Source organism: Cinclus cinclus, chromosome 1 (assembly GCF_963662255.1).
Source record: "Cinclus cinclus chromosome 1, bCinCin1.1, whole genome shotgun sequence".
NCBI lineage: Eukaryota > Metazoa > Chordata > Aves > Passeriformes > Cinclidae > Cinclus > Cinclus cinclus.
The window spans coordinates 3,617,294-3,759,053 of NC_085046.1; the positions used below are offsets into that span (position 1 = coordinate 3,617,294).

At 43.8% G+C, this 141,760-nt stretch overlaps 1 protein-coding gene across 3 annotated transcripts; it reads left to right on the top strand.

Moving 5' to 3' along the window:
- The first annotated feature begins 4,434 nt into the window (after positions 1-4,434).
- CRHR2 (corticotropin releasing hormone receptor 2) lies at positions 4,435-96,747 on the top strand. Of its 3 annotated transcripts, none has more exons than XM_062493464.1 (12): positions 4,435-4,552; positions 4,696-4,815; positions 36,870-36,955; positions 43,583-43,689; positions 58,987-59,104; positions 61,705-61,858; positions 64,546-64,606; positions 68,896-68,968; positions 79,979-80,064; positions 82,529-82,664; positions 84,379-84,420; positions 96,607-96,747. In XM_062493464.1, the coding sequence occupies exons 1-12, from the start codon at positions 4,435-4,437 to the stop codon at positions 96,745-96,747; spliced, it is 1,242 nt and encodes a 413-aa protein (XP_062349448.1). The 3 variants fall into 3 exon arrangements, with proteins under 3 accessions (XP_062349448.1, XP_062349458.1, XP_062349467.1); XM_062493474.1 differs by adding an exon at positions 37,486-37,488 and having other exon boundaries at positions 4,546-4,815; XM_062493483.1 differs by lacking the exon at positions 84,379-84,420 and having other exon boundaries at positions 4,546-4,815.
- The last annotated feature ends 45,013 nt before the right edge of the window (positions 96,748-141,760 follow it).

Consider the following 141,760-nt stretch of genomic DNA (forward strand, 5'->3'; position numbering starts at 1 on the left):
TTTACACACCTGGGTTAGGAGGAAGAGAGCTGAAGAGCCTACACTGGGACTGTGTCTCGGTGTGATACTTCCACACTGATGGGGAAAAATTCCTGAAAGCCAGAAGGCACTGAGGTACAGAGGACATTGGTGTCACCAGACTGATAGATGCTGGGCATTGCCTGCCCTAAGCCTTGTCACAAAGCAGAACAGAGGGTGCCTGCTGTGCCTGGAGAGCAGGAGCTCTTCACATAGACACATAGAGAGCATGAGTGATAAAACTGGCACTGTAGTGGGACGCTGAATACAGTGGCTTTTCTTGCTCTGAAGAAGGGAAATGAGGAGAGAGCTTGTGTTCTTTTTTTGGGGGGGTTTTTTTCCTTTTTGTTTTTTTTCCTCCTCCTCTCAGTAATCATCCTGGGTCTTGAAATAGACAGGAATTCTTGATTTTGTGTAGGTTGTCTGATAAGAAGTCAGGTGATTCCGGAGCTCCTTGCACCCTCTTCAAACACAGTGAGTGCCTGAGTCTGCATAGAGCTGAGTTTTGATTCTGCTGGATAATCACAGCTGATCCTTGCTACTCACTGTTAGTGGGGCAAACTAAAAGCTGTGCTCTGGCTAATTCCATCAGCTGTGGCTTGGAGTGGGTTGTAGATGAAGAAAGCAGCTGTGTAACAGTGGTGTGAGAGCTGACATGCAGAGGTTTCCATTGCCATTTATGAGCAGAGCTCGTTTCTTTCCCAGAAGAACTGTAGGTGACCTTTTAATAAGTCCTCTTTAAAGGGTCTTACTGAGCTCTGTGTGTGTGGACAGGTTTGTTTGTCTGTCCTGTTCTCTTCCACAACCTTGCACATGCATCCAGAGCAACCAGTGAATAGCAGCACACAGGAACGAGCCCACTTTGAAGCTGGCAACGTTTTTATGCCTGCCAAGAACCAAATCCCAGCTTTCTTGGGATGCTGAGGATTTTCCAAGGCATATATCTGCTGCCTGGCAAGGTTTGATTTGTGTCATGTGCACCATGGCATCGGCAGAAAAGCAGCAGTGTCAGCAGCTGCAGGATTTCTGTCAATCTTTCATATGATTGAATTTGCTTCTTGCATAAAGAGCAACATTTTCACATCAAATGAGTCCAATGACAGAGTCAGGATTTCACTAGATCCAGCCAAAGGGAAGCTTTGATGAAGTGGTTAATTGTACCCAGGGATAGCTGCAAAAGTGCTTTTTCATCAGACATTACAGTAGAACTTAGATTATTAAATAATGGTGCTGATTTGTGGACTGAGGAACAATAAATTATTTTCTTCATTCAGACTTAATCCTCAACATTCATCCCCGCTATATTTCTTTTTGCAGTGTTTATTTATTATTATTATTATTATTATATCTATAGAATACAACAGGATTGTACAATATGCACTGCTTCTGATTTTCTGAAGTTTGAACTGAAAAGATGGAAATCAGTTTAGATTGAAGATTTTCTAGCTCTTCTCACTTAAGTGAAGAAATCATTCTTCTGATCCTGAAAAAATATTTAGTTTAATTCAGGGCTGTTGTTTCAGGTGTTGACCACTATAAAGAACAGAATTGAAATGAAGTCCAGCTTAGTGTTCGTCTCTGTAATATTTGAACCATTTCAAAAATCTTCAAGAGTTTGTCCTGGAAAACACCGGGTAGCATTTAGGAACGTGAAAGATTTACCAAATGTAAAAGCAGTTACTTTTCTTTGAAACTGTCATTCTTTTTTTTTTTTGTAATTTATTAAGTGATGCATTCCTCAAAAAATTCAGGAAACTCCAGTGCCCAAAGCCTCCAACCAGGATTTTGATTCCAGTGTGCTGAACAAACAATGTGAAAAAATAGAAAGGGCAGACAGTAGGTGAGAAATGAAGACTTCAGGCCAGGCTATGTTATTTTTCTCCTGCAGAGAGGCAGCAGAAGCAGAAAAACACCCCAAAAAACCTTGCAACATCCTGGAGAAGTGTCCTGCTAGTCCTGCCTGTGTGGGAGGGGTCACTGGACTCGGTGGCACCACTGGGCACCTTCAGATGCTCTCCTGTGAGAAGGTCTCAAAGCCACCCCTGAGAGGCTCAGCCTGAGGAACAAAAAGGAATTTTACGTGTTCATCCGCACAGTCGGGAAGGAGAAAAGAGGGTTTATAGCACCTTTTACCCCTCACTCTTGAAAGTTCAAGAAAAAGGGTTTTCTCCTCAAAGTCCTGTTCAAAATCGACCAGTAGGTTGGCGGTGGTCATGTTACGTGACTGATGCTAAAAAAATATCTCTCTTGCTTTTTTTGGGGTTAGAGGTGCATGGGACAAAGATCTGTTGGTGTTGACGAGGGTTAGTTTGTTGCAATTGAGATTTCTGCAGAAGGGCTGCAGTTTTGGGAGCATTCACTTGGGAGGATCAAGGCTGCAGAGGGAGAAGCAGACAGATGCATGCACTTGCCTCAGAATATCACAGTGTCTAGAGAGTTAGTACACTTGTTATTCTCGTGGGTTTTTTACATGTTTCAAATAAAAATACTTATCCCAAAACCACAGTGGCACTCCTCCCCTCTCTGCCATTGCAATCTGAAAATGTTAAAAAAATCTCCAGATTCCCAGATGGCAAAATAACATCCTGGCTAGTTCTCTTCTCAGTGCATGTTGTTAATTTGTTGTTCTAACCCAGATATTTTTTTCTTTTTCCTCTCTTTGGATGCCACAATTCTTTTGGTCCTTCAGAAATAAAGAATAGAGCCTTTCAGTCTCAAATATGAATAAAGGGAAAGTCCAGGCCTTTGCAGGGTGGGAGACAAATGTCATAGGAAGTCCTGCTTTGAGCTCAGTGTAAGCACCTTGTCTGATCTAAAGCCATGAACAGACTGTAAATATTTCATTTTGGGATCCATTTCTTTCTGTCAAATCTCCTGTGCCTTCTGTTTCTGCATTCCTCTCTGCCACTTCGATATCTACTGATCTTGGTCTACTCCCTTTCGAGTCAGTTTTCTGTTTGCTTCCCAGAATCCTTCTGAATCTGTGATCATAAATGATCCTCCTTAGCAATACTTTTTTTTAGGGATTTCCTCGTAGCCTGGTGTAGCAGGTCAGAAAGGCTGATCATGTCTGAGCTGCTCTCCAGAGTGCAGACCTTCACCCAGTTCCTACTCTGCTGAGCTTTGATTTCCCAGAGATAGCCAATCTTCTGGGCAGCTCCTTCCAAACACCTCCTCCTTCCCCTCCACCAGACCCTTCTCATCCTGTCCCACACTGACCTCAGTTTGTCAAGTCCTCTGCTCTTCCCTCTCTCCCCACTTGTTTTTTTCTTGTTTAGAGGATTCTCCTCCTGCTCCTGGTCAGTCTTGGTGCTCATTCTTTCTGAAAACCTTGCTCTTTCCTGCCACTGGAGAATTTGAGAGGCTTTTATTTTCTTCCTTGTCCCCTGAACGATCCATTGCTTCAGAGCTCTCTGTGCCTTGCCTTGCTCTACATCCACCCCATCCCATCTGTGTGTGGCTGAAAGATGTGTTCCCTCGGTGCCTTCTCCCAGGCTGGGTTCCCAGCCTTTCCCTGCTCTCCCCACTCTGCCACTTCTGTGGGTCGTTATTCCAGATTTCTTTATTCCAGACCAGGCTGGACAGGGCTTGAAGCAACCTGGTTTATTGGAAGGTGTCCCTGCCCATGGCAGGGTATTGGAATGAGATGACCTTTAACCACCCCAGTCCTTCTGTGATTCTATGATTACTCCAGATTCCTTTACTCCAACACCTCTCTCCCCTCAGATCACCTCCTTCATCCCTGCTTTTATTATTTCTCTTCTTTCTCAAGGCCTGTACAGCATCTAGCACTGCAGCTCCTGGACCGAGTCCCTCCTTCCCCCCCAGCATCCCTGCTCCTCCTCAGTTCCACAGTAATCGCTTTGCTCAAAAAAAAAAAAAAAAAAAAAAAAAAAAAAAAAGAGAAGTTCTACTCCTCTGATGGCTTTTCCTGTTCTCCCTGGCTTTAATTCGCTGCGAGTATTTTTGCAAAAGTGCTCATCCCTGGAGCTAACAATAAAACTGTGCCTCTGTGTGTCGGAGGGAGGGAGGGAGAGGCAGGAGGAGAGGGAGGGAGGGAGGGAGATGCAGCAGCACAGCGGCGTGGCAAAGTGAGGAGGCATCGGGGAGCTGCGAGCCCAGGGACACCGAGGAGACGTGAGCCCCTCACTCCGGGCTCAGCCCGATCCCATTGGCTCCCGAGCCGCTGGATTTAAAGGGGAGAAGAGCTCGCAGGGCTGAGCTGCGCAGGCAGACGCAGACTCGGAGCCAAGTTGCCAGCACGCTGAGGATCGCACGCACCAGACTGCGGGGTGCCCCCAGCTTGGTGCTCCTTTGGCTCCAGAAAGGGAAAAAGAAGAGGGGACCAAAAAAACCCCAAAAACCGGAACGGGGTGAAGGAGCCTGATCCGGTCCAGCAGTCCCCCAGAGGGAATAATGGATGTGACCATCTCTCAGTTCATCTTAGAAGAATTTGATGTGAACTGCAGCCTCCTGGATCGTTTACACGAGACTTTTTTAGAGAGTTCCTCTATCCCTTTCCTGGGCTTTGATGGTAGGAATTGTTACCTGGTGCAGAGCTCGGGAGAAGCTCTTGGAAGTGCTGAGATTTGGTTTGTTTTGTGATGCAAAGTGTGTGGCTTTTGTGCTTTCTCAACTGCTTCTTTTTCCCTTTCTGTCTCGTTTTTTTGACTCCAGGTCCGTACTGTAATGCCACCACGGACCAGATCGGGACCTGCTGGCCCAGAACCTCTGCAGGGGAACTGGTGGAGAGACCCTGCCCAGAGTTCTTCAATGGGATCAAATACAACACCACGCGTAAGTACAAACTCCTTTCTTCTCCCGCAGATCTCGGGTTCAGAAGGCGCCTGGGGACACCCAAAATACATTTCCATTACAGAAAAAAATAATAAAATAAAAAAATATTGTTTGCTTAGGAATCAACATTTCCTCCACATTCCAGCCTGTGTATTCAAAATTCTTGTATGGAATGATGCAGATTTCTCCAAAGTGCAGGCTTGTGGACACTGTTTCCTCTTTGCTGAAGTACATTTAGGGAGATCCGGGCAGAAAATATCCTCTGCTGTCTGAGGAGGGTTTGTTGTGCTTTGTGTGTTTGTGCATGTGTAGCTATGTACAGCTCACTGTGTTTGTAGCAGTGCTTCAGCCACCTGGGTCATTAGACAACCTTTGGCTCATGAAATAATTAGTCACCAATAATTATAACACCTAGGAACTGTATTTTGAAAGGACAGTCCCTTTTCCAGGCTGGCGGGGTGAGCAAACCGTGCTGGGAGTTGGAGGGCTGGAATCTGTTTTAGCAACTTCATCAGGGACTGGCTGCTGTGGCTGGAGCTGCATCAGCTCTGCACGGGAGACAGGAGAGGAAATTAGGAGGCAAATAATATTCAAAGCAAGGGAGTCTGAGGGCTCCTTAGAAATCTCCTGGATGCTTTATTCTTCGAGGTAAATAATCATGATGACTCACTACAAATTTATTATTCAGGCTGTGGGACCCAGGCACTCATTTCCTTTTGCTTATCTGTCAATACCCTTTGGATCTTTCATTAAGAGTTTTTAAACATATTACTGCCAAATATGTGCACCCACTTGTTTGTCACTCATTTTTTCAGTGTGGTTTTGACTGTAGGGATAATTTCATTCCATATGTTTCACTCTGAGCTGTTACTTGGGTGTTGGTGGTCTCATTTGCAGGTAGTGTTAATTTTGTGGGGCCAGCATTCTTCTTAGGTCCTGTAAAAGAGTGACCCTGAAATTTTTGATCCTATTTTTAGACTTGTAGAAAGTGAATTTATTCTTTCCCCAGCTCTAGGTATCATGGTCAGATAACTGTCCAAAAGTTTGGTGCGTTGGCTCTGTGAAACAAAGTCCCCTGCCAGATTTGTTCTTAGGGAAGAGCCTTTGTCACCCCAGACTTTGAGCAGAGTAAAAGGTTGTCTGAGAGAACTGCAAAATCATCCTAAAGCCCTCTAATCTCAGACCTGGGTCTTTGCAATAAAATAGGAGGACACCTGGAATGGGCTGGGTGATGCTGGCTTTGATTACAGCAGGTGGTTCATGATTTGGACAAGTCTCAGTGGAGACTAGAAGAAAATTTCTGAGAATTAAGGGCAGTGCAGAACACACTGGAAAGAATTTAAATGTTTTTCCTGTGTATGGAAGAAAAAAAAAAATTGAATACCCCAGTTTGGTTTTTATAAACTGTGTTGATGCTTTCCTTAGTTTATCAATGACCTGATTTAAAGTTCTTCCCTGCTCTTCTCCTTCTCAGTGGTGACTGATGCTTGTACTGCAGTGCTAATAAGTTTTCATAAATTCTCTGCTCTTAAAACAATGGCATGTTGATTAAATTAAAGATTGATGGAAATATGTTATTGAAATGCTGAAGTATTATTTTCTGAGGAAATGGATATTTTTCTTCTTTCATCATAAAATGTGAGTAGTTATCTCCAGTTGATCTTGGATACTTCCATGTGTGTGGTTCCTCCAAGCTGTAGTGCAGAAAACAGAGAGAAGGATTATATCAAAATTTGCTTAGCTTTTGGAATCAGTAGCTCCTTGGGATATAATATTAACTGATTAAAGCTTGGGAAAGCAGTAGGACAGCAGGTTAAGGTTTTAATACACAGGTGCAATCTCTTCTGACATTTGAAAAATATAATTACTGCATGAAGAGCATGTCCAGAATTTGGGAAAACTGAATACTGACACATTCTGACCACTTGCATGATTTCATCAGGTTGGTTTGTGGGCTGCCTCGTTTGTGATGAGGCTCATTGTGCTGAAAACCTCAGCTGTGTTCCCCATGCAGATGATAAAATGAGCACAGACAACTGATTAAAGAGTGGGAAATGGATCTTGCAAATCTCAGAGGTGAATAATAATACAGCTCAAAATGAAGGTCTGATAGGAGATGGCTTGAATCAACATAAGATTTCTGCCTAGGACAAGTAGTTTTGTTCTATTTTGTTTTGCATTTTGATGAGGCAGACAGAGAAATGATGGTTATATTATACTGATTTTTTTCTTTTTGAGAGCAAAATCAGACCAATTTAGAAAAACCACATTGCACTGCCTTTCTTCTACTAAGAGCTTATCCAGCTCTGGGCTGTAACTCAGCATTTATTATACTATCAGGTATCCCATGTTCGTGAGCTGCCACTTTTAGGAGCTGCAGCTTTTATTTGCATTTTGATTTTGTACATCTGTGAGTATATTTTGTGTGTCTGTGAGTAGATTTCTCATTTGAAAGCCTGTAAAAATTTTTGGATCCGTTTCAGTGGTTTCTTTTTCAGTTTTAGAAATCAGGCTCTCAAAGATTCCAATTTCCCACCAATTTCTTAAAAGCAGCTCATCAGTTCCCTCGTGGTGGGAACGAATCCAGTAGCATTCCCTGTCAAGGAAAGCTTTTGCATTGTAGACACTGGTAAATCCAGACTGGGAAGTGCCCAAACTGTATGAAAAGCTTATGAAAAACTCAGAGAAGCACAAGACACTGATCCATGGCCAAGTTTTGGTACTCATGGGGCAATTTCTGCACCTCACTGTAGTTTCTGTGCATGTAGGGGATGGAATTCAAGACAAAAACAGACAGGTAGGTTCCTCCACAGATCAGCTCATCAAAGGCTTTGGGTGCACCCTCCGCTTCTTTGTGTCCATCCTGTCACCTCTCAGGCTTTGATGTTCACTCTGACTTGGATGGGGAATGCTATCAAGCCATGCCAGTGCCAGCAAATTCAATGAAAAAGCATTTGAGGAAAAAGAAAATAAAAACAAAGCCTGTAAGAAAATGAACTTAAGCTTAAAAAACTCCCCTCCTGTTTGCCACGCTAGAATAAACTGCATGAAATATTTCCATCCTAACTGCAAGAAATTCCCGTGGTGATTCTGTGCCTGGGTCTGTGTTTCTCTGTGTCTCCTGGGAACTGCTGAGTGACTCAGATAAGTTTCAGCTGCACTCATAAAACAAAGTCTGTCAGTCTGTGAGGACTTTTTATCTCTGACATTTTGTTATTTTGGTGATATGTTGGGGATTATTTTCTCCCTCTTTATTTGGGAAATAAAGTTATGTTGACAAATCACACTCTGGCTACCCCGTAGTGTGATTTGTGAATATAGGCAAAATGCTCTTTGACCAAGGATCTGAAAATTAAGCCATCCACTTACAAACTTCGCAATTTTTATGTATTATTTTCAAAGGGAGAAAAAAAATTAAAATAAGCAGGATAAAACCCAAAACTGGTCTGTGTTGGTGCAGTGTGTGACTGTGCACTTGTCTCTGCTCAGGTTCTGTATTTAGTGAAAAATGACAATATCATTGCTGCCCTCTAGATGTGTTTATGCTTTGACAGTGCAAAGCTTTTAGTCTTGTTTTAGGAAACAGATTAATTCACTTATTAGGATATTGTGACGCTTGATTAATTCAGCAAATGGACTATAACTAGTCTGGTTTTGCTGCTTGCTAAAAAGCAGCCGTTCAAGCACATCCTTAGAGCATGTTACAGGCTAAAGTATGCCTACATTAACACTTCCCCTACAGATTTCCCTGTGCAAGGGGAAAATCCAGGGTTAAATGTTCATCTGATGGACAAAAAGTGTTGACATTGTAACCTCAGCTGATCTGTCTCAAACACCTGCTGTGGCAGGGAGGTGTTCTGTGATGACACCCGGCTGCTCACTTTGCTCTGGGCTGCAGGCAGGATCTGGAGGCATTCAGGATTTCAGATTAAAACCCACAAATCTAGGTATTTTGAAGTAACATCAACAGTTAATTTAAAGTATTCAAGCTCTAATGCATGTCAGTGGAGCTCTAATTGACAGAAGGAGTGAAGCCTAGGTGAGCTGAGCTCAGCCTAAGTGAACAGCTCAGCTCAGCAGCCCCTGCAGAAGTGAGAGGGCTGCTTGATGTGCCCAGGGGTATTTTGTTGTTGTTCAGAGCACCCAGCCTTGTTGTAGATTTGTATTTTCTCTCCCAGGCCACAGAGGTGTTGCAGATGCTCAGTGACAAACGATCCGATGCCCGTGCTCAGGCAGCTGAATTCATCCCTGGGTGTGTGTTGTGCTGAAGTGATCCCACACCTGGGGATTGAGATCAAACTGCTTTTGTGATCAACAGGAACAAAAGGTCTCTGTAGCTCCAGCTCCCTGCCTGCAAATCCCCCTCTCTGTCTCTGAGTGTAGGGAAGCTCTTTGACTGAAATAGCCACTTCACAGGAGTGTTTTGGATATCACAAAAAGCATCCTCCTCATCTCCTCTGGGGACTGTGCAGCTGGAAACAGGCACATAATCACAGCTAACCTTGCCCTGATGGGGACTTGGTTCCTCCTTGTTCTGACGGGGTGTGCAGCACCTTTTCCTTGGCCCTACAAGCAGCTGCCTGGTGAGAAAGCTTTGGAGAGGGTTGGTGGCTTAGCAACGGGGCTGTTATTCGTGTGGATGGGCACGGGGGATGGAGCCCCTGGCACACAGATCACACCTGTACCTGTTAGCAGGGCTTGCTCCACACTGGGTGAAAAAATGGTTGTCTCTTCTTGAACACAGAGAAATAACCTTCTCTGTGCTGAGGGAAGGGTGAAGAAGTGAATTAATAGCTCTTCTGGCTTGTGTTTCCCCTCTTTTGAAAGCATTTAAAGGCATGATTCAGTTTTTAAAGGAGATAATTTTCAGAGGTTAAAGCCCTATTCTTTTATAGAGATCTAACCTTTTCTGCTTTTCCTTCTGATTAATTATTGTTCAAAGTTCTGGAGATGCGGCTCCAGCCTGCATATGAAACAAGAGCCTTGCTAGGAAATTGTTGGTCTCAGGGTCTTTTTCGTGTTTTGCAGGCAAGCCCTACCCTGATAATTATAGAAATGTGCACTTTTATAAGTGGCTGGCCCAGTGGCTCAATTAACATTTTCACTTGTGTTTTATCTCATGTATTTTAGTGTCCTGACCACTTCTGTTGATCACATTCACATGACTTACTTGTTCCCCAGAGGTTTTTCTGGCTTGATTTCTAAAGGCCACGTTTTTTGAAAGCACAGTCCTGCTGTAAATGACAGAGACCCCTGAAGTTCTGGTGGCTCTTTATCATTCTTGGAGAGAAATAAAATGCCCATCACGGGCATGTATGTGTGTTTCCAGACTCCAAAAAATTACTATGAAACCTTAAAACTAGTCTCACCTCCTCTCTCTTCTGTAACCTTGTTAGATGTCCTGAAGTCTTTATCCCACTGTTTAATGACAGGGGATTTGGGGTAAAAATGTTTTGTAGCCAATTTTAGTTATGGAGTCACTAGAAGAAGACTGTTGTTGTTGTTGTTGTTTAAAAAAGTCTGCAGCCTTGCAGTACCCATGTATTAGCCACCCTGGGGGGTAAAGCACAGTATTTTCAGCTAGGAAGTCAAGAGTACATAAAAGTTAAAGGAAGGAGACTGATGAGAAATGAAAAAAGAAAAAAAAAAAAAAAACCAAAAAAACTCAACAGTGGAAAAAAAGAAGTCCAGAATTGGAATTCTGGGGGAGGAAATAAAACATCATTTTTTAGCTCGTAAAGGTTCTCTCTGAGGAGATCAAATCTGCAGCTGATTTGGTCAGCTTGTCTCCAATAGCTCTGTGTCCAGATTAAGATTTCAACCATTTTTGTTCATTTTCTCGTGCTTCTTTTGCAAGAGAAACACAAGTACACACATCTTCCACAAATACAGTGGGAGGCTCTGGATTTCAGTCATGCACAGATGGGAGAGGCTTCACTTGTCGTCCCCCCACCCTCACAAGTTTTTCTTCTTTTTTTCCTTTCCTTTGTGAAGCATAATAAGTGGCACGAGATGGCTCTGATTTCGCAGTCTGGAAGAAAAGTGTTGGAAAAAATATTTACAAGGAGGAATGAAAAGAATCTATTTTTTCTTGCTCCCACTACTACCATCGTGTAAAACATGTGATTTCTTCATTGAGCCCAGGACACAAGTTAACTGCCTGTAGTAAAATAAGGAGATTGTTAATGTTATTTCAGTCAACATTCAAAGACCTTTTCTCCAGGCAATTAAACACAGATTTGTACTTTTGTTCTTCACTAATAAGTTGTGAGATGGCTTTGCTGTGGTCCTGTTGTGCCTGATTTGCATTCTTTTCAGTTTAGGCTTGGCTTTTGAGGCAAAATGCAGCAAGACTTTACCAGAACTGGAACTACAGCTGCCATTCTGCACCAAAGTCAGTCAGTCCTGAGCAGTGGCACATCTTGGAGAGGGCTTTTAACCCCAGGCCTTCAGGAGGGTCAGCAAACAAAGGGTTGCCCACGTTATTTTGGAGGTTTCTTTGTGACTCTTCCTTTCCCTAAGGTCGCTGCCCCGTCCATCTCTGTTGTCTAAGCTGGCAGCAACTTCCAGCTGGCAAACAGATGGACTGAAGTCCATTTCTTTCCACAAGTTTGGAATTAGATGATACTTGCAAAAATGCATGCTTCTGGAGCACAGGGAGGAAGAGAGGCTGGCTCAGGAAGAGATGGGGAAGGGAAAGAATTAAATCTATTACAAATCCTCATCTCACCGTATCAGAATGAGAGGGAAAATTCCACCCAGTGTGGATTGGGATTTCTTGTTCTATTGTGCCTTATGGCCCATTTTCCATCCAGACAAGCTGTGGGAGGTGGAAGCGTGGAGGAGGAACGGGGCTGTTCTCGCCAGTCGCTGAACACCTGAGACTCTCTGTGCCTTGGAGGGTTCCAGCCTCTGTTTGCTGCCACAAAACCCGGGGGACAGCGTCACAGAGGGAATGGTCACCCGCCATTCCGCCTGCCAGCCACAGGGTGTCACTTAGAGTGCAGGTAAAGCCAGTGTCACCTGCAGCATGGATGGACGGGATGGATGGGTGCAGGGTGACCCCGGGCTGCTCTGGGACACAGCTGTTCCCCATCCTGCTGCACGGCAAAAGAACCTCCCTGAGGTGGAACAGCGACAAGGACACCGTGGGGAAGGATGTTCTGGAAGGGATCCTGTGTCCCCTCTTCTGTGGGGTGCTGCAGGTCACTGCCTGGGGGTGAGTGGTGCCTCATTCCCCAGGGCTGCTCTGCAAAGCTGTAGGAAGGGCTGAGCTAAGCTTGGTTCCCAGGCAGGCGTGTTGTGGTCAGGGATGTGGAGCCTTGCAAAGCACAATGCAGCCATTCAGGGGTGGAACGAATCTATCAGAGGAGCCTCAGCCAACGAGAACCTGCCCCTGCACGATGCAGGGATTGCTGGTGGGTGGACACACCGTGTTCATCACTGCACTGCTGCCCTTTGTATCTGTCTGATCTCTGAATGCAGCCCTTGGATTTTCCCTCAGTACCTGACAGGTGCTCCCACTTAACAGCAATAACTCATAGGTGTAACAGTGGGGCAGTACCACCTCAGCTGTGACCTGCCTGTTACTCCTGTTCTGCAGAACAATTACATCAATAAATTAGTCAGGTTCTTTAGGTTTCCCTCTGTGCTCTGCAATGATATAGAAGAAACTTTGCTGTTGATAATAAGGGTTAATCTTTGCAATTTCTGTGGCTTGGAAGAACAGAACTTCAAGTTGCATCCTCATCCAAATAAAATTCTCAGGCTCTAACAGTCATTCAAGGCTTTGCCCAGGGTTTGCTGTCCTGGGAAAGGGAATCTCCTACTCGGTTTTGGACCCCAACATTCAGACTTGACATCCAGATTAGAACAGCCATTCTTAGCAGCTTGAGAATTCAATGAGAAATGAGGTTTCCCATGGAAAGTGAAGGAAAATGGATTTTTAGTAGATATTTTCTTTTTTTTTTTTTTTTTTTTCAGTGTGGTTTTCGTTCCCCTCAGATGTTATTCTTGGAGTTCATAATTGGTAGCTCTTGGGACAAATTCATAAAATCAATAAAACTCAGATTGCTTTATGCGCTGACTTCTTTCTCTTCAGTGCTGGGAATAACAGAGAGCCAGATACTGCTCCATATGAGACTTCTGCTGGGAGAAGCAATACTTTGAAACAAATTATAGGAATAGAAACTCAGTATTAAAAAAAAATAGAATTCTCAAATCTCTTTTTTAGTTTTCTCTGGGAAAACAGAAAAAGGAGGAACCTTTTCCAGTTTGGGTGTATTGTCCCAAACCCCTGGTGGTTGGAAAGCCCTGACCATGCTGTGACAGAAGAATTAATGCAGAGGAGCTGCATTCTCCTCGGTCAGCCAGGGAACAAAGAGAGCTTTGGAAAACAGAAAATGTGTTGTGGAAATGAGACAAACACAGAAAATATGAAATTACTTTGCTAGTGCATCATCACCATTTTAACTAAACTTAGATGTGACTTCCTAGGGACTCTTTTTCTCATTTCTAAGAATTTTTATCTAATTTAGGAATTGCTGAATTATGCCAGTAATCCCTGAAACATCAGCACTTGTGTACTTCAAAGTACATCATGAGCAGTCGGGACTTGTTGCAGGATCTCCAGGCTCCACAGTGGTTCCTGCTCTGCAACTGGAGCAGCTGATGCAGAGTTTGGAAGCAGAAGGATTTCAAAAATTGTTGGTTTTGGGCTGATCTTAACACACTTCAACAACTGAAAGCTCCGATCTCTGTGCGGGAACCAGTGTGGAAACGGGGAATTTGGGTGCTGGAAATGGATTTCTAGGATTCATAAGGAGGGTGCACCCTATTCCTTTGCAAGACAACAGAGTAAAAGGCTGGGGATGAAGGGGCGAGTGAGAAGCAGGGTCCTTCAGAGAGGTTTCCCAGTTTTGGACTTGCACAGAGTAAGCTCCTCACAGGTTCCTTCCTAGTGGGTTTTATTTTCCTATTCCAGAAGCTCTAGGGGAGAGACGCCTGACTTGGAAAGCCCTTTTTGGAAGTCCTTTTTGTTAAGAGCTTATTTTTTCTTTTCAGGGTGTTGATGCTGGTATCTTGGGTGGGATTGCAGGAATTTGGGCAGGGGTGAACCTGTCTGGGTGGGGACAGTGACCCCATCACGAGCTAACAAGGACTTTGTAGAGACAGGCCCTTTCATTCTTCATTGAGAACACCTTGTACTAAAGAAAGGATCCCATAGGTTCACATTTTGGTTAATTTTGGCCATCTAATCCAAACTTCTGAATTTCCCTCTCCACATAACTATCATGGATAAACTCATCCCCTTGCTCCTATGTCAGTAATTACCAAATTAATGTCTGAAGATGCACATTTCCACCAGAGCTGCCTTTGACTCAGGAAATCTCCTTAGCAGTCCAAAAATCAAAAGGCTTTTGTTCGATGTGAAAGTGAGGGAAGAAATTCCCACTTGGGTTTGCTTTCTGTTTCCAAGCCTGTCTCAAAAGGGACAGGGATAAATCCAAGTGCAGTTCTTGTTCACTGTGTCACCCATTTCCAGGGAGTGGCTGTAGCAGTAGGAATACTGGGTTTTGCTGCTTCTTACTCCTTTTTGGAGAGAACTAAAGCATCCCCACAAAGATCTTTTCACACAGTTAAGTCATCCTTGTCCACCTACAAACCCATTCTCAGTTTGGATTTATTTTTTTCACCCTTAGCTGTTTTTAATCCCTTCATCTCTCCTGTGTTCACAGCATGTTTCTCCGGGGAAAAAAAAAATCCAGCAACAGTAATAACAGAAGTTTAATTCTGCATGAGCACTTTGGCTTATTCCTTCAGTGAATGCTGGGGGGGATAGAAGGATCTCTGAGCTGACCCAGTGAGGTGAGTGTGTCAGAAGAGCACAGACATCACAGCAGTGTGATTCAGTTTATCCTGGGAGTAAGTACAAAGCTCTCCTGAAACTAGAAATAACGCTAATCAATAGTTGGATTTTTCAGCAAACAGGTGCAAAGTCTTTCCTAGGGATTCCAATTTTACTGATTCTCTGTTAGATCTCAGCTGCAAACCTGTGGCTGAGTTCCTGGGATTACAGATGAGCACCTGACCACACTCACTGCAATTACAGGGCTTTGAGAGAATCGAGGGGGGTTATTTTTTCATCACTTCTTTGAGTGGTTGGATACCTGCCTGCCTCCTGTCTGACTTCGGTGCTTTATCTCTCCTAGGCTCTTTATCCAAACCCATTCTCGTTTTCCCAGTCCCTGAACAGGCACAGAAAGAGGCATGAATGGGGTCGATGTGAATGAGTCACTGATGCTCTGGGACCAGGTGAAAATCGACTGTGTGTGCACTCAGCTTCTGGTGCACCTGAGCTAAAATTCACCTCCTGAAATCTCAGGGAAAGAAATTGATTTCTCTGTAGTAGGTCAGCTATGTGTGTGTGAGTCTTTATGTTTGTAAGTAGCCTTGAAAACTTCACTAGGATTTTATGATTTCTTTTGTGAAATGAAGCACTTCTAGGAATTTCAAGCATGGAGCTGAAGAAGCTCTGGCTTTACTTGCTGAAAATAAACTTGGTGTGGCAATAGGAGATTGCAAGATGAACACTGCTGCTCCTTCTAACCAGGCATTTCTGTGGTTCTGTGATATCCCTACAGATCTCAGATAGATTGTTAGTGGCCTCTATCACCAACTGTTTTTCATGGACACCTGTGAGTTAGTGATGGTGTTTTTTTATATGAAGGACTTGTGTTACCAGGTGTGCATCAGAGTGAAAGTGGTTTCAGGCTCTTGTTTTGATTCCATTTACCTACTGATGTATAAGATGTGATTTTCCTGCACCATTAAAATGGTTTATTTCATCCTTTGCTTGCTTTTAGGGGAATCAAGTGATACTCATGGGGAACTGACCTTTGTCTAGTTGCCATGTTACCTCAGTGAAAATCAGCTGGAAAAGGCAGGGCTAATTGCTTTGATTTAATCCTGAAATGTCAGTGACTCAGTGATGGCTCATTCATGGAAGTTATCTGCTCGAGGTACAAGGACTGGATAAAAATAGCTTCCTTGGGATGAACTTTAAGTGCTGGAAGTTTCAAATCATTGCATCAAAGAATGGTTTGAGTTTGAAGGGGCCTTAAAGATCACCTAGATCTGATGCCTTTGCCATGAGAAGGGACAAAGGGATGGGAGAAACTTTTGGGAAGCATGCAGAAGGCATTTATGGGGAAGAACTGCAGTGCCTCACTTCCCGCTGTGGCACAGCAGGCAAAAATCTGAGTTGCTATCCCAAACAACAGCAGGTGAGAGAACGGAATTGAGGGTTGAATATCAGAAATAAAGAATAAGGGTGATACTGTCTCTCATCCAAGGCAGACAGCAGAGGATAACAAATACAATTCCTGACTGCAGGGCCACCAGAGTCTCTGAGCAAACTAAAATTCAACAGAAGAAAATGTCAGACCCAAAATATTTGTCTTGTAAATGTAAAGGGGACGAGCAGCTTGATTTTTAGCATGTTTGGCCTAAGTACCTTCTCCCTTCCCATGCCTCAATGGGAAAGAGATGCTCATAAATTGGTTTTCTTCATTATTTTTCTTTCTGTCTCTCAGAGGATGTTCATGTCCCTTGATTTGGTGGGCAGGCACATGACAGGACCACAGCCTCCCATTAGAACCACTCTGGTTCTGTGTTGCCTTCAGTGTGAATTCCAGGACTTCCCTGGCCTCAGCTGGCACGGATCCATCTGGGCCATCCGGGTGGGGTTGTTCTGGAGCCCTGCTGCAGCCAAGAGGCAGCTTTTGTGTCTGTGCCAGTGGGAAAGGGAAGGAATGGAGGCAGCTTCCAGCTTGTTTCTGTCAGAAGAGGCAGCACATGAGACCTGGTCATACCCTCCTGAAGCTGGCCCCTGCTTCAGGCTCCTATCCTTCAGCCCTGCCCTTTGTAAATTAGCTCCACTATTTCAGGGACTCTGAAGCTTTCCAACTCTGCAAAGACTTCTCTCCTTGTTTTGTTTTTTTTCTTCATTACTTTTTTTTGTTTGGTTGGGTTTTTTTGTTTGTTTTTTTGGTTTTTTTTTGTTTAAAGTACAAGAAGTTCCTTGCTAACGTGTCACCTTTATTCCTCAGCATCATTAATTTCTTTGGGGCTGAGCCAGGGGAGTTTTGAGGAGAGAATCTGTGTTTTGTAAGAGTTTCCATACAAAGACTTTTGGATGTATAAAGTGCTAAGCAGGCAGCTGGATTTAAGTGTTTTAATAGTGTTCTCTCCAGGTCTCTCTCTCTCAGCAGTAAAAATCTTCTCAATATGGAGATGTGAACTGAATGGAAGGCATCCCTTTGTGTGGTCTGGGAAAACCAGAGATACTTCCATTAATACTTTCAGAACTGCAGAAATATCCATGAGCTTGGATATTTAATTTGTGTAAGTGATAGGTACAGTCACCAATACATTTGTGAGTTCAGCCATAAGATTTCACAGCTCTGTATCTCTGTTTTCATGCCTTGCTGACTCGGTGCAGACCTGCTGGTCTGTAGCACCTGCAGGTTTTCTGTGTGCCAGATGAAGTGCTCAGTTATCACAATCACATTTATTCAGTTGTTTGCTGCTCTTCTCTGCAATGCAGGGTTGTTTCCTAGGCTACATTTTCTAGTACAATAGATATCCTGTTGTCAGATCCCTTCCAGTGGATTTGGCTTCATTCCTTGATCCAGTGAAGATAAATTAGTAAAATAATAATGTCCTGCTTTTTCAGGGGAGATGGGCTTTGTTTTCTGTAAACTGAGTCTTATTTTTTCAAATACTTTTTTTTTTCTGAAAACACACTTCAGATACATCATGCAACTTTGTAGCACAGATGAAGGAGCACTTCAAACTCTCAGGCAAAATGATGTGAGACAAGGAAAGGAGGAAGCAGCCTTTGATCAGGTTCTGCATTGCCTTTTTCATGCCAAAACCTAAATAAAATGCTGAAATCTAAATAACAGTGTACTGATTCCCTGAAGACTTCTTGGTGTCAGTCCCTTGGGTGCAGGGGACACTTTGGGCGTGATGAGCAGTGCAGGGTCAGGAGCCCACAACCACAAGGAACAGAGCAACAGTGCAACCTGCAGCTCAGTTCTGGGTCCAAAAAGTGCAGCATCAGGGTCTGTACTTAACAAGTAGCAGGAGAAACAAAGCTGCTGTCAAGACAAGGAAGGAAAGAAGAGGAAAATGAAATAGGGGAGGAGAGGGATCAGGTTTTCCTGTGCTCTGTGGGGTTTGATGCACCAGTGGGTTGTGCCTGCCTGACTCTGGAGCTGAGGTTTCTGTCTCTGCCCACCCCAGCTCTCACACACCCACCTGTGGAGGAGCCCCTGGCAGCTCACAGCCAGCACTTGCAGTAAATCAGGTCTCTTGAGTGCCTCCAGTCGGTGCTGATGCCAGCTGTGCTCTGGGACGGGGCAGAGGGCTGGAGCCAGGCAGTTTTACAGGTGCAATCCTTACTCCTGAATGGGTGTCATTAGCTCTCCCCTCTGCCCAACCTTCACAGCTGCTTTCACTGCCAGCACTCACTGAGATGAGCTAATTACACAGATTATGCAATTTTGCTGCACATAATACATGTAATTTTGTAATGAAGGAGTGGTGCTATGTAATAACAGTTCACACAAACCTGCCTTGACACAAGGCTCTGGCAAGGAGCTTGGCAGGAGAAACTTTTCATAAAAGAGTTAAATAAGACCATCAGATCCTTGCAAGAAAAAAATATCTCCAGACATTTATGTTTTCTTTTGGAAGAGCTGATATATCCACAAAGATTCATTTTTAATAGGTAGATTCCAGCTGCAGTAGTAGCAGTGTCTGAATGCTTAGATGAATTTCATGAGTACAAGCAAATAAATGATTCACAGAAGACTTGATTCCATCTTCTGGGTTTTTTTGGGGTTTTTTTTTTGTATGATTAGGCAAGAGATTATTTTTGCTTGTTGTAACACTGTGGCTTATTGCTGTGGTGGTGTTTGTTGCAGTCTTTTCTCTATAAAATAATAGAATAATTAAGGTTGAAAAAGACCTAAGATCATCAAGTCTAACCATTAAACCAGCACTTTCTGTTTGCTTCTTTTTATATGGACAAGATTATTGATTATTGATGGTAAAATTAGCTTCATTTTGCTTGCACTGCTGTGGGGCTTAAGAACCAGATTTTTATTTAATAAGCTCTAAACAAACTCTGGAAAATATTTTCCCCAGAAAACAACTGGGAAGCCAGAGAGGAAAGAGAGAAGTTGTACTGGTTAACATGGGAAAGGTTTGGTAGCAGAGGAATGGAGGAATGGTTATTCTGAGAAGAGGTGGTCAGGGGCTGTCCCCATGTCTGACAGATCCAAGTTAATTAACTAAATGGTTAATTACTCACTAAACTGTCTTTTTCTCATGCTATGGGTTTTCCATTTTATTTTATCCCCCTATCCTGATGAGGAGAGACTATCCCCTATCCTCCTGAGAGAGGTGGTAGTAGTCAGGAATATCAAATAAATGCAGAAAAATTCATCCTGATATATTTTTTTCAAAATTCTTCAAGCTTGGGAATACAGTCATGAGGGCTGAATGCTGCAGAGCACAGGCTGCTGTCCTAGGGAGAGGCTTCCAAAAGGCAAACTGGGGCATTTGAATGGAATTTTGAATTGGAATATTTATTCAGTCTCATCTGTGACTGTATTTTGCACCAGGTGGAAATGTTTTAAATCCAGCCCGTGGTTTATAGCTAAATGCACTCCCTGGTTTTCAGTCTCAGAACACAGTCAGCATTCAGAGTGCTGACTCAGAGACATTTTTATCTCTCAGGGAAGTCATGAAGAAATTCTCTGCCTGTAACAGATATCCTTTCCCAAAACAGAGACACCAGACTAAAGTGATGCTATTTTTATGTGAAATTCCAGCTCAGTTGTCTCACTTCAAAGAATATCAAAATTAGTAATTTCTCATTGAAACAAAGGCACTGCTCTGTGGTATCATTGTTCCCTACAAACATTTTTAGGTTTCCCTGAAGTTCCTGATGTCATTTTCATGACATATCCTGTCTGGCATGGTCCTTAAAATCCCACAGTAATTAATGTTTCTGCCATCTCTAATGTGGCTCCAGAGCTGAGGATCTCAGTTCCCAGTCTGGTGCCATCAGCTGAATGTTGAGGAGCTGTACCATGACACCTCCAAGCTTTTCTTCACTAAATGCTCTCCATTCAACTTCAGGAACCTCAGTTTCTGCCATTTCAGCAGCATTTGTGAATCAAATTTCCCTCTCAGTTACCACAGGGAAAGTTGTCTGTTAAACTGCTACTCTCTGGCTCCCCAAACCTCCTACAAATGCATTCTGTGTAACTCAGTGCTTCAGTTCTGAGACCAGTCACTTTAACAGATCATAAACAACACTATTTCAGGATGGAAAAAGGTGTAAGTGGAAAGAAAGCTGTGAAAAAAAGTAGAAAATAGATTTAAAGGAGACTTTCTAAACTGGCTGTGGTCACTTGTAATGAAGCAGCATTTCCTGCAGTCTGAAGCATCCTGTGAGTGGTTTTCATAAATTATTTCAGTACAGAGGCCCTTGGAGTCATTGGCATATGTAAATCTGTTTAAAGAAATAATGAACTGTATTCTTCTCTCAGACTGAACTAAATCCTAACTACTTATCTGAAGTTAAATGTTTCTTCCTGACATATTCATGACATGCAGTCATGTAACAGCTAATTACAGTGGTTAACTGCATTTCACAGATGATGACCAGGAGAAAATGTTACATGAGGTATATTGCATCTCCTTTGTGTTTCAAAAATAATGAGAGCAAATGTTAATTACGTTTGTACTGTCATTAGAATAATCTGCTAACCTTTTGCTATTGATTAATTCAAAGATAAATCCTTGTATGCAGGGAAGGAAGAGACATTTTATTCTAAACACTTCATGTGTAATTACTTAAAGGATCTTCTATCTATAGAAAGATTTAGATTCTATTTTAAGAGGAGAAGAGTTTGAGGGTGGTGCATCAAATGATCGCATTTCACATGATATAATTAAGATCAGATAGCAGAAAAGGAAAAAAAAACCCCTTGGTAATCATTTAATTTTTAAAAAGTCATTATTGGGAGCTACTCCAGGATGCTGTAGCTGCATGACAGTAAAGTCATCTTTTACTCACCAACATTTCATTTGGAAACTGTTATGTGGGAAATCTCTCTTTAAAAGGCACAGCAGGGGAAATGTAGGTTCAGCTGTGAGCTCCCTAATCAGAGAATCAGAAAATGGTTTGGGTTGGAAGGGACCTTTAAGACCATCCAGTTCCAAGCCCCTCTGCTGTGGGCAGGGACAGCTTCTACTAGACCAGGTTGCTCAGAGCCCTATCCAACCTGGCCTGAAACACTCCCAGGAATGGGGAATCTCTGTTTTTGTGATGGATAGGATTTACAGATTCATTAATTCAGAGAATATCCTGAGCTGCATGGGACCCACCAGGATCATTAGGTCCAGCTCCTGGTCCTGCACAGACACCTGAACAATCCAGCCTGTCCATCTCTGGGAGTGTTGTCCAAATGCTCCTGGAGCTCTGGCAGCCCCAGGGCTGTGCCCATTCCCTGGGGGGCCTGAGCAGTGCCCAGCACCCTCTGGGGGAAGAACCTTTTCCTAAATCCAACCTAAACCTCCCTTGGCTCAGCTCTGTGCCATTCCCTCAGGGCTTATCACCAGAGAGAAGAGATCCATGTCTGCCTCTCCACTGCTGGAGAGCAGTGTTGATGACCAGGAGGGTGTTGATGACCACAGTGAGTCTCCCCTCAGTCTCCTCCAGCTGAACAAGCCAAGTACCCTCAGCCTCTCCTCATGTGGTTTCCCTTCTGGACCCTTCACTGCCCTCCTTTCTATGAGTCAGGAGCACTCACATAAAAGCCATCCTTGCTGGGCTTGTGGCCATCACTCTTATGGGCTGTGAGCTGTGACTGGGGCTTTTTGTTGTGCGTTTTGAAGTCTCCTCACTGCCTGGATCCGGCACCCAGCCTCCAGTTTCTTGTTCTTAACACTGTTCATTCCTAGCCTCAGCTCACGGGAATTTTGGAAAGGTGCTGAGGTGCTGTTTTCAATCACAGCACCACAAGGGTCTGGGTCCCTGCCTGAGGTTTCTGCTTCTGGAAGTGAAGCCAGTGCTCTACAAAACCTTCAGATGCCACTCCAGTAGAAAGACTCTAATTCCTAAGACTGAGAATGTTCTTTTGTGGGTATTAATCCATCACTACACCTGCCAAAATCATAGAGGAATCAAAGTCCAGACTCAGGAAGTATTAACTTCTCTTCAGGCTGTGGCTTTCTGCATGGTGTGTGTGCACCTCAAGTGACCCTGCCACACCAGCCCACCCTGAAAGAATGTACAATTTCATTTAGATTTTATTACTGTAGAATTCTTCTAAGCCTAGTGCTAGAAAACTGTAGCACTGAACCTCAAGATCCAAAATAAGGAAGGTTTTGTGCACGTGATGAGAGCTTTATCTCACTGACCTTGAGCCATCTCTGAGTGATGACTCCTCAAAGCCTTCTGAGCTGCACTTCTGGTTAACAGAGAAAAGGTGAAGGAAACAAATCACCCTCTGACTTGTCCATCTTTAGCAATAATCCCAGAGTTAGGTTTCCACATCTGAACTGTTTCTGTGACTGAAAACCAGTGAGGAAAGCCTTTTATCTCATCCTGAAGATGAATGGGCTCCTTGGGTGGGCTTGGAGAGGCACCAGTTCAGTACAAGCAGAAGAGGAAACTTGCAGAATTGTTTAGGTGCATTTTGTGAGCAGATAATCAGAATGTAGCACTGTGAACCTTTGTATCACATTTTGCTACTTCTTAAAAAGCTTTCCCCCCCCCCCCCCCCTTTCCTTTATTTTTCTTCTATCTTGTCCAGAGATAAGGTTTGAGCCACCTTTGGAATTTCATTCCTTCAAGGGTGGCAAATGCATTCCTGAAGGAAGAGCTGCAGGTATTCCAGAAGGTCTTTGCCATTTGGCTTTGCTCTGGGAATGGGAGGTGAAGGGCAGGTGGACACAGTCTGAGTCTCCCTATTGCACTGTTTTAAAATAAAATTCCCAGGATGAAAAAGGGAACAAACAGAGCTGATTAGAACAGCACTTACTTCATCCCTTGAGGCACTGGTCCAAAATGAGCATTTCCAGTGGAACTGTTAAGTAATTGCTTATTTTTCTTAGAGAGGAGGCTCGAGGATTTTGAAGCTCATTTGTGCAGAGGTTTTATGTTGCACTGCAAATTTTTTCATGTTCACATTAAATTAAAAGTAGGTCTAAACTGTCAAGTTAGCATAATTTTCAAAAATATTATGTAGCTTTTCTGTACCCCATTCCTGATATGCACAGGAGGGTTTTATTGCCATAAAACATAATTCACTGCTCTTCAGATGCAATCAGTATTTCACTCTACCTTAAAAAAAAAGGATGAAGTTACCTTTTAATTTGTCTATCAAAGAAAACAACTCTAGTATCATCATATCACCTTTCCCACGTTTGATATACAAGTCAGTAGCTCATTATTACTTAGTAGAGGAAGTCTAAAGCTGAATTAATTTGATAAGTGTTGTAAATTTCAGACACTTTTTCATGCACTTTGAATTCTTTGAAGTCCAAAGCAATTCATCTGCCCATTCAAGTATTTTTTCCCTGTTGTTTATAGGGTGTTTTTTGTTGTTTTTTTGGTATTTTTGTTTGTGGGGTTTTTTTGGGGGGGATGGTTGTTTTTTTGTTTGTTTGTTTGTTTGTTTGTTTGTTTTTTATTCTACACCACAGTTGTTCACAGCAACCTTAGGATTCAAAGTTTTATGGTTTGGTAACCAGGAGAATATCAGTTAAGCAGTCTTCACTTGACTACCCAGTGGTTAAATACTGCTCACTCAATTTGCTCTTGGGGAGCTCATTTTGTAGTTGGAAAGGAAATGGCACTGAGGATAAATCTACCTTAGTGCAAGAGATTAATGTAAGAGTTTTCAGTAGTTTTTCTTGTCATAAGAGAAAATCTGAGAGAATCTGTTACCAAAGTCAGGAAATGTCTAAATGCAGTCTCAGCTAAGTGGAAGTGTATGATGAGCACTAAACATTTCTCTGAGGTAAATGAGCACTTCCAAACATATTTTACCTGATCTAATTGCTCTCTCTGTTGAAAGGAGATGGTAAATCTCTTTCAAGACACCTTTTTTTTTTCCATCTAGTTTCTAAAACTCTTCCTGCATTGTCACTGTAAACAACCAGTCTTAGTGCCCATCTTCCTTGTCAGCATGACAAGAAACAAGCAGGTATTTAAGGAGCAAGGAAATTGAGCTCTGAATGTCAGGAGCTTTCTGCAGCATCATCCCTTCCAGCCCTTCATGCAGTTACCTGTACTAAACTAAACCTGGGAAGTGCTGAAGCATCACCAACTCTTTTATCCTCTTTGGAACACCTGGAACATTTCCTCCACCTCCAGTTCTTGGCTTATGTCCTTGCTGGATGCAGCATTTCTTTAGGAATGGTGTTGGCATAAGAAGACTGCCCTGCTTCCTTCTTTTATTGTTTAATTGCAGTCCAGATCAAATTTATTGTGCTTCTTCCAAATCTCTGGAGCCAGTGTTTATGTCAGGGCAATGGCCCAGGAAGGTGATACATAAATCTGTGGCTGGTTAAATCAGTAAACTGGGGGTTGGAAACCTCAGTTCTGGATTTGAAGAGAAAATCTTGGTATCAGATTTAAAAAAAAAAAAAGGGAAAAAGGGAAGAATAGGGAAAGAATGTTGATGAAAACAGTGAGCTGAGTTGAAACAGTGACAGATGTCATTTTAGCTCTGAGAGGCGTCTAGAATATTGGGGGGGATGGGGGGGGCTGTTCTGTCCTTTTTTGTATTGTGAGGAGATGTATGTGACAAGCCTAAGATTAATGCCCTGAATGTAAAGCTGTGCAAGGTGTGCAGTGTTCAATTCCAACGTGAGATGATTTATTCTTTATTCCATTCATTCATGGAACTGCATGGAGAATGAACACCCCTGTTTTCCTGTAGTTCCCAGAGCTGTTTGAGTGGTACAGACAGCAGTGAGATCATAGATATGTGGGTCACATCTTTAAAAGATGTGTGTGATGTTGGAGCTGCCTCACCATGTTTGCCAGGCTGCATTGAACCCAAAAACACATGGGATGGTTCAGAGATGGCCCACTTATCATTCCTGCTTGAAATAAGCTCAGGATCTTAAGATTCACCAGGGAGTTTAGCCAAGAAATGAAGCTGGTGAAATGCTTTTCTTAGGCTGTCACAGCATGTGCTGACAGCGTTTTATGTGCTATAAAATTAGAAGAGATTTTAAAATTCCCTTTCTCCCTCCCATGCCATTTCAAACCCCCAAAGAGACAATAATTACCAGGTGATAAGAAAGTACCTTCCCACATACCAGCAGGCTTTCCAAACCAGAGATGCAGTGTATTAATCAGCTTATGGCAGGGGAACAGCCTCTTCCCCTCTTTTCCAGCTGCCTTTTGCAGAAGATTCTTCAAGGTCTTCCTGGCCAACAAGTGATCACTCAGCTCCTTGTACATGGGGGAATCTCTTGTGGAGGATCATTTGTGTGTTGGCTGGGAGATGTCTTGGAAAGCTGGGCTGAAACAGAGACCCAGGAGCAGTGCACACAGTCCCATCTCACTCTCAGAGAACCAAAGGGATATCTCTGATCTGCCTTTTCTGGTAGATAAGGTGCTGTGGGCACGAAAACTACCCTTACAGAACAATATAGTCCTTCACAGTTCCCTCTCAAAATTTATCTCATACTTCTTCACTTCCTTTTTGATATCACTTGCAAACCAAATTTCCTGGTCTCTGTACAGCACTAGCAAACATTATATGAAATACTATTTCTCTCAGGCTTCTGATCTCACTCAAAGTTTCAATACATGCTGTCCTGGAGGGAAGGACTGGCACATTCATATTCCATGCTGTGTTTTGGGAAAGTGTAGAAATGCAGCAATGGAAGCAGCAGTATAAAGTATGGGAAGGGGAGTCTTGGGGGTTTAAGCAGTTGGTGAACTTGTAAATCTAAGTAGGTGCATCATCAGCCTAGGAATTTCTTATCTACAAACTCAGCTATATCCTGCTGCCCTTCTTACCAGATAAAGCATCTCTGGACACTGCAGTGCTGTGCTGGGTGATTAATTCAATACACTTTTTGGCACTGTTTTCAAGTATGGGAAGAGAAAAACTGAGAGGGAGGCAAAATTTGAGCTCAAAAGCCCAGTGCTTCTTATTGTAATTTCTTTAATGAAAGTTTCCTGTTTCTCATTGTGGCTGTGTAAGAAAGAAGAACTGAGCTGGGTGTTGCTTTTCTCCCGGCAAGAGCTGTTTTTAAATCTTATTCTTCACCAAGTGGGAGAAAGAATTTATGTAGAGGGGCAGCCCACAGAAAATGTAGCACTATTCATGTCTGTAAAAGATTTTTGAGACTTGGAATTATTCTATTTCCCTGTATCTGCAGGAAAACTGCAGATTTACTTTCTCATCTCAAACAAACCTAATCTGTGATGGTCTAAAGAAGCTATTTATAGCCTTCACATCTGCAATCTCCACAGTCAGAATTCAGCCTCTTGATGCTGGTGAGTATTTTGCTCATCCTATAAAACTGTATGGTTAAGGAAGGGATTGTATTCAGACACCTTAGGTTCACTTCATAGAAACTGGAAGAACTTGCCCATTCTCATCCGCTTTTTAAACTTACTTTATTAGAAGGGGAAATGTGGTTCAACAAAATGGGCTCATATCTGCCAAGAAACATCTGGAATTTTTTATGTTCCTATATTAGGCTTAGCTATGAAAGCTGGCAGGGGCTGCTTTGCCAAATGGTCACCCATCTGATGTTTGCAGCCTTTTTTTATCTTGCAGAAAGTCTGTTTCTTGTCTGCCTTCTCCTGATGATTATTTAGGCTTGAGAAGGACAAGGATCTTCCTGCTAACCACACACAGCAGGAGCTGACAGCAGTGTATGTTGTGTTTTTGTCCAGGCGTCCCAAGAGTGCAAGTGTGATAGGACCTGTCTGAATCATCCTGTAGGGCTGTGATTTTCTGAATGGCAAGGATTCTTATAAAATACTGGATGTATGATCTGGACAATGGTTTGAAATGGAAAAAAAAAACAAAAAAAAAAAAAAAATCAAAAAAAAACCCAAAAAACAAAAACAAAACAAAACAAACAAAAAAAAAAACAACCCCCAAAACCAACTAACAAAGAAAATCTCTGTAAGGTCAAGCAACTGTTGTGGTTCCTGATGGGCATTCCTGTGGTGTAGGCAAAACCCCAGTGCTGGATCAGGGATAATAATCAGGTTTTGCAGCTCCTCCTGGCCTTTAAGCCCAACTCATTCCCTGTGCTGTGTGTGATACTTTTCTCTCACCTTCCTGGGTTGCTCTTATTTTCTGTCTCTCCTGTGTGCTGCTTTCCTCTCATAGCCTCTGCTGCTGGACCAGAGGTATCACATGAATTCCTTAACAAAAGGCATTTGAACCTTACCAGGAAAATATCACGTGAATGGGTGCATTTTGGAACCTGCTCTTATCCCTTCTTTTTCTCAGCCACCTTTCTCATTATTTTTGCAGAGTTCTCAGCGCAGGTCAGGATTATTCCCAGTGAACACTGACTCTGTGCTCCAGAGCCATTCCTACAGCTGCTGTGCTTTGCTTTTGTGACTGCAACTCAAACTCTTCAATAAATTCCAGGTAGTGAAGGCTCTGTGAGGAGAGTATTGCTTCCCACATTCCCACTTTGCTGAGGCAAAAGCTAAAGTAGAGGGAGACTGCACACACACCGTTTTTTCAAGAGGTTATGCAAATTGTCTTCTCAAGTCATCTCTCCAGCCTCCAGCTCCTTTTCTCACCCTCTCCCTCCTGTCTTAATCAGATCTTAGTGCTTCTCAATTCCACAGTGCTTTACTACAGGTAATAAAGTACAGTTACACGTCTCATTATCATTGCTGTCTTTCTGTGCATTCAGTAATTATGCCAGGTGACTAATTGAATTTTGAATTTCAGCAAAGAAGCAATTACCATAAAGATCAAACGTGATTACCAGCCTGTGCCTTGCCAGCCTTCCAGAAGGGGGTTAGGGAGGGAGTTTCATGGCTCTATGCTCTCCTGGTCTGTCAGGCTCAGAAACAAATTGTGCTGCAGCCCTGGGTGATGCCTTTCCTCCTCCTGATGCTCTGCAGGAATTCACTGCCACTTCACAACAAAGGGGGAATTAATGACCTGTTGGACTAACCAGCAAGAAGAGCATTTTCTTAGACTACACCTTTCTCCCAAGTGTTTTTTAGGTAGCTGTGTAGGTGGAAGTTCCCTCTCTGTGTAGGTGGAAGTGTTCTGGGCTGGGGAATCTTCCTTGTAATTTGTGCATGATCTGTGCAAACACAAGTTGGATGATTGCCTGTTCCTTAAAACAACTGCATTGCCCAGAGTCAAATGAGGGAAGTCTTTAAAATAAACATACAGTGATTGTTCCAAATCAAATGACAGGCCCATCCAGGCCAGTGTTTTGTTTTCCCCAAGCACCTAAATTTAGGAGTGAAGATGCTTCTGTTTGCTGTAGGTGATTAAATCCCTCCTGTTGTCAATGTGAGGTCAATGGAAGAACAACTCAGCTCCATAAAGTAGATGGCCATGGATCAGCTGAATCTGTCTAGACTGTGCTGGCTGCAATCTTGGGATCAATTAATTAGTGCAAATTTGGGAATTAATTACAGTTGATAGCCTGGATTGAGTAAATACCGTGGACATCACAGGTGACCTCAAGTTCTGCTGGATGTGTCTCTGGCAGCACTGGACATTGTAACCTTCACTTGCACATGAGCAACTGCATCAGGACATCGGAGTTTCAATGACTTCATCTCTGTGGAGAGCAGTGAAAGAATAGGACAAGGATGGAAAATACTCTCCTGGGTGTTCTTGTCGTTTCCAGCAATCCAAGGGTCAGTGACTTGCTGAAGTACAAGTGATGTCTGTACATCTTCTTTTGTGTGTGATACCTGGCCTTTCAGGAGAGATTAATCTGTATAACTGGGTGTGGGAATAAGCCCAGCAAAAATGCCAGAATTTTCTTTTGCAACAGATTTTTGGGGAGTCGTACAATTTCTGGTTTCTGTTTAGCTAGAAGTGAAGAGATTTGAGTTGGGAGTTTGGTTTGACTTTTATGTTTTGTTGCTCTTCTTTTTTCTCTGATTTTTTTTTTCTTGTGCTGAAAACCAGGTGAAGGGAAAAGATGATAACCTGAGGAATAGCGCTTTGTAATCTCCCTCTTTTTTTTCTGAAAGATTCATGGTGATCTGAGCTGGGAACCTTTGGGTTCTGTGTGTGCTCACACCTAGGGATGTGCTGTCTCAGGGATTTGCCTGCAGACTGCACAAACCTTGGGAGGCTGCAGGCAGGATTAACCAAAAATGTATCAAGTGCTGCTGAGCCTCTTCACTGGTTTTTCTCTTCCTGTCCTCTGAGTGTTCCCTCGGCTCTTTCTGTAACAGCCCAGCCCTGACATTCCAGAACAAGAGTTCCCTCAGTGAAAAGCCATGAAATAATTTCTTAAGGAAATTAATGTTATACAGGGATAATAATTATATAACTGAATAATAATTCTTCTATTATTCAGTTATTAATAGGAGGGTTATCACAGGAGCTATAAGCAATTTGGGATGAGGAAGGCAGCTTCCAGGTTTATTCCCAAATCATCCTTCTGAGGAGTGATTGTTTTGGGAAAGGGCAAGTTTGGGAATTGCCTACCACTGCCCATACCTCAATCCTGAAACAATTCAAAATGAAGCTGTGAAGAAACAGAATATTTACCATAAAAGAGTTGCATTTTATGAAACAGTTTTGCTAACCTTGGAAGCATGAAGAGTGAAAAATATTGGAAGAAATCGTGTTTCCTGAGGTGAGCCATGTGGGGATCAGAAAGTCAAACAGAATGTGTGAGATTTTTTGTGAGAAGTCTTACATTAGCAGGTATTTCATTGAACAAGGTTGAAAAGAGCCAGTTTTCTGACAGTTCTGCACAGTTGAATCTATGGGATCTTTCCAATCACTGCTTGCTGCCAGGAGCCCCAGCCTGGGGCAAGGAGAGCTCAAGGCCAGGTTGGACAGGCTTGGAGCAACCTGCTCTAGTGGAAGGTGCTCCTGCCCGTGGCGTGGAACTGGATCACTTTAAAGTCTTTTCCAACCCAGAATATTCTGTGACCCTCTGTACAAACAGAACTGAGTACTTCAGGTGCCCTCAATCTTTGTAGGTCCAACAGAGGGTGCCTTGGGCTAGAAACCCAGAGAAATGTTTTTCCAAACCTCTGAAGGAGCCTGGAACACTGCTAAACTTCTGAAAGGTTCTCTTCCTGTCTTGGCTTTTCACCTGTTCTGTGACCTGGGTGAATCACTTGAGCTCTTCAGCAGATGGGAAATCGATGCAGCAAGTGAACATAATTAGGCTGCTCGAGCTTCTTGTAAACCTCTTTAGGATTTCTTGGCAAAGGAAAACAATAGAAAATTCATCAAAGTTTCTGATGTGCTTGAAAGCCTGAGGACTCTTCAAGCTGAGCCAGACAAAGCTGAGTTTAGAACTGTTTTTCTAGGGGAACATTTCTTACCTAAATTATGATTTATCTGCCTTCAAAGAGTGTCCTAAAAATGCATTTCTGAACAGTTAAAAAAAAAAAACAAAAAACCAAAAGACAAAAAACCACCCAGCTGTGACACCTCTTGGCTTTTAGGTTGATGTTGGCTGTTGTACAAAGCAGTAAGCATCAGCTGGATAACTGTTCATGCCTCTCCTTATTTTTGTCAGAATATCCCTCAATCATTAATAAAATATATGGAGAGATACTATTTTTTTCCCCAGTCTTCTGGATGTCACAATTATGCTGCTGTCACTTATGATTTCCAGAAATAGTAAGCAGTTGTCCTGATGCTTTGTGACTCCTACCTGGCTCGAGCTTGTCACCGCAACAATCAGAAAAAAATAAAGCACCAAAGAGGGAGGGTGGCACATGAATAAATAATTTAGAGCCCCATGATTCAGTTCCTATTTTTAGAAGCTTGCTGTTTTTCTGAGACTTTGAAAAGGGGCTAAGAATAGTCTATACATGAAGTGATGTGTGCCTTATGCAACACAGGTTTTTTTCTGTCTCATTTGATCTGACTCCTATGAAATCTGGGCAGCCAATCTGAGGAATTTGTATCATGCACTTCCTCTTGGATTTACTGGGGATCATGGTGGATAAGTACCCAAGAGAATATTTTTTTGCTTAATAACAAGCAGAACGTCTTATTTTGAACATTAAATGAATAAAATTTGTTTGGAGGAGACACTGGGAGGATCTTGCAATGTCCCAGTGGTGAGAACGCCCTGTAAAAAAGGAATCTTCTAAACTGGGTTTGAATTCCTCATGAAATCCGACATTGGAAGAGGCCAGAGTTAAACTCCATGTCGTGAGCAACTCCTGGGCTACAGCATTGCACACTGGGATATTTTGGGCTGTTTTACTCCCGTGTTCTTTGAACGTATCTAAAATTTTTCTTCAGGGGGTAAAACCTGGGTCCAATTTACATTTGCCAAACCTGTCAAGTGATTTTAGCTGCCCCAAAACTATGTATTTCAAAATCCATTTATTCAGCTCAGAAGATGTCATCCAGCTTTAATTGTGGCACTGAGACAAAGCAGGTTTTCAGCACTGGCTCTTCTGATTTTACAGACCAGCGTATCACAGAAACTATTTTGATTTATGTCTAAGGGAAAAGCTCACTTACTTGGGCTTGTTTTCCATTGGAAAATTTGGCATTAGCACCTTTATGCTGGGGGCACCATGGGCTGCTGTGCTGTGCCCTGAAGCCAGAGTAGGAAGGTATTGGTGAGATGTGGACAAGACTGGCTGCAAGTTGATATTCTAAAATGACAAGGTTGAACTCCACCTGTGGCAAATATGCAGAACTAACCTACCCTGAAAAGGATGGCAAATTGTGCAGCTAGGTCAGAGGGCAGTACAGGGGCAAAACCAGCTCAATAGTTGTTTTACATAGTGAGAAAAAATACAGATTTGAGATATCAACAAAAAAGAATCACCGTGGAGAGATTTACCAGGCTGTCTGTAATAGTTTTAAAAAACAACTACTGAAAATTCTTGGGGCTTCCACTTTTTAATCTGGACCTAGCAAGTCCTGTGGGTAGGGAGGTGGATGATGTGACCCACTGTGCTCTTGCAAGGTGTTTATTGCATCTGTGAGTCTCTGCCACAGTCCCTCCTAACCCCACTTCCCAAATCCCTGTGTGTTCAGGGAGTGTGTTCAGTGGGGGTTCTGGTTTTCTGATTGCTGGACCCTTCATTTCAGCTCAGCTGACAGCTAACGTGGATCAGCAAACTGTCAGAGCAGCCACGTACCCTCAGCTCAGGGCTTAGCAGGCTGTCTTATTTATTTATTCATTTTTCTGTTTGTTCCTTTCACTCCAGTAGCTGATGAACTTGTCTCAAGATTCCATGGCCACTCTGTAGATTCCAGATGAAAGGCATAAATAGCCACAGAAGTCAGATTTCCATTTTAATGATAACTGGAAATGTAAACCTTGTCAAACTATCTACATGAAATGTGACAAGACAAGTAAAATCTCTTTCAAAACCAGCTTATTTCCAGTTGTCAGGGACAAGATCCATTATAGCAGTACGTGCATGGAGTGTCTGGAATTGTCTTTCACTCACTAATGACTGGAAGTGCTGAACTTCCTGCTGAGAATGACATCCACTTACCTTTACCCAGTGCTCCTGTCTCCTGTTTGTGTCGTGCTTTTAATGGACTTTTACTGACTAAACACAAGGCTGCCACCAGGCCAATCCATACATATTGAGTTACCACCACCTGAAAGGGTTTGTGTTCTTCAAAAAAGTCAATAAAAAAAGAAAAATACAAAAATACCACTCATCAAACACTTCCTGTTACATACCCCATTCGGAAATGCAACATCATCTGCAGTCAGAAATGAAATTAAGGGCTGGGTTTTACCTCATAAACTAACATTGTACCTGAGCTGTGTTTTAAAGCTGTTCCAGAAGGTAATTCTATGCAGTTAATCACAGAACCACAGGATGGAGGAGATCTGATCCAACCTGCCTGCAGTCCTGCCCAGCAGCATGTTTTTTAAAAAAAAATTAAGTATCTTCAAAAAGGGAGACTCCACAACCTCCCTGGGCAACCTGTTCCAGTGTTCTGTCACTCTCACAGCCAAAATCTGTCAGTGGATTCTAAGAAGCAGACGAATCACAGTTGGGATGACAAATATTGGATGTTGCTGCTCCATTTTCTGTTTAGACACGCACTGACGGCTCTTGAGAAGAGTCTCTGGCAGTGTTGTTAATAAAGTGTAATAAATCAGGGTGCCATTCATTTTACGTGAGTTTAGATGACTAAAAGACACATTTCTGTTTGGGTTAAAGGTCCTTGAGGTGATTTGTGAAAAACTGCTCTCATCCCATGCAAGTTTTCCCAGAATTAATCTGGTAGTACTGCTGCTGAGTTGCAGGGGTGCTGAAGAGAGTTATGGGAAAACTGGAAAGAGAGTTTGGACATGCACCCCCTTTATCAAACACCAGAGTGTAAGGAGTCCTTCAAAAGGAATAAATAAAAGTCTGTGAGTTTCTCTCATGTCCTTCCATGTCAGATGAAAATAATTTTCGATTATTATTTATGTATGGGCTCAAATCTGGGTTGATCATCTTCTTTTTATTGAAACAATAAGTATGCTGGAGTTTCTTAAAAGTCCTGTTAGCTCTGAAAACATACAGAGTTGTGATTAACACAGTCTGTTTTATTGTGTTGGGTTTTTTTAATATATAAATTCAACACTAATTTTCTTCTGCATTCAAGGAGCTTTGGGTTTTTTTAATATATAAATTCAACACTAATTTTCTTCTGCATTCAAGGAGCTTTTGCTCTCCATCTTGAATTTCTCACCTGCTCTTAAATGGTTCTACTCCACTAAGAATAAAGCTCAGGCTCTATATAGCGTGGGTGTGTGGGCATGTGCATACAAACACACGAAAGTGGGACTTTCCTGTAGGTGATTGCTTATCTGGGTATATTCTGTGAACATCTATAAAATAATGGACTGAGCTGGACTTTCCCAGGAGCTGGAGTCAGGGAGAATTGGGTATCCTGCTTGTATTGCTGCCAAGGCTGTGCTGTAGCCATGCTCAGATTTTTTTACCTACTTTTTTGTGATGTGGAATGAAGTTTTTCAGGGTTTTTTACAGCCCCTTGGAGTCCACAAGAGCTGTGAATGTTGCTGCTGCTGCTGCTGTTGTGTGTCTGGGCTCTGCCTGCTGTCCTTGGCTTTCCTGGTGGAATTTTACTCTGATCAGCACCCCTGAGTCAGCCCTTAGGGGAAACAGGATTTGCAGCCTGCAGGGGTTTAAATCCATTCTGTGGGAGCTGGAAACCCTGAGCATTCTTGGATATTCCTTTCTGTTCAGGCAGTTCCCTTTCACCTCCCTGCCTGTCTCCTGGAGTGATGATTAAGCAGAAGAAATCAGGAGCCACAAATCCACAACAAAAGGAAATCAACATTTTCAAAGTGGAGAAGAGACTGTAGACTGAGGTCCAGGAGTGAATATTGGATGATGTGTCAAGAGCTCTGAGCATAAAGACTGAGCACTGCCTGTGCCATCCTGAGTCATCTACTGCTCATTATTCATTTTCCTGAACATTAAATCTCCTTGTCCAGTTGTGTTATCCCAGTGCAAGTGCACACAGAGCACAAATAACCACGTTGTAACCATCAAATCTCTATTTGGTGCATTCCTTCTTAAGAATAAAGTCAGGAAGGAAGGGGAAATTATAAGAAGAGAAAGCACTCTCAGTATGCCATTCGCCTAGGAAAATGAAATTTTACACTATTGTTTTTCAGCTAGGAAAAACATAGTGGTAATAGCTATATATTTTTTTTTATTAGTTCCTGTTGCCCTAGAAAGATCATGTAAGTGTTCTTTTCTTCTTGGATGTTCATTGCTTGTTTCTACCGTGGTGTTCTCCATTATGATTCTTCCAGTTTGGTTTTTTTTTTTTTTTTTTTTTTGGTTTTTGGGGTTTTTTTGTGATAGTCATAAAGAAAATCTGAACTGAAACAGTCAGAGCTGCTTCCTTCAGGTGCCTCCAGTGAGGCTCTTACCTCACCCACTAAATAAGATGCTTTTCCTTTAAAGCACTGGCTAAAAGAGCTTCATTGTGTCATTAAAAGAGAGTGGGAGGGGGAGAGAGAGGGAAAGAAAAAAAGAAAAGAGAAAAGAGAAAAGAGAAAAGAAAAGAAAAGAAAAGAAAAGAAAAGAAAAGAAAAGAAAAGAAAAGAAAAGAAAAGAAAAGAAAAGAAAAGAAAAGAAAAGAAAAGAAAAGAAAAGAGAAAAGAAAAGAAAAGGAAGGAAGGAAGGAAGGAAGGAAGGAAGGAAGGAAGGAAGGAAGGAAGGAAGGAAGGAAGGAAGGAAGGAAGGAAGGAAGGAAGGAAGGAAGACCATAGGGTATAAATTAAATTGATAATGACAACTGGAGATGGGAATGAGAGATTCCCAGAAGGCAGATCTGCTTACTGCTGTTGTTTCTGATATGTGACTGATACAGGAGGAGATCCTGGACGAGAGAAATTCGGTTTAATTTCCCTCCTCCTGTTCATCCCCTCCTGTGTGGGAGATGTGCTGTGACAGCTCAGAGGGTTGTAGGTCCCCAGTGCCTCGCAGGGTGGACTGTGTTTGTGCTCTCCACATCTGAGCTGGAGGGATACAGCCACCAGGGAAAATGAAGAGTCAGAATGAGTAAAACAAGGGTTTGAATGAATGAAATAAGGGTTTCATATGAGCAGTACCCTGGAAGTGGGACTCAACATCCAAGTAAGCATCAACTCATCTGGGGAGTCAGGATTTTTCTACAGAGGCTCAAAATCAGCAGCAATTCTGCAGAGAGAGCTTCAGCACTGGCTAAAGGAGGGGACAAATAAATGCAAGGGCTTTTAGGGATATAAATCGGATGCCACCACCTAAAACCCCGCTCAGACTGTTTCATTTGTTTGGCCTCGTCACTCCAAAAAGAAACAGTGGAAAAGTGCACCTAGAAAACAGCAATGCGACATTCAGTGGTCTGTGTGGATACAGTGTCATCTGGAGCATCTGCAGGAACTGTTACTTGTTGACTTCCCTTCTCTGTAAGAAGAAGCAGCTTCTCAAAAGTTTTTTTACCTTTTTCAGAAGTACCTTTTCAGAAATCTCTTTGCCTTTTTCAAAGGCTGGTGTCAGCAACACTTTTAGGACCATTTGATTTTCGTGCACTAAATGACCATGGCAAAGGCCCAGAAAGAAATTGGGTAAAAGTCAGCAACAACATCATGAAGAGTCCATCAGGAAGTTGTCTGTATTTGTCCTTTGGGGATCTTTCTGGATTTCCTGTTTTATTTTAAGTCTCTTATTTCTAAGAAATAGTTCAAAATAAAAATGGAAAAAAACCCAAGAACTTCTTGCTTGGGGTTGGATGTGCCTTTGATGAGTGGAGGAAGGTTTGTACAGGAAAACTGCAGTTTTCTCTCAGAATTCCTTGGGATGCAGAGAGTGCTTTGCCAGTAATTGAACTTCCCTCTTCACCCCAGTATTTGGCACATGTAGTTCCCAACGCCCTGTAGAGCGATGTTGAATTTAGACATTCCATCTCTGCTTCAGTAATTTGTGATTTTCACTTATGACCTGTGAGAACTGGCACCCTAGGAAAACACCAGGAATGGTTTCAGCTGCAATGTTCTCATACCTTTGCTGTCTTCTGAATTCATACCCTGTGAGAAAAAAAAACTATTAATAAATACCTTTAAATACTTACTCTGTAGATGTGTTTGTTATTTATTTCTCCTCTTCTCAGTGGGTTGCTCCAGTCATCACAGAAGTGATTTGCCATGTAAATTATCTGTTCTGTCAGTCTTTTCTTGAACCTGTGAAATGTCTAGGCTGTTTCAAGTCCAGCACAGAGTGTTCATCTCTCTTTTATTTTGGTCTGTACCAGGAAATGCCTACAGAGAATGCCTGGGCAATGGGACATGGGCTTCCAAGATAAACTACTCTCAGTGTGAGCCTATTCTGGATGACAAGGTCTGTATTTTTCCCTTCATTCATCTCAATGACATTTCTCAGCATAAATGAATGCAAAACTAAACTTAAGGTTAACGTGCCAATTTGGGACTTCTGAGAGTGTTTCCATTTCTGTCTCTGCAACAAACCCTCCTTGTGAATTGAGGCAAATCATTTATCCTCTCTCCATATCCCCTACTCACACAGGTTTTGAAAAAGGATGCTTTATCTCCCTATGTCCCTGATGATGTGTGTTTATGCAGATTTTTCCTAGCTTTGTTCAGAGCCTACAGCTGCTACAGTAAATGTTAATAATAATAACAATAAGACCTAAAGCCTCTTTGGCACTAAAAAATAACTTCAACCAGCTGATTCCACCCTATATCTGCCCATTCTGAGGTCTCATCAACAACTGACCTTTACAGATCTCAGTGTCATTTCTCCTTAAGCAAATATGTAAAGGAGTAGCAACAAAAAAAAGCATAAAAAGTAGACTCAGGACCCAGCTGTCTTTAAGAGATAAAACCAGTCATGCATCACATAGGAGTTAGCAGGTTTTAATTAGCATATGGGGTTAAGTTCCTTGAGAAGGGCTATGAGGAATTAGCAAAGCCCTTTTCAGATGTCTCAGAGACATCTTAGAAGATACTCACCCTCACACAGTTTAAGCCTTCAAGCCCTTCACACTCTTCCTCCTGTGTTGAGTGCTGTGGTGGGACACAATCCCTCGAAGGCTTTGTGCTGTCTCTGCCAGGAGAGGCTTTTCCCTCTAGGAGCCAGGGTGGAGCCCAGCAGCTCAGACTGGTTTGTTCTGGGCTTCGTTCAGCTCATTCTGTCCTTCTAGTTGTGCCATGCCAGGGATGGAGAGGAGGAGTGTGTGATCCCACATTTTGTACTCGGGGAGCCCTCTAGAGTGGTGCTGCACCCCAAAAGCCAGAATGTGCTTTGGCTGTGGTTCAACATCCATCCTGTAAGATCCACATGCTTGGTCAGTGTGTGTTTTCACCAGTGAATCAGAAAACAAACAATAACACACCAGCAGCTGAGGAGGACCTATTCGTACCCCTTGACTAATTTAATCCCTTCTCCTTTTCCTAGAGGCTTCTAGGGATTAAGAGAAGTTGTGCCAGTACCTGGCTGCCACCCAGAGGGATATTCAAGGTGTTCCAGCACGGTGGAGAGGCTCCCATGGCAATTTAGACCAACCTAAACTGTGACCACCCCAGTGCAGCCCCTCCTTACAATTCACACCCATTTAAAATGGAAAGCTATCTTGCTGCTGGGTCTTTTTTTGGGTGAATCGGGTCCCTAAACCATCTCAGTGCATTATTGCAGGAGTGCTGGGGCCAGCACAAGCTGGGGGAGCTGGGAGGGACAGACTGACCATGTCTTACAAGCGGGTAGGAGAGGGGATGTGGAGCAGCCAGTGCTGATCTGGAGAATGAGGAGCAGAGCTGGGCAAAGACTGGATATCTGTGATGTGGTTTAGGTGGTACAGGAAACCTGAGCTGGGAGCAGTGAGCTGCACCCATTCAGAAAAACGCTGCTGCATTTTAGTAACATTTGTTATGTGTTTGCCTGGCTCCCAGCAGTGGCTGTCTGTGCATGAGCAAATACAGAGGGTTTTATTTGACGAGGTTGGAGAAGTGCTGTGACTAGAGGATGGGATTATTCCCTATACTCTGTTTTTGCTTTTGAAAACTTTGCAGCTATGGTGATAACTTAAAACTCCTTAAATGGCATGTTTCTTAAACAGATGAAAGTGCAGATGTTCCCCCACCCTTGCTTACAGAGGCTTAAAAACTCATTTGTTAGATCTTTAAAGATTTGTGACAAGCTTTGCAAATATTAATATTTTTGAATATTTTTGAAATCTCTCATAATGCTCAGTGTTACAGATGAATACTTTGTGATCTCAAAAAAAAAAAAATAGAAAAAAGGAACAATCTCCACAGATTTGCTCCATTGTGATTAAAGGTGAGATTCAGGCACACAAGTGGGTCTGTTGTTATTTATTGAGTTTAGCAGATGCTAAACATCAGCCAGGGAGTAATGCTCTGTGATTTGTGTTTATTTTTAATCAAAAAAACCCAACACTGTTTTTAAGCTTGACCACTCACAGGCAGAGTGCTAAAGAATCACATGGTTTCAATTCAGTGATTGGTGACAGGGGATAGGAACATTACTTTTCAACATCAATGCCATGCTTTATGACATAGTTTTGGTAATGTAGCAATAGAAATTTTAGTTTTTTTCATCTGTGGGTCAATCTTAGGGGCATCAGCTCATTAGCACACATTCAATAGGTTATATCAATGCATCATTTCTCTGCTTGTAGTTGAGACCTGTGGCAGTAGCTGATAAAACTGCTCTGGGACTGATTTGCTGCTAGATACCCACTCTGACTGAGATCTACTTCCTTAAATGTAGTTGTAGTGTAGTTCCTTAAATGTGGTGTAGTTTAAAATGTCCCAGTGTCTCCATGCATCTCCAAGGCAGGTGACTGTCCTTTGGGATACCTGTGTCCTTCATGTCCAGAGGAGGGAACAAAGCTGGTGAAGGGGCTGGAGCACCAGGAGAGGCTGAGGGAGCTGGGAAGGGGCTCAGCCTGGAGAAAAGGGGGATCAGGGGGACACTGTGGCTCTGCACAACTCCCTGACAGGAGGGGACAGCCAGGGGGGTTCGGGATCTGCTTCCAGGAAACAGGGACAGGAAGAGAGGGAATGGCCTCAGTTAACACCAAGGGAGGTTTAGATTGGGCATTAGGGAAAATTTCTTCATTGAAAAGGTTTTCAGACATTGGAACAGACTGCCCAGGACAGTGGTGGAGTCAGCATCCCTGAAAGTGTTCAAAGAACTTGTGGATGTGGCACCTGGGGACAGGGTTCTGTGGTGAACAGGGTGATGCTGAGGGAATGGTTGGAGTCAATGATCTTAGAGGTCTTTTCCCACCTTAAAAATTCTGATTCAGCAGCAGCCATGGAGGTCAGTGACCACAAGGTGCCTGCGTGTGCACAACTACTTCTAACCCTTGCCTTGGGTGAGTACCCAAGTGGTGATGTCCTCATGTCACCCTGACTCTCAGCCTCTCAGGCACAGGAAGAAGGTACAGGAATTATTTTGATCCAGCTGGCTGTTTGGTGGCACGATGTGTGACAAATGGAAAGATTCCCCTCAGCCTACAAGCTCCTGTGTTGAAAGGGCCTTCACTGCATCCGACACAAATCTCTGCTTTTCTTAGAGGAAAAGTGAGCGTCTCAGGCAGCAATAGATACACGTTAGCCTCCAAAAAGAGCTATAAATCAGGAACTTGGGTGTTGTGGTCTTGGCAGCTGTACGTGAATTTGCTTCTGCTGATGTTTGGAGGTGGCTTCAAGCTGAGTAGCTGAGTTAGCACCACGCTGGGCTCAGACTAAAGTATCCTGCATAGGAGCGCAGTCACATCAGCCACAGCAGCTCCCAGCTGGCTCAGGACGGGAAAGCAGTGAGCTCACAGTCATCTGGGATGATAGAGATACTTTCCAGTTGCTTCTGAAAGTCTTTGGAGAGGTTTCCTTAAGCTGTGCTGGTGCTGAGATCATCCTGGCACCAGGAGGAAATTGGAAGTGACCGACTGGCAGTGGCTGTGCAGCCTCCCGTGGACACACGAGCTGCAAACACTGGCTGGACCTGTCAGTAACTTCTGTTAGAGGAAGCAGGATCCTTGTCAGATGGTCTAAGAGTGCTCTTACTGGGTAGTTACTGATTCAAATCACTCGCTGAATTGTTTAGGACAGGTTAGGCAGTCACTTTCTAGCTGAAGCAAGGGGAGAAATCCCCTACACAAGGACTCTGTTAGCCTGAAGCCTGCCTGTGGGGAACCCGCCATGCCTTGGATGTGCAAAGGAGTGCAGGTGAAGACATTGTGCTGCCATTCCTCAGTTTACCTGGTAGAAGTTCATGGGAGACACCTCTGCCCTGCCTGGTGTAACATGATTGTCATGTCTAATATCCTGGAATGGGATTGCAGTGGTGTGACCTGCTGCGGCCAGGAGCTAAAACCATCTCTGGATTCCCCATCCCTGAATTCCCTATCTCTGGATTCTTCATCCCCGGAACTGTTCCAGGTTAGGCTGGACCAGGTCAGGAGCTCTGGCATTCCCGACTATGGCAGGAATCATCATTAAGGTCCTTTCTGACCCAAACCATTCCAGGATTCTGTGATCTCCTTCTCTGGCTCATTCCTAATCCAGCAGTTTAAATCTTTGTTTTAGGGAAGTGAAACATCTTCCTGAAAGCAGAAGGGTATTGGGTAACAGGAGAAGGTTGTTGACATTTTGAATGTATCGGTGTCCAAGAGGGCGAGCCAGAAAAGAGCTGTGCAAGTATTTTACATGAGCTGAGCTTTGGGGAACAAACACATGATTTTCTGGGTATGTGCTTTTCAGCCCTGAAGGTGTTGTCTCCCATTCCAGCAGAGATGCAGATTGCATGTAGGCTGGTGGAAAGTGTTCTTGCCACCCTGTCAGCTCAGTTTTCTGTAAGCACCAAGGCAGTTCTTGTTTCTATGATGTTTGAATTTGCCTTCAGGAAACCTTGTTAGCATCGGAAGCAGAAAATATGAAAGTCATGCCTGTTTTTCCTTCAGCATCAGTGCATCAAACAGGAGCTTAATAATTTTATTTTTCCAATTAATCTGCTCATGTTTTGAGCCACACCTTCTTAAACTGAAGTTAAAATGGTGGTCAGGCACCAAAGGAGGGTCAGACTCAAAAAGCAGGAAGCTCATGCTGGAAAAACACAAGGTTTGCCATCTTCCAGGAGATTTCTAGCACTAAATGAACAATTCTGAAAAAAAGGTTTTTGTCAGAGGGTTTGGGTTTTGATAGTGCTGCGAGAAGCAGTGAGCTGGATTCAATGATCCTTTTGGATCCCTTGAGATGTTCTGTGATCCTCTGGCTCTGTGAATTAAGCAGGAGAATCAATGAGCCTTGCAGTTTGCCAGGGCACTGTTGAATAAAACAGCACTGCACAGGTAGGCACATCAGGTCAAGCAAATTTTCTTTCCCTTCAGGTGTCCCCTCAACTGAAGGACAGATGAAACACAGTGTGGAATTTGCATTCCGGAGCTTCGTTTTGTTGCTTTTTTCCTTTTCACCTCCAGGCAATTCAGAAAATGGGCCTGTGGATGGGGAAGTTTATTTTAGGGGATTTTATAATAGACTTAAAAATATTCTGCGTGGTTGAGTTCTGTCCAGAAACAGCACATTACTCTGTGAGTTGAAGATACAGGCAGGTTTCATCACAAAAATGATTCCAAGAATGCTCCCTGGCTCTCTGGCAAAGTGCTGGAAGATGCTTATCTTCACAGAACAATGGACCAGATTAACTACAGCTGCTGGTTGTAGTTTCAGCCAAACATTCATTCACTGACAAATTCCTTTCACTGGAGTAAAATGTTAAGGGAAGTTGTTAGGAGAAAAAAATGAAAAAAAGAAATTCAAACGAAATTTTAAAAGAATGGTGCCATTTGTAAGGTTTTATTTTCATACTTTTATCACAAGGGAGGAAATGTAAGTGGTTGGTTTTTAAGAGCCTTGTTCTTCTGAACGAGGGCAACATCCCAACGTGGGGAAAGACCTGCTTAACTTGAAAATAAATAAATGACAAAACTAATATATAGATATATATTTCGGGGACATTGAGTCTTCCAATAGCAAATCTCTTTTTAGCCAGCTTCAGTATTTATCTGAATAGTGTCTTTCTACTTCTTCCTAACCAGTCAAAGAGAGGAGATGCTTCTCATTTCTCCAAAGACAACAGCAGCCACCAATAAAGATGTTTCTGCAAGGTCAAATTTTGGTCACTAAATCTCTAAATTCACTGACTTAGATGGGAGCACTTCTGTACTTATTTTTTTTTTATTTACAGGATCAAGAACCTACCAGCAATCTCCCCCACATCCTAAGAAATAGCCATTAATACAGGAAATTTCAGCACAGATTTGGGTTGCTGCTAGAAACAGCAGGATCCCTGGTTTGTCAGGCTCTCCCAGAACTGAAGGGACACCACCAGGTTCCAGCTCTTTTAGTCTGCATTGATTCTGCCCTGGGTTTGAAGGATAAAGGTCATAGCCTGCAAGGAATGTCCCTCAGAGGAAAATCTGCCTGTATGGGAAGGGCTTGTTTATTCTAACTGACATTTTTGTGTGAAAACCAAGTTATTTGAGTAGGAAAATGGCATAACCTGGCTCATTAAGACCGTGCTGTTTCCTAAGAAAAGAATGTGTTATAACTTTGGAAACTCTGAGAAGATGTGTCTTTGGTAGATTTGTCGCCTAAAATGACAAAGGTTTAAAACAAGAACACCTAGAGCACCTGAGGAAACGGGAAAAAAAAATAAGAAAAGTAGGGACAAAATAACTTTTTTTTTTTTTTTTGCAGATATTTGTAAGAAACTGTGGACAAATCCCAAACTGAAATGACACCAAGCCCGTACTTGTGTCCCTGGGCACTACTTTAGCCTTACCCAGAGGCATCAGCCCTGGGACTATTATGTCATTGTAAAGTTGAGAAAAGTAATTACTGTTTTCTGAAGTGATAAACTGTTCCTGAATGCCAGTGCTTGGAGACTGATGCTGATTTAATCCTGTTATCTCTTTGCCTCCAGAGGAAGTATGCGCTCCATTACAAGATTGCTCTCATCATAAACTACCTGGGGCACTGTATTTCAGTAGGGGCCCTTATAGTTGCCTTTATGCTTTTCTTGTGCTTGAGGTGAGTAATGTGTTTGCATGTTTCTAACTCGGTTGGGTGATGCTTTCTGGGTTGCTCCAGCCCTTTTCATGACTCTCTCCAGGTCGTGGATGGTCCTCAAAGTGGTCATGGCTTTTATGTTCTTGAGCACATCCGTGGTTTTGCTGACTAATGTGCTGGATGAGTTCCTCCTAAGCATAGGAGCTAAAACCTGCTTGGATTCAGAGAAAGAATAAACATGATTTATTGGTGCAGCAAAAAAAAAAATTCAGTGAGCACTGTGTTCTTTAAGGGAGACCAGGATCTGAGTGTGTCAAGTTGCAAGTTTCGGGGCAAGTTTTGTTTTCTCACAAGGTAGAACATGGTAATGTCTTGCATTCCCTGACAGCTAAAACCAAGATCTAAACCAAAGGAGACAGAACAAAATCTTTCCATTTTGCTTTGGGTTAATTTTGTTTTTTCTTTCATTAAAGGGCTTAGAAGTTCTCTTAAATAAAAAGAGGAGCATCATTAGTGGAGCTTAATCCCCAGCAGTGCTCATAAAATGATGAATGCAAATCAAGGAGGCTGCATAGAAACCTTTCTCTGATCTGGTCCAGGGTGCAGAAGGGAGTTTGGCAAATGGAGATGTCAGTGAAAGCACAGTTAGGGCTACAAGGAAGAGAAGGGACAGGAGGAAAGGCAAATTAGTGGAAAGCAAGTAGATGTGGGTCAATCATTATATGTATGTCCACAGCCTGAATCACAGGAATATATTTTCATAGGAGTGGCCTGGTGGGTTATTTCTGTGTTATTTCTTAGATTCCCTGACTGGCATTTCTGTATAATTTGTGCTGTGTAGTCCAGGAGAGTTCAACCTGAACTTAAAACCCGCTCCACTGATGGCTGTGCAATGATAATCCTTAAGAAAAGCCTTGTCCTAATAGCAGAGGATAAACTGTGGGTGGAGGACATCCTCCCCCTGCCCAGGATTACAGTAGGATGATTGACAGTGACCTCAGTGCAAGAATTACTGTTTTGCTGGAGCAGAGCATCCCTAAAGTCTCAGCTAAGTCTTCTCAGCATTCCTAACAAGGCCTTTTCTAATAACAATAGGAATCTTCTCACACTCCAGCATCTATAAACAGAATAATCTATGCTAATGGAAACAAAAAAACAAAAACAACAAGAAAAAAAAAACTTTAAAAAGAAAATATTAAATGAGAACTTTTATGATGCATCCATTTAAGCTTCTATTTCAAACCCTCTGTAGTGCATGTAAAGCTAATTCCCACAGTGCTTAGAGACCTGAATTAATTTGCATTGAATAAAGAATGAAAATTATTCATTACAGTAACAATATTCCCTGGTTTTATGCTCAGTCTTTTATAAATGCTTGAGTAAATAACACAAAAACAATTAGGTAGGATAGTATAAATGTATCCAGCTTCAAACACAGAGGTGGCCCAGCTGAATTCTTCTAAATTGTTCTTCTCTTATTTAAACTTCAGGGTTTAAATTTTGCAGTCAGCTTCAGCATTAAAAACAACATCTGAGTAGTGGCAATTAAGTATTTCCCCGTACATGCTGTGAATTAAGATAGTCCATCTTTTCAAATTCACATTGTGTCATGCAAAACGTGCCCATTGTGCAGCCAGAGTCAACCAGTATGGGATTCCTCGGGGTCTGTTGATATACATCTGTTTTCCAAAGTTCTAGAGATGTTCCACTGAAAGCAACCCAAATTCAGGTTTTATTACAGGTTGTCCCTACCCAAATTTTGGGTTAGGGACATCTTCATCACATTTACCTTTATAATGTGCCCTGACAACAAATCAGTTTTGATAATCAATTTCTGTTATTTGGTGCTTTTTTTTTTTTTTAAATCCTGTTTTATTTTGGATGGAAGAAGGTGTGATGGAATTAGGTGAAAGGAGATTATTTAGGTAATTCCTGGCCAAAAAAATAGAATTTGATAGCTCCTCATCTTGACCTAAAGTAGAAATCTGCCAGTTCCTTATTGCTGCCCCACTCCATCCATCTACTTCCCTCCATGCTGAGGGTAAAAATACAGAAGACCTCCAGGAAGATTCAAGTTTTACATCTGCTCCCAATTTTTGTACTTCTCCCTCATGACCTGCTCACTTTTCCTTTTCTCTGTCAGTGCAGGTGGATCCCAAAAGGCAGCCCTGTCTCAGGGAGGGCTGGAGCACAGCTGCTCTGTTGGAACATAACTGCTGGCAAGGCTTTGGGATCTCTCACTCTGGGGGTTTTAGGAGCAGGTGAAATATTTGGCTGGCATGGCAAAAGGTGTTGCTGTGGTGTTCAGCTGGTCAGGAGGGTGTTCTGCTTTTGGAAATGAGCTTCACCATCACTGGTGCTGCCCCAGCCCAGAGGGGCTTAGTCCTCCAACTTAATTCTCAGTTGTGCTGAAGTGGGAAGGAACTGGATCTTGATGCTATTTTTCCAAATTTATCCTGTCACCTTTTACCCAGCTTCATTCTTCCTCAATTTCTTAAGCAACTTCATCTACCCTCCATTTAGCAGAAAAGTCCTACTCCCCTAAACACGGAGGAATCACACACCTGTTTTAAGGGACAGGAATCTCAGATGTACCAGCAGTTGATGAAATCATCTGCAATTGTGTCCATGAGACCTCAGCACAACTGGGAGGGGATGAGAGCTCAGCCAGGGCCCCCCTTTTCCTGTGAAAACCCATTTTAGCTTTGTTTTCTCCACTTCTGTTGCATCTGAACCTGTGCAATGCCAAAAAGCCAGTAAACATTTCATTTGACACCTAAATAATAAAAAGTGCAGGAGATGGCTTCATTGTGGCTGTCATACTGGCTGAATGCCAGTTAGTCACTGAGGCAGCTGCTAAAGGTCCAAGTCAACATCAACTTCTCAAGATCAAATGTAGGTGGTGTTAAAATTGTGAGAGCCGTGCTGTCTGTACCATGCAAAACCAAGCAAACTCACAAACAGAAGGAATACACCAAGAAAAAAAGAATTTGTGTGCAAAGTGTGCTGTAGAGGTGGATTGATCTCCAGTTCAGCCCCTGGAGAGATGTGCTCAGGGCACTTCACTTGGCATTGTTGAATGGATCTGCACTGCTGGGATTCTCAGTCTATTTTCATTAATAGTCAAGGTTTGCTTCCTCCCTCAGGTGCACACAGGCAGCTCCCACTCACTCAGCCTCATTGTCCCTCTGAATCATAATCTAGCACTGCTGAAGCAGAAATTTTCCATATGAGAAATCCTGCTATCAGTAATGCCAATCAATCTGAAGAAAAAGAAAATGATAAAAAGAAAAAATCCAAAGGATTAAAATACTTATTTTGAATCACATTTTTCTTTTGCTGTTGCTGATAATGCGGAAACCCAAATTGCTTTGTCCTGGATTTTCCCTTCTCACTGTGCTGTTAGAGCATCCTCTGAGAATAAGAGTCCTTTGTAAAACTCCTGACTTGTTATTAAACAATGTGCTGGCAGTAGCCAGCAGTGACCTGAGTGGATTCCATCAGAAGTTTTGTTTGTGCAGTGCTTATCAGAGAAGTAGGGGAAGAAAGGTATTTGTTCTGGGAAGCATCCACGTCCCTACTGAGCTTTGAATCCAATAAGGGATGGTGCTGACAGGAAGATAGGCTGAAGATTAAAAATTACATGTCCTTGCTGGATAAAGGCAGCTCTAAAAACAACCAAACCCACAAACATTGTCATAACATCTTTTGTCACTACTGTGGTGGCAGTGAAAGCAAATTGAGCTTTTGAGGGAAATTCTGCTTTCCCATTGCCCTTAAATTTAGATCTTTCTAATTTCCCAGTAAAGCATCTGATACATTTTTTTTTCATTGTCCTGAAGCAGTGTCCCTCTTCTTCTTTATGATTACATACAGATTACCTAAACCCCACGTATTTTTTCTCTCCAAAAGGCTGGAACTTTTTTCCCTAAAACAATACAGTCACTTCTCTTTTACCTTCCCCCACCAACCATCTCCAATCTACTTTCCTTTATCCTCTCCTGTTCCACGCTCCTTTGAACTACCCTGTTGCTCTTCAGTCTGGTGCAGGATTGGCAGGATTGCTGCTGCAGGCTTCTGTTTGTAAGAATGGAATAGTTTGATTAAATGATTTGTAGAAAGCTGTCAGGAGAAATGCAGAGCATCAATATGGAGCAGGTTTCATAGAGCAAAGTGATGTGACACCTCTCAGAACCTGCAGACTGAGGATATCTCAGTGGGGAGATCTGCACCATTAGTTCTGGTTTGCATTTAAAAGGATGAGATTTTTGATGTAATAAGAGAAGAGCAGGTTCCACATCTAAGGCACAATCCTTTCTTGTTGTGGAGCAAGAGGAAAGAGCAACTCCCAGGTCAGGACATCACCTAACAGAGTTCATGTCAGTGTTCCATGTCCCCCCCTCATCTCCTGCCTTCCCACCCAGCCTAGTTCAGTCTGTTCCATCTGCCACTTCAATAGCAGAGCTTTCATTAGTGATTCAGGCAATTTTAAACTTCACCATAAATCCCGGGGTGGGATGGGTGCCATGGCTGTGGGTTTGAGCACAGCTCTGTCCCACCCTGTAACAGTCCACAGAGGAAGGCAGGAATGAAAAGTATGGAGCTCTGTAAATAAGAACAAACCCAAAGAGGGAGCATCTTTAAATACAAAACATCTGAAATGCATGTACTGCCTGAATCTCTGTGAAAAGTCTCATCCAATGAACTCAGATGAAGGCCAGGAACACTTCACCTATTGATTAACCCCAGGCCATTGCCTTTGCTTCCCACTACTTTCACTTGCCCCCTCCTCATCTCACATCTGTAGCACTTGTTATTTACATTCTTTGTGTAGAGCCTACCCCACACAAAGGAAAACTCCAGAGAGCAGGGCCCTCATGAGCTCCTGGAATAATACCAGTAATTGAAAGTGTGCCCAGAGAGCTCTGTTCTTAATGTGAAAGGTTTCACAGGCTGCATATGAAACTGTGGTATTGGAACCTAGCACAATGAAAGCTACTGAGGAGTGTTGTTGCTGCCTATAAATACATCACCAGTGGATAAACACTGGACACTGAAGAGCTGCTTATGATCAAGGACAGTGTCAATGCAAGAAAAAATGGGTATAGGTGCTCTACAGACAGATTTGTGAGTGGATATGAAAGGATGATTTCCACCCACAGAGCACATAGGTCCCAGAGCAGTGTGGTAGAGGAAAAACTTTTAAGTTGGAGTCAGACTAGAGTATCAGGAATTTATGAAATGTTTTTGCTCAGTTCCTTTCTTGACCTGAGGTTTGGAGGCTGCTTTCTATCCTGTGCTAGAAATATGTTACTGCTGGTATATTTCTGTTGCTGCCAAGATACTGGCTGTCGGTTTTTGGAGATGGACATGAACTTCTTTGAATTCTGATTATAGAACTGCTCTTACAACATCTAGATCTCTGTTGACTGACAAGCTAAAACTTGTCTGCGTTCTACTTCTGATGATGATGATGGAATGGTTTTGGGAACAGTGGAGAAAACATTGCAAGTTTTCCAAGATTTCAGAGAGAGGAGAAAAGTGAAGTTGGGTCTTTGCAATTTATATATGAATCATACTTAGGAGTGCAATTTGATTAAAAAAACACAAAAACACACATCCTGAGTCATCTCTGGGAAGGAAAATCAGATAATATGTTTACAAGATGATGTTTCAAGTTATGAACTGCAGATGCACCTGCAGCTGTTCAAGTGCTAAATGGTACAATTTCAGTTTTCACCCATGGAATTGCAAATGTAGGTCCCTCACTAACTCCACTGTAGTTTTTCAGCACTCAGGAACCTTCTCTTCTGCCAATCTAAAATATTATTTAGGTGCTGGAGGGTGTCCAGAGAAGGGAACGGAGCTGGGGAAGGGGCTGGAGCACCAGGAGAGGCTGATGGAGCTGGGAAAGGGGCTCAGCCTGGAGAAAAGGAGGATCAGGGGGGACCCTGTGGCTCTGCACAACTCCCTGACAGGAAGGGACGGCCAGAGGGATTCGGGATCTGCTCCCAGGAAACAGGGACAGGACCAGAGGAAATGGCATCAAGTTGTGCCAAGAGAAGTTTAGGTTGGATATTAAGGAAAATTTCTTCACTGAAAGAGTGGTCAGGCATTGGAATGGGCTGCCCAGGGCAGTGGTGGAGCCACCATCCCTGTAAATGCTCAAAAAACATGTGGATGTGGCACTTGGGGACAGGGTTTAGGGATGTTTTAGGTTTTAGGGTCAATGTTCAGACTTGATGATGCTGTAGGTCTTTTCCAACCTGAACAGTTCCATGGTTCTGTGAATCCTGCTGCTTCACATTGCTCTGTCAACTAAAACATGAGAGAGGGGAGAGGTGGGTGTTCCTGTCACCCCTGTAACCATGGGCCATGGCCACCCCTGGCAGCCTCTGGGTTGCTTCTGCCTGTTATGGGAACTGCAGCTTCCCTGGGGATGTGCCCAGGCTGAGCCACTGGACACATTTCCTAATGCCCAGTGAGCACCATAAGAATGAGGAATTTAGATCAAGCAAAGGAATGATTATCTGGGAGGTTTCCAGTCTTTCCTGACTTCCTGGCCAAATGCTCCAAAATAATTAAATATTTCACACCATGTCTTGGCATGAATGAAGCCAAGGAGAGTGTGAACAGCAGCATCAGCAGCTCAGACTTTCCTCCTTGGTTTATCACCACAGTATCTGCAACTGTAGATAATGTGATAAACTTTGCTAATTGTGTAATTGTCTTAAAAGTAAAATAAATTTTTAAAAAAGCATAACCTATGAATTCCCTAGCTGCTCATTTAAATTAATTTAGTTTCAGATTTTTTTGATTTTTTTTTTTTGTATAATCCACAAGGGGATTATGAATGAGGACATGCTGTGCACTTGTATTTCCCCAAACAGTAGCTGTAAACTAGATCAACTACTCTGAGCTCTCACTGTCTGGTTTCTGAAGTCCTGTCTCTGATTTGTGCAATCCCACTGCAGTGGTCACTGTCCATGGAAAGCATTCACCTTTCCACAGTGTGGGCTGATAAGTACAGCCTGTGTCAGAAAACCTGAGCTGCAAGATGTTTTCTGCTCAAAAAGATACTTTGCAATCCTGTTTTCTCTTTGTTCAAAAATTACTGGCCTCTGACCACCATTTAGCAGAGCAAATTAGAGCAGAGTCCTAAATCTTTTTCTTCAGCCACAATTGATGCTGCACTAAATGAAGTCATCTGTATTATCATTCTTGTGAAAATTGGGAATTTTCTCCAGTGGATGACTTGATGGCACAGTCAAGGTTGGAGTTGTGTTTTTGGAGTATGCAGGGGCTGGGTTTCAATTATCCCTTATTTAAGCAGTGAGCACAGCCAGTCTGGGGCTGCCCTGCCTGTTGTGTGTTGTGTTGGCTGCATCCTTCCCACCTCTGGAACATCAGTGCTGAAAGCCTTTGTGTCTAAAGCAGGCAGTATGCCCCATGTCCTGCAATTAAAAACTGGCTTGAAGGCAGGAGAGTGAAGCATTGGAAAAGACAAATGCACAGACAGTTCCACAGTGCGTTTATTTTTAGGGTCTTTGCACATCCTAAATACTCACGGAAGATGCTGCTTCTCTTCACCCTGAGCATTTCACTCCTGTCCTCGTGATAAAGCTGTCACTTCCTTACAGGCTTCCATTCTTCCCTTGCTTTTCCTGTGGGAATATTTACATTCTCCCAGGCAACTGCCACCAAGAGGCTGATTTTCCCTGCCAGCCTCTCCAGCTGCTGTTCCCATCTGGAATCATTAGGAGTTCCAGAATTTGTGCACTGATTGAGCACACAGGGGAAACCATGGGGACCTCAGGGGAAGTTTCCATGTGGGTGAAAGCAAATAGGCCCTGACAGGCACAGAGCCTGGGAAATAACTTGCTGGGAGGTATTCTTCCCACTCTGTGCCATTTATGGGTTGTGCATGTGCTTTGTCTGCCCTAGAAAAGACTAAAGAGGGGAAATAGTTTTTTAAGTATTGCCCATGATGCTCCTTCTGGCATGTTCCAGTCATGGAATAGGAATGGCTCCAGTAAAGTGCACTCTTGTTTCTCCTATCAACTGTTTCCAGAGAGACTTTGGGGCAGTAGTCTTAATTGAACATCATTATTAATGGAATACTACATGAATTAATAGAAGGTTTCCAAGCTTCCTTAATAAACTTTTCATTTGCAATTATTACTGTGCAGATGATTCAACTAATTCAGCAAGCTTTCAACCACGCTGGCACATCATTATGATTGTTAATGTTAATTGTTTGTCTCATGCTTTGAATCAGAAAATAGTGGCTCTGTGCCTCCCAGAGGAAAAATACCACTGTATGGCTAGAGTGAGAAAAAACCCAATAAATCAGCAGAAAGCTACTTCAAGTTTTACCAGGGCTATTTATAGATATCCATTTCTGAATCAATGAGGCCACCTTTACAGAAAGAGTTGATGTGATTCTCTTTCTGCCTTTCCAGATCTCACAATTTTGCAAGTCAAAAGAATGGGGTTTCTATTTCTCTGCTTTCTCTGTCGAATCACACAATTAAGGTCATTTGGTGGAAATAATCAGCAGGACATCCTCTCTCTAACAACAATTAGAAGGTCTTTCTGCCCATCTCTGACCCAGGCTGCAGTTAGCTGCTGGAGAATTTTGCTTTTCTTTCCCTTTGCTGCTTTTTTCCCTTTGTGCAAGCACACGAGGCAGTTCAGGATGCTGGTGGTAGGAAACCAAGTCAGGGAACAACTTGGTCTGTTCTCAGATCAAATGAAGGGGTTGTTGTGTGCAATTTCTCACAATACACCTCACTCTTGATTTACTAATTAGGAAGGCCAAGGAGAAGCATGTTGGCTTTCACCTTCATTGCTTCTTTATGTCCAACCTGCTGCAGAGCTGAGGCAAATGCTCTGTGTGGTGAGAGGGAGGCTCGTTCCAGATCCCAGATAATCTCATCAGGTGTGGCCAGCACAGCCAGAGACAGGATCTGGGACTCTGGATTCACTGGAATAGATGTGTCTTCCTATAGATCCATGGAAATTCACTGAGGTTGGAGTAGACCACAAAGATCACTGACTCCAGCCATTACCCTGGCACTGCCAGGTCCTCCACTAAACCCTGTCCCCAAGTGCCACATCTAAATGTTTTTTGAACACTTCCAGGGATGGTGACTCCACCACTGTCCTGGGCAGGCTGTTCCAATGCCTGATCACGCTTTCAGCAAAGAAATTTTTCCTAATACCCAATCTGAACCTTCCCTGGTGCAATTTAAGGCCATTTCCTCTGGTCCTGTTACTTGTTCCTTGGGAGCAGAGCCTGACCCCCACCTGGCTGCCCCCTCCTGTCAGGGAGTTCTAGAGAGTGAGAAGGTCTCCACTGAGCCTCCTTTTCTGTGGACTGAACACCCCCAGCCCCTCAGCTGCTCCTCATCAAACCTGAGCTCCAGATTCTTCCACATGTTTGTTTCCCTTCTCTGCACAAGCTCTTGCTACTGTTGTCCCCAGATTCCTGCAAGTACAAAACAAGGCACTTCATAAGTCTCCCATGAGGGTGTGCTGTCCCTTGCTACACTCCTCTGTCCAAAACCTCACATCATCAGCCTTTGAAACAGATTTGACATCATGCAGACCAACCCATGACGAAAACCCGCCAAACTCTCTTGGTGACGCCATGCTGGGAGCCAGGTATTGATGATCTGCTGGCTCTTCCTTCCTTCATCATTCCTTCCAACTGGTAGGTTAGAGGAGAACTCTATTTGTGCTTCTTATCCCTTAACCAGTTGTCTGGGTCATGAAGACATGGAAACATGAGTACATGAGAATATGAAGACATGATCACATGAATACCTGAGGATGTGAAGACATGATAACGTGAGGATCTGAGGACTGCTCTGCTCAAGCCCACAGCAGGACTCCTGTGCATCAGGCTCTCATCAGAAACTCCTGCCTTTCAGGAGGACGTGTCTGGATGCCATTCAGCACTGGTTCTTAAGAAATCATGAGGAAACAATGAACCCTTTCATTTAAAAAGCCAAGATGCCTCCAGTGGAAATATCTTTTCTCTCCATGTCAGAAATTGTCTGTCCTTTTCTCAAGGAAATCCTTTCCTTCTGCCTGCTCCTTCATTCAGGGTGACACACGCCCCTTGCTTGTGCCTGTCTGACCTTGCTGTATTTCAGGGGGATATTTCCTGCCCAAAATCTGCTGTCAGGCACAGCCAGAAGTGAATTTGCTGCATGAACTGTGCAACTGCAGGATGCAGCAGCAAGCACTCCTCCCAGCTTGCTCCCACAGCCCATGGATGAGCAGTTTCTTGCTGTCCAGATCCAGGCTTTTTCTGTTCCTTCACCGTGCAGCTCCCAAAGGACAGGAGGGACATGTTATCATTTGTGAGGAAATGCCTCCTCATCCAGCCCTTGGGAGTGGGCAGGCAAGCAGAGAAGAGGGACCCACATAGACAAAGGTGTTGTACTGTGAATAACAGGTTATGAGCTCTTCAATCCATCATGTTAGTGGAGAAATCCATGGTCTGACCCTGGTGAGCATAAACCACAAGAGGAGTCCAGTGACTCCTGGGAGGAGTTGGGGTTACTAGCGAGGTCATTTAATGCATTTAAATGCAGTCTCTGAATCAGGAATATCTTTTGACTGCCAGGAGCAAGGAACAACTTGTAGTTCAACTCCCCTGTTTCCAGTGCTCTTTCCCAAATTAATTTTTACTGATCCCCACAGGGACTGAGTCCCAACCTAAATGACACATGAGTCTGAGTGAACATGGAAGTTCTTACAGCTTTATGTTCCAACCTCAATCTTTAAGTCTGTGGTGAGTGAATTGCTGCAACTTCTCTCTTCATTCCATCCATCCTCAGACCCTGCACCAGAGAAGAGCTAGAAGAGTCCAGCCAAAGCTGTGACCAGTGATTTTGGTCTAAAAAGGATTAGGAAGGAAATAATTCATTCCTCCTCAGTGGAAGCCCAAAGCCTCAGCCTGTGTTGTCTTGTGATGTGCCAGCCTTCAGGATCTCTGCGGTGGTGATTTGTGCTGCTGTTCTTGCACCATTCGGCACACATCGAGGCTTGTAAAACAAGTGGAAATGGCATAAGTGATGTTACCTGACAGGAAGATTAATAGGAAACCTTCTATCATCGGATCCTTTGGGCTGGGGAACACTGAATGGCTCTGTAAGTCACAATTCTTTCCAAGCAGTACTCTAATCTTGTCTGAAGCAGCAATTCAGCATCCAGTTCCCTCAGCTCCCATTTCTCCCCTCTCCCAAGTGCCTCTTTCCCTCTTGAGAGGCAGCTCTCTGCTCTCTGTGCTCTCATTTTCTTCATGTTGCCACAACCACCACCCCCAGACTGTGACATCCCCCTCCTGAGGTAAGAACAACCCCAAATTTCTTAGCTTCTGGATTTTGAGGGAATTCATTCCTGCCAACCCCTGTGCCAGCAGGAGAGCTCAGTTCGCTAACTTGTAACACAGGTTAATGTGTTTTAAATTCCACCTCCTGCCAGTTGCAGTGTGATAGGAATCTTCATTTTCTGTGCTGCCTATGAGGGCAATTATTGCTTCTCCTGGAGCACAGGCTTGGTTACTTTTCCACTCCACAGAGCAAAGCCAGTAATTAATCAAGTAGAAAGGAATTGTGGGCTCATTGTCATAGAAGACTGATCTGGGTGTTGAAGTTTTCAAAATAGGACAGGTCATTTTCATGAATAACAGGAGTATTTACATTTAAATTAAGGCTCATAAATTTCAGCTACCTTCTATGTACAAAGAGCCAGGAAAAGACCTGTGAAGGATAAATCACTCCTATGAGTATTCTGAGTTTTTTTCCCTCAGGCTTTGAGATGAATGAGTATGACAAGGTCAGCTTTGTCCTTTCAGCAAACATTAGCTGTGCTGCAGGTCTCCTGTTCAGCAGTTTTGTTGCCCAGTTTGGGAGAGGTCCTTCATTCAGTGCCCACCTCAGACTCCATCCTGGCTGCAGAGATGAATTCTTGTGCACAGGGTGAGCTCCTGAGCCCAGCAGAGCAGTCTCATGTGGATAAAACCTGGAATGAGGAGACCCTTTCCTCAGTACCACTCCAGATGCTTCACACCTACTAAATTACAATAATTCCACCCACCAGCAGTTCCTGAAAATGAGAGCAGCTTTCTCAGGTGGCTACCAAGAGATTGTTCCCTGTTCCATTGACTGCAGCCCTGCACTGCTGTGCCCTACAGCCTCCACACACTTCATTATCTTGCAGATTCTCCCTCCCCACTACAAACCTGACACAGTTATTTCTCAAGCTTTCTCTGGCCTTGGCTGTGAATTGTATTACTGCCACTGTGATTTCTGTGCTGGTGGTAGTTAGGAGACAGAACCATGGGCTCTGGGCTTGTTGTGAACAATAACAAACTTCCAGTGTCCAGTTGGGACTCTCATTAAAAGAAAATGAAAGGGAAAAACAATAAAAAAAAAGGAAAATGTTAGAACCATTCTATGCCTGGGGTCACATCACTGCCTGAGTTATTTAAGAAAGTCTGTGACACTGTGAGACATCTCTCAGATAATCTTTCATGGCTCTGTTAGCCCCAAAGACAGGAAGCTTTTTAGCAGGTGAAAGCACCTATTTACCATCCAAGCCATACACCCAGTGTCTCCAAAAAAGAATGAGGCACTGGTGTGAGGGTACTCGTACCCAAAATATGGCTTTTGCTAAAGGCAGTGGGACAGGAGAGCCAGCTGTCCTTGCTTCATGTCCAAAGCCAAAGCTTCAGTTTGGTCAATTCCAGCTGCTGGCCACACTTACACTTTACTGAATTTTACACCAGGAGCACACCTTCTCTCAACAAACAGGGCTTTTTGAAAACAAGGAGCGTTTTGATGATTATCTGTTAAGATTAGGGGTTTCCAACATAGACCAGGCCCTCTTTCTCTGGGTCCTGCACAGACACCACTAAAAGTCTGAAGGATGCAGACTGATGGGCAAAGAACAAAAGCCAGTAGGAGCCAAGAAGCAGTAAGGAGGGCAAAGATCATATAGGCGCTAGATAAAAACATAGAAGCATAGAATTGTTAAGGTTGGAAAACACCTTTGAGATCATCAACTCCACCGAGTTTTTCTTAAGACGAAGAAGACAATGTGGTTTTGATGATTGGGATCTTCCTGGGTGAAAAACTTTAGTTTATGAACCAAAAATCTGCAACTCTATTGTATGCTGTTTGCCTGTGTGTCCAGTCCAATGTCCTGCTGTAAATCTTGGGGCAATAAGATTTCCCCTAGACACATTAAATGATGTTCCAGCATGAGGGATGATTAAACTAAAAAATATCTAAATATATCTGTATCTAAATGGGTACCTGCAGCAAGGATTCCCCCCCCCCCCCCCCCCCCCACTGCTTTATCTTACCTTTGCCAAGAAATACATTCAGGTGGCAAGTGTGATGGATCTGTTTTGTTGTTAGAGCTCTCAAAAGCAATTCATTTCATCTCAATAACTCGCAGTTTGACCTGAATTTCCTTAGTTTTAGTCCCCTACCTCCTTCTCTGCCTAGAAGCAATGTTTCAAACTCATTCTTTCATTTGCTAATCCTTGACCTGGAGGGAGCGATTTAAACATGTAGGTGAAGAGCTACTGCAGGACATGTATGTGCAGGATGTTCCACAGAGGACAGCCCTGGGTAGGATGTTTCAGAGCCAGGTGGTCTTCTGGGGCTCAGCACGGGCAGCTTGGTTGCCTCATTTCTTTGAAAGTCAAACCCTGAACCTCAGCCTTTTGTTAGAAGTTAAATTCTCAAAGTGGGACGTGTCTGACATGTCCAAGACCAGCGTTTTGGAGTTTGTAGCTTAAATAAAAGAAAAAGAGTCTGAGCAGCTGGAGATTTGTTCTCCAGATTAACTCATCATGAGTCACTGAGGCTCTCAAACCAAACACCAATTTCATTCTGGCAGCCTGAGTTGTTAAACTCAGAGGTTGTTTTAACATTGGCTTATCAGGGTTATACCTCTGAGTGTCTGTCTGGATCTCATATGTGGGAGGTCTTCTGTTTGTTTTTTTGTTAAATTGCTTGAAATCTCTGTGAGGCTGAAGGACATAACAGAATTGCTTCTGGCCCTAAGACTGACTAATTTAGTCCTAGGAAAAAAATGTAGTGAGTGTCTTATGGTAGGAAAACAGATTTTGTTTTTAAGAAGAGTGGGTTGTTTGCTGTGCAAAAGACTCAAGGCAACAAAAAGTTGCTTACTGGATTGTGACTCTCTTTTGCTGTCCCTGGGGTGAGATCAGTCAGTTCCAGCTGAGCAGCTTTGAGCCACTTTCTGTGTTTGTCCCACATTATCTGGCAGCTTCCCTGGCAAGCAGGGAGCCTGATATAGCCACTGCCAAATCCCAGGAAGTGCTTTAGCTGTTTGAAGCCCTGTGGAAGTGATTTTCATAAATGGAGTGGTTTGCTTTTAGCTGAGAAAAGATCATTTAATTGAAGATTCTGTAACTTCAATGCTGCAGCTTGGCACTTGTCATCCTTTACCAGTTCACAAAGAATCAGAAGAGAAATGTTCTGGTCTTAAATGTCTGAACCTGTCACGAGTGACTCTGTCTTGCTTCAGTGATGCTTTATTTTGTGGCACTAGCATCATGCCCCAAATGCCTCCTGGAACCATTTCCAGCAAGTCTATTTCAGATGTGCCCTCTTGTTTTATGGCACTGTGTCCCAGCTTACTGCAGCTCATATTTTACATTGTGCTCATAATTTACATTGCACCTGAATGGGGACTGGGGAGGGACTAAAAACAGACAAAATACTCCCTGGTGAAGAAGGATGTGCACCTCTGCCTTGTTTAAGGTACAGCCAGCTAAGCCTGGGATTGAAAGCCAGGCAGTTCCTGCTCTCCTGTTGCATTAATTCAAACTCATACAGGTGAGCCTGTTCAAGAATTAACCAAATATAAGCTGCTCCAGCTTTGCCACTCCAGCACAAATATTTGTCACTAATTCTCTTTCTGTGAGCAACTCAACAGCCTCCAGGGCAGCCTGGTTTTCCAGTTCAAGAGATGGAGGGAAGAGGAGCAAAACTAATAACCAAGGATGAAATGACAGTTTGAATGTTTGATTTTTTTTCCCAGTAGATCTTGTTACACTTGCTTGAATTGATTCAATTGTGTTGTCAAGACAAATTGTACATGGCTTTGCAAAAACACAAACCTCCTGTTCCACAGAGTAAGAGAGGGATTGCAGGGGGATAAACTGTGCAATGAAGAGAATTGACTTATTTCTTTTGTATAGTTATTGATGTGCATGTGTGTATATATTCACTATATATGTTCACTTAAAAGTGTTTCCCTGTTCAGGAGTATCAGATGCCTGCGGAATATTATCCACTGGAACTTGATCACCACGTTCATCCTGAGGAATGTGATGTGGTTTCTGCTTCAGATGATAGATCACAACATCCACGAGAGCAATGAAGTGAGTGCTGGGAGGTGGCAGGGCTCTGCCCTGGAGTTTGGGGTGCTGAGTTTCTTTGTATGAATATTGCAAGGGACTCTTCTCCACATGCTCAGGGAGACTGCCATGCTTCCCTTCATTTCGATGTCAGCTGGGCACTCATCATCCTTGATTAGCTCTTCAAATGTAAGATTTGACATCTGAACTTCAGTCCCAAGCTTTGGGAAAACAAATAGAGAAATCATTAGCGCCCACATAAAGGAGATGTCCGTGCATAAATCTCTATTGTTATTCATCCAGATGCTCCTTTGAGAAAATGTAAATTCTTTTAATTCAGCGTTTGCTCTGTCTGTTTCTGGCAGTCTCACACTGCAGAAGATGTTTACAAGCTTTAAGGTCAACAGTTTCATGCTGTGTGACTTGCTCTCCTGATAATGTTGCAAATCTTCATTGAGATTTTTACAGTTTATTAGGAAAAAGCTCTTGGAGACAGGACTTAAATAGCTCTTAAAATGTGAACACAAAGTGACAATGAAAATATAAACCTGCAAATATAAGGATGGATCATCACACGTCCTAGTTTTCATTAACTTATCTTTTCTCTGCAGCCTTTTTGGGAAGGTGCTTGATTCAAGATTAGTGATAACTTTGTTATGTGATTGTGGGATAAGTCAGTCAAAATAACACCACCAAAATGAATGGGAACATCATTTATTCTAGCTATTGATGTGATTTCTTTTGTGCTGATCAATGGAGATTAAATAACAGATAGAGAAGCATTAATATTTTGCATTAAGTTTATAATGCTTACAAAAAAAATCAAGAAGAAATTGCTGAAGTTATCTGGAGCCTAATGGTGAGTACATGTGGGGATCAAGAGTCCTCAGTCAAATAAACAGAAAGGTGTGAACTAATGATCTCTGCAATTTTGGTTTACTGTCCAATATTAATAAATCCACAAAGGACTTGCTCAAAATTCATGTTATTCTGGTCTCCTATGGAAGTCATGTAGGGGGAGATCTCACCACCATTGTTTGTATTTATCTCTATATGTCCCTGAATCTTCCTGATCCACTGGCCAGTTCCTCTTAGTTCTGACACAGGAAAAGTTGAGTTGGACATAATCTTTTTTCTACAGGGAAGGAGAAGGAGAAGGAGAAGGAGAAGGAGAAGGAGAAGGAGAAGGAGAAGGAGAAGGAGAAGGAGAAGGAGAAGGAGAAGGAGAAGGAGAAGGAGAAGGAGAAGGAGAAGGAGAAGGAGAAGGAGAAGGGGAAAGGAAAGGAAAGGAAAGGAAAGGAAAGGAAAGGAAAGGAAAGGAAAGGAAAGGAAAGGAAAGGAAAGGAAAGGAAAGGAAAGGAAAGGAAAGGAAAGGAAAGGAAAGGAAAGGAAAGGAAAGGAAAGGAAAGGAAAGGAAAGGAAAGGAAAGGAAAGGAAAGGAAAGGAAAGGAAAGGAAAGGAAAGGAAAGGAAATTTGTTTTAAACAAACTTTTGAAAATAAAATGTTTCAGCTTCTTCTGGATTGTTTTAGGCTTTAATCCTATTTTAAGGGTGAAGCCAAACTAAATTTCAAATATTAATGAAATAATACAGAAATGAAAGTGTTAACACATCCAGAAGATTTCTTCTTTTTTTTTTTTTCCATTCAAAAAAACAGAAGTGATCACAGCTTGTGGATAGGCTGTCATTTTGTAACTGCTTCTTGCCCAGTAAATTTTTAAACCTCAGAATTTTACTGGGCTTGGAGGTGCATTTGTTGCTCTGTTGGCTGCCTGTAGACCACCAATGTGTCCTGCATATGAATGCTAAAATAAAATTAACTGAGGGTAAAAGTTGCAAATACATGACTGGAGTTAATTAAAAGGCTGGAGAATGTTGGTCACCAAAGTGACCAAAATCAGTGATAGCAGAGAACCCAGGTAATTAGAGTTGTGCTTCAGGGAATGCACTTGATGTGTGCTTGGTAAGAAGGATGTTTTCCCAGACTTAGGTGAGCAGCACTGTGGAAATTACCTTCAGTTCCTTGTGATTTATTGCTGGGATGTTCCCATCTGGAGCTAACTGTGCCTCCCCAGCTGTGCTCTCACTGCACAGCCATTCTGGGGACATGCCTTTACTGAGACACAAAAGATTCCTGTTGAGGTTGTGGCAAAACTCAGAAGTGACATGTGACATGGTGTGACTTACTTACAGAATGGAGCACCAGTGGCAGGAACAGAGGAGATAATTTGGCTGATAAAAACATGCCTTTAAAGTATTTTTATTTTTTTTTAACACCAGTCTTGCTTCTCCCCCCCCAGTAGAAACAAAGCAAGACCATGACAGTTGACGCAGCTCACCTGTGGTCAGTGACCTGCTCTTCTTGGAGGCTTGTTCTGGATTTTCCAGACAGGTTTAGATACACCAGATCCTGCATGTTATGGTCAAAGCCAGTCTCAGCAGAAGGTCACAGATGTATCTGTGAGTTCTGTCAGCACCTAAAACATTGTGATTCCAAGCCACAGGATAAACCTGCTTCCCATGAATGAATTCTACCATTGATTTTTTAAAGGAACAACAATATACAGAATCTTTTAAATGTTTTCACCATGATTTTCAAATACTCTTTTCCATTCCCTTTCCAGCCCTGGTGTCGATGCATTACCACTGTCTACAATTATTTTGTGGTGACCAACTTCTTCTGGATGTTTGTGGAAGGCTGCTACTTACACACTGCTATAGTGATGACCTACTCCACAGATAAGCTGAGGAAATGGGTCTTTCTCTTCATAGGATGGTGTAAGTGACCTTTGTGGTTAAAATGGTGTTCTGTGGTACCTGGCATTAAAGTGTTAAAGACAAAGAGAGGCAAGAATAAACATTATAAATCCCCCTTGGGTGAACTCTGGCCCACTCAGTCTGAACAGACACTTGTAAGTGAGGAGCTGACTTGAAAAAAAGCCTCATTATCTGCCCCTCCAGCTCTACAGCTGTTGTTGGGACTGCTGAGGGATTTGTTCCTAGCAAACAGCCTTTAGCAAAGAGTCACACATCATCTTTGTACTGGCCTTGAGGCTACTCAAAGACTCAGCTGTGGCAAAGCTGCCTTTGGGACACTGTGGTCAGTTATGGTTTCTGAGATCAGAAAGGGATGTGGAAAAAACTGGAGATTCTCCAGCTGAAAATGTGATTGGGGATCTAAAGGAGATGAGCTGTGATGTGAGGCTGAAGGAGCTGAAGTTCTTTAATTTGGCATAGAGGAAGATGAGGGATCTGTTTGGTACCAGGAGTGATTTGAAAGATAATTACAAAGGAGCCAAATTCTGCTTGGTATAAAAAGGGACAATATCCATAAACTGCAGACTGGGAGGTTTCAGCTGGATGTTAAGTAAATGGAAAATGTACCAGGAGAAGGTGGAACACTGAAACATGTGACTTAAAAGCTGTGAAACCTCTGACCTTGGGGTCATTATAAATTCAGCCAGGCTAAGCCCTGGCTGAGGTGGGTGAGTACTGATAGTTTTGCTCAGAGCAGGAAATTGGAGCAAACACCTTCAGAGGTCCCTCCCAACCAACATCTCTGTTTTGAACTCAGCCAGGTGATGTTTTGCAGGAGAAGCCCCCTGCAGGCAGTTTGTTCACTTGAATGAAAATCTGAGGTCAAACAGAGCTAGTGAAGCTAGCAGTTCTTTTCTGTCGAAGGAAGAAAGGTGGAAGAAAGTCACCAATATTTTCTTTTGTGAAATCAGAATGACATTTTGTTCAAAAGTGCCTCTCCCTGTCTGCAGAAGTAATTGGATTGCAGTTCTGAAGGCAGAAACAGCCTTTGAAACAAAATATGTAATTCAATCCAAAATCAAATGGGAGGAAAGAGGAATTGTAGTAGAAAGAAAATGTTTATCTGGGGAGTTGATTTTTTCCCTAATAGTTTTCAATTCTCTCAGCAGACTGGAAAATCAGCTGCTTACACAGCTCTCACAGACCCACAGACTGGTTTGACCCTGGTGTTTTCACTCCCTACCTCTATCAGAATCCTCTGGGTCTCTCATTACTAATGTGGGAGTGCTGTGAGCTGAATAAACCTTTCCAGCCACCTTTTGGGTGCATTCTGGCTCTGCTCTGCCTCCTCATATACATTTTTTTTAACCAGTTTTATTCTCAAATCCCTATTCACTTAAGAAGGAAAAGTAAAATGTTTTCCTTCAGGAGAGAGGACATGGCTCCGTTTTCTCTGTCCTTTCCTCCCAAAAACATGGGGAAATGAGGGCACCAGACCCTCTGAGTCCGTGGTGAACAGGATGAAACAAAACAGAATCATTTGAAGGGCACAGGAGCCACCAGGGATGATGGGGCAGGAGATCAGAGCTGCTGTATTCCTTGCTGAGGTTGAAGATGATCCCTCAGCAGCTCAGCCCCATCCCCTCCGTGTCTGATTCTCTTTCCATCTCTTTAAAGTCTCGATTTCCCACAGCAGGGGCAGCAAGTGGGAGGTTAAAAGAGACAAATTTGTGTTAGAGACAAATCCACCTTTGCTCCTTCATGAGGGTTTAAGTCATGTTACTCACTGGGGTGGAAGCAGATACTCAGAGCTGGGGCTCTGTCCCTGCCCTCACCCTAGTGATTTCAGAGGTTTCAAAGAGACACGAACCTGAACTTTGGATGGGACTGGACTTGTTTGGGTTTTTCTGAGGTGAGAAGTTAAAGGGGGAATAGAGAGGGGGAAAAGTCTCCCCTTTTAATTCTGACATCGATCTAGTCCTTTCCTGAGTGTGAGTCAAGAGGCCACTTCCATTTATTCTTCCTCCCTTCCAAGTTCCTCCTCCAGCAATTCCCCTTCAAACCAGGGGTTTGGAAGGCCTAACAAACACTTGTTAGGGAGTGCAGTGATGTCTTTAAAGTTAAAAGTAGCTAGATCCTTCCAAAAGAGAAAAAAACAAAAATTCTGATACTGCAAGATAACAAGCTATTCTTTCTCACAGTCATGTTTCATAAGGAACACTGAACTCAAAAAAACCATTTAAAGTTTTGAATAGTGCTTCATCTAGAGATCCCAGTATGTTTACAAGGTTCTTGGAGCCTTGGATGTAAAAATACCTAAGCACCCACTTACAAGTACTGTCTTTCAAGATTCTGCTGTGTCATCTGCAGGAAAATGAAAAGGGATCAAAACTTTAAGTCAGCCAAAATTCTTCAAGTCCCTTCTATGGAAATACGGGTATTTAGGTGTGGGTTTGTTAATATTTCTATTCACTTTCCTTACTGGTACTGAAGTTTTGCTGAGATGATCTTTTTTTCATTTTTAAATTAAAAGATCTCTGCAGTAGTGATGTCTCAAGCAAACCAAGATAGGACCACTATTATTTAGATCTCCATTAACTCAGACTCTCCTCACACAAATCCAAATTTACTTTGGTACCATGGACACATCCATCCATCCATCCATGATTAACTGCTACTTTTTTTTTTTTTTTTTTTTGCTCCTGCAGGTATTCCCTGTCCAATCATCATTGCCTGGGCCATTGGCAAGCTGTATTATGAAAATGAACAGTAAGTGATGTTAATATTTGTGTTTGTGTTTTGGATGTGTATTCATTTCAACAGGTTAGGAAATGAATCCACATCTGAACCATATCTCAGGTCACATATTCCTGCTTCCACTGGCTGTGCATTTCCTTCTTCCTTGGTTTGAGGAGCTGGTCCTTGTTCAGCCATGCCCAGTGCCTGCCTGTCCTGCCTGATTTCTTACACATGGGGTTGGAGAGCTCCTGTTCTGAAGAAAAATGTCCCTAAAGAGCTGCCAGGTCTGATCAGTTCCTCTGTCCCTAAGGACAGGTTCCCAGGGGGATCTCATCCACTAATTCTTCAAACAGCTGGAAGTTCCTCTTCTAAAATCCAGGCTCCTGACTTTGATCTTTGCCAGAGCTTTTGTGCTTTTGTCCTGAGCACTGGGGGGATCACGTGCTGCTCCCAGGAGGTCAGACCCAGACAACTGGACACAGGCAGAAAACATGGACTTGCCTGCAGCTTCCAAGACTGTTTGGGACTGCCCAGAATTCAGGAAAAATGGGAGGTTACTTTTCTCCGTCTCAGTATCCATTTGTTTGGAGGTTGAGCTGAGGTTCAGGTTGTGTAGGTCATCGTAGTTTGAAAGCTCAAAATAGAATGTTAGGAAAATGCTTCAACCAGCTTCCTAACTTTTTAATCTTTGCTTCTAATAGAGACCCATTTTCTGTGTTATAGTATGGCAACTATAATTGGTTCTGTGCGAAATATCCTGTCTGGGGTTTATCAGTTCTTCAGCAAAATATGGTAACTCTGAGAAGAAAAGTACTGTTAAATCTCAGTTTAAGAAAACACAAAGTCATTAAGAGTTACTGGAGTAATTTCATTGATGAGCATTTGTTAAGGGGAAGAATTTTAGTGAGATCCAATTAACAGTAGTGATAAAACCAGTGGTGGATTTGGTTATATAAAGAACTATCAGAGAACCCTGAAGAATATTAAGTAGTGCTATTCAGCAGAAACGTGTTTTACATATCTGAGTCTTATCACAACTGTCTTCCTAAATTGTCCTCTTCAGTATTCAAGGGGTGTTCATTTATCCTTTCAGAGGTAAAAAAAGAATAAAAAGTGTTTAAACAGCTTTTATTTCACACAGATGCACCAAATAATTATCAGATATGCACCAAATAATTGTCAGGGATTTAAGTTTGTCCTTTCAGTTTTAAATAAATTATTTTATTGAGGGAGCAATGGCTTGTGTTGGATTTAAAGTAAGAGTTCAGGTGACTGGCAGAGCAGTTTGCAATACCTTAGTTAAAACTCCTAGCTGGAACAGTTCAGACTATAAATATGAAATATTGCTAATCAATTGCAGATGTTTATAATGTTTCTGGCAAATAACTGTCTCCTCTGGACATTACTCACCTGATTTAATTAGCAATATTTAGATTACAATGTAACAGATCTAGTTTATAACCTAATGAGATGAACACAAACCTAAAAAAACTGTTGTTTTTTTTTTTTTTCTCCACTTCCTACGAAAGGAACCTTGGAGCACCAAGTCCCCTGGAGAGTCCTGTGTTGCAGAGTCTGTCTTTGGCCACAACCTTGTTTCCTCAGTGTGGAAATAAATCCACATCAGTTCTTCACTCAGCACAACCTTGGTCTGATGCTGGACTTCAGATAATAAATTCCAGCATTTTGGTCTTCCAGCTAAGCAACATCTAAATTCCAAAGAGCAGCAAGCAGCCTTTGCCCTGGAACCGCATTTGTACTTTACCAGCTCAGTTCCAAATTCTTTGCTGACTTTTTCTAGCCCATGAAGTTCTGCCACATGCTTGTCTGCTTCATATTAGTCCCTCTGCTACAGCAACCAGCTTCCCAGGAACTCTTTGCTTCTCTTAGCTCTCTGAGTTTCAGGCAATAAAAAATAGTTCTCCCAAAATGCCTTTCAAAATCTTCTCTCAAATGTAGATCTTGCAAGTTCTGGAGAAATTTGTTTCCTGCCCTGGCATATCTTGTAATTATTTTTTTCATGTCTTTCCAGCTACATTAAAAAAAAGTAAAATTCAAAAACACAGTTTCATTCATTTAAGTCTGCCCTGGGGATTCTTCTTGGATGATAACTTGGCTGGAGGAGCTACCTTATTCCAAGTCTTGCTTTTATGCCCAAATTTTGGAAGATGAGTTGCAAAATTATCAATTCACACTCATTTTCAGCCAGTGCACCAGGGAATAGCAGACATCTTTCACATTTCTCAAACATTCAAAGCTCCCTCATTCATTTGGAACTTAAAGGATGTAGGAATTGAGCCAAGAAAGGGCAAATAATTGCGAGGTACTGAACTGTGTTCTGATTCCAGCTGTGTACTTCAACACTCTGTGCAGTCAGAGCATCCTGCAATGGGCAAGCAGCTCCTCCTGTTTTAGCAAACAACACATTTTGGAGAGAGGCTTTGAGGGTGTGGTGTGATCCACAAGGATCCCATCTGAACCAGAGTTTTCCTAATCCCAGTTCATTTCCCCTGGACTCTTGAGGTCGTGTCTTACAGACTCCAACCTCTTTGAGGTTACATCTTGCTGCTTGTAAAAGTGCAAATGTGGCTCTGTGGTCTCCCTGGCTCAGGAATTACCCTTGTTTCCATGGCTCCAGTGGCACTAAATTATCTGTTTCACAAAGCAAACATGGGGAAGGCATAAGTTTTTCTGCACAAACTTGTTATGGGGTATCCATGACAGGAAAGAAAACTCTCAGACCCTTGAACTCCAAAATCTACTTCCTAAGGGATCTGGAGCTCCAGTGACCTAAGTCTTAAGGAATTATGAATGCAAAGCTGTCTTTACTTGGTGGAATCTTGGATCCAGACCCCGTGGCTGTATCTGTAATACTAAATTAGCTGGACCTGGATTAATTTCTAGGGCTTGACTTCCAAATAGCATGGAATAATTCACACCCGTTTTATTAAACCTTCTTGGCCTCCAAAATCAGGGGAGCTGCAGTTTGTGGACTATTGGGAATGTCCTCTGGCTCCTGCTAGCTCCAGATTTGTTCCCCAGGAATAGTTTTGGACTTGGTTATTTTTTGGCCTGGACCAAAACTACCCCAAGGAAAGTGGAATGGTGTGAGTTCAGATCTGAGCCTGGTCTCTCATTCGTTTACCACCATAAACAAAACAGATTTATTATTCTCAGTGAAGAGGATGAAGTGAGTGTCAGTGTGGATTGCTGTGAAATCATAAGGGCTCTTTTGTTGTGTAACACAGCAGGGAAAAGAAACACTTGGAATTAGTGGAAGTCAGGCCAGGACTCGGTCACGTGTGCCACATCCAACAGTGTCATAGATTTCCAAGCAATGATGTGAAACCCAAGTGCTCCAAGTATCACAAATCTCCCATCTTGTGTTGTCTAAATAGGATTTATTTGTGAGGGAATCTCTGTATTCAGAGCTCTCTGCTCTGGGCCCACTCAGTTCGCCTGTGATTTCACTTCACCTGAGTCCCATTTCCCATTTTGGGTTGTCCCAAACAGTTTAGAAGGGGATGTTGGAGCAGGAATTTGGTGGCTTCAAGTGATGGCTCTGTTCTATCTGCTAGCTTTGGTGGCCATGGAATCATTTAGGCTGGAAAAGACCTCTCAGGTCATGGAGCCCAGCCACTCACCCAACTCTCCACTAACCATGTTCCCAGGTGCCACATCTACATGGTTTCTCAGCATGTCCAGAGCTCCCTGAGGTCCCCAGGTGCCTTCAAAGGCAATGGGATGACTCCTTATCCATTCAGTGTTTTCTTTAGACAGCATTTCCATGCAACTTGAGACATTTGCTTTAATTAACGGCCCTTACTTTGTGGAATGTGTCTCTGGGCACTGCAGTCGATAACAGGGTGGTTTTATTTTTTTCTCTTACACAGAATAATTCTTTAATCCCTTTCTCAGACATCTCCTGCATCCTTCTTATAGGAGGTTCTCATATTTCTTGTAAATATTTACATAGGCAATAGCCAAATCCATAGAGGAAACAGGAATGTTCTGATGGGAGGGGAAAGTGGGGCTCAGATCCATGTCCAGCAACAGGTGATGTACAGCAGAAAATTCAGTTACTTGGTGATCACTTATATATGATTAAACAATAAAACAATTTTATATGATTAAACAATTATACAATAATTAAATTACAATTAACCACTATATATGTGATTAAACAATTTGTATATGATTACACAATTAAACAATGCAGTGAGTAAAGGAACACCTCTCTATAGTGTCCTTCATATTACAATCTAAAAGAAGTGAATTTACCTTTATGATTTTTTTTTTACCTGTTTTGTTTTTTATAGGTGCTGGTTTGGAAAAGAGCCAGGGAAATACATTGACTACATCTACCAAGGGCCCGTGATTCTTGTTCTCCTGGTAAGTGTTTATGTGCATGGGAAGACATTGCCATCTCCCACCGAGAGGAAATTTGATCTGTCCTATTCCACATCTGCTTTTATGGAAAATAAGACACAAGCAAGACCAAACATCTTCAGGTGTTCTCTGAAGTGCATAATGCTGCAAGAACTGAAATGATTTGGTTTTGGCTGTTTCTTTGGGTCATTCTTTACTCCTCCCTCTGCAGTGCTGTTTGCCTTTGTACAAGGTTCTAAGAGGTGGGAAGGAAAAATGTTCAAAGCTGGGGGTGCATTACAATATCTGCTCATCCATTTGGGGCTCATGACAACTGCAGCAATTTGGTCACACACATTATTTAGAAAAAGGTAATAATCACAGTCAGGAATTGCATGTTGCACAGTCCATCTCCATTTTCTCCACCACCATCACTGCTGTGTATTTGTTTCTACATTTCCTGTTGTGAAGTTTCCTTCCCAGTGCTGCCCACACTTACCAGGTTGTTTATCTGTTTACCCAACGCTCCATCTCTTGTGACAAGCAAGAGTAGGCAGAGGGAGAAGGAAGCTCATTCATAACCCATTCTGAGTCTTCAGCTGAAGCACAGTGGTGCTTTCCCAGGAAAAAAACAGAACTGAATGTGGATGGAAAGTATTAGTTAGCTATTAGTAAGGACAAAGCTGAAAATAAACTATTCTGCTCTTCCAGGCAGGTGAGCCAACAGCGAATTCCCAGGGCTCAGCAGGTTCCCCTCTCTTAGGGAGCCAAGGTTTGCTGTAGCTGTCCCTTATGTCACCCAAACCCCCATGGAGAAGGTGCACACATTCCTGAACAGGCACCACTGGCAGCTTTCTCAAGGCTAAGAATCTTCATGTTCTCACCTTGTCACTGCCCTGTTCATGGGATTCAGCATGAAAAAGTTTCTGCATTGCCCGGCAGCTGATCTCAGTGTGTGTCCTGAGAACAGGAGACTTCCTTTCTGTGTTAACTGTTAAGATACTGCAAAAAAGTTCACCTCAAAAGAGAAAAAAAAAATCCATAATAGGAGTATATTTCTATGTAAAAACTATTTTCTTTATGTTCTAAGGAGAGAAATAGCAATGGCTGTGATATATAAAATAAATTTATGTTGCTGAGGGAGCCATCACCAAACCAGAAGGAGCCTCACAGTAAGTTGACCCCACTGATACAGAGATTCCCTCACAAATAAATCCTATTTAGACAACACAAGATGGGATATTTGTGATACTTGGAGCACTTGGGTTTCACATCATTGCTTGGAAATGTGTGGCTCTGAATTTTCTATAACCCCTTTAGTCCACAGGATCTATAAAATCTTTGGGTAGCATCTCTGACAGATACCACAGAGTCATGAAAATGGCTTTCCCCCCCTCAGAACGGCACTGTAAATATTTAAAGACCCAAAGAGACCCAGAGGATGGAGGTATAGTTGGGGGCTGCCACTTTCTATACAGGTCATTATATCTGCCACTAATTTGGAACAACCTTGAGACCCCTCTAAACTGGGCCAGTGTGAAAAGCCCAGACCTGACCCTTTGAATTGAACCTTCCTACCTTGGCCTGCCTGCACGTGAGCCATAATTAAAACACTAATGAGATACCAGCAGTAATTGCACTTGGAGTGGAAAGGATACAATTTGCATAACATAAGGGTGAGCCCTTGCTCCCCTCTCCTCAGGGGTTATTCCCCTCAGAAAGTACTGCTGGGGGAGGAAAGCATCCCTCTGCAAAGAGAGTCTGATCAGCAAAGCTCCTGTTACAACACACTCCTGATTCTTAAAATCTGCTCCCCCACCTTTGTTTTTTTTTTTTTTTTTTTTTTAATTTGATCTGTCAGTTCACTTTTAGAGTGTTTCCAATTAAACCCCATAACCCCATGGTATTTTAAAGCCTCTTGACATGCTCATTTTTTTGATCCTTATGTGAATAAATTCAAACTGTAGCTGATGTTTGAAGCATCACTTGCTGTTATTGGAGTCACTGACCCTTTCAAGGGTGCTGTGAAATGTGCTGGATTAAAAACACAGAAATTTGACGTCTGCCATGTACTCAGGGCAGCACAGCCAGGTCTCAGATGGAATTGTGTCTCTGCCTTAGCAGAGATGGGGACAGAGTGCTGCCTTCCTCTTCCCCCCAGTGAGCAGTGGTCACCACAGATGTAAAACAAGGATTTCAAAAATAGGACAGCTCTGTGACCTCTTTCAGTCACTGCTCATGAGCTAGTTTGAACTAACAAGGAACTGAAGTGGAGCTGCAGCTGTGTTTTGTGAAAGAATGCACAGGACAGGGCACAGTCCTGATGGGACAAGGGGGAATGGCTTGAAGATGATGGATAGTTGATTAAGATTGGATATTCGGATGAAATTCTTCCTTGGGAGGGTGGGGAGACCCTGGCACAGGGTGCCCAGAGCAGCTGTGGCTGCCCCTGGATCCCTGGAAGTGTCCAAGGCCAGGCTGGACAGGCTTGGAGCAACCTGGGACAGTGGAAGGTGTCCCTGCCCATGGCAGAGGGCTGGAACTGGATGGGCTTTAAGGTCCCTTCCAACCCAAACCATTCTATGATAATTCTGTGAGACGGCTATCCCAGGCCTCTGCTGGAAAAATAAAGAGATACAAATGTTACAAGAAGAAATTAGTGCTATATCCAAAAGGGGACAAACACCAAAAGCTGAAATTCTAAATACTCTATAAAATTACAGTTCCTGTGCACCTGGGAACACTCCATCTGGGGCAGTTAAAATTGGCTTCACCCTCCCCAGTGAAGAGCCAAGAGCTCAGTGTCCAGCTCAGGTTACCTCTTGGACACATCTTTGTGTATTCCAGAAGCATCATTGCACCAACCAGTGGCATTATGATTAGAGTGTTGAATATTCTTAGAGGGATAAAACTTGCTTCCAAAGATGCAATTCTGTTTAAATATTATTTTTAAGGACTTTTTCTGTCAAAAAATTATTTCCACTGGTTTTGATTTCTCGTTTTCTTAGCTCTATGCATTGAGCTGTTGCAGCACAGGAGGGTGTAACACAAGGAACAGGTGGTGCAGGAGCTCTAAGCCTCTCTGGGAAGTAAAGATGGGCCTAAGAAAGGTCTTTGATCATGGCAGCAGCCCTCAAGTCCATCTCTAGATCACATTCTTGTGTTGTATTTGGGGTACAAAAACTTTGAATGAGGCAATGGAGTTGTTTGATTGATTTTCTGCTTGTCTGTAGAAGGAACTTGGAGATTGGCTTGGGCTGAAAACAGGGAAACAATTTCAGAGACGGTTTCATAAAAAAAGGAAACTGAATATAAGTGCTGATTCTGTATATTGGGCAAGAGAACAGTATTTTTATTGACAAAATATCTGAGGGAGAGAATTTAGGTAATCTTTTTTTTATTTTGTTTCATTCCTGAATGGATTCTGACTTGTACATATCCCCCAAGAGAACTAATAATTGAGCACACTGGATGCTTTGAAATTTAATTTCTGATAGCACTAGAAAAACACCCTATTAGGTATTTTCTCTTCAAATGAACACATTGAGGTTTTTAAATTCTGATCTGTTTTCTCAGAGTCACATATCTGAGTTTTAATCACACACCCCTCTCTGAAGCTAAAGAAGGGGCAAAGGGTTGGAAAAAAAAATGCCAGAGAAGTGAATTTCCTCCTGATTTTATTAAGGAAAATACATTTCTTGCATTCAGTTTTGATGTAAAACTGCCAAAGAGCTGGTGAAACACAGCAGGGTCAGAGGACAGCCCTCAGAGAAGAGGCACCAGGGGCAGTTACCTGAGCTGCTGTTTCCCTCAGTAACTTCTGCAGTGAATTGACCCCAGCTATGAACTGCTCTGCAATATTTCTCAGACCTAAGACTATATGAATTTGTAATCTTTCAAACAGGCAGGTCAGTTTTTTCCCCCAAAACCTTTCATTCTGCTTTAATACATACATTTTTTTTTCTCTCTTGTGCTTGAGAACTGAACAGTTTTGCAACCTCTGCAGTTTTTGTGTCTGGTTGAAAATAATTCACTGCAACCAATTAGCTGCTGGAGTGAGTGGGTGTATGAGGTGGGGGAGGACCTGAATTCACTTCTGCCTCTGCCTTCATTATTTACTTAATTTTGAATATATAAGATTGCTGCTCAAAGCTCAGCTTCCCCAGCTATAAAGCCACTTGAATGATTATCTGTTTTTAAATTATCTATTTAAAAATCATCCTCTTTGCTTTGAGATTCCTGGATGACAAGAGGAGTTAAGGGTCCTTATTTCAGTGTGGAATTTTGCTCAGGACAGAAAACCACAGATAGCCAAGAGGTCTTTATGATGTGGTGCTCATTAAAGATGCAGCATTTTTGTGGTGGCAAGATCAAAGCTGGCCCAGATAATCAAGGTGTGACCACACAAATAGATTTTTACATCAGCATCCTCTTGCCTGGTTTATTTTCTTTCTCATTAATTCCAGATGGTTTCTTTGTTTCCTTTCTTCTGCTGGGAACTGAGATGAGGTTTTCAGGGAGCCAGTGAGTGAAATTCCAGCATTTCTTTTGTGAATGAAAACTCTTAAAGCTCATAACTCTCCATGTAAAGCTCAGATTGTTTGTCTCCCCCGTGATGTTACCTTCACATCAGGTGATTTCCCGTGCCAGGTTATTGCTGATCACTCAGTCCCTGAACAGCTCTTTGCAATCAGTCTTCATTTTTGCTGTTCTGAGCAGTTTGATGACACTAAAAATCTGTCAGCCTGTTCTTCAGTCCCTTTTACAGATCACTGAGATTTGTGTGAAACAGCCTGGATCTGCTGATAGCCTCTTTCCATTGAGAAATCAGAGTAATATATGTGTATGTATACAGATATATATAGGTATTCCTGTGCTTTTTTCCTTGTGTCCTTATGCATAGTGCTCTTCCCTTCAAACCTGCAACAGCCAAATTTCTGTGGGAGCCTTTGGAGTCTGGAATTTGAATTACTTTCAGAGGACTGTCCACTGGATCTCCCTTGTCCACAGATTGACTCTTTCAGAGGACTCCACAAACCACATCATTCTTCTCTTCACACTTTGTTTCTCTTCTTCACAAAGAATTTGTCTAGATCAGCTTCAGCTTATAGGAAATACCAGTATGTCAATATAGCAACTACTGGCTAATGCTCTGGAAGGCCATGGCAGGAAAAAATTTTCAGTAAATTAGTTAGAGTTAGTTCAGTTTTTCTAAACCAAGGCTATGGAAAGAAAGAGTGTTGTTAAAGTTTGTCATATCAGAAAGTGGAAGTGCTTAAGTTTATCAACAAAATCAGATTATTTATTGACATAAAAGAAGTTTACATAAGTGAGAGTTATCCTTCCACTATCCCAGGTTGTTCCAAGCCCCGTCCATCCCGGGCTTGGACACTTCCAGGGATCCAGGGGCAGCCACAGCTGCTCTGGGCACCCTGTGCCAGGTTCCCACCCTCCCAGGGAAGGATTTCCTCCTAATATCCAATCTAAACCACCTCTGTTTCAATTGGAAGCCCTTCCCCCTTATCCTGTCACTGTCTTCACTTCTTTTGATCTGTCATGGTCCATTTCAAACACCACAGTCCACAAAGCTAAAGTTCTTCAGATCTTCTAAAGAAATCAAAGATTTTTCCTTCACTATTTTATGTATAGAAGTATCTCACCTGTGTATGTAGCTGGATGCATTCCTTTTGTGATTGTTTTTTTTTTTTTTGCTGAAATGCAATCTGTGTAAGCATCCTCCTTGCTGATACAATTGCTTCTCTGAATATTTTCTTGGTTTCTACTCTCTTCACACTTCTGTTTCCACTTCTGCATTGTTCTGTTCAGAGACTGAGATATTATTATTATTATTATTATTATTGATATATTTTCTCATTTCCCCTTCTCCTTGCTATCTGAATGGCTTGTGTTTTTCTCAGACACTGATCAAATTAGTTTTCCTATTGATTTTTTAAAATTTCTTTTCTCTGAAGATGAGCAGTTCCTCCACTGCTGCAGGTTTGCAGTTCATGACCTGCTGACATCCCTGAGTCGTTCTTGCAAGACTTTTATTATAATTTCTGCTCTTTTGCTTGCAGGTTGTGCTAGCTGCACAGAGGACAAAGATAATGTGCTGGTTTGATTACAGTCATCCAGAATTTATCTCCAGTTTTGCCACCACTGCTATTACTGACTTTCTGCTGTTTATATTTTACAGCTGTGGAATCAATAAGTGCCCAACAAGGTGTCCAACACCACGTGCACTCTACAAATTGTCTGAAATTTCTACTTCTGTTTGTGAAATTTTCATCCTTCTTAATCACATCTCATTATTCCTGATTGTACATACAAGTGTTTTCCAGCCCTTTGCCCAAAGGACTCATTGTGGTGCCTGTGACCTTTGAAAAAGAAACTTTTGTGATAGAAAGCCCTGTCTGAGGGTCAGGTCAGAGCAGCATGGTAGAACAACTAAAACAAAGCATTAATTAACTGGCAGAGTGCTCATCTGAGGTCAGGATGGCAGTGTCCAGAGCCCCCACATAAAGGACTGCTCTGATCCCAATTTGGGTTACTTAACCCTGAGGTGATTTTACAACACTGCATAAAAACATGAAGTCTAAATAGCATCATTTTTACAGTTCCTGGGAGTGAAGAGGAACAAGCATTCTAGGAAGCACAGGAGCACAAGCTTCCTGTGAAGCATGAAATACAGAGCCCAGCAGAAAATGAACAAAATAAAAGCCAGTTGTCCATTAAATTCTGAGCTTAATGACTTCCCTTTTAAACTCCTGGACCTGGGGAAAACTGCAAAGAAGCCCTCAGAGTCAACATTGCCTCTTTCATGCACTTTGGCTAGTTCATCTTGATAAAGGAGATAAATTTCCTCTCAAGTAGAGTTAGGTTTTTATGAGAGAAAAATTTTACCACCAAAATCATTTACTGAAAAGTTTCTTTTGGTTCAGAAGAGTTTCTGGGCTTGTGTGTTAAGGTTATAATAGAGCAGTGCCAGATGGCTCAAGTACTTTCTGGATCGCTGGCTTGTTACTCCGTTTTGGGGGTCTGAATTTTCATCCCAATTTAGAAATGGAAAGACTAAACTTCTGGCAAGAAATGAAAACTTTTTCTTGCCCATCTGTAGTTGGAGAGGGTCTTATTCCAGCAATAACAATATTCTTAGCATGACATAAATAAAGGAGAAGAAATAAGCTACTTTATTCTGTCTTCAAGACTTTGCCTTTGGATTCATTTCAGCTACCAGTAAATGTCAAGGTAAAAATCCTTAGTTATGTTTTCCATTAGGAAGCAGAAAACATGGATAAACAAAAATGAATGAAAATAGAAAACGAGCCTAAAGAGAAATAAAAAGGATGCACTGCCTGTCATCATTACCTCTCTTAAATGACCTTTCCTGAGTCTCCATTTATGGAACTGATGTGTGGGTTTTGTTAGAGCTGCCCAGCTCTGAGGAATTAATCTGTTGACACAGAGCTCCAATAATAACAAAAAAGTCCTTGACAAATAATGGCATACTTTGGTCAATACAGCACTTGGGCTCTTTTCAAGGAAAGCTCACTTTGCAGTGGAGTGAGATCCTTCTTCCTCTGAAACACTGTGATCTATCTGAGGAACAAACACTAGAGGCTTCATCTTGTCTGCCTGTAAATCAGGCTCAGTCTGGTTAGCCACTAGAACTGTATGGACTCTCTAGCTGAGAAAACAGCTCCATTTTCATCTCCAAGCCTTCAGCTCCTGCAGGCTGTGTGCAGCAGCGTGTTCCTTGAGCAAACTCCCCCCATCATCCCCAAGAGCTGTGGTCTCAGGCCCAGCAAGGACAATTAAAACCCCATCTAATTATGCACTGAAAACTGATCTACAGATCAGACCTCTCTGAATGCTGCTAAAAGGCCCTACTGAGCCAAGTGTCTTCCTGAAATGCAGTGGGTTTGTTTGTTTGTTTGTTTTAAGAAATCTTTAGAAGTGAACACACTGAAATGTGCTTTTAAAAGGCAAAACCAAAAATAAGTATTTTGCTGTGACCACATTTTCAGCTTTTCCCTTGGATTTTTTGCTTGCTAAGATCTGCACTGTAGGGGTGACCCTAGCCAAGTCTTAACGATCTCTCAGAGAAACCTTGACAGAGACAAATGTTGGTGCCTCCAAACACTTTTAAGCTTCCATAGGCAGTAATGTCACAGAACCTCCATTGACACAGCCCCATTCAATTCATTGAAGCTCATGTGGGGTATCCTGGGCATCCTCAAGATCAATGGAAGATTTGTGTGGGCAACTGGTTCAAGTCCAAGCCCTATTAGTCCAAAAACACTCATTTAAAATGTGTCAAATGGACCACTGTTGAAAAGTTGCCATTTCTTTCCAGTGAATATAAACAGATCTTGGGATAACCAACTGCTTCATCTAACAAGAAATGATGCCAACCCAACTCAGTTCGTTATGCTCTTGCTCTTATCCTCACTCTGGGATGGAATTGATTTATAGCCAAGGCCAAGTCACTTGGCTTTTCTCTCCTAGGTACTAAATCTAGAGCTGGGAAGAGTCACTTATTCCTTTTCCTGGAGAAACTGTGGGATGAAGCCACCAGCAGGAGCTGTGTGTGTAATAGGGCTGCACTCATGTTCTGTCCTGCTGCAGCAACAGCTGGGCAGAGAAATTTATGAGAAGGTGGAAAACCAAGCCTTGAAGGAGCTTCACACATTCTAATGGAGATTCTAAAGCCAGAAGGAGCTGTGAGTTCTTTTTCTAACCTCCCTTTATGCACTGAAAAGGCCAGAGGATTCTCGCGACTTGATGGTCTTCAGCATCCAAGCCATCACCTCTTGGGCATATACATGAAGCCCATTGTTCCAGTACCTTCCCTCCAGCTCAGGATACTCTCCTTCCACCTGTCCCATTCACTTGCCTCTGAAAAAAAAACCAACTCAATTCTCTGGTTTGTAGGTAAAGGCAGACTGGTAAAAGAAGACTACAACAAGAAGCAGAGTGAAAGACACTCTGAAGTTCAGATTGAAATTACTCAGGAGGAGGATTCAGTTTGAGTGGCCAATGCTGCTGTTACCTTCTCCTAGAAAATACAATTAGAAATAATGTCCTTGCAAGGTTTTCCCAGGCACCTGGGCAGTTTGTTCAAAGTCAGCACTTTGAACCTGCCCTCCTGGTGCTCCTTGAGAGAGTTGAGGTCTCTTACCAGCTTTGTGTCACTTGTGCCAGTGCCACTCACAGATGTCAGGGATGCAGGGGTGCCTCAGGTGCTGCTCTGCTCTGGGCTTGGGCAGCTGAACTTGGAGAATTAAAAACAGACTTTTATAGAATGAGAGTGCTTCTGGTGAAATAACTCCCAGAATTTTCAGCTAGCAATTCTTCTGGACTGATGAAGCACACCTCTGTAATTGAATTTCAGAAAAGGCCAGAATCCCTAATTTTCTGATGCAGGCTGTGGCAATTTGAATTTCCAGTTCAGATGGCAGGATGCTGTCACACTGAAGTAGGACTCATGAAACTTGAAATGCCTTCTTCAGCCCGGTTCATCACGATAATGATGCCATGTGATCAGTCTGACTGATATTTGGAATTTGCTCTTACCTACAAATCTATAATTCAGTCTGGCACTTTTCATTGCAATTGCAAAACTGGCACATTTTGGACTGGTGCCTTTTTTGCATCCGTGGTAAAAATAACCCAAACATGGTTTTGAGCTGATAAAGAACCTCAAGATTTAGCAGGAGAATTTCAGAGGGGGACGTTTTCTTTCTGTGGGTGAAATTCACCCTCCATTTACCTTCCACTGAGCAGATTCTGACTGAACACTTCTCTTTGTGTTACTGAAGGGCAGTGCAGTCACCAGTGTGAGGAGTTTCAGATTCAACTCAAACCACAGATATGGAGCTGTTTTTGTCTCTGTTAAATAAAGTGTGAACCAGTTGACTTCAAGTTCTTAATATGACAAAAACAAATCTGAGAAGAACAAACACACAAGCTGCACTGTTTTATTTACTTCTTGTACTCACCAGGGCCCTGCTCTGCTAAGGAAATAATTTTCCCAAAATGCTGTGTTAACTCCTAGAATAGCATTTTTGTATCTCACATAGTGTGTTTACACAATTCCCTGTGCTGTCAGTCTCCCACTGTCTGCCCAGGTGTTTTAGTGCTCCATTTGTTCCAAACCACGTAACAGGAGCCACAGAGAATGCTCTGATGGATGCCAAAATATGTAAACATTGAAATATACCCCATAGCATAGGGGAAAAAGGAGTATATTTTGAGAGCACCTTCAGTTGGCAGCTCTGCTGTAGTGTTTGTAAATACTCATTTGTCAATCACAGAATTGTTCCATTCACGGGCTGAAAAATGCCTGGAGCCCCAGGACCCTGGAATTGTGTGTGAGGTAAATATTCTTTCACAAGCTGTGCTGGGATCTCAGCAGTTGTGCAATTCTGACAACTTGGGGACAGACCCACGTCTTCTAAACTGCCCTTACTTTGTGCTCTGAATGCAACCCCAAAGCTGCTCCTAAGAGCCAAATCTTTCCACTGATCACAGTCTACAAATGAATCTTCTCTTCAGTTTGTTTGGGTTTTTTTTAATCTCCTGTTCACACTATGCAAGAAAGCCACTAGCAGATGCTACAACAGTAATTAGAGCAAATATCAATTCTCAGTGGTGAGGCTGCAGCACAAATAATAATTACCCAGCTCAGCAGATTGAAAAGGGGAGTGGCAAATCCATCAATCTCACATTTAGTTCCTCATTGCACCCGAAAAAGGAGAAAGGGGAGTAGAGATAATCTCCTTGTTAAGGCAATAATGATGTATTCCATTTTCACTGCTGTTTTGGAAACACTAAGTGCTGTTGGATGTTTTCTGTATAATCTGGAATTTCTAGTAAACTTCTGAGTCTGTTGCAATCAGTGGTGAAGCCAAAAGGCTGTTTTCAGTCAGAATGAAACTGTAAAATATGTCTTTTAGGGTGTATCACATCCTGTGAGCCATTATTTTACTAACTGGTTGCAATTTTTTCCTCTCTCTCTCCCTTCTTTTCCAGATAAATTTTGTATTTCTATTTAACATAGTTAGAATTTTAATGACAAAGCTGAGAGCTTCAACCACTTCAGAAACAATCCAGTACAGGTAAGTCAGCTTGTGATTCCTGCTAACAAAGCTCTGCCTTTATTGTCCTGTCCTTGCCCTGTCTTTGTCTTTCCAGGTGCCACTGTTGATGGAACTCATTAATTAGGCCCACAGTATTTATCTGTGCAGGCTCTCCAGAAAAGCTTGTCTGTGTTTTTTCTCTGCACTCCATTGCACTTCAGGCCTGCATGTGCCCCAGTATAGACATGGAATCCGCTCCTTTCCATGAAATCTGTACGATTTGATCTCACAGAAAGACAAATTTATCAATTTCTGTGTGTACAAAAGTGTACATATACTAAGTGCTACATCCAGCTCTGGGATCCCCAGCACAGGAAGGACCTGGAGCTGCTGGAGCCAGTCCAGAGGAGGCACCAGGGTGATCAGAGGGATGGAGCAGCTCTGCTGTGGGGAGAGGATAGGAGAACTCCTATTGTTCAGCCTGGAAAAGGCCTTGGGGTGACCTAATTTTGACCTCAAGGGAGCATGCAAGACGATGGGGAGAGATCATTTACAAGGGTCTGGAGTGACAGGATAAGGGGAAGTGGCTTCGAACTGACAGAGAGTAGATTTGGATGGATATTAGAAAGAAACTCTTCCCTGTGAGGGAGGTGAGCCCCCAGAGAAGCTGTGGCTGCCCCTGGATCCCTGGAGTGTCCAAGTCCAGGCTGGACAGGGCTTGGAGGGAGCAGCCTGGGACAATGGAAGGTGTCCCTGCCCATGGCAGGAGGCTGGAACTGGATGATCTTTAACCTTCCAACCCAAACCATTCTGGGATTCTGTGATTAATGTGTGCATACAGGTATATTTAATGCACCATTTAAAATGTAGAGAAGGGGAATGAGAGGTGATTGTGCCTCTTCCTTTCAGCTGGTGCCAGAATTGGTGTAACCACTCACTGGCTTGCATCACAGAACTGATCCTCAACTAATCAGTACCTTTATTTGGGTTTGGCTTCTCAGGTAAATCAGTTCCCATACCCAGCATAACCCCTCAAGCACTGGGATGGCAGAAAGGAAAAGTCGGGAGGAAAGGTGGCCTGACCCCTTCAAACATCAGTGTGGGCTCAGATCAGCCTTAACAGTCTAAAAGCAAATCCTCAGACACCAGGAGATGCTGAGTGCCCTTCTCTCGTCATTTGCAGTATCTTGCAAGATATTTGGAGGACTTAGGGTCTAACAGGTCCTTGCAGTAGGAAATGACACAGGTTTTGTGGAGAGAGATCAGTCACTCTAACTCATTTCTGGATAAAAGCCCAGCATATGAAGCTGAGTTGCATCTTGATGTCCTCAAATCAGGCTGCTCTTGACTTTGGAGGCAGTTTTGCTGTAGTAGTGGGCTTTGTTGTTTTGCCTGATTCCTTTCTTTTACTCCTGTCAGGGTTTTGTTAGTGAAGTTAGTGCAGTGTTCTGATGTTGAGACCCTTCTCTGCACATTTTCTGAGAAATGAAGAAAAAAATACCCATTTTTCTTGCTCCAACCTCGTGCCATAAAACTAAAACTGGCCTGAAAAAGCCCTCAGTACATTTTTATCCCTTCTGCAGCCTGCAGGGGAGTGTTAGAGATATTAGGAGTGAATCAATCTACAGCAGCTGCCATTGTTGTTGAACAGATGACAATGGTCTTATCCTTGCAGGCTCTCTGAGGGAATTGTCTTTTCCACAGCCTAAATGGAAATCTTTAGAATTCCAGCAAAGCCTGGGGCAAGCCTTGATGCTCTAAAGCAGAGCAGTGCAACCCTTTGCTAAGCAGGTATTAAAGCAGGTGGCAGCTCGTTCGTTAAGGCTGTCACTTCATCCTGACACTGACAGTGGTTTTGTGCTCCCCTGCCTGTCTTTATCTCCCTGTTATGTCATTATCCAGAGATCTATGGAGACTTGGCCAAATTTCAGCCTTTGTGTTAGCACAGTGACAGTACAATGATATGCTGCTCTTAGCTGACACCCCAAGACACTGTTACAGCACCAATAATAAGGATTAGTCCTGAATAATTCTGTTAATCACTGATGCTTCCTTGTTCACCTCCTGCTTTGTGATTTGATTCCTAAGACAGCCCTGAGGAGTTGAGTTGGGTGGGCAGGTGTTGCAGAAAGTGTTTACACCGCAGCCAAAATCAAATGATGGGCACAGAGTGGGTCTCAGCTGAGCTGGGCACTGATCACATCTCCCTGAGGTGTATGAAAACAATCACCAAACCTGCAGAGACCCCAAGGCTTCAGGCCTCACTGATAGGAGAGAAAAGGGGGAAGAGAGTGAAAGAGAGGGATATAAATACAAATAAGGTTCCCATTCCCCCCCTGGAGTTCAGAGTGGGGGGGAAAGAGCAGGATTCAAAGGCTCTCCCAGGTGGACAGGCCCTGGTCAGGCAGGGATGCTGTCATTCTTTCCATGCTCCCTCCTCCTTTCCACTCCCAACACTCTCGTCCTTCCCTGTGTTCACTTGTTTTCTCTTCCCTGCCCACAGGAAGGCAGTCAAGGCCACCTTGGTTCTCCTGCCTCTGCTTGGCATCACCTACATGCTTTTCTTTGTCAACCCTGGTGAGGATGATATTTCCCAGATTGTTTTCATCTATTTCAATTCCTTCCTTCAGTCTTTTCAGGTAAGAGAGCAGGCTTACAGCTGCATCAGCTGAAAGGATCCTTGGTGCTTTTCAGCTGTGAAACTTTAGGCAATGAAGTCTGTGATAGAAATAATAGATGCAAATAGCTCAGCTTAGTTCACGCATGCATAATAGAGGTACAAGTATGTCATGTGGTGTGGAAAATGCTCTCGAGTGTGGACTGGAGAGATTAATCTCCCTTAACTCAGCACTGTCTTCAGCTCCTCACATAAGATCAATAGAGAGAGAAGATACTTCATTACACCTGAGGATCCCCCTCCCAAGGTGCCTCTGTCTTCCCAGAGCACACAGTGGGCTGAGACTTGGACTTAGTGCTGCAAAACCAAAGGCAAACAGCTCCTACCTGTTGGACTTGCTGTTCAGTTTGTAAGAGGCTCCAGACAAGTTTATGTGCTGTTTTGTGCAGCCAACAACTCAAATTTTAATTAATATTAAAAGTTATATAACGTGGTGATTTTTAAAGGGATATTAGGAATAATGTATTTTAACTGTTTTCTCTGATTCAGAAAAGGAAGACATGGTGAGTATAAGTTTAGAACCAGTTGATTAAAAAGGAAGTTAAAGCAAACACTCCCATAGGCAGACAACAAAACTTTAACCAGCTGCTTTCAGAGAAATTTCAGACTACTTTGCCTTTGAATATCATTCATGTTTCAAGGGAGGGATGAGTGAACAAACTTTTGGTAGAACTCAGGAGTTTAGCTGGGAGGAAGGGGACAGTATTTCAGATACACGTGAGCTGTGTTGCCCAGCCTGCTCCGGTGCATTTTCTGAGCCATCAGCCCCATCTCCTCCCTCCCCCAAATTTAACTGGCGTTCTGGCAGGATGGAAAAGGCAGTGGAATGTGAGCAACTGCCCCAGCTCCATGAATCTGACACAACCCAAAAGCAGCTGAAGCCCCTGAAGGATCTTTAGCCACTCCTTTCTGCCCAGGTGTGTCCTACAGCTTTACCTCTTGAACTAGGGTGGGAATTTGTTTAACAATTGATGTTTTTACCTCCTGTGTGCAGGAACAAGTGCTCTGATGACCAGGATATCAATACAAACATACAGCTGGCAAGCCAAATCTAGGGTTGGGTTACAGTTTTTACTGCTTGCATCCCACCAGACATCACAGCTGACTATCCAAAATAAAAAATGTCCCTTCTAACCTGTGAAGGAAGGAACCTTAACCTTTTTACCTGTGAAGTAATTCCACACTTCTCATTCCCTAAAACTGATTGTATTTTTATGTACTGTTGCTTAGTGTCTCAGCAAAATGCTGCATTGCTCATTCGTTCTATGAAGAAGAGTGTAAGAAAGTACAGGGGGGGGTCTCTCCTTAATGGTGAGAATAATTGCAGCCCTAAAAACAAAATGTGCAGAATTCCACTCACAGGAATTCCGACGTTTGCAGTCATTACACGGGTTTAGTCACTGCTATCAGCAGATTGCACAGAGCCTTTGAGCTCAGGTGAATTTAAGCAATCTGGTGATGCACTTGCCCTCGTGAGAGCATCTAAAGCCATTTAACACCCCCTGTGAGTACCTGGGATGTCCTCCCAGAGCTGTCAGCCCTGGGACAGCTCCTCTGGGGGTCTCAGAGATTGCACGCTGTAGAGATGTTTTAACCCAGCTGCAGGGACGACCCCCTCTGTCAGTGGAAGTGTTAAAATGTTTACCTAATAATTTCCTGCTTTCTCTTCTTTCCAGGGTTTCTTTGTGTCAGTATTTTACTGCTTCTTGAATGGTGAGGTAAGTGATTCACCCTTGGGAGTTGGGGTCTGTTTGAGTGCCTGTCTCTTTAGAGACCTGAGATGTTTTTCCAGGGGGTCACTGTCCCATCAGTCTCTTGTAGAAGGTTCTTAATGTGCACCTGAATTTCCCAGCCTTTGTCCTCAAAACTCTATCAATTACAGACTATTTCCTGTGGGGTCAGGCCAAGGGAAAGAAATTTTGTCGGATTATAAAATTTCTGTTCTTCGTCTTAAGACTTCTTTGAAGTTTCTCATTAATTAAAAACACGATTTCTGGGCGTAGTTAATTACTTCTGAGCTGGACTCTTGTTAAGGATATGCTGCAGGTGACCCATCTTTATAGTGCCATGCTGAGCTGAGTGAGTTTTTCCATGTGGGTGACTATCTCTGGGTGATCAGTGCCTGCTGCATTCAGAAAAGAGGGTTGAAAACAGATTAAATCAGAATTAATGTGAGTACTGCTACTCAAGCAAGAAATACTTCACTAATATTCCTCAGTGTTTGACTTCCACCCCAAAGTGTGAGAGATTTAAATCTTTCCTCTGCTTACATTGTCAGTGTCTCATTTACCTGCATTAAAGGCTGTCATCTTTGTCCAGCTAAAATTTTAGTCTCTGCAGAAATGAAATCTATATTTCATTATTCCTGCTGTATTGGTATAAATTTTGTTTGTGCTGCTTCTTTATTTCATTGTGGGCTATGAGAAAGAATGGGCATGGCTTCAAAGCAGCAGTATTTTATTTTAAATATTTTATTTTATTTTTTTTATTGTACTTCTTTTGTATTATTTTACATTAATAACTTGCCCTCTTCCTCATTAATTCTGAGATAATGTTAACAAGAAATAGCTCAGTTTTCTCACGTTAAGCACATGCCACTTTTATATCCTGGCAGCAGAGTTCTCAGTTCTCTTTCCAATTTTCCTTCCATAAATTGTCACTATTCCACTTGCCTGTTGAGAAATAGGGAGTTTAAATCTTCCTCCAAAACGCAGGTGCCTGTAGAACGACATTTACCTCAAGCTGTGTCAGGGGAAGATTGGGTTGGATTTTAGGGAAAGGTTCTTCCCCCAGAGGGTGCTGGGCACTGCTCAGGCTCCCCAGGGAATGGGCACAGCCCTGAGGCTGCCAGAGCTCCAGGAGCATTTGGACAACACTCCCAGAGATACTCAGGGTGGGATTGTTGGGGTGTCCCATGCAGGAGTTGGGCTGGATGATTCTTGTGGGTCCCTTCCAACTCAGGATGTTCTGTGATTTTACTTGTCATACTCATCAGGTCTGCCACTGTTAAAGCAGAAGGAGAATCTTCCTGTAGACAGGAGGCTTTTTTAATGTCTTTTTAATTTTTTTTCATGGCATCCCAGTGACCATCAGGGGCTGGAACCCAGGCCATGTGATCTCATAGCCAGTCAAGACTTTCTGTCACCCCACTTCCATTTTGTGCACTCAGACTTGGAGCTGTTGGCTGTTTACAGCAGGTTTTCACTCTTCTGTTCTGGCATTCTTTCAGCTCTTTTTATAGGGAGAAATATCCAAATATCCCCTTCTCTTCAGCAGTCTGAAGCTGTCTGTCCAAAGCCATGAGCCAACTTCCCATATCCTGTGCCTTTGATGAGTTCAGACATAATGGATCCTGTCAAAGGAGGATGATTCACCTCATGCACTTCTAGGCCTTGATAGCAATCTTCTGGGGAACCTGGAATGATTCCAGAGCTGATTTTCCAGCTGGTTCACATTGCTGTCACAGTGGGAATGGACATTTCTGAGGGAGTCAGTTCAAGGTTGAGACACCCAGCTTGGGATGTTGATTCATTGCCCTAAAGTCAGATATGTGGTGCTGCTGGGGAGGCTGCAGCAGATCTGAGACATCCAGGTGGCTCTTAGCAGCTGATACAGGGTCTGGAGAAGATTCACATCTGACTGGGAAGTGGGAAAACCAGGTGGGATTCAATGGGGCTTCTCAAATGGCTTGGTGTCTGTAATTCAAGCCAGTCAATACAAACTTTTTGCTTTTTAAGATTTTCATCAGCTTAGTCTCCAACAGGCACCTCCATCTGCTCACCTGAGCAGCTCCAGTCTTAGCTGGCAGTCTGGACTGACTCTCCACTGCATACCCAAGACACCCTGCTGGCATGTGGGCACCCACAACAGCTGAATTTGGGAGGGAAATCTCTGTAGCATTTTTTGACATCTAATGTGCAACTTCCACTTGACTGACTAAACCGTGGCAACTCTTTTACTGCTTCTTTGAGGTGAAACATAATTCCAACCCCCCCCAAATATTAGAATATTGTCTATTTAAAAAACTGTGAAAAAACTTTGGACTTGTCTCAATGTGCTGTGAGAATGGTTTTTTTTTGGAATATCATAAAGTTTTTAAAGGATAACGTTTCCTGTTCTGTTCGAGCCTCAGCTTTGCACAGTACCAAAGAAAGCAGCAAACTCAGTGACTTTTCAGAGCTTTCTGGGCATGTAATCACATTGTCCAGAACACAAATGTGCATCTTATAGTACATTATTTTAAAAGTTGAGCTGCTCCTAGCCAGGCATCCCTACTAGAAGTGGTGATGAAAGCAATGCCACTTCATCCCCACGAGGTATAGGATTTTACTCACAAAGGGGAAAAAAACCTGTGAGGAGCAGCCTGAAAGCTTCACAGATACCACTGAAGCCTTGTTATTATCTCTTCAGTGAGCCTGATGTTCCTGTCTCCGTGGTAGATGGGCTGATAAGCTGCTGTCTCAGGTTTTTAGATACTTCAGGTTTTCCAGTTATAGCAGAGCTGGGTTCTTTAAATGCATGTAATGGTCTTTATCAGGTTGCTCACCCCCACAGTGCTAGGCTTGCTCCAAACGATGACACAAGCCAAAGGCCTGGAAAAATCCATCAATTTAAGCTTTAATAATGCTGTGATCTCAGCTGCATCTCTTCCACCCTGTATTTGATACACATCCCGCTGGGTACTCACAAACTGCCAGTAACTGTCTATAATAGAGCTCAAAAACTATGGATTGCCCTCAAAAACCCCCAAAATATCCTTAATGAGATCTTCAATGAGTGCTTAGTATCTGGGAAACTTGGCCCTTCACAATTTATGTGTTTCCTTTTGCTATGAGATTAAAAGCTGCTGCATTTAGTGGAAGACAGAGGAACCATCACTGAGGGTTCCTCAGGTGTGAAAGAACAGCTGTAGGGTTTTCCCTAGGTAACCACATTAAAATCCCTGATTTGGGTTTTTTCCTGAGGCTTAGTGTGTGATTTCACTGAGTGATTTCTCACCAGGAAATATTTTTGAGGAAGAAAGAGAATAACAGGAAATAAAAGAGCAGAGGTGATGTTGTTTTCAGCAGCCACTGAGGGACCCATGTAGAATTCCTTCCCTGCCAGGGCTGGAATTGGATGCAGCCTTTGCACAGTTGTGCTGGGTTTTAATGTTCTCAGAATAAGGAGAGGCTACAATTAACCCCAGTCCTTTATGAGGGAAGGAAATTGTGCAATGAATTTACTGCCTGTATTTTAAAAGTGAACGTAGAAATTTTGCAGTGAGACTTAGTAAATGTTGAGACTATTTCTCAATCTGATGTGAAAATCACTTGGTTTGGGTACAGGGAAAGCATTCATAGCAGTTACTGGAATCTGAGCAAATGGCAGAAATATTACTTAAGGCTACATTTTGATAGAGTCACAGGAAATGGAACCATGTGTCCTGACAAACCTGCATGAACTGAAAATAAAGAGGAAAATTCTACTGGCTCTGGTAGCTTTATGCTGTACTCCTCAGTCCAGCTCCCACAATATCTGAGCAGTGCAGTCAGTGTGGCTTCAAAACCTCTGTTCAACTAAAACTGGGTTTAAAGATCAAAAAAAACCTCAGGATGTGAGAGGCTGTTCCAAAGAACACTTTGCCTACAGAGTTGGCAAGGGCTGGACTCAGCAATCCTTATGGATCCCTTCCAAGCTGAGATATTTTGGGATTCTGGGATTCTCTTCTATGAAGTTTCCATCCCTTTGAGTTCTGTCCTTGAAGTTTGGAAATTTGTGTTGTAACTTCCATTGACTTAAACAAATTTACCTTGAGATCTAACCAAAAATGATACCTTGGTAACACCTGATACCACCATAAAATGTCCTGCTTTTCAGTGATTTGGTCTCACAAATGTGGTATCACTGAAGGGAAAAAGTGAAGCGATTCAATTGCAGTCCATGCAAAGAATTTCAAAGTTGATGAGTTTATTTCCTTCATTTTTGAGTAGATATTTGAGCTGGGAATGCAGTCACCTCCCTTGCCCTCATTTGCACAGAAAACTGTTTCACACAGCTCCTGGACTGGCTTTGTTGGCTGCAGTGGGAGAGGGTGTGTTAGGCCTCTGAGCTGGAGATAAAAAAATCAGTAAATCAAAGAACCAATCTAAGATCATCAAGTTCAACCATTTCCCACACACTGCCAAGCCCTCCACTAAACCCTGTTCCCATCTACAGGTTTTGAACACTTCCAGGGATGGGGATTCCACCACTTTGTCAGCCTGTGTCAATGCCTGACCACCCTTTCAGTGAAGAAATTGTTCCAAATTTCCAGTCTGCATTTTGAGGCCATTTCCTCTTGTCCTATTGCTTCTGCCTTGGGAGAAGAGCCCAATCCCTCTCTGGCTGTCCCCTCCTGTCAGGGAGTTGTGCAGAGCCACAAGGTCCCCCCTGATCCCCTTTTTCTCCAGGCTGAGCCCCTTTCCCAGCTCCATCAGCCTCTCCTGGTGCTCCAGCCCGTTCCCCAGCTCTGTTCCCTCTTTCCAAGCCAACACCTTGTACACAAATTATTGCAGTGATTCCACGGAGGAGAAGCAGACTAGATTAAAATCTTAGAGCTTTTTACGGTTTATTGCTTCTGAAAATTCTGAAGCTGTTTTGACTGAAGTGTGCCATGGATGGGCACAAGAGGCCATTGGCACTTGACTCATTAATTTGTTTAGCGACTATGAATAAAGAGGTTTTTTTTTTTTTGACACAGAGAAACACTGGAGGGCAAAAATATGCAAATTTCATTTAATCCAAGTGGAAAAGAGCATCTCTGGACTTCCAAGAAAATTGATAATGAGAGGTTTCTGAGAATTTGTGATGTTATGAAAACTGGCATAATGAAGAATCTGTATGCATTTATGTTGAATGCCACTTCAGAACAGTGAATGCAGATTGTGAACTTATTTTTCAATGACTGCAGAAAACAAGATGCTCTTCAAAATTTTTTTCAGTCAACTTCCAGATCAAAAGACTGGATTCAGTTTCAGATAACACTGGATTTATTTAAAAAAAAAGAAAAGGTTTAGGATGGAGTTTTTTGGAACAAGGATAGACTTTATAAGAGGATGCAGTGACAGGACAAGGAGGAATGGCTTCACACTGACAGAAGGCATGTTTAAATTGGATATTTGAAAAAAAATTCTTCCCCATGAGGGTGGTGGGGCCCCAGCACAGGGTGCCCACAGAACCTGTGGCTACCCCTGGATCCCTGGAAGTGTGCAAGGCCAGGTTGGACAGGGCTTGGAGCACCCTGGGATAGTGGAAGGTGTCCCTGCCCATGGCAGAGGATGAGTTTGGATGAGACTTAATGTTCCTTCCAAGCCAGGCCAATCAATTCTGTGATTCTGTGAATGGCTCAAAGCTGTGCTGGAGGAATGCATTCCCACATAACTCCTGCTGGACAATTTTCACTGCAGGTCAGATTTTCCTTTCAGGTCTTTAGTGTGCACCTTCTGCTCAGGGGAAGATGGGTACAGCGCTCCCAGCAGTTCTCTTCTGCCTTTGGCTGATTCCAGACAAAGCTGCTTTAAAGGAAGATGGATTTTCCATCCAGTCCCCTTACTGGTGTCATATCTGCCTTTTAGCCAGACCTTCTTAACAGTGATGGTTTTCTCCTGAGACAAACTAAACTATTTCAAAGAGAGGCAAAGAGTGCATTTAGACTGTTTCATATTCCACATAGGGCTGGCTCCACTCCTGCTACCTCAGCAATGATGATGGAAACAGGAGGATAACAGAGGAATAGAGATCACTTATTCTTGTGATTAGGTGCTTCATGCAATTTCCAGTTAGCACCAGATCTCTCGGAGGGTTCTGTGATCCTTGCAAACCTTACCAGCTATGATGGGACATCCCAACACAGCCATCCCAGAGCAGGAGCTTGGGAATGGAGGTGACAGTGCTTGTGAACAGCCTCCGTCTCTAAAGGGATGGTGCTTGATGAGGGGCTGCTCAGGGAAGAGCAAGCTCCACTCTGAAACCAAATGAAGGGAACAAGGCAAGTCCTGATAAAACAGGGAAGAAAAAATAATAAAGTGAGGATGTTTAAGCACTGAAATAGAGGCTTAAAGGTGTTTTGAGATCTCTGTCCTTGTTTATGCTCAAAATGACTTGGTAAAACCCTGACATAATCTCAGAACTTGATAAAATCACTGTGCTGGATGTGCTCTGATCGTGGCATGGGACCAGAGGCCTTCCGATGTCACTTCCAACCTTAATTATTCTATAATTTAGGAATTCTGTGTCCATAATGAAGTTCCTATCCTTCATTTCTATCCATATCCTCGATGGATACATAACCAGCCAGACCTGAGTCTGAAAACATCCTTCTAGAGCCTGAATTCTTAGCTCAGGACTCAGATTCAGTATTACCTCACCAATATCAATAATCATCTATGAATTGACTTTTAAAATGGAAAGAAATTAGCTGGCTTAGAGAGAAAGCAGCATCAGAGATTAACAGATCAGATGCCTCTGTAAATTATTCTCACAACAAGGTGCAAGGCAAAGATGAATATGTTGAATTTTTTTTCTGTTGACCCTTTAGCCAAGCACCATCTGTCTCTCAAAATCTATTAAGCTCAAAGTGGTTTCCCTTGATCTGATCATCTTGGGAGGCTGATGATTAGAACTGCCAGCTCTGAGTCACCCCTGGAATGGTTACTCATCCCCCTGCCCATCAGCCCAGACAGGCTCCACATTATTCATCCTGAGCCCCAAGGACATGTATTAAGCATTCCTTAAAAACTCTGAATAAATGCGAATCTAGAGGTGGACTAGAGGGCTAAACTTTAATTCCATCTGCTCTGAGGGTCCTTCCCCATCCCATTTTCCTCCTTATTACAGCACTGCTGATGTGAGGGTGACTCCAGAGCACTCCACAGCAAAACCACAGGGGCTTGAGGTGGGCTGGGTGCACCCGTGGCCTCCCTCTGCTGTGGCTAGTTCTGGTCCTTTGTGACCCAGAAGAAAGGAGCAGCATTTGTTTCCACACAAAAGTGCCTGGTAAATCTTTATGACTAGTCAGAATTGTTGCAGCTTCTTGAACTGTTACTGATGATAACAAACTTGCACTGCTGTGGTCTTAGAAATAAGCTTGGATGTCCCAGGCTGGCAGGTGAAAATATCCCCAGATTGTGAAGAGTTGCTGTCAAAGACCCTAGGAAAAACAAAACAAAAAATACAGACCAATTAAGCAGGATAGTTTCTTCAGGCAGGAAAAAACTCCATAACAATGTTACATAAATAGTGGTGTGATTCAGGGTACCTGTTGAAACAAAAACCAGCATTCTACCCAAGCTTTGTTTTTGTTTCCTTTGAGTCTTGCAGGTTGTTTTGACTACATCCCTTCCTGACCTCAGGAGGATTAAATACAGATGATGGGATCTTTATGGGGATGTTCAGTTCAATATTTCGTGTGATGGTAACATGAGCACCCTTGGCCTGAGGGATTGGGTCTGTGGGATCCTGGCAAAGCCACACCAGCAGGGTAGGACCCAGGTGCAGTTGCTCAGTGATTTAGTTTATTTACAAAACATGGATAAAGGCACTCCTGTCTCTCTGGGAGCATCAGAACGCCTCACCTGGAGATCCAGGACCTATTTGCAACAAAAAGACAAACCAAGGGTCAACACAGGCATGCAGCTCTGTGCTCAGAGCAGGGATAATTTTGGTGCTCTCAAGCAACTGAAGCTCCACAGAGGTGAGGCTGATAATTTGTGTTCCCAGGACTCCTTGTGGAGCTCTAACTGCTGATGACAGCCTGGAGCATCCTTGGGCTGTTACAGGCCAGTGCTGGCAATTTCAGGTCATAAATGTGTTAATGCTGGCTCTGGGGCATGGTCCTGACTCTAGAAATGCTTAATAGAGGAGGCTGCTCTTACAGGGATTAACAGCCATGTTTGATTGTTGGTATTTTGTATTCTCTTGTTTTACTCTTCCACTGTGCAATAGCTTTTTTTTTTTTTGTCTTTGAACACATTAATACAACAGCCACAGCCAGTTTTTCTTTCTTTTCTTACCTAAAGTTAACCTAGCATTTTGTTTCTGAGTTTAAGTACAAGATACAAATTTGACCTTCTCCTTCTCTGCTTGCACTCTGGTCACATACTAATTGCAGTTAATTATTCTGTCATTAAAAAATGCTTTGCCCTCACCCTTGAAGATTGCAGAGCCCATTTCCATGTGCCCAGTCCATTAGGAATGGCTCCAGCTGTACAAGAAGACAGCATTTTTGGGTTTTTTTTAATCCTGTCTCAAACCCTATCATGAAAGCTAACTGCTACTATAGACTCACATCTTTATCTCCAGGTGGTTCTTTTTGACTTGGTTGGCTTGAAGCACAAATGATAAATCTAATCTGGCTTCCCTGGCTGAGTAAGTATCTTTTCGCACTGGTTGCTCAGGGAAAAATAAAGTCACTGCAGAAGAAAGGAGGAAAATTTTCCCTAACAGTATCTCAGCATTCAGTGACATCTGGGGAGAGAGGAGCATTTGAGAAGCAGCATCCCTCTGCATCTCAGGTCTTCATGGGACACTTTCCCGTGACAATGGTCTGACACTTCATGTGTTACTTAAGCCACTTGCCTGAGGTGCCCAGCATTTATTTCAGCTGGCTTTGTACCCAGAGGAGCAAGGACTCTTTCATTCCACATGTCTAAGTGCCATCCTCAGGGGAATTGTCTCTCTTCCTCCACTGTCTGTACTGGAAGCATAAATAATGGATCCAGTACTTGGATGGGGCTTGGAACAACCTGCTCCAGTGGAAGGTGTCCGTGTCCATGGCAGGGGGTTGGAATGAGAGGAACTTTAAGGTCTCTTCCAACCCAAACCATTCAGTGATTCTGTGATAAGCAGCAAAGACTGGGCGTGAGTCTTTCAGGGGAGCTGCCTCCCCCCTTGCCTGGACTCTGGCACATGGATTTGCCTTTGGGTGTGCATTATATCCTCTCTCCCATCCAGAATCAGGAGCAAGGATCCCTCTGCCACTCCAGGTGGAACCATGGTAGGTTTGCAAATAGTGAATTTCCAGAAAAGTACAACACCATGGCACAGCTTTCTGGTGCTTCTCCTGTTTTCCCAGGAGGGTTCAGTGAACCAGGGAGGTCAGTTTGGTGAGAAGGGGATGATGGTCAGCAGTCCAGGCTGCTGCAGTTTGTGATTGAGTCCATCCATCCTGGCTCTGCTGTTTCATATAACTGTGTCGTTCAGCTCACTTTATAACCTGGCCAAACCCCATCATGACACTGGTGGAGAGGTATTGTAGCTACTGCCTCATAACAAGAGACTTTTCCAGAAATCCTCTGCACTGTTGTTTGACCACACAGTTCTCATTCTCATCTCCAAATCATTCATGATGATCATGATGCTCTTCCTGGCAGCGCTTTCATTCCCCTTTCATTGTGTGTTCTCTCTTCTCCTTCTCCAGTTCTATTCCCTCATATTCTTTGTTTCATTAGGTTCTGTCTGACCCCTACTAAGTTTAAAAACCATCATTATTTATATTGAAACAAATAATTGATTCAAAATTAGAGGAAACCCAGTGTGGCATTCCCCTCACCTCACCTTAGAAATCTGCAGCTGCTTATCTTAAATCACAGAACCACAGCATCAGTTAGGTTGGAAAAGTCCTCTGAGATCACTAAAACCACCAAGTCAACCATGGCAGTAGCACAGATCACAGATAGTTGAGAAAACAACCAAAGAAAGAAATCCTCTGCTGTGATTTGTCTCTGCCTTCTGGAAGGGCTCTGGTTGGAAAGCCACATTTCCAGGTTTAGGATTCCCCTGAAAAGGCACCAAAGAGGAAATTGCAAAACTGTTTTCCAGGCTGGTACTCATAAACCTGCAGTGGAATGTATTTCATGGACAAAGCTGTGGTGGGAGGGGATTGTTTGCTGCCAGACCACAGTTTCTCAGTAGCAGTGCTACAGCCCAGGGCTCTGAAAGCCCACCCAGAAATGGGAAAATTGAAACCAGCCAAGAGAAGGAGAGCAGTTCCCCCCTCTCTGTGTCCTCCTTGTGAACTCTTCTATGTTTTAACCATCAGGCCTTCACCCTGTTCACCTGGGACACCTAAAACTGATAGGATGTGGTTTGGGTTGGAAACACCTCCAGTCCTGGAGCTCTTCAACTCATCTGAGCGCTCTTAGGATGTTTGAGCTGCCCTGAGGCGGGGTTGGAGACTCTGAGTGTTCCTTGTATTTTGAGTAGATCTCTCAGAGCCCCTGCAGACAATCCCCAAGCTTTCAAAGAAGTGAAGAAAGAAGCAGTGACTCTTCATCTTTGGGCAATATTTTTTTCCTCCACCTTCCCTGCAGCACCAGTGGTGGTGACAACACACCCAGGGTGGGTTTGATTGACCTCACCCAGGGGCTGATAGCTGAGAACCTGTGCCAGCATGAGCTTCACAGGCTCTGAAAGCTCCTCCCAGGCCTTGTGCAGTTGCCATGGCAGCTGATCCCTTTGAGGTCACCTCCCCAACAGCATCACTGCTGATAAGACCCAAAGTTTCCCTTGTCAGTGGTAAAATGAGGCTTGAAACAATCCTTTGCTTTTGAGGGAAGCAGTGAAAATAAGTGCATTAAAAATTAAAGAATATCCAGGGTTAGATGTTAATATTATCTAAATTTATAACCCAGACATTTTAAATAGAGCTGGTTGTCTAGACTCATTTTATAACCAATTAAAGGAAATAAATATTCTTCATCTGACCACAAATATCTGGCCTCTTTTGGACACCTGCTTTAGAAGGAGATGAATCATCCCCTTTGACCACACTGACTGGTTCCCTCTTGGCCAGGAGGAGATCTAAAGGTCAGTAGTTGAGGTCCAATGTCTATATTACATTATTTATAACCCATCTTTGTAAAAAAAAAACATGGCTTTGGTAAGAGAGGCCCTGGCTTGATACAGAAGTTTTATGTAACAATTCTTCTTTCAAAGTTCACCAGATTTCAAGTTGGCAGCAGAACATCAGCATCTTTTCCAAATGTCATGAATACATCAGGCTTTGGACTCCAGGAAGCTGGGCTCAGATTCCTCTCACCTAATTTTGTTGGCTTATTTATCTCCCTGGGTTAGGGGTCTGAATTGCTTTCCTCTCTACAGTAAGCAGATATCAACTAGAACATCCAGAAATTGGTCCAAATGCTTCATGCCAGGTTCTGACTTTGAGTCTCGTCTGCCAGAGATTTGGCAGGAATTTGGCAGGTCTATTTTAGGAGTATTTCAAGCCCTCGCTCCCACTGTGTTTGAGGTTTAGGATTCCTTTCCCCTTTTTTTCTCTTGCTTATATATGTGTATATTTGAGCCAGAGTTCCTGGGCTCTCTTTCTGCTCCACGAAGAAAAAAAAAAACTTAAATTCAAGGTTCATCTGACCTGTTGGTCAGCATCTGCTTGAGGATGACCTTCTGCTGATGTGGAGCAACTTGCACTGCCTGCACGAGGTGCTCACAGGGCTGGGTCAGGTGTGCCTGTGTTGCAGAACCAGCGCTTGGTTAGATCCCCTGTGCTTCTTCACATACAAGGGCGGCAGGAACCCCTGGGACGGGGCTCTCCAAGAATTCCATCAGGTCTCGGACAGACCTTGGATGCACCATCCATCAGATCCACCCATCCTGAGGGCTTCATGCAGTTGTGAATGTTTAGGCCTGTTTGAAATGCTCTGGGGTATTTAAGATGCAGATATGAGATGTGAGGTGTGTAAAAGCCATGTTTTGTCCTCGAGTCAAGTGCTCAGGTGTATGTCAGTGAATTAGAAGCTGCTGTTCAGGCATCCGACTCAGTCCCTGTGTGTTTCAGTGCCTGGACAATACCGTGACCCCTCTCAGCACTGTCCAGCTCCCTTTACCGAGGGAATTCTCCCTTCACCCTCTCCCGTGTTTCTCCCCAGGTCCGTTCTGCTGCCAGGAAGAGGTGGCACCGCTGGCAGGACCACCACTCTCTGCGGGTGCGTGTGGCACGAGCCATGTCCATCCCCACGTCCCCCACGCGGATCAGCTTCCACAGCATCAAACAGACTGCGGCCATGTGACATCTCCCACCACCCACCACCACCCCGTGGCCTTCAGACTTCTCCTCTCTTCGCTCCCACGCCCCAAAACCCCTTTCTGCAAGCTCTCCTCCTCTGTCCCCACTGATCTCTTTCCAGGGAGGGACCCATCCTGTTTCGGCAGGCTCTCATCTCCCACATCCGTGATGCTGCTTCGAGGTGACCAGGAAAAAGCCTCTTGGAATTGGTGGTGGTAAAACAGATTCAAAGAAGGAGCAGGTTCAACCCTGACTGCATCCTGTGGAAGTTCACAGTGTAAAGTCTAAAGCAGCACATTGGCAGGAATAATCAATTTTTTTCTCCTTCCTTTTCATTTTTTTTGTTTTTATTCCCCCTTACGTATTGCAGTGAACAAAGACCGTTTTTAACACACTGTCCATCTCACCCTGTACATTGATTCCCAATGATGTCAACATTTTGGTGTATAATAGCCCATCCCTTTCTTGTTTCCTTTGTAAAAAGTTTCTTCTGTGCAAAACTGTCATTTGAGAACTTGTGGCAGCAAGAAAAAGAGAGTCTGAAAGGTGGTGTGAAAAGCCTGAATTCATCTGCCTTCCCCATTTCTCTCTTGGACAGACTGGGAATTGTCAGGGCATCGCTGGACTGTTCCACATAGGGCACTCTACCTGGCAAGCACCATGCCCTGCTCTTACACAGATATTTCAAAGAACAGGAGTAGCTCCAAGTAATCCTACAAAATATTCTCATTCCTCTTAGCCCCACGCTTCCAGCACAATGTAAGTGTAAAGCCTTTGGAAAGTGGTGGTTTTTTTTCAGCTCAGAGGATCAGGGTGGGGAAGGACAACTTTTCTGGGTTTAAAAAACACAAAAGGGAAGAACTGTAAAGGTAATCATGATGAGAAGAGGATGTTTGCCTTCTGAGGATAATGCTACGTGCTGCACAAAGGTATCTATTGAACATTTTGAACTAGAGCAGTTGTATCTACCAGGCTTTTTATGTGATGTTCAAAAATACTGTATATTTTCAATAATAAACACTACTCTGGGTTGGTTTCAATAAAACCAGGCATCGTTTTCTTTACTCTGGAAAGGAAGAGGACACCTGTCTTGAGAGTGGTTTTGCAGCTAAGATCAGGGAAGGAAGTCCTGTTTGATAATGAGCCAAGGAAGAAGAACAACCTTGTGATAAAATCCTACCAAGGGGGCATTTAAATGCAAGAATTGCCTCCCTTCTCAGCTCATGGTCTTACACTGGACCCCATCCCTCTGTGCTGTCTCCACTGGGCTTTGCCACAGCAGTAAGAAAAATGTTGTGTTGTATGGTCTCCATCACCTGCATCTCAGCTGGAGTAATTTGCTCTTTCCACTTTTATCAAGGTTATTCTGAATTTTCTTCAGATGTTTTATAGGACTTTTCAGCACGAGCTCAATTTAAACCTGCAGATTTATGTTGCTCTGGTTTTCAGGGGCTGGAAAAACTTTTGGAAAACGCTGTTATAAATCCCCTGCTGGGGGGAGGGGGGGTGAGGGAATGTCTGTTCTGACAGCTCAGTCATATTCAACTTTGAGCTTGCTGGCAATGAACAGCAAATTTAAATAAACAACATTTTGTAACTCTTCCCTCTCCTAACTCATTTGGATTCATGTATCTCAAAGAGATAACAGAGGGAGGAAGGAGATTTGAGTGCCTGATGAGAGAGGACCAGGTCAGTGCTTTTATCCATCACAGTAGCAATGCACAGCCCCTGGTATCTTGTGTTTGAAGGGAGGGATGCATCTACAGGTTAGAAATACGTGCAGTGAGCATCTCTGTGTTTGCTCTGGCTCTGGGCTGTGCTGGGATGAAAAAGGGATTTGCAATGCAGCAGTTTCTGTCAGAAACTGCAGGTTATTGGTGCTGCCAGGAGTGTGGCAGACATCCAGACATGGAGCAGATCTGAGTAGAGAAGACATTTGGCAGATGAAGCAGTGAACTGATGGTTAACTCGGGGGTCCTTTAGAGTTTGTCTCAGTGAACCACTGGAATGTATCAGTGCCAGGGCACCCACTTTGTGCCAGTGTTTTGGGCTATTGCTGCAATGCCCCTAGTTTCACTTGCAGTAATATTCACTGAACATTTAAGACCAATAAATAGATGAAGACAGTTACATTTGGTGTGTGCCTAAGTTGGGTGGCTGATTTCCCCCTGCACTTGGTACCTACCCAAGGAAACTGTGCAGCTTGAAGAAAATAAAAATAACCTTTTTTGACTCTGCAAGCTGTCACCCACAGGACTTTGGAAGAACACAGCTCACCTTCCTGACAGCAGCAATGGTGCTGCTCCTGCCTCTGCTGCACTGTCTGGTCCCACAGGTGAGGAGCTAATATCTGTCATCAGAAGCATTTGGCACATCCAAGCTGGGATGACAAAATGCTCACCTTTCCTGGGAACGCCAGCCAGAGTAGCTCCTGATGCCATCCTAAGGCATGGGGATTCTCAGAAAAAGATTCATTTGAGTTTAGTTCTTTGGAAATCAGTCCAGGAGAAAAACACCTAGGAGCAAAACAGATAAGAACTTCCATTTTCCCCAGGCAGGCTTTGATAAAAATGCTGGAGGTCAGCCGCACACTCTAATGTCAAGAAAACATTTCTGAATTCGCACTGAGTGACATTCACCTTGCCTTTTAACAGTGAATTAACGGTTTGATGGTTATCTAGCATATCAGAGCTACTGAGATGTTCCCCAGGTGTCTTGGACAGCAAAGGAAGTTCCTTGGCACGTGTGCCCTCTCCTGAAGGTGAGGACTTGCCTGAGGAGCAACAGTGTGGAAAAGCAGCCAGGGAGCTCATGGATCCTGAAATCAACTCAAACCAGGTGTGTCACCTGGCAGCAAAGGTCTGGGATGTTTTGAGGGAAATTACTATTCCCTTCTACTTTGCACTCCTTAGTCCACAGCCAGCTGCCATGCCCAGTTTGGTGACCCCAGTAGAGAAGATACGAATAAACTAAAGCAAGATCAACCACAGGAACAGCAAGATGCTCAGGTCTGGAGCTCTCTCCATGTGCAGAGATGCAAGAGGACCTGTTTCAGAACAAAGAACTTTGGATGGAGCTAACAACAGCCTGCCAGTACCTCAAGGTTGCTGACAGACCCAAACCCTTCACAGTGGTTTGAGGCAGGAGGACAACAGGCAAACTGTAAAAACAAAGGGCCAGATAAGATACAAGGAGAAAGTTTTTCCTGATAAAGACAGCTAAGCAGTGGGAAAGCTTTCCAAGTGAGGGTGGGACAATCTTTAGAGATTTTTCAAGACCCAAATGGATAAAGCCCTGAGCAGCATTCTGAGCCTGCTGTGAGCAGGGGTTTTGGACTGGAGCCTTCCTGAGGTCCCTTACAACCTGGATTATCCCATCATCCTAGTACTGATATTGTCAGTCATGCCTCTAAGACAAGGGAAGAATGAACATGATCAAGGTTTGGCTCCTGCCTTTTTTTCATGTGAACCTTAGGGGTTTTAGAAATGTGCTCATGTCTCCTCTGTTCAAAGGAAGCTTCTTCCTTTGCTGTCTCCTGGCAGGAAGGCAAAGATGAATAAAGTCACATCTCTTTAGGGAAAACTCACCTCTTTACTTTGTGGTAGCTTTTAAAGCCTTGTGTCCCTTTCAACAAAATAATCATTTATGGCATAAGTCTGGGATGATTCAGAAGTAGCTTTTGGATCAGCAGGAACAGTCAGCTCAGCTGTGCCAGGAAAATGGTGGTGGATCTGTTGGACTGACAGCATCTGTGCACGTGTGTGTCTGTGTGTGTGCTTATGCACACGTGTGTCCATGGCCTCTTGTGCATTTGAAAAAATGGATCAAATTGCTCTGGATTTGTAGCTTATTGTGTAGGAGGAAAACAAAGCTGCTTGTGTTCGGTGAGTCATTATGGAAATGAACAACTATGAGCACTCAAGTGCTTGAAACAGAACTCTCCAAAGCTCTTCCAGGAAAATGTTTGCAGTGCTGAGCACTGCAGACCACGCGTGTGCCAGCTGGCGTGGGGCAGCAAGTGTAAGCTGGCTTTGGATCTGGGCTAACTGCTTCTCTCTGACACTATTTAAATCTTCTTTTCCCTCTCCTTTGCAATAAATCCCCAGTTCCGGCTTGCAGTGGAGACAGCTGTGCTGCAGCTGCTGGGATGCAGTAGTTTAGGATTGGGTTTGGGTGCCATCACTGTACAGGTACAGGACAGCCAGGGGATTGGGGCCTGAACACGGGGTATGGAATACACAGCTCCAGCTTCCAGCAGAGCATCACACCCCTGGGGATGTGCCCCGCAGTGAGAGAAGGTCAAGTGCTCAAGCACATGGGTCTGGGGTGGAAAATGAGTTTAGAATGCTGAGATGGAGTCACTCAGGACAGTGTGGAGCAGGAGGTTGGGCAGAGAGGAGTTGTGAAGGGACAGAGCCATGCTCTGACCACCCTGCTCTCTGCTCTGACTCATTGTTTCGTTGGTACCTACTCCTGCAGACAGCCACCACAAAGCTCTTCTCTTAGTCCATGGGAAAAAGAAAAGCAATTTTGGGATTACAGTCCTCTGAATACTGAGTATTCCTACATGGAAAGGATATTGTAGGTTCATGAGTGTGAAGGTTCCACATAAATCCTTCAAGTTTTCATCGATCAATTAATTAATTAATTATTATTATTAATTACTCCTTTTCTCATGTATGTCTCCCACAGAGCTGGAAGAAGCATCTCAGGAGAAACTTTTGGAAAAGAGACAATATCTATAAATTTACTGATGGCGAAATGTGTTATTAAAACAAAAACCTGGATCACCTGGATAATCCTGTTGGGTTCTCCATTTGCTAATTAGTGTAGGAGAAAGCAAATCCTTCTGGTTGGTGCAATTACCACAGAGCAGTGCTGTAGTGACCTCGTGCTCCACGAGGCCAAAGCTTTAAAGAAGAACTCCTCAAACTTTAATGAGTTTCCCAGATGCTAAGGAGCCATCCAGGAGGGCTGTGTGTGCTCAGCGCTGCCCAAAGGCTGTGAAATCACCCTCCTGACACATCTCCCCTCTGCACTGGGGGGCTGCAAGGGCTCCTGTCAGAGGCTGAACCAATTAATGGCTCTCTGCTGATTGGCACATGCCAGACGAGTGTGCTGAGGTGGGGAGATGACAAATGGCAATGCTGCTGGTGAGGTCACGGGCAGCAGCACCAGCACCCTGCAGAGGGTTCTGTTCATTACTGGCACGCTGCCCATGCAGGCTGAGCAGAGAACCATGGTTAACCTGGCTCATCCCAATCCTGGCCAGCCACAGCCAGCCTAAAAGAGCACTTCCACAGCAGAAATCCTGCCTGTCCCTCAGCTGGCTTGCCCTGGATTTGGTGGTTGACTCATTTTGACCTTTGCTGGTTGCTGACTTCCAGCCCAGCAGTTCAGCCAGAGGCCAATGCATCAGCAGCCCTGACAGCCCAGGGATCCTGGCACAGCAGGGATGATCCCCTCGAGTCAGAGCAGGGATTGCTGCTTCCTAGCAGGACAGAAAAGCTGACTGTGTGCAACAAGCAGTGCAGGGCACAAGGGCAGCCCAGCTGCTTGTGGGGCACATCTGAGGTTGCCGTGGTTTTGTGTCTCCCTGCAAGCCTCCTGGTCCTGCTGCCAGGCAGGGATTTGCCTCAGTTCTGTAAATCACAGGATAATTTGGGTTGGAAGGGACCTTTAAAGGTGATCTGGTCCAACCCCCTGCACTGAGCAGGGATATCTTCAACCAGGGCAGGTTGGTCAGAGCCCTGAGCAGGTATCTGTGCTCGGTTACTTCAGAAAGGTAGTCAAGTTTAAAGATTAAAGAATTCTTCTCTTTTAACAAAAGGATTGTGTAAGCTTTTGGAGGAAAAAAAAAAACAAAAAAACAAACCAAACAAACACAAATCACAGAATTACCCCTCTGGGGTGCAAGCTTCCCTGAGTGCCTCTCCACAGAGCAGCTCACACAGTGGGCTCTTTTTGCAATGTGCAACACCAAAATGCATAAAACCCCATAACAAAGTGACAGTTTTGCACAATTCAATCTACATCTGAAACCTGCTGTACCTGTGGATTCGTGTTGAAAATATGTCAGGCTTAACTGACTTTATAAATACCCTCACACGTGCTTGTGTTTTTTTAGTGTATATGAACTTCCTTATTTCTGATAGATCTACAAATATCACAGATCCATCAAATCACAGAATGGTGTGGGTTGGAATGGGACTTATAGATCATCTCATTCCAACCCCTGCCATGGGCAGGGACACCTTCCAGTAGAAGGAAAATACTCAGTCCTGGGTTTGGAGAAAGGAGAGTGATGTTTTCACCAGTCTGAGCTCCATCCTGTGCATGAAGGTGCAATGTCTGCACAAAGTAGCTCAACACAAGCATCCACTGAGCTTGCTTGAAGTTTTTGTTTCAGTTTTGCTGATGGGCATTTTCTCCTTTTAATAAAATTACTCATTTTGCATGTTTTACACACTCACTGAGAAAAATCTGCACCCAGCAATATTCCTCCACATTTGTGCTGTGCTCCAGGCTCACTTTCACCTTGTTAACAGCAGCTGCCTCTCTCATCCTCATGGTTTTCCCCTTCTTGGTGTGCACAGGCTTTCAATTTGTGCACACATTTGCTTTGCTCAGCACTGACAAGCATTGGGAAGCTGCTTGCAAAGCAAAAAAAAAAAAAAAAAAGATAAAAAGTTGCATAAAAACATTTTCTCAAAGCTGCCAACATCATAAATCTTTAGGAACCATACAGTCCCCTCTCCTGCTGATCTCATAGAGGCAGGGATGTAAAACCAAACAGCTCCAATCTGCAGCCTCTCCAACTCCCAGGGATAGGGAGGAAAGCCTGGAGCCTGTGCAGCCCCACAGCTCATGGTGTGCCTCCTGCCATAAATCAGCTCTCCCACAGGTTCTGCAGTGACAGGAGCTCCCAGCCACGAGATGTTTGTGGTTCACGTGGGACGGGCTCCTTGTGAAATGATTGCAGCAGCCCCATCTGCAGCACAAAGCTGAAATGCTGGGCAGAGTCAATTAAAAACCAGACTCACCAGACCTCCTGGTCCCTAGTTCAGTAAGTGAGGATCACATGCTTTTTTCTCTGTCACTTACACATCAGCATCTTTTTGGGTGGCATTATTCATCAGTCGTTCATAAATGAATCAACAGCCTGAACAATCACACTGTCTCAGCTGGGTTATTTTACTGTTCACAGACAGTTTTACTGGCACAACAGTGTGTGTACCACTGGAGTAGGCACGTATATCCCATCTGTGACACAGCTGAAATGAGGATATTTTGTTTGCCAGGACCAGATTAACATCTGCATCCAGAATCATGTGGCAGACTCACCTCACACCCTGCAGAGACCGTGCCAGATGTGGTAGCTGTTGACACACAGCATTTGGTGTGTGGGATTCAAAACAGCCTTTCAAAAGGTGGGGGTTTCCCGAATATCTTTTTGTTTTATGACAACTCCACAGGATTTCTGGCCCACCTCTGTCCCAAGCTAAGGAGAAATCTCAAATCTGCTGCAGAAGGTACCAACACCTGAATTCCTGCCTCTCTCCAAGGGCAGGTGAAACTCCCACCTCTCCATCAGGATTCACTTCTCTGAGAAGGACAACCAGGGTGAGGTATCCCCACGTGTGTTTTCTACATCCCCTGTTTTCTGGTAGGATTAAGTTGAAAGGGGTAAAAAAAAAAAATAGAGACAGCAAAAGTTATAAAATAATAGTAATGCACACAAAGTTCCAAGGAAAACATTCCCAAGTCACAGCACAGTTTTCCACTGCAGAACTGCTGGTCTTGGCTGGAGAGCTGAAGGAAGAAAAGTCCATGAAAAGCAACTCTGAGGCTTTCCTGACTCAGCTTTGGGACTGGGATGTTCCGTAACCCCTGGAGCAGGCACGTGGCTGGTAGGCAGGCTGGAAAGAAATCCCTGCTGTGCAGACAGTCCTGGGATACCTCAGCCCTGTGAGCAGTGTGTGAGTGGGGCCAGCTCCTGTCTGCCCAGTCAGGGGAGCCTGCAGAGTTTGCACACATGGAAAACGTCTCCTGTGAGGAAAGGGTGGGGGAATTGTTCAGTCTGGAGAGGAGAGGTCTCTGGAGAGACCTCACTGCAGCCTTTCAGCACCTAGAGGGGCTACAAGAATCCCAGAGAGCGACTTCTGACACGGGCAGGTAGCGACAGAAGGAGAGGGAATGGCTTCAAATTGTCAGAGGGCAGGGTTAGATGGGATATTGGGAAGAAATTCTTCCCTGTGAGGGTGATCAGGTCCTGGCACAGGGTGCCCAGAGAAGCTGTGGCTGCTCCTGGATCCCTGGAAGTGTCCAAGGCCAGGTTGGATGGGGCTGGGAGCAGCCTGGGATAGTGCAAGGTGTCCCCGCCCATGGCAGAGAATTTGGATATGGTTTTAATACCCTTTTAAAATGCCTTTTACATATAAGATCCCCTGGCTCACCAGAGAATTTTTACCAATTTTCCACATGTTGCAGAAGAGACCTTGCAGTTTTCAGTGAATTTAATTGCTTCCTTCATGAACAAGAAGGTAAACAAAGCTGGGTTTCACATTATGTTAAACATGATTTATCTTCAGTCTTCTGTAGGGGTTTATTAGCTAATTCATACACAGCTTCGATCAAGAGTCATCATGTTTTTCCAGCACAAATTCACTATAAGTAAAGAAAAATTAGCTGCTCACATTAGTGCTCAGCATAAAATTAAAAGGGAATTATTCAAGGTTTGACACGAATTGGCAAATGCACAAGCAGTGGCATTTTAGAGTCAGACACAGGGAAGTTAAAAACCTCTCTTCTGCCTTTTTCTGCACATTTTATTGGTAGCATTTTGGAGAAATCAGAGGGTTTAACTGCCTCATTGCCATTTCATACTTGTCTAATTCCACAGCAACAGTCAGGGAACTTTCACCAAGTCTGAGATGAAAAAAATCTAGGACCCTCACATCCCAGTACTACAGTTTTTCCAGATATTTTTTTTTTCCTTTCTCTACTAATCAGGAATATATTATTAAATACCTCAGCATAATCGACCCATCAACGGATTTTAGACTCTAAAAATCTACCCAGAGAAGTTCAAGGCCAGGTTGGAAGGGGTTTGGAGAAACCTGAGGTGGTGGAAGATGTCCCTGCCCATGGCAGGGGAGTGGAACTGAATGGTCTTTGAGGTCCCTCCCAACCCAAACCATTCCCTGATTCCATGACAGGCATTAATTGAAATAACATTTTCCACACTTGTTTTCTCTGTGCTGTTCCTGGCAGAGGGGGTGTGCAGGCATGCAGGTAGCAGTGATTGATTTTTAAGCAGCCTAAAACCTCTTCCATATCCCCAAGGCTGAGAGCAGCCCGGGTGAGAACTGTGGGGAGTTCTTGCAGGAAGTTCATGCCAGGGTTTTTAACAATCTTTGCTTTTCCAGAAAACTGTACCCTTATTGTGGGAAGTTCTCCTTTGCCAAAAGTTAACCCCTGGATGAGATCTCAGACATTTTCCTCCAGTCCTTGTTCTTAGCACATGGGAGGAATCAGAAACGTGGGCACTTGAGATAAAAACTCTGAATCTTCTCAACCAGCTTTTATTCAGACTTTTCCACTCTCAGGCACCACTTTGTGGCTGAACCATACCAAACCCCAATCATTCCAGGCTGATGGCAGAATTATTCCTGCTGCCACAAAGGGTGGATTTCACACTCAGCCACTTCAGCAGGGAGAAAGCAAAACCTAAAATCCTTTCCCTCCCTGTGGCTACAGCAGTTCTGTCTGTCACTGAAAATCTGTCATTGCATCATAGCACAGATGAACTTCACCAGGACCATCTCAAAGGGAGGGGAAAAGTGGAAGAAAACATTTTGCAACATGTTCGTGAACTTGTTGAAAAAAAGAAATTTCATTTTGACGTTAGTCTTCTAATCTTTTATCACTTTTATCCTCTAAACTTTTATCATGTTTATCACTTTTAATGAATATTAATCCAGACATTGGAACCAAGAATGATTTTTAAGATTTAAAAAAAAAAAAGGCAAAAAATGGGCAATGTCAGGAATGTTACAACAAGTTAAGTTTTGGTATTAATAGCTTTTATCCCTTGAGAGTTTTCAAAACTAATGATTTCCATCAGTCAGCTCCTCTTTCAAGTGCTTGCTGCTTTCTAGAGTTTGATCAGAAAATTCAAGGTCTCCTCTTTAATCCGTGGTTACTCTGTAATTTAGCCCTGTCTTAATTTAAACCTTGGCCAGGAGAATGTGGTTAACATTGAAATAAAACCCTAGATAAATCTGAAGCGCAGATCTTGCTGTCTTCATTCAAAAAGTCTTAGTGCCACCCCCCAGGTGCCTTGATTTCCTCTTTCTTTTTGTCCTTTATGGATAGAATACACTAAAATCAGTCACTTTGGCCCCATTTTGTGTTATTTTTGGACATGGCCTTGCCCTGTAGATGACAAACTCCAACAGCTGCTAAAGGCACATTGAGGACACATCCTCTGGTGCTGGATAAAAAGATTAATCCCAGCTCATGTGGGATGTCCATGATGTAGAAATGAGGTTTTGAGCTTCTCACTCAGTAACGGGGAGAGGAGCAGGCACTGGGAGTCCAGAGCTCTCCTGTCCTCTCACAGCCACAGGTGAGATGAATTCCCCTTTTATCCCTCAGCACAGAAATTATCCACACTCTGAACCTCCTTAAACCAACCTGGATTATTTCACTGGGGTCTCGCTTCACTTTTATTTTGGTCCAATGTGGTGATGAATCACATCTGCTGTTTTCCACAGCTCCTTTTGGATCCAGAGTGGTGTAGGTGGGAGGAGAAAACTGCTAATGGTGTCATTATCATCGTTTTAGAGGAAATCAGCTCCTGAATCAGACTGTCACTACAAGATTCATTCTGCCAACTTGAACAGTGCAGTATTTATTTTATGCAGAAAAAAAAAGGTAGGAAATAGAGAAAAAAAATAAATTTAAAAACCTGTCCTGAATGGAAACAATAAGGGTAAAGCAACCAGTAACTACAAAGAGAGAAGAAATCCCTTCTTCTGGAGGGGTAGATGATAAGAAATTAAATAGATAGAATAGAAATGAAAATACTCAGAATCTTCGTGATCTGTAGTTTCTTTTTCATTCACTTTCAGAAGAAGCAGCTAGGGAATACCTCAGGAGATCCTAAAGGACAGGAGAGCCTGAGTGCTGCTAAGGGAATGAGACCCTTGGACAGTGCCTGGGACCATTCCCAGTGGGAAATAGGGCTTTGCAGACTGTAACAGGAGCTGGAAGTCCCCACCAGAGGCAAATGTCACTCTCATGATTACTCTTCACCTCAACTGTTGTCCTCCATTATAATCCCAGTGAGTCCTGCTCTGTTGGAAAATCCCAGCTTTACAGAGATGGGGCACCTGAAAGGCCTTTTAAAAGATATTTTTTTCTATTATTAGTCTCATTGAAGGATGAAACATAAGGGATTTAAAACTCGGTGCCATTCTATCAGAAGCCAACTTATTTCATGGTTACAATACCTTGTAAATGTTTTTCAGCCTCTTAGCTTTTGCCACACAATGGTGCTAATACTTCTAACACCAATCACCTGTTATTTTACCCCACGTGGTCTTGCCACAATGCATCTTTCACAGTTCTAATTCTCCAAAATACCTGGTCTTTTTGCAAGGCCAACATTTGAAACTTGTTTCTAGTTCAATCTGTCTCTCAACAATATCTTCTCTATTCCATGGTCTTTCTAAGTCAGCACACCTTACCTCAGAGTTTACATACAAATACACAAAACTGTATAAGCTTTCAGTCAAGCTTTAAAAATTCTTTACAAATCTATTTCTCATGCTTCTGCTCTGATTTGTATCAGCATTTACCCAAAACATTCCCTGAACACCCTCAGGATTATTTCTAAATATCCATGGTGTGAACCATGGAGGAATTTGGTTGTGGAATCAGCTCTAATATGAAGGCAAAGAGGACTAGAGTGAGATCTAGCACAAGAAATGCTCCCTCTGTCCTTTTTTTTTTATTGTACTTCCACCCCATGCTCCAGTAAAACAGAGCAACTCAGTGCTCTTTCAGAGCTTCCTTATCTGCATGTCTACATATCCATCTCCCTGAGGCACCAAAGAAACAGAGCACTCAGGTCTCCCCCACAGGGACAAGAAAATGCCAGGTTGGACAGGGCTTGGAGCACCCTGGGACAATGGGAGGTGTCCCTGTCCATGGCAGGGGGTTGGAACTGGATGTTCTTTAAGGTCTCTTCCAACCCAAACCATTCTGGAATTCCAAGATTTAAAATTTTCCTGGTGAGGCCATGGAGATGGAAGTAGCACTGCAGGAATTCCTCTCTGCACAATTCCTTCTCCTGGGCTGGAACAGACAAAGCACAACACAAGCGAGCACCAGAGCAACTCAAGCACCTCTTACTTTTTAATTTTTTTTCTTTTTTTTTTTTTTTTGTAAGAAATAAGCAATAGAGTGTGGAGTGAAGCCAAATTAAAGAAGAAATCAGAACAAAGAGGTGACCTTGTATTTCATCCCTGATTAATGCAGGTTATTTATTGTGAATAGCACCACTAGAGACTGTACCTTGTGCTTAAGGCACTTTTCTGTCTATAAATAGACATTGCTCAAGGCTGTTTGAAAATATATATATAAAAATGAAGAAATAAAACATCCCAGGAGATCATGTTTTGGACAGATTAATCCAAGGGCAACTTCCACTGGAGCTGAGGTCATAGAAGAGAAAGTACACTGAGATTTAGAGGTGTGTCCTGCCTCATCCCAGGATACTGAGATTTCTGGTGTCTTACTGGAGAAAAGCAGTGTCTGTGGAGGGAGCTGAGATGATCTCTATATTGCAGGTGACTTATCCTGAGCTGAATTCCCTCCTGGAACTAGGGACTCATTGGATCTGAAATATCCCAGGTACTGGAGACCTTCATGGAGCTGGGAGACAGGACAGGTAAAGCCAGCTGGAATAACCCAGGTGGGCTTCCCTGGGGCATAGAATCATCAAACTGTAGAATAACTGAGGTTCAAAAAACCTATCAGTGCCAGGTCCACTGCTAAACCATGTCCTTAAACCCCTCCAATAGCAGGAGATGCTGTCTGGGCAACCAAATCAGCACTTCTGTGTCTGCATAGTAAATGTTCTCAGTCTCCTCCACGTGGCATTTTTCTTCCCCTCTTAGTCCCAAAGAGGCAGAATCTGACAGGATCTGTGATCTTAGGTGATTTGTCATTGTCCCCAAGCACCTCACCAGCTTTGACACGGTTCTCCAAGGAGAGGGAGTTGTGCTGTTTTCTAAATGTTGCAGATGGACTCAGAGCGTTTCAGGGACCCATTTCTGTCTGGATGCAGCACTCACTGCTTTGGACTGTCACTGTCACTTACTGTAAATAGTGAAGAACTGCATTCCCTGGGAAGGGAGGACATTTGGTATGGAAACACTGAAACACAGAGTCTGAGCAAGGCTGATCTTCTGCAGAGTCACCTTTCCCCACTTTCACCACAGCAATTTTGCCTGTGCAATGTAAAACCGTGGCAGTTTGGGAATGTCTACTCCACTTCCCAGCCCCTGCTCTCACAGACAGAAATTATTTCTGTGCAAGAGCGAGGTAGGGAAGGTGAGGTTGCATTAAGGAATTCATTATCTGGAGAAAACATGGCAGTGTTACTTGGAAGAAAACGAGGAAACAAACCAAAACCAGAAGTAATAAAATAAATAATAATTAATAATAATACTAAAATAGTAAAAAAGGGGAAAAGTCTCACTGAGATAATCCAGTCCTGAAGACAAGGCACACCAAGCCCTGGGGTGCTGGCCTGGTCAGACACAGTTTTTGCCTTGCAGGTTGAGTGGGTTGAAGGAGCACAGGGTTACCATCAGCTGAACCCTGCTGCTGGAGCACCACGTTCAGCCCTGACAGGCAGGGAGAGCTGCCTGGATCAGCAACAACAAGGCTTCTTTTTTATGATCAAGCTTGAGTGGTCTAATTGGAAAAGCTCCCTCTGTCAAAGGTTAGTAATTTCTACCATTCTGGACACAAGTTATGTGTCCATTTTGGCAGTGAAATCCTGCATGAGCATCCACAGCATCCAGCTGCTGGCACTGACCTTGGGTGGAGAAGTGTCCTCTATTTAATTGCCCTATGTTCCTTCTGTGGTCTGTGGAGAGCCAGTTAACATCAGGAGGCCAGAGCATGATTTGTCTCGTCTAAAAGAGGGATTTGAAAGAGATTTTTAGGCTCTGTAAGTGTCTGTTTCTCTCTGATGGCAATAAAGTGGGCTGAGAGGGACTGGTCTGGGTTTAGACAGAGACCCATTGAATCACAGAATAATTTGAGATGGAGGGGACCTTGAAAGGTCACAGAGTCCAACCCCCTTTCAGTGACAGGGACATCTTCAATGACATCAGGTTACTCCCAGCCTGGCTTTGAATGATGGGGCAGCCACAGCTTCCCTGGGCAGCTGTGTCAAAGCCTCAGCACCCTCATTGTAAAAATCCTCTTTCTGATATCTACTCAAACCTACCCCCTTTCAGTTTGAAGCCATTGTCCTCATCCTGTCCCTGCATCCCTTGTCCCCAGTACCTCCTGGAGCCCCTTCAGGCACTGGAAGGGGCTCTGAGGTTTCCCTGGACCCTTCTCTTCTGCAGGTGAGCACTTCCATCTCTCCCAGCCTGGCTCCAGAGGGTGTCAGATGGATCTTGCCTGCTCTGTTTTTCCCCAGCCCACACGACCTGCTCCAAACCCAGCTGAGAATCCAAGACATTTATTGAGGGCAATTCTGTGGTAAAACCAGCAGCCATCACCATAGCAGCAGCCTGGTCTGAAAGAGCCCAGCTGTTACACACAAGCAGCTCATGCCAGAAAACTGTGAGTAACAGCAAATTGCTTGTATCAAAACGTTTTGCTGACTTCAGGCTACAGTAAAAGGAGGGAAAATAGTCTTGAAGGCTTCTTTTTGCCAGTTCAAGGTCCTGTTAGATACCTCCAGGTCATGAGCGCTTTGATGCAGGCGAGAAACTTCTGAAAACACATTTTCCCTGGAACATCAACACACTATGATCTAAACAAAGAGGGCAAGAGTTCTCAGCAAAAATCCCAGCCTCTTTAGGTCTAACAGTGTGTGCAATTTTAAATCCATTATCCACCAATCTATCAGCTATGCTTCTTCCACCACTTTTTCCAACAGAAGCATTTTATCAAAGGCTGGCAGCTGTCATAATGCTTTGATCCATCTTCAAATTGCCATTCTGGATTTAATATGACATTGTTAGCTGAGTCAAAGCAAGAGAAATTTCTCTAATTCCATCATTTAACAACCTTTCTGTTTGCTAGCCATCCTCAGACACATGGAGTGTCTATCTTGGATCTGTGGTCCTGTGCTCTGCCATTGGCACTGCTCTAATCTTTGTGTTTCAGGCAGAAAAGTAAACCCCCAACACAAGCCCACCCTGTCCTCTGAGGCTGTTCCCTGACTCCTTTTTTTAAGGCAGGAGACAAACAGCTTTGACAAGAGAACCCTATTCAGTGGAAGTGAAGGAGCTGGTGAAGACAGAGCACACGTGCCTGAAATAACCCATGTGTCCCCAACACCCAGTGCAGGGAGATCCACAGAGCAGTGGCACCACTGCACCTTCCAGCAGGGATGGATGTCTGCATTTTCCATGACATTTTCCCTGTGGAGGAGGAATCAGGAGCCCAGAATCAGCTTTGTGGAAGCTTTGGCTCAGTGTAACTCCATGCACTCAGGTGCACACCCACAGTTTGCAGGGTAAGCCCCTGGCAATCCCAGCAGAAACATTTGGGATTCAACAAGCAAGTCTTAACTGCAGCTTTCCAAAATTAGCAAACTCACTGCCCACCCACAGGGGCCATCCCTGCCCAAGCTGTGAGTGCTTTTTTGGAGTGAAGTAATATTTGTGGAGCTTGCAACAAACTCCAACACAGCGTGGAAAATCCTGCTTGTACAAGCACCTCGTTCTGATGTATAAAAACAGACAGGGTATTTGTTATCTTTCCATGTGAATGGGAACAGTGTAAGAAACATGAAAGGAAATGATGGAGGAGCTGTGCTGTGCTTTAGTCCTTTGAACAGCCTGGGCTGAGACACCAGCTGAGCTGACTGAAGCCACAGCAGGAACGTGGACATCTCCTGGAAATCACAAGGGAAGAATGGGTCAAGGTTGGGATTTCCTGGAAATATCAAGGGGAGGATCTTCCTCAGAGATGTCCAGGAGTCAATCCTAATGAAAGCATGTAGAAATCGTGGGATGAGGCAGTCACTCATTAAGGCTAAAGACTGGGTTTGTCTTGATGTTCAGCTATTAAATTTCAGCAGGAATTTCAGAGGAAAATGTTTACTGGTTTATACAGCAGACCCATCACCCATTTTGCTGTCTGGAATGAGTGCTAAACCTTCAGAATGGTACATAAATTAGGTTTTAAAAGGAATCAAGGTAAAAGGACCCAAATAAATGCATTAAACTGCTGAGCTCCAAGTGAAAATGCAAAATGCTCAACACAAATTACAGATGTGTACAGAAGCCAGCCATTCCTCCGTCCCTTCAGGAATGTCTCAGTGAGAACAGGCCATGCCCTGTGAGCATCCCTTTGTCAAGCTGGACATGTCACATTCCTGACACTACCCAGGGTCTGTTCATTGCCTCTGTGAAAACCCCAGGACAAAGCAGGACAGTCATGGAGTCCCTGCTCAGCCTGGTTTCACCTCACAGTGCTGCAGAATTGTCTTCTGATCCTTCTCTTTCATCTGCCAGGAGACAGCAGCTGCTCAAAGAATCCAGGAAATGCAATCTGAGAAAAGATCCATCCTACCTAGGTTGGTTAAATGCCATGAAAGCTTTGAGAAGTTTTCTATTCCCATTGAGCAGCTTTCTAGTTCCCATTCTACCTCTGCATCTGAAATCCTTGTTGGATTTGCAGAATCTGTTCTCAAGGGGCCATGGGATGCATTGGACTGGTGGGGACTGGAGTCTTCTGTTCTCTCCCTTTTCTTTCAGACATAGGAGCCAAAGTTCTGCAAGTTCAAGCAGGGGTTGGTCTTCCTGTTCCCAACCATCATCTTCCCTTTTAGCCTTTCCAAAAAGACACCTGTAAGTCCTCCTTTAGGATAATCCTAGTTGGCATCTTCTCCAACCATCTTGAAAAACCCATGAAGAGACCCCAGGTGCCCCAGAAACCCTCAAAGATGAAATTCCACAGCTCCGGGGACAGTTTTCCTCTCTGCAGGCCAAAGAGCTCCGTGAGGCACCCGCTGCCCTCCTGAGGGGTTCTTGTTACCCAGGAACCAGCACTGGGAGATTTCAAATCTGTGTGGGTTGGAAGGCACCACTGCTGGTTCTGGGGAGGGTCAGTCTGTCTGTCTGCCCCCCAGCTCCACGTGCTGCCCCTGCTGTACATCCAGCGTGGCTGTGATGTCTCTGCTGCCTGCCCCGTCCCCCTGAGCCCTGACATCTCCCTCTGCCTTTGCAAGCCCTCTCATCATCTAAACTCCCCTGCAGGTCATGCTGGCTCCAGCTTTTCCCCTTTCTAGAGAGCTGTTTCCTTCTCCACGTCCTCTCAGGCCTGCTGAGGAGCTCTCCAAGGAGTTTGCAATGTCAAAACACTCTCGTAAATCAGTTCTCTGCAGCTTTCCCAAGAATGAGCGCACAGGCGCCGCCGTGTCCCTTGGAGCCATTTCCCACCGCTCTCTTTAAGAGAATCCAAGCTGCTCCCTGGATTCTCAGCCCCCAAAAAATTCCTCCAGTGTTTTTCTCATTGCATTTCAGAAGGCACAAGTAGGTGTCTGCAAACAAGCCCAGCCAAGCACGAAGCCCCACACTCCCCCATCCTGACTCAACTCAGGCATCGGGGGGAATTTGACAAGCTGTGCAATGCATTATCTCATCCCTGCAGCAGCTTTCACCCACGCCTTGTCCAATCAAGGAGCCAGTTACCCCACTAAAAATGTCAAACCAGCTCAGAAAAGGATGCTGAAAAATACCTCATTGCTTTACAGAACCTTATATGCTGTTCATAACTCTTTTCAGCAAGGTTGTTTTTTTTTGTTGTTGTTTGTTTGTTTTGTTTGTTTGGGTTTTTTTTGATTGTTTCAGCAAACTGGCAGTTCACCCCACCCTGTGTCACTGAACAATCATCTGGGCACTCGGCAGCAATGAAGGAACACTTCTGAAATTGCCATCCCAGCCTTCAGGGCCTGATGGTTATTGGTAGCAAAGTGATACCTCACACTGACACAGCTGAAACCCACTAATAATCTCCTGCTGGGATATTGCTTTCTCACCCATCCAGCTGCAGAACTGCTGAGAAACTCCCTGCCAAAATAAATGCCTCTGAAAACTCTGCCTGTCCTTCCCTGGACTTTCCAGCACAGAGTACCTTGAACAACAAAAAAAAAGTGGCATCAGGAGATAGTCTGATAAAAAGCCCAGCTCTGACCTTATGACTGCAATGAGTCTTTTGTAATACACAGGAAAGCAAATTGACACAGGAGAAGACAAGGAGGCAAGGGGGACCATATGTCTCACCTCCCTGGCTGTCAGCACATTTCTGACTTGTTAGAAAACCTGGTCCTCAGCCAAATGCTCTGTTGTCACTTTTCTGAGCAAGGCCCAGAGGGCACATCCTTGCACTGGCAGTCCTTGGTTATGTGTGAGATCCATCCTGACTCCACAGCACCAAAATGCCCTCAAGGAGTGCAGTCAAAGGAGTGATGCGGTTTGGAGTTGCTTTGATAGGAGTAACTCACTGAAAAACCCAAACCCTGCAGTCTGGAGGTGGTGCTCTCAAATATAATTCTCAGAAACCTCAGCAGTGCTTTGTATCCATTCTTCTGTGCTCTAAATAGATCTCAGCTTTTAGCACAGCACCTGCACAATAGGATGCCTGACACAGAGTATGTGTGCCCCTGTATTTTCATTCTGGAAAGATGTACCCAGGTTTGGGACAGGGTGTTAGAATGTGGCTGGGCTGTCACTCAGGTCGCCAGTCTCTTCCAAATGCCAGGTGTCCCAGGGACAAGCAAAACTCCACTCACCTCTAGATGGCAAAAGGCATCCCCAGAATGCCCTGTCGGGTTCCTAGGTGAAATTCCTGACATCCAGCTGTGCCAGAGAGACTCCTAAAGCTTTCCATGAGATAATGCCACCCTAGAATCCTTAGGAAAAGGTGGAATTAGTGCACCTGCCATGGCTTCACTGCAGAATGCCTCCACACCCCAATCACTTGGGACAGCAGCTTTGCTTTCCCTCACTGGAGCATCTTGGTATCTGCTGTACCACCTCCCTGCCCCTGTCCTTCATGCACGGTGTCCATCCTTCTGAGCAGCCTCCCACCTTCCCATCTGAACTGCTGAAAATCCTGGAGTCTGTAGAGCCCCCGGGGATTTTGCCTTTACCAGACCACAAATAAGTGCCACCCTGAAGCCCTTTCAGTCTTGCTCACCACATCAGTTAATAAACCCCATCAAACTCCTCCCTCTTCCACCTCCTTCTGCTTTTCCTTCCCCTCTATCCACCAAATCACACAAACCTACTCCAGCCACAGGTTCACAGCTGGTTTTTGGGATCAGTGCACAAATCCATGAGGTAAAGCCAAGCATCTGTTTTTTCGTCCTTATGGCAGATCCAGGAGCCATAGCTGCTCTTTTGGCAGGGAGAATATAAAGGAATAAATCTCTAGCCAAAACAGCTTTTAAACCTGAGCTGAACTGAGGTGTCACATTTCCTGGACTGTGAGCTGTGGCTTTACCCTTTAGTACAGGTAAAGAGCTTCCCACAACCCCCAAACTGGCATTCAGACACTGTGATGGGGTCCCTGGCCTGGGGTGACCCTCTGTTAGCACAGCCAGTACTTCCTAGGGAAAACACTGACTAAAATTAGCAGTGGGAAATATAGAAGGGCTGTCTTGAATAAGGTTCATACGCCAAAAAAAAAAAAAAAAAAAAAAGAGCTGGAAGTAGAAATAACTTTTATTAAATTAACTGGTTTGTCTATAGAAAGTAAACAAACTGTTGGTTGTACAGGATGTTTCTTTCCTCCAGAGGCAAGTGCCTCCAAGCTGCTACTCAGCCTTCAAAATTCAACGTGATTTTGGGCAATCACACAGATTGCAACCAGTTGCTAAATCTGGCAGAAAAACAAGGCTTCCTTGTTGTCCCAAGTGCATATGGAATTCAGGATGCTTGCCAGGGAAGGGAGGATGTATGTCTGGGAGTGTGATGTGTTTGAGTGATGGGGAGAAAGCAAAATGTTTCATGTTTATTTTTGTCTGGGGTCAGTGTTGACTCAGAAGGAAAGCAACAGAAACTTGGGCAAACAAACAGAAAATATCCAGGTTTTCTGATGGTTGAAGCTGCTCATGTTGGTCTCATGAGTGGTTTAGAGGTGTGAGGACACAAAGCCCTGCAAACTAGCATGGGGCTGGGAAACTCACAGGGACAGTTCACTGAAACCTGGATTAAATACTCCAGCCTTAGGCTAAAGATATTTTTAAACTGAACTTTGTTTTGCTGTAGAATCTCCCACAAGCTCTTCTTAGCTTGATCCTCCCATCATCTTGGAAACACCAAAGGAGGAAAGACAAAGGAAAAGTTCCTTACAGGGTCCCTAAAGCCATGTCCGTGCAGGTCTGCACAAGGCTGAACAGCTTAGAAATACCCAGGACAAGGATGAAAGAGCAAAGAAATCCACAACTGGGCAGCTCATCCCAACCTACACGTCATACCAGGTTGGAAGACACCTTAAGGATCATCTGGTCCAATATTTCTTGGGGAAAAGCACAATCCAGACAAGATAGCCCAGCACCCTGTCCAGAATAATCACAAAAATGTCCAGTGTTGGGAATCCACCACTTCCTTGAGACATATTATCCCAGTGGCTGATAGCTCTCACTGAGAAAAATTTTCCTTTTGTGTCCAATTGGAGTCTCCCCAGGAGAGATACCATCACCCCTTATGATACCATACCCCATCACCCCTTATACCCATCACCCCTCATCTTTTCCATGTGGCTCCCTATGAAAAGTGAATCTCCATCTCTGCAGCCACCCCTTAAATACTTTGAAACACCAAGAAGACCTTGATTCATTACATTGAGATCCATGGAAATGGACACAGTCCTGTGCTCCAAAATATCTCTATGCCTGAGCTCCAGACCCAGAAGGTCAGAATTATGAAGGAAAATAAGTCATCCTGGGAAATGCTGAGTCCATATTGCCCCCAGGACCTAAGTTTCAGACCTTATGGTCTCTTTTTTTTTTCTCCTTCGGAGACACAAAGTTTTCAGGTGTTCTGCTACCTTCCAGACTGCAACAGATTTCCATTGCCAGAGAAGAAAAAAATCCCTGTTCAGCTGCCTGTACAGATCCTGGAGGCATCTCTTTGACAGGCAAGAAAAAATCCCAGGGGAAAATTTAATCCCTAATGTAAAAATCAATCCCTATTTTTCCATTAATCACTTAATCTGCAATTAGGCTAAATTATCAGCTATTTGGCTCAGACCTTCCAGTTCCATCTACCAGGCTTCACCTTAATCAGACACAGAGAGTGATAAGGGCTGGTCTCCAGTGAAGATCACTCATTTCTCTGGGGTGATTAGTGATCCCTGCAGTAAAAATGCTGTTGTGCTTCCCCTCACAAGCTTATTGCTTCAAGTGACTACTCCAGTAAAGCGAATAAAACCCAGTCTGTTCATGAGTCCACAGGATGGATTTTCAGAGCTGTGACTGTGCGTGCATGAGGCTTTTCTGTCTCACATTTGCATTGTGCTAATGTCTGGTGTGAAAATGTGAGAACTGCACACATGGACACAGCCTGACAGGACTGGAGAGGGCTCCATGTGGTGCCACTGATTTACTTACTCATTTCTCCTGCACCTTCCAAGGTTCCCTGTGCTGTGCTAAGAAAGCATCCTGCAGGAGTGAGGAGAGCCCAAGGCAGGAAGACCACAAGACAGGATCTGATAAATTGCAAGTGGGAAAATGAGGTGAAATAGGGAAATTATAGACACACAGTACTTGAATATATAAAACTTCTCCAGGAATAAAAAAAATAGTGTTGCAGTAGCAGTGTCAGCACTGCCTCTCAGACCATCACACCATCAGGGCTCTGGAGCTGGGGTCAGGATCTTTTAGGAAAATTGCTGGTAGGCTCCCAGAGAGCTTATCTTTCCACATTCCCAGAGCTGCTTTAGAGTCCTGGAGGAAATGTCACCTTTTAAGGAGAAAACCTTCTAAGGAAACTTCTAGGCTCCTCTGGAAAAGCATTTGCCTAGTATCCATGTGTCTGTATTGGGAGAACAGGCTCAAAGCAGAACAGAGCAGGAGAGGGATGCACCTTGCACAGATTGTCCCCTCTTGGGAGCAGAGAGATCAGGGGGCTGGAGCTGCTGGGGAGCCACACAGTCCAAATTCTGCCTGCAAAGGGCAGGTGACTCAGAGGAGAGCACAGAAGGTCCTGTGGGCATCTGCAGTGTCTCATCCCAGAGGAGGGATATAATGAGGTGTTCATCATTGCTGGTTGTTTTATGGATGGGTTGGTGACAATTTGTCTCTCTAGTTCTTACTTACCACCTATAGTCTGTTACATACATTCAGAATATACAACTATATATATATTATAATATATAAAAATTATGTATATATATATATATCTTTATAGGGGTGTTTTTATATTAAATACACTCAGAAAACCTAAATAGCACAACCCAAATAAACCCTAATCCCAGGACTCACTGTACCACTGCTGGCACTGGCAGAGGTGACAAGCACCTTGCTTGCTTGGCACTTGCAGTTTCCAGCTGTCTGCTGTGTCTTCTACATCTCTGAGTCACCTTATAGAATATTAATGGCACACAAGTTACTCTTTGAAATGCTCTTCATAGTCTGACCAAGCCAAAACCAGGGGTGAATCCATCAATGTCAGTGTTTAGGATGAAACTGCTGGAAGGGTTGGAAGGGGACACAGCATGTCCCAGCTCTGGGGCTGCTTTCCTGCTGTTGCAATTACATTTATGTGAAAAGGCAATTTTAAAAAAATTAACTAACTCGTGTAAATTGCCAAGAACATGCCAGTGTGGATGGAAATATCCTCTGCAAAACTGGCCAACCACATCTGGGTAAATCACAACGAGCTCTCTAAAACCACACACAACTCGGGAGAGTCTTTGCTGAGAGGCAGCACCAGCTGCAGACGTACCAGAGGAATGAAATCGGGGGTGAAAAATCCTGGAAAACTCCAAGTTACAATTCCCCATGAGTCAGGTCAGCTTTCCCTTTCCCACACAATTCCCAGACACCCTTTGGAGGTTAGCAGGAGCACACATCCATCCACATCATGCCTGTGAACAGGCTGCACCCAGATGATGTTCACCCCTTTTTTTAGAGACATGGAGGATCCTGGTCTCAGGAAAGAGGTAAATTAGGAGCTTGTTGCTTTTTTCAACATATCGGTATCTTTTAAATACAAAGGATAATACCTGCAATCACGTAGCACAATAGATATTTTCTCCTCGTTAGGATTTTTTAAGACTTCTTTGTTTGGGAAGTAAAAAAAAAAAAAATTCTTCTCTGCTTTAGGAAAATAAAAGGAAGAAGAAAAATAATATATCTTCCATTTAGACTTCTCTTGAGAGAGATTATAATGAAAAAACCCTCGTTTTAAATGCAATAATTTCATTCAGCTGATTTTAACTATTATAAAGTTACATTAACAAGTGAAGAATGTGGCTCCGTTTTCATCCCTTTTTTCCTGTGCTTTTATATTTTTGTCAAGGTCAGAGCAATTAAGCTTTACTCTTTCCACATGATCAGCTGGTTGGAAGCCCAGGAGAGGAACAGGCTGACCAGGCAGAATGTGATTCCAAAAACAGGATGGAGAGGAGAGGAGAGGAGAGGAGAGGAGAGGAGAGGAGAGGAGAGGAGAGGAGAGGAGAGGAGAGGAGAGGAGAGGAGAGGAGAGGAGAGGAGAGGAGAGGAGAGGAGAGGAGAGGAGAGGAGAGGAGAGGAGAGGAGAGGAGAGGAGAGGAGAGGAGAGGAGAGGAGAGGAATCTTCTCTCCCTTCCCATGTGAGCTGTCCTTCCTGGAAGGAAAGTGATTGTTTCCCACTGAGATCTGCCTTCCTTCCTGTTGGCACTCCAGGCTGGAACCTAAAAATGTCATAAACTACAAATAATGAAAGTATGCTACAAAGGCACACAAGTCTAACACATCATCTCATCACACAGACTCCTCAAAGGATAACACAGGAACCTTCCCCAAGTAATTCCACCCCCTCTCCTCATCTCCCTCACTTCTTAATATCTCCATTTTTCATCAAAACATCCTGTTTGCCTGAAACCACAGATCTCACATCTGGGTTAATCTTATAGCAGTGGATCTCATTTGTATGTAAAAAATATATCAAAAGAGGCACCAGTGTTTTTAAAGACACTTACTTGTGTTTTCATCCTAGCAGTTTTTCCCTTCTGCTCTCAGGGAGCTCTTACTGCCACTCATTTCAGGCAAGAAGAAGTGGTGATAAAAGGAAGAAAGCTTTGTGAAGTGGCACCCTGCCAAAAATGCAAAACTTGTATTTTCCCCTTCCTCCAAAACCATATCAAACCCAATGGTTTCTCACAAGGAGGGATCACAAACTGAGGGTAATAAATAATAACTCCAGGGGAGCAAGGGAATAGAGGCCACAGACAAGGAAACCCCAGGGACAAAGGTGAGAAGGAAAAGGGCTCCTCAAACAAAGTGTGCTGGTCTGGAGTCACTGCTCACCTGGAACCACAGGCAAAGAGTGTCTGCAACATTGTCCTTTTTCTCTCAGTTGAGTTCTTCGTTTCTGCCTAAAAAATTTCTTCAGTGATCTATCTCTTGAAACATGAATGATCTCTGAAGGCAAAATATTGGAATTTTCTCTGAAAGCAGCTGGTTAAAGTTTTGTTGTCTTCCTGTGGGAGTGTTTGTCTCAACTTTCCCTTTAAGCAATTATACTCACCATGTCTTTTTTTTTTTTTGAATCAGAGAAAATAGAAATATATCCCTATCATCCCTTTAAAAATCACATTAAATAATATCCTTTAATATTAATTATGACTTGGACTGTTGGCTGCAAAGAACAGCACATAAACTTTCAGCTGGTGATTCTTACAACCTGCATACAACTGCAAACATCCCAAAAATCCAATCATGCAACTTTCTAATGCATCCACTTTTCCAACTCTTTTCTTTTTCAACTCCTTCTGTGTGTTTGGGAGCTGGAATTATTGACCCTCTCTGCAGACATCATTGCCAAGACAGTGCTGAAGTTGTCAATTGGCTCCTGTTGTGTTCTCTGTCTGAGGATTTCACAGGCAAAACCTGACAAAATGAACAGTCTGCTGTCTTATCACAGCACCACAAAGGTTTTGCAAGAGGAAAACTGGGCTTTCCGTGCTTTCCCTATATTATGTGGGATAACTAACTCATGTTTGGGGAGCTCAGCTCTTCCTGTGGATATTTTTGGACTTTGGCCGTGGTACAAATCTTGTAAATGTTGATTTCCTGATGATAATTAATTACAAAGGCATCTGTTAAAATTACAAATCGTTAAATTTGATCATCACTTTTAAGCATTTAAAAGGGTCCATTCTGAAGCAAGATTTTTTGCATGAAATCTCAACACTGAACCCACGAAGTCCCGTGGATGGCTGAAGAAAAGGATAGCTGATGGTGTGGGTTTGATTTTTGCAGCAGAGGGACAGAATCTGACATCTTCCTCCCGTTTATTCTACTGCCGTGGGCCATGGCAAGGCAGAGGGGCTGACTGGGATTTCTAGAATGAGTGAATGTAAAGCTTGATAAGGAGCTGACTGATTAGAGGCACTTCTCAGCTAATGACCGTCAATTAATGCTAATTTCCAGTGAGCAGCAGAGAAAAGAATGGATTGCTGCTGGCTACACCTAGCTGTCTGCACAGATCAAATGATTTCCTTCTCTGCATGGCTGCATAAAGCAAAGAGGGAAGAGTCTCAGAGCATAATTCAGAGAAAACGCTGAAGGATCTGGAGCATCCTGACTGTGTTTACACTGTGCACACCTGCTTTGGTTTTTAGGACCCAGCATTCCAGGTGAAAAATGTATTTTGGTGACGCCTTCTTCCCTGCATCCTGTAACACAGAGCTGACTGTGGCACTGGCACCTCCTAAACTGCTGGACTTGAGATTTTCTCTTGAACTATTCTCTGACTTCTTTTAGTAAGTCTCAGACTCCCATCAGACACTCACAGGACAAGCACTTGCAAACACCTTCCTACCTTCCAGAGGACAGCTCTGGCACAGAAGAACAGCTCTCAATTTGACAAAGGGACAGAGATTCAGGTGTTTTCATGGCTCCTCTTCACCCCTTCTTAGCACAGGCAAAGCCTCAAGTAAGGCAAATATTAGTGGCACTATATATTAGTGGTTGGGGTTTTTTAAATTTGTTTTCTTGTTTTTTATTTGGAGTTTGGATTGAATTACGAGAGATGGATTTTTGTGTTTGGACTTAGTTGTTTATTAATTTTTATTTATACTACAGTGAATCTTGCAGTACTTTTAGCTAACAAGCTAGAAGCAGGAAAATGTTGGTGGATTTTGTTAGTTATAAGGGTTTTTAAAGGTAAACAGTCTAATTAAAAGCTGACATTTGTATTATTTATACTTTTGACTTAATGACTAAACACTTGGCTTGTACTGCAGGATTTTTTATTTAACCAAAAACTACTACTTAAAACGAAGAAGAAGAAGGAACAAAAAGGAAGAACTACCGTTTTAGAACTTTCATTTTGTTTTATACTTATTACTATATTCTGAAACTTGAAATTTCAAGCTCTTCACTATCTGACATTACACATTTTTATTTAAACTATACACTAGTAATTTTCATTTTATTACTGGAATTTGGAAACCTTCTCTTAGGCTTGAAGTCAAAAGCAGTGGGTTTTTTTTAGGGTTAGTGCTAGAAAGCACAGAAAGTTCAAAACTCCCAGGCTTTAGGGTTCTAACAGCAGGACCCTTCAGAGAAGGGGACACAACTCTGTCACTACTTGGCACCAGCCATGCAGGGCTGGCACTGCTGGGATGCTCCAAGAGTGGTTCCAGAGGCTCCCAACAGACCCTAAAACTGGATAAGGCAGGAGATTCCAGTCTCCAATCCGCACAGATTGATGCTCAGCTGGAGCTACTCTGGGCGAAGCTTGCCGTGGACAAGCCTTGCCTCTCACACTGCCTGGGCTTTAAGAAGGGAGGAGAGGAGATGAGAGCTTGGCAGGTGGATGGGAATGGGAAATGGTGAACTCACCATCCCTGGAAATGCTCGTAAGGTGTACTGATGTGGCACCTGGGGACTTGGTTTAGTGGTTAATGCTGGGTTAATAGACTCGATCTTATAGGACTTTTCCAACTTTAAAAATTCTGTGATTCTATATTTTTCCTATAACGCTTCCCCTCTCAGCAGAAATGTTGTCACCAGAGCTGAGAAATTTTCTTGGAGATTTGTGGGGGAGTCTCTGCAGGGCTTGTTCCTCATGGGTTCTGCTGTGTTGAGCATGTCATCACCTCTTTGGAGTGTGGATCATGAACCCAAGTTTAACAAGCAGCCTTTTTCCCCTCAAACTGCCTGGCATATGCTGCTCAAAATGAGAAGGAGGAAACTGGATAGGGATCTTCCTGGGAAAACCTTAGGTGTGTGAAGGAGGCCAGATGGAATGAAATAACCCAGAAGAGCTGAGATGTCACGTGTTTGGGAGCTTCTTAATTTTTTTAGCACCACGGAAATGAATTGTGCACTGGCCTTTGCTACAAAAAGTCCCCTTGTCGATCACACATCCCCCAGAGAAAAGAATGGGAAAAGATTCGCATTTCTTGGTCATCACCAAATACAGAAAACCAGAACAGCTCCTCTGGAAAAATTAGCACAGCACTCTCCTCCCTGCATTTCCAGCCTACAAATTACCACGATTTTCCTCCCTGTCAGATTACAAACAAATTCATTACCACGGGGCACGACTTTTGACTTTTGCTTTGTTAGAATGCAAAGGAAGGAATTCCGAGACAGGGAAGAAGTAGAGATGGCAATATTCTCCTTCCACATTCCTGTAATCACTGTGGGTCAAATAAAAAACAGGAGGAAAACAAGAACCATGCAAACATGGTTAAGTGGGATCTGCAAACACAGGAGCAGAGACATGAGGATCTTCTGTGCAAAATGCCCAATGCAGAAAGGCTGGGACAGCTGGAGGGAGGAATATTCACTCAGAAACAAATACCTGGACAGTAAATACCTGTCAAATTCAGTCAAAAGTAAATACATGGCCTCCATCTGAGTTAACCCCTTCAGACCTCCTGAAACCAGCAGAGATCTGATCAGTCTGGGGAGGGCACAGCTCAGACATGGGTCTAAACAGCCCAGATAAATCATTATGGGAAATATATTATTTTTCTTTTACAGCAAAGTACTCTACAGTGATTAACTCAGCTGCCTGCTTTGTGAGGATGGACAGTTACTTCCTATAAATTGGCTTTATTTTACTGGAGCCTTGATTTTTCTCACTCTCTGGACATTCAGTTCCTCTGTGCAGTGCAACTAAACACTTCTGATATTCCTGAAAACCTCTGTTATTCTGTTTCACTCACTGCTGCACTGCTTGAAATGACGTTACTATGGGGAATCTAAAGTTTCAAAAGATGATCTTTTTTCAAAAGATAAATTCAGAGCAAACTTTTTTTTTCTGAAATCCTTTTTAACAGATTTCATTATTTTAGAGAGAGTTTCAACTCAAGTGTTTCAACTTTGGCATGTTCAGATAGCATCTCTAAGGAACAGCTGACATGAGCTCCAATCTGACTGATTTCACAGGTCCTGTTATCTTTGCTTTGGAGAAAAAAAAAAAAATCTCCATCTACTGATAAAAATATACTGAGAATTCTAAATCCTGACAAGTATCTTTATTTCTGACTGATGTTTTTTCCTCAAAAAAAAAAAAAAAGAGGTCAAAGCCTGCAGGTTATGGGAAGAAACAGCTTTCCAGCACAAATGTCCTCCCTTGGGTGAGGAAAACGCTCTTTTCTGCACCTCCCTTGGTGAGCAGAGTGGCCTCTTGAGTGAAAATATCCATCTGTGAGGACATTTGCATCACACAGAACTGGCCTGTTTTTGTTAAGTGCAAGTTCACCTGCTCTAATGTGGAAGAATATTCAGATTGGATGCTGAAATGCAGGTGTTTATTGCCTTTGCACAGCCTTGATACCCACAGAGGGAAGAGAGCTGTGAGACAGAGCCTTTAGAGAGTTGTGCTTCCCTGGGGAAAAAGCTGGAAGGTGCTGGGGCAGAGCATCTCAGAAGTCATGAAATATTTATGTTTAATCCTTAGCCAAATCCACATTTTCTTTCTAAACCAACCTCACCTTTATCAAGGAGACTCTTTGCAGACCCAGCAGAGGATTTATCTCCTCTCCTTTTGGTGGTCTGGGTTTCCAGTCTAGGGCAGATGTCCAGAGTCCCTCTATGGTCAGAGCAGAGAAATAGGATTCTCTAGAGGAGACAACTTCATCCCTTTTTCTTGGGATGGGATAAATCCCATCATTTATTGACAACAGAGGGACTGTAATGAACAAAACTGCCTGAAATGTCCAAAGTTAGCTCAGATGAGATGTATCCAACGTGCTGCTCAGTATGGGTGAGGTTTGGGGATCTGCTCCACATCAGGATGCAGCAGAACTGGGAGGGTTTTGGGATCTGCTCCACAGCAAGATGCAGCAGAACTGGGAGGATTCTGGGATCTGCTCCACATCAAGATCCAGCAGAATTAGAAGGATTCTGGGATCTGCTCCACAGCAAGATGCAGCAGAATTGGGAGGAGGAGCCAAGGCAGCAGGCAGGAGAAATATGGAGCCAAAACTTGGAAGTCATCCCCAAGCACATGGCTGGGATTGTGCCACCTCTGTGGATTGCTGTTGGATAAACAGCCCCATTTGTTTCAGACACACCACGTTTCCACTTTGCAAAAGCACACTGAAACACGCTTTACTAAATAGACACAATCCAGCAGCCCTCTCAAAAGGAAACGTCAGGAGCTCATTACCCAACATTAGAATGACTGTGGCATAAATTCTGCTTCCTTCTGGAATGAACACTGGGATTTATTGGCTGAGAAGCCTGGAGCTTCTTCAGCTTCTTCATCCCTGGAGGTTTCCAAGCAGGTGTTAGACATCCCTGGATAATGTGACCACTTCATTTCATAGAAGAAATGTTGAACGTACATTACAAGAAAGAAAGATTTGAAGTTTGGCTCATTTGGATAAAGCTTTCTTCATGCAGGCAAATAAATGCAGTGGCACTGCTTTCTAAGCAGGATTGTGCCAAAGTAACACAAAAGAGAGGGATGCTCCCGACCAGGATGAGCCACTGATTTCTGTTTAGCTTTTCAGAAAGAGCTGGTCACTAAGAACAATAAGAAAACTCTTTTAAAATCATTCCCAGAGTGAATTAAAGCACTATAGCCTAGATATCCTCTCCTCCCTTTTTCACCATCTAGGAAAGTGGATGGAAACTTGGGGGTTATTCCCAGCAGTGGATATAATTGCTCTGGGCCTTGTTTTCCCCACTGGTGAAACTGAGATCCTGGCACGACCTTCACTTCCCAATCCCCTGCCAGGGAGCAGCAAGAGGGAAGCATCCTTGCAAGAGCTTCAAGGAGCACCCAAAGCTGACTGAGGGCTGAAGTGGTTGGTAGTGCCACTGCTTTGGCACTGCCCAGGAGTGGCTGAGGAGAGGGAAACTGCATTGGGATGTTTTCTGCAGGGCTGGGGTGCCTGAGGGCTGCTCTGAGTGCAGCAGCTCTGCTTCCTGTGACAGCAGGATCTCACTGTCCTGTGCCAGCAGATCAGACACAGCTGCCAAGGATGGCACCACCAAAATCAGGTTGACCTCATGCTGTGCTGACTGCAGGGCCATAGAATAATAAAATCACTGAATGGTTTGGGTTGGAAGGAGATGATCTTTAAGGTCCCTTCCCACCCTCTGCCATGGGCAGGGACACCTTCCACTAGACCAGGTTACTCCAGGTCCTGTCCAACCTGGCCTGGAACACTCCCAGGGCCAAGTAGGAGGAGAAACACCTGCCTTTCTGTGTCTGGAGCCTGAGCAGATTCCCGCCAGGAGGATGGTCCGTGCCCTGGGTCAGGACTCAGCACGGAGCAGACACTGGTGCTAACCTCAAACACAGCACAGACACCCCACAAAACACCAGAGCAGAAAAGCTCTGACCTAAGCAAATATAGGGGGCTGGAAGAGCAGACTCTCAGAATGGAGAGAGCCTGGTTCCACTCCAGCAGGAGCCCCTATGAAAGCTCCATTGACTCCAACAGCAGAACAACAAAGCCCTGACACTTCAAAGGTTTCTTTTATGGTGCCTGTCCTGTTAATAAGCACCATCTGCTCCTTTCAGCAGGAGAGCCATCCCCTGATTTACTCCCAGCATTTTGCTCCCCAGGGATGTGGCTGTATTTATATAACCAGGCACTTCTGCACAGGCAGAGAGGGGACTGACAGCTTCCCAGAGCACAGGAGGAGCCCCGGAATGACCACGGGGCTTTGGCTCCCAGCAGAGGCGTTGTGCTTGCCTGGAGAGTCCTCCTGTTTCCAGTTCTGCAGCACAAACCACTATCACAACCTGCAGAGCAGGAGATGAGTGCTTGGGTTTGCTTTAAGTTACTTATTGTCACACAATTAGAGTGTGTATCAGGGCGTTGCAGCAGTTCTTTCTGGAGTCCACAATGCAGATTTTTTATTATTATTATTATTTTTTTTTTCTAAGCTGGGAAGGACTTAGAGTGTAAAAGCAATTCTTCTGCACTAAAAATTGTAGAAGTTGGAGGCATTCAAAAGTCAGCTGGACATGGTCAGACCTGCACTCACTTTGCCATTACAGTCCCATGCCTGGAGTGGGTCACACTCTGGGAACAGGAGCCTTTAGATGTGGCTGGAGCTATGGCTCCATGGCCTTTTGGCTGGCAGATTGTGTTCCAAGGAGGCAAGGAGGAGGGGGAGGTCTTTTGCATAGGATAAAAGGATTTATTACTTTGGGGAATTCAGGGGGCAAAAGACAAAAATGGCCAAGGTGCAATAACTTAAATATTTAAGGGGGACATTCAAGGGGAAGGTATAAATTCTTACCAAATTGGAGAAATTCTGAGGAGGTGTAAAGGGTAAGGTTTACAAAGGCATTGTCCAATGAGGGAGGTAGGGGGGAAAACTGGGTCACAAGAACTAATGAGACATCCAGGTTTTAGGGGATTTCCCAGGGGGAATTCCAATCAGGGAGCTGACACAAAGCAGGATTGACAGGTAATTCAGGATAGGTGGACAAGGTGGATGGGAGGGTTAATTAATAATAATTAAAAATTTATTAAACCATTAACTTGGACAATAATAGAACATAGCATTAACAAGAAACACACTGCAACAGTCTTGGGCAACCAGCTCTAGGTGGCCTTCCTTGACAGGAGGTTGGGCCAGGTGGCCTCCAGAGATCCCTTCCAGCCTCAGCCAGTCTGTGATTCCGTGTGAAATCCCTTTTAACACAGGAATAATCTATCTGCTGTGCTTCGTTCAGTTCTCCTGGAGAACAATTTGACATCACCACGGACAGCCCAGGGCACACACCCAAAATAAATCTGCATGTGGCCTAAGAAAGAAATGAGAGAAGAGGTAGGAAACCAAGTATTGTTCTGAATTTCTGTTCTAACTCAGGGCAATACCAGATTCCCAGGGAAGCCTGACAGACCCTGGTGCCAGTGATGTCCTCAGGTACTCCATAAGGCTTCTCTACAGTGAGGGGGAAGAAATACCCCTGGAACTTGTCCTTAATTTTGTGTCATATCCTGATTTTCTGAGCATAATGCTGATACTGGCTGTGCTTATAATAAAATAATAAAAGCTTATAATAAAATCTTGGAATCACTGAGGTTGGAAAAGACCTCTGAGGTCATGGAGTCCAACCATTCACCCAGCATTGCCAAATCCACCGCTAAACCCTGTCCCCAGGTGCCACATCCACTTGTTTTTTCAACACTTCCAGGGACAGTGATTCCACCACATCCATAGGCAGTCAGTCCCAATGCCTGACCTCACATTTAGTGCAGTAGTTGCATTGAATATCTGATGTGAACCTCCCTGTGCATGACTTACGGACATTTGTTCTTGTCCTCCCTCTTGTTACCTGGGAGAAGAGACCGACCCCACCTGGCTTCACCTTCCTGTCCCCCATATCCCCCTTTTCTCCAGGCTGAGCCCCTTTCCCAGCTCCCTCAGCTGCTCCTGGTGCTCCAGCCCCTTCCCCAGCTCCATTCCCTTCTCAGGACACTCTCCAGCCTCACAATGTGTTTCTTGTCGTGAGGGTCCCAAAACTGACCCCAGGATTTATTTGAGGTGGGTTTAATGTGAGGCCTCACACTGCAGATTAGCACTAACCCCCTTTCTATTTCTCTTGTTTACTGGGTGATAACAAGCCTCTCACTCCACTCTGATGGTTTCAAACCATTCGAGAGTTTTGAATTGCGCAGCAAATGAAATCACCTCTTCAAACAGCAAAGCTACTTGGACTGTTCCCACATCTACTCTGCTCTTGCAAAAGATTGGTGTTGAGTTTGAGGAGTTTGTTAATTTTCCAGGCCAGTGCTTGCTTGAGGTTTTGCTTCAAGTAGAGGGTTTGTCTTGTTCCAAAGAAAATGGGAGAGCACAGGAGATGAGTGCAAGTGTATCTTATGCCATGCAGACCTCCAGACAAGGAAATGGGGCTTTGTTCATTCCCAGCCCTCTTTTCTCTCCTTTAAAGCCTCCTCTCGTTTGAAGTACTGTTTAAAATACAAGAACCAGGATACCACTTATTTTCTCCACCTCCAAAGGAAGTTTAAGATAACAAGACAACAAGGTTTTAAATGTCAAAAAATTTCTTCTGTCCTGAGCAGGCACCCAGCAAATCCCTGTGGCTGCTGCAAGCCCACACTACCAACTGCTGAGCTCTGGAGACGTGGGCATTTCACCAGGACTGCTCACCCGGGCAAGATGTGAAATATTTCTAAACAGAACTAAGAGCCTTCCCTGCTGGGTTTCTCACAGAACCAGGGGCAGTGTGAAGCTCTGGGGATGCACAAGGACCAATAATGTTCTGGGGGCTGGCTGAATCACCAGGAGCATGAGAGTTACTGACCATAAATGTCCTGGAGACGAAGGGCTCACAGACATTTCTTCCCAAACCATTTGGCTCTCATGTCCTCCTGGAAGGATTTCCACCTCAGTTCTTCACCTGCAAGTTTGGGTTTTAAGTCTTCTTGGTGGGAATCCAAAGGGTTTTCTGGATGTTTTGGCTAAAACTCACCCTAAACATAAGATCAGCTGGGCTTTGAAGGACAAAGATGGCTTTCCATAGCCTTTAAAAGAACTAAATCTGCAAACTACACTCCAGGTCTTTGAGGAAGTTATGAAACTTGATGAAAGGTCTTGCTTGTTTTATTTTCTCCACCAGCTTGTTGGTCCTCTGTAGATAGATAAAATCACTTTAAAAATGTGTTTCTACCCTCTAAAAATGAATTTATTATCCTTATTCAGTCTTGTAGGTTTTCTGCATAGAAATCCTGACAATCCTTTCTCAAGTGGAGGAGAGTGAATGATTCTTGAGGAGGGTGGTAGAGGGGATCAGGGGGATTAAACCAAACAGGACCTGAAAGAAGAAGCAGTAGCTGACCTGCACCAGAGAACACTTGTCCTTTTAGCACGGGCTGAGCATTTTAAGTTGGGATTACTCTTTTTCTTGGTCCAAAGAACTGAGTGGTGTTTCTCTCTCAGAGTATATTTTTACTGCATGGAGGATGTACTAAGAAGTAAAGCAAGGAGGAAGGAAATGTTCTCTACACTAGAAGGCAAAGAGGGAGAAAGATCAGCAGAGCAGCCAAGTGAGGGCTGTCAGTCAGGCACGATAATGGGATACAGTGATCATCACATCTGGATGGCTGTGATTGGATTTATTGCTAATACAGCACCTAAGTATTGCCAATGCAGTATCTGAAGAACTGCCCTATCATCTACATAGCTTGGATTACAGATTATTTTCTTTTAAATAGATTATTGCAATTTAAAGTTGAGTTATGGTCCCTCCTGTTGAGTCACAAGCTTTTGTGACACTCCCTTACTGTCTAAACTTCTCAGAGAAGTCTAAGATGCTTAGTCTCAGATTTGGTCAAAAATCAATGTCTAAAGGTTTATAATACGAGCAGGTTTGGCCAGAAACACACAGGTTTATATTCTCTGATCTTGCAGAACTCACAAAGCAACAAGGAGCTGCTTTAGGATTTTATCTCTCTATTTGATCAGATTTTAGTGCCTTTTGTCACCCATCCAAAAGTGAGTGTTCCTTGCCTTCCAGCTGGACATACCCTACAGGGATGCCATGGTGGGATCCACCCAGATACAGCCTGGACACACCAGTTTGCCCAGTTGGCCCAGTCTTCAGCAGCATTTTATCCCCCTTTTCAACAAAGTCAATTGCAAGCATCTTAGCTTCCCCATCCCTGGAGTGCATCATTTAAAGGAGCATCCAGACAGTTCCTTCTGCAACATCCACTTGGTGTTCATAGAATTATGGAAGGGTTTAGGACCTTAAAAATCACCTCATCCCACCCCCCTGCCTTGGGCAGGGACACCTTCCACTATCCCAGGTTGCTCCAAGCCCTGTCCAACCTGGCCTTGGACACTTCCAGGGATCCAGGGGCAGCCACAGCTTCTCTGGGCACCCTGTGCCAGGGCCTTACCATCCTCACAGGGAAGAATTTCATCCTAATATCCAAACTGTATTTCAGTTTAAAGCCAAAGTGTTCTTACCTTAGGATAAACCACATTTTCTGTCAGAGAGCGTGGAGAGGGAGATGAGGGGTGGGTGTGCGGAGGAATTCGGCAAGGGAAGAATGCAATCAATATGATTGGTAGAGCATTGTTCACTTCATTAAAGCTAGCATTAATTGATGTACCCACACTCAATGCAGACACTTGCTGCACCTTATAAGGACCCAAGCTTGGTCCCCACAACCCCCGTCACAACTCCAGCACCGCTTCCTAGCAAGACCGATGAGGTTACAAACGTTCTCTGGCTCTCAAAGGGCAAGAGTCTCTAGTTGCCTTAAATTTGTCCAGCTAATTTTCTTTTTTAATAAGTCCTGCAGGCGCAGCACGAGAGGCTGAACAGCGAGAAAGTCTCTCAACTTTTCTCATTCTTCATGAGTCTCCAGTGGAGCAATCTGTAGCCAACGTTGTCTGGGAGGAGACGTCATCTGTCACTGGCCGGATCCATTTGCTGGGTACCCAGAGGGGTCTTACCAGCCCTCTCGTTGCCCTCGCCAAGTCCCTCAGACCACTTATGACTGCAGATATGCAATATGGTGAGAGGAGCGGTTTGTATCTGGACAGCTTGTCGTAATTGTCACATTTCCAGCCAGACAGCCACTGCCAGTCTCGATTTCTTGCCTGCATCGGTATACACAGTGATAGCATTTTGTAATGGTTGCTCGACCACTTTCATTTGTGGTACCCACTCGTGAAGTTGCATCCATTGTAAAATGGGGCTTTTAAAACTTTTTAGCTGAATAGTTTGAGCCGCTTCCAATAGGCTATCTTGTAGTTCCAAGGAGTGGTATAGATACCACGATAAATCTTCATATTTCATTGGTAAATATATAGTCCCAGCTTCCTTTCCTGTTGTTTGAAGGCATCGATTTCGGCCTTTCTTAATTAAAGCAGCAAGGTTGGTGACCCGGCTCTGCACGGTCGTGCGGGGCTGTATTGCAGTAAAAAGCTACTTTAGCACAACAGCCTTCTCAGTGGCATTCATTTGTGTAAGGGCAGCTACAACATTAGTTTTCCCTGCCAAAATAGTCATATCCACTGGCACATCAGGCAACATCCGTGATACAGCACGCGTAGTTATAATGTCTGCTAAGTGCTGAAGTAACTGTTCCTGTTCAGCTGTCAGCTGTACCGGCGCTGCCAGATCGGTGCCTTTTAGCAAGGGGCAAAGGCCCTCTAGGTCATCATTGGAAAACCCCACTACTGGCCGAAGCCACTGGAGGTCGCCCAACAAACGCTGTGTGTCATGCAGGGAAGATATTTGTGTCTGAAGCTCCAGCTTCTGCGGTCGAATTGTTGCCTCAGATATTTCCCAGCCCAAGTATTGCCAGGGGGACGTACGTTGAATTTTCTCTGGGGCCACCACCAGTCCAAATCATGCCAAGGTGGTAATAATTTCCTCTTCCTGTTGCAAAGTAAAAGGATGCTCTTGTGCAAACAGGATGTCATCCATATAATGATATATCACAGTCTGCCCCCAAGCCTGGCTGTAATGCTGTTGCCACAAAAAGCTGGCAAAGGGTTGGAGAATTTCTCATTCCTTGAGGCAGCACTGCCCATTCATAACGCTGTGCAATAGCCTCTTATTAATCACTGGCAAAGTAAAGGCAAAGCGTTGTGTATCCTGCTGATGCAGAGCAATAGTAAAGAAACAGTCTTTTAAGTCCACAATCAGTATTGACCATTTTTGTGGGATCATAGCTGGATTGGGAAGTCCAGGTTGTAAAGCTCCCATGGGTTGCATTTGGGCATTTACAGCACAGAGATCGTGAAGCAGTCTGTATTTCCCAGATTTCTTCTTTATAACAAAAATAGGTGTATTCCACGGGCTTGTAGAGGGCCGCACATGTCCTTGCTGCAGTTGTTCATTGACCAAGACATGGGCTTGCTGGAGGTTTTCCCTTTTTAGCAGCCACTGCTCAAGCCGGACAGGGGTATCTGTTAACCATGTTGGTTGGATTGGGAAAGCCCAAGTAGTGGCCACCGTTAAAAAGGGCCATAGCATCAGACCCATCTGGGAAAGGACATCTCAGCCAATTAACGCCTGTACTCCAATTGGTAGATCCATTACTGTCACTACTGCAGAGACAGTGACTTGTTCGATGGTTATTGATACAGGAGCCTGACTCCTCTGGACTCTACCCGCTCCTCCAACCCCCTCTACCGCCTCTACCCAGCTTTGCAGGGGCCAATTGGGTGGCCAGTGGTGTCGGGATATAATTGTAATGTCTGCGCCCATATCCAACAGCGCTCTGAGGTGACTCCTATCTGGCCCTTGCTGGAGGATAGCCTCAACAAGTGGGCGTTGGTCCATTGTAAGAGTAAGTAATGCCAGTGTGCCTGTTGACCCAAACCCACCAGTTCCTCATAAAGGACCGCTGGCTTCCTGCACAAGTTGTTGCGGGACCAGTTGGACAATGCGGTTTCCTGTGGGAATACTCATGGGTGGAAACCGTGTATGAGCCATAACCATTATTTCGTCCGTATAGTCCACATCTATAACCCCCTGTTCAACAGAAAGTCCTTTAAGGGTTGCAGATGACCGTCCCAATAAGAGGGCTCCATAACCCTGTCCATTAATAACCAAAGGTCCTTGAACACCAGTAGGAATCTTGACCGGCTTACTGTCCTTTAGTATAATGTCTATTGCGGCTGCCAGGTCCAAGCCGAGGCTGCCTCTTGTTGCTGGGCGTAAGCTGCTGGCTGGAAAGAGGGTGCACTGGCTTGTGGTACCCGGGAGGTCTGGGCCACCGCTGGTGTCTTTGCGCCGCGTCCCTTCGCGCTCTTGGCCCCATTTCCCGACTTGCGTCTACAGGCGTCCATCGAGTGATTGTCGAGCTGGCAATTCCAGCACTACACTTGACCCGCCCTTCAGTCCTTTCGCATATGTCCAGGCTGTCCACACTGAAAACATTTTACAGAGGACCGGGGCTTGGCTCCACGATTGTCGGTCGCCCTTAGTGGTGCTAGCGTAGCAGCAGCAAAGGCTTGGTTTTGGGACTGCCCTTCTTTCAGTGTCACCGTGAGGTTATTAACTGCTTCTACCAACATAGCTTGTGTGCTCTGCGGGATATTACTCATTCACTCTAACAATTCTACTACCTCCCAATTACCATGAAGGGTAGCTATAACTGACTTCACTCTTGAATTGCTATTCTGCGTTACACACTCTTTCAGCAATGCTCCCTGCATATAAAGGGGGACCCCTGCTCTTTCAATTGAGGCCGTGACCTTATCAATAAAGGTGACAAGCGATTCCTGCATTCCTTGTTTTAAACTCATATATGATGGCATAGCTCCTCATTCTGGTCTCACTCTCTCAAACGTGATTCTAGCCAATCGCATTGCCTCCTTTAGTTTGTCAGGCCCCAGCTGCGCTTGCATTTTGGGTGTGGCAAATTGACCAATTCCCAGCAGCTGTTCCATTGTGACCCCCTGGAGTGGATCCCCTTGTCCTCTCTGCACGCTGATTCTTGGCAAAGAGCTTGACATTGAGCCTGCCACAGCATGATATGCGACCGTGACATAATCATTTTAAAAATGTTTTTTATATCTTCCTGGAGTAACAATCCTGATCCCTATATATAGTTAAGCATTTGTTGAGTTGGTTCCCCATGCATTCCTGATTCATTTACCATATTTTGCAACTGCATAAGCAATTTCCAATCTAATGGTGTCATCTTTGCTTGTGACCCACCGCCTGCAAGAGGCATATAGGTGACTGGGAATGACTGTTCTCCAGACCTTGATTCCTGCCATGTAGATACCAAGTCCTTTTCTCCCGCTGCTAGGGCCTCCCCTATAATCTTTTGCCAGTCCACTCTGCCCCTGATTTTGCTGCAAGCACCCTAATCATTATTATCATCTGGGTGATACCGTGCAACCTCCTCTTCCAAGGTGGATTTATCCTCCGGGGGCAATTCTTCCCCTGGAGATGGCCACGGTGGGGCAGAGGGAGAAGTTCCGATCTCTGATTTTGGTGGTATTATTATCGTGTTCATAATGGGTGCCTGAGGAAAATTCCCCTTTCCTATGGCAAATTTTCCTGCGTCAGCGGGTAGGCTTCGCCCTCCTAAATGTGCCGAAGCAACAGATGCAATCCTCTTTTCTGCTTTATATGCTTCCAAGCAATTTATTATGGCCTGCCACAGATGAGGAAACTTTTTTGCTGATTTATCCTCATCAATAACTGCCCGATACAGGAAGTCCCAAGTCCCAAGTCCCTCCAAGCCTCAAACTTAAACACTTCTTCTGGGTCCTTAAAAAACCCTTTTTCCTTTGCGTAGTCTAGCAATTGCATTAATTCATTTTTTAAGTCAATATCTGTAGATTTTTGCTTTTCAAGAAGGCACTTAAACAAATCATAAGCCGCCTGCCTATCCATATTATCCCACTATGTACTATATCAAGAAGGGGCAGTCCCTTATAGCCCAGCTTAGTGTGCACGCATGCAGCCTTGTGCAGACGGCTTAGTCGGGGCGGCGAGCTCTCCTCTGTAGGGTCAGCCCAGGCACGGAGCCACTGTGTCTGGCTGCATACAGTGTTCTTCAGCCCTCCGAGCACTGCCCCACGGTGCGTGCCCGCTCGCTTACCTCCCACGGTGGGTCGATCGAAGGTCCCTGTTCGGGCGCCACTTGCGGAGGAGTTCGGCGAGGGAAGAGTGCAATCAATCAATATGATTGGTAGAGCATTGTTCACTTCATTAAAGCTAGCATTAACATTTATACCTTTCTGCATACTTGCTTAATTACACTTGACATATGCTTATTGGTTCTTCTTGCGTGTTTCCCTTACATGATTGGCTTCAGCAAGCGTGAGATAGTTACACCCTCTGCTTTCCCAACAGTGTCTTTGCTCCCTAGACTTCTACCCGCTACTCCCTAGATTTCTATCTTATTATGGTATAACTCCTGCCTCAAGGACATGCTGACTTGCTGTGTCTACATGCCTCTCAGCACTTCTCCTCTGACCACAGGGCCTCAGTCGAGCCATGTCCGAGGTCTGCTAACCGACCATCAACATGGGTGTGTGTGCGGGATGCACACAGGGACTCATCCCTCTTCCAGGGCTGTCACTCAGGGCAGCCCTGGGGATTTGGCCACACATTTATCAGCAGCTGTCCCCCAGCTGTTCGCAGCACCAGGGCACACACAGCACTGTGCCTGTGACACGGCACATCAGAGGGGCCACAACACTTCCCTAGCCTCCTGGAGAGCAAATTCACACATCTCTTGCCTTTAGCCTGCACTGACAGATCCCAGAGAAGAGAGGGGCTGGGAAGAGGCAGGAGAAGAGGGGAGGCAGCAGCACATTGGGGTTTGGTCCTGACATCAGGATTTGCATGGCAATATCTGCACATCCCTGCCTGAGCCAGAACCCAGCTTGCAGAAACCAGCTGGGGGGGGGGGAAGGGTGGGTAGAGGTGTGATTCACCCCAGCCTAAGGCAGAAGTCTCAATTAGAGCAGATGATTCACACCCTTGAAATTCCTCCACTGAATATAAGCTTCCATCAAGGAGCCTGGCTGTGCTGCAGGGATTTTTGAAAGAAGGGGAAACTGAGGCACCAGCACAGGACAGGCTCATGCCCAGGCTCTACTTCAGTTCTCTGGATTTGGAAAACACCTGCCAATCCTAAGGATGCACGTTTGGTTGCCTTTCAGTGATATGTGGGGGCAGAAAGACAGCAGATGACAGTCAGGACTCACTGCTCAAGTAGCCACAACTTCATTGTAGGTGGTTTCTGGCAGGAGGGACCTGTGGGGTTTGCTGGGGAGGAAGGATGAGACCAGGAGACAGAGAGCAGGTGCTGTGTTGGAAAGGCCCTGAGAAGGCTGCTCTGTTGACAGCAGGGCTGTGCTCTCTGCTCAGCCTTGTGCATGTCATTTAGAATTGCAGGGGGTTTTTGTAGTCTTTTAACAGGGTAGCAGTTTTGGAATAGAAAGCTGCAACCACAGCAAAGAGAGCAGGAGCCAGGGGATGAAGGGTGACTGGTGCAGGGTCAGTATCCAGGTCCTTGCAGCATCCCAGTTCCCTGCTCACCACTTCAAACTCTTGGAGGTGTTTGGTCAGTCCCACAGTGGTGCCAGCACCTGGAGCTGGGTGAGCAGGGCAAGAAGGGGCTTCTGATTTGGGGGCATCACAGCCATAATCCTTCTTTTTCCCTCCTGACAGAGCAGGAGCTCTCCCCAAGGAAACAAAACCAACTTCAGGTTCAAGAAGCTCATTGATTGTAGGAAGCAGATAAGCCACTGTAATCTGTCCAAGTTTGAAATCAGTGTTGGGGCCATTTGTGCTTACACCAGTTTTTCATTTTGAGCTCTTATCAGATGAATATGATGGACTTGGAAGCAGCCACGGACACTGCAATTGTTTTCCTTGTGGCAGGAGGGGAAACTGTGGGCTTGGGCTGCACAGCAAAGCTGTAAGAGATGAAGGCAAAAAAAAAAAAAAAAAAAGAAAAGCTTTCCTTGCTAATCAGATGCTCAAAAGCAATTAAAGAAAAGCAGGGGGTTGGAGTAGCATAGAAAATTAGTTGTAATTTTCAACCTTTTATTCTCTTGTATCACATTTGCCTTGCTGTGAGAGCTGTTTCCTAAATTAACAAAAACAATCCGTAGTGTAACAAGGCAGCGAGGGGCTCCCTCAGCCTCAGCTCCACCTCTCCTGTTTGCATATCTCAGGAACAACCACAAGGTCACCTGAACAAATAACTGGGCTCCCTGCTGCCCTATCTCCCCACACCCAGTTGTCCATCCCTCCTGCGTTGTGTGTACCCAGCACAATGCCCCATCTCATGCCCTGAAGCCTCCTGACATGATTAACTGTGGCATCTTTAATAAAACCTGCGGCAGTATTTCCTTCTAAAGCAGAGCAACGATTTCGTTTACCCATCCTCCTTTATTTTGCCAAATTTCATTTTTATTCCACTGTATAATTAATCAGCCACTGGTGCATATGACAGCTTGGCTTAAATTTAGTTCTCACTTCCCATGTGTAGCCTTGTCAGATACAGCTGGCCGGTCAAACATGGGGTTAGGATTGTCTGAAAAAGTGGCACAGAAATTGCCAGCCAGCCTGGATCAGGTCTTTTCTCCATCAATTCCAACATTTTGTCTCCAATGGCAACCAGCTCCAGGCACTCCAGAGGGCAAGAGGTGCTGGAGGAGAAGGATGCACCAACACCCAACCTGCCCAAAGTTCCTGAGCTGGGGGCTCCTCTGCCATCCAAGGGTGGAAGGACACAGTCCCACATCCCTCCTGCAGCCTGGGTAGCTGCTGGTCCCTGTGCTCACTCTGAGAGCCCGTGGGACAGGCCAAGCCACTCAGAGCTTGGTGGCTGCTCAAGGGTTCCGACCTGTGGAAATGTCAGGGGGTAAAATGGGACAGATTATTTTCTGCAAAGTGCAGAACTCAAGGCACTGTAAGGCAGAATGTGAGATAATTTCAGTCCTGTGATGATCTCTACACTAGGAAAGTGCAGCACAGAAGCTGCAGGTGCACAAAGCTGTGAGATTTATTTTTTTAATCTTTTCTCTAGTTTTATTCATTTCACTTTCCCACCAAACACCTGCAAGCTGGTTATAGGCACCGCTGCAAAAACTTGCTTCTACTCCTTGATCACTTCCCAGCTGTGTGCAGATCTCTTCTTCCAGGTTATTACAGATGGGTAAGCTGGACCTGTGTCTTGCCTTTTGCTGACCTGATATGAGGAATGATCTCCCAAAGGAGGAGAGGGCTTGGACATGCCATGCCAGCACCTCTGCATTTCCTGGAATGACTGTTCATATCAGGACATCAAATCATGATGAAATGGAGAGAGGGTTTGGCAGGTGAAAGTCTTGGAGGATTAGGGTGTTTTACAAGGAAAGGAGCTTGGGGATGAGATCCTGGTCTGGGAAGACACTGGGAAATAATTCTCATTTAAATAAGAGCAAACAAAGGCAAGTTCATAATGTATATTTGGGAAACAGAGAGAGAAATGAAGAGAGAAACAGAGAGAGGATGGGAGCAAAACACATTCACACGTTTATTTATACATACTTCCTAAATGCAAGAGACTTTATTGGACCAGAAGTGAAGCATTACCTTAAAAAACAAAATCAAACAAACAAACAAACAAAAAAATCCCCACAATATAACAAAGCGAACCGTCCCAAGTATGAGGTTTTCTAAGTGGGAGCACCAGGCAGGGCTTTCACTGGCATCTAGTGGTGCATTGCAGAGGTAGCTGATGGCACAGCTTCACTTCCAAAGTGGATTTCCCTGGGATAGTGGAGACTCTTCTGGCTTGGACATCACCACTTCCAAACTGGGTTTACAGTGAGGTGTTTTTGGACACAGCCAAACTCTGCCAAACCATCAGAGCTTTGTCTGTGAAACACTTTGAGCATGAACATAAAACGCTTGGAGTCTGTATTTCACCACGTGAGCAAAACCTTGGGATCACACCAAGGAATATTTGATCTCTCTTTCTTTGGATTTTGGGGCTTTGCATGAGTCTGAGGGGACGTCAGGCAGGTCTGGTCTGTTTGGAGGAGAGGCTGAGCTGGGGCTGGGAAAATGCAGATGTCAGTGGAGAGAAACAGGAGCTCTGAGGGTGCAAATCCTCTGCCCTACTGGAAGTGTCCACTATGGAATAAGGTAAATTATGCCCCAGTGGACAAATGGACACAGCTGGGATGGCACAATCCTGGTCCCTTCCTCCAGAACCTTCTGGAAGCAAAGGAATCACACAAACAGTCTCCACCCCTCCAGTTGCTCCAGGTGAGCCCCTCTCCACGTCCTGTCCCAACTCTCCCCCTCCATGGTGCCACACACCCACATGGGGATGGTTGATGGAGCCCCATCTCCATACTCCGAAGGTATTATGGAAAAAGAAAGGCTGGAAAGGGGAAACATTGCTGAAGGAGTCCTGAACGTGACCTGGGGTCTACTGTGGCCCTACACTGTGGTCTCTCCTGCCTCTCCAGGACCTGCTGTGGGACTTCTGTGCATCAAAGCAGAACAACTTGAGTAAGACAAACAGAATGAGGGTTGTGTGTCCTGCTACAGAGTTGAATTTGCATTCAAACTGGTGCTGCTGCCTCCCTCATGCTGCTG

Coding starts and splice junctions, on each gene's coding strand:
- CRHR2 (XM_062493464.1), top strand. CDS start 4,435: ATGGATGTGACCATCTCTCAGTTCATCTTAGAAGAATTTGATGTGAAC. Junction 4,816..36,869: donor GATCAAATACAACACCACGC/GTAAGTACAAAC, acceptor GGTCTGTACCAG/GAAATGCCTACAGAGAATGC. Junction 59,105..61,704: donor ACATCCACGAGAGCAATGAA/GTGAGTGCTGGG, acceptor TTCCCTTTCCAG/CCCTGGTGTCGATGCATTAC.